Source organism: Vigna unguiculata, chromosome 9 (genome assembly GCF_004118075.2).
Source record: "Vigna unguiculata cultivar IT97K-499-35 chromosome 9, ASM411807v1, whole genome shotgun sequence".
Lineage (NCBI taxonomy): Eukaryota > Viridiplantae > Streptophyta > Magnoliopsida > Fabales > Fabaceae > Vigna > Vigna unguiculata.
This window is the reverse complement of record NC_040287.1, coordinates 37,913,468-38,057,646: the sequence shown is the minus strand read 5'-3', so window position 1 is coordinate 38,057,646 and position 144,179 is coordinate 37,913,468. Positions and strand designations below refer to the sequence as shown.

Genomic DNA, 144,179 nt, shown 5'->3' with positions numbered 1-144,179 from the left:
TAATTCTCATTTGTAAGACGAGGAAATTGGAAGGTAGTATACCCATTGCTTGCCATCTCTCAACTCTCTCTCTCTTTTTCTTTTCTCTCAATACTCCTTTTTTCTCTCTCTCAACTCTCTAGATCAAACCTAGCTCTTGATACCACTTTGTTAGAGGAAGAGGTGATATTTAGAAGAGAGAACTCAAATTTCCTTGATTGAAAATGCCAAGTACAATGAGGTATTTATAGGAGCTAATGGAGAGATCTAGACTCATTTCTAGGAACTTCTCTAATTAATGCTCCACTATGGAATTTTCTACATCCTTCATTAATTAGGACATTCTAGAATTTCTAGACCTTACTTAGGGAAACTAAGAGACTTCTAGATAATTCTTTATTTCAAATTACAATTAACAGGCGATTTTTGTAATGAAACAAACACATTTTTAAAACATCTCTAAAAACCCACGTGTAATTTGAAAGGAACAAAAAGTTTGTAAATTTTTTGTATGATACAATATATTTACGAAACAATGAAAAAATAAATAAAACCATTTTCGATGTCTGTATAAATTTAAATTGATCGATAATGATAGAAGTTTAAATATTTTCAAAAGAATGAAGAGAAATAAGATTCAAAACTGAAATAAAAGCTAAAAGTTTTATCAATAGAGAACGATGCTTAACAGAAAAAAAAAATTGAAATTTATAAAAGTAAGTCTAAAAAATGTATTACGGTTGGACAATCCTTCAAAAATTTGAAAAGATCTAAAACAATAAAGGAAGTAAATTGTAAAGAATTAAAAAATAAAAGTCATCAAAAAATAATTGAAAGTTAAAATTAGATGAATTTAGAAGAAACTGAAATCACGTTAAAAGATTGATTTGAGCAAATTACTTTTGCATTCCTCGGATTTCTTGTTTTCATTTTCCATTTATTCACTTTCACATTACTCCAAAAAGAATGGGAGACGATAAATCTTGGGATCTAAAAGGCCGAATTGCATATCTTGAAAATTAAATGGGCCTCAGCTTCTAAAAGTTTGAGCGCTCTCTTCATGCACCTCCACAATTTCTAGCTACAACCTCATTATTTCTAAATGACGGGCCGCTGTAGATTATTTCTTTCAAAAGCAAGTTTAACGAAAAGTTAGTTTTATGTCATTACAATTTAAAATAAAATATGAATTTTTATTTTTTACATTATAAGTTCACTCACAAAAAATAATTTCCACCAAATTTTCTTAAAGGTGAATGGTGGACTTATCAAAATAGGGGTGTCTTTAACAGTGTTTTAATCTTTTGTATCTGGACCCAAAAAGTCTGGGCCATAGAGAGAGGGGTTAATAGTTTGAAGAAAAGAATGAGATTAGTTACTTTGTGTATGTTACTTTTGTTTTGAAAGTTAGGAAATTTATTCACAAACATTTTAATGAAAGTATTCAGATAAATTATGATTTATTTATACTTAATATTTGTCAAATTCCATTTACGTGAGTTTAATTAAACTTTAAATTTTATTAAAGGTAATCATTTGTAATTAAATGGATACATGTGATAAAAAAAAATGTTCAGATCATTATTGATATTGTTGTTAATATTCAACACATAAGTAGAAGGGTTATATGATCTATTGGACTATATATTTAGGTCAAGCAACGAAATGTGATAATTTTTCACATTTGTTTTTTCATTTTCTGCTTTTAAATTAATTTAGCATGTCACCCAATAACCTGCCTATAAAATATAATGAGTTTCTATGGATTAAATAACAGTATAGTTTTTTTTTTTTCACATACTTATGCTATGATATCTTTAGACAACTTTTTAGAAGTATTTTTAAAGAGAAAAAAATAAAAAAAATACAATTTTATACAAACTTATAATTATTTGGTATATAAATATATAAATATATAAATTAAGAAATGAGAAATCAGTTGAATTATATGTAATATTTTTATAAACAAATTTGTGTGTAACTAATTTTAATTTATAGAGAATATCATTTATTCTTTACGATGTTTTTTAAAAGTTTCTCAAAACATATCTTTAATTTATTCAAAATATTCTAAAATGTATTCTTAATGATTTTGAAAATCTACCTTTTATGTTTAATAACTCATTTTTATACTTTAACTTTTCTTTTTTACTTAAGTTTGTTCTTTCATAGCTAATGGTAGATGTTTTTCAAATTTAGATATTCAATTATAATTATTTTTTCTTCAATATTAAAGTTTATGAGAGTATGCCTACTTACAAAAAAAATAAGAAGAAGAAAATATGACAAAAACGGATTTGAAAGTGGGTTTCATAAGTATGTGAGTTTCAAACATTACTTAGGTTGTATAATGCTCTATGTATGTGAGTTTCATGATATTTATAAGTATTCGAAATACTCTACTTTTTATTTTTCATGTCTTAAATAAATTCAAAGTATTCGAAATTGTATTTCAAAATTGAAAGAAAATACTGAAATTTAGAAGATAAAATATCAAAGATCAAAATAGATTTTTGTGCAAAAGTAACAGTATGATGTATGAGACACACAATGTACTTTCAAGAGTATTTTTATTTTTAAGAAAATTATGGTTCATCCAAAAATACAAAAATTATAAAGGAAAAATGAAATACATATATAAGTTAAATTCTGATGGAATTGGTCACGAACAAATTTCTTTCGATATATAAATATAGTTAAATTATAATGGAATTGGTCCCAATCAAATTTATTTCGATATATATTTCAAACTCATTTTCGTATATATTTTTAATTGTTTTTTTATTATTGATATCACATTGTTCCTTCTAAACATATCTTTCTGTCTCCCTTATAGCCTGTTGTACCTAGGTCAGTAGGTACCTTGGGGGAGGATTCAAGGACAATATTTAATAAAATGCATTAACTATTTGTGCAAGTACAACTGTATTATTGTTGTGGGTGGATAAAAAACATTTTTAAATAACAAAATTACTTTATACACAAAATTTTCATTATTAGTTTTAAAATCGTATTATTTTAAATATAAGTTTAATCAAACTATTGAAAATTTGTTAAATGAGCAGTATTTCAACATCCAAATCCTTTCATTAACCAGATTTCTAAAAAGCTTCCATAAATAGACTACTACAAAAATTTATATTTTTTGTCAATTTTATTGTTTTAAAACTTTTTTTTAAGAAATATTTATAAATTTGTTATAGAAAAAATTTACAATAAATTGCTGTAAATTTTTTTATAAAATATTTTGTATAAAACACTTTTACGAATTTTATAATTTTATAAAAACTAAATATTTACGAAGAAATTACCTACTAATTAAAATTTTTATAAAAAATATAACTTTTTTAAAAGTCTTCTTGTGTACATTTTTTTAATAAATTTGAAAGAAAAGTATCATGTAATATAAATTTTTTTAGTGGTGATAATATCAAATTTTTCATTTTTTAGTGATTTCTTTTAAATGGTTTATACGTAAAAAAGCATTTATATTTTTAAAGTGAATAACAACAAGAGTATTATGCAGATGAAATTATGGGTTTTCATTTAAACTTTGGGTGGATCTGTTCCTTGAAATAATAACTAATATTTTCCTCCCTACACTATAGCTAGCGTATTAAATAGGAAAAAATAAAGTGGTTGATTGAGAAGAAGATAGAATCTGGCATAGTAGATTGTGTTGTGTCATGTTTGAAAGACTCCAAAATTAAAAGCATTATGCAGTTGAAGTGGCAGTGAATGGTTGTTCCTCTAGATTAGATGGAATGAAGGGTATGATTGTGTTTGAATTTTGAAGTAAGCTCAGCATGCAAGATCCATATATCTTAGCTTTTGTTTGTATACCCTTTTCTAGTCAATTCCATGATGGCTAACTTAATTCCAGCCTCCTCACTTTTACCTATTTTTGCACTCATACATTTTACAAATTCAGAATTACATAGTCTATGCACCATGTTTAAAGTGTTTCGATTTGTTCTTATAAGTTGATGCAAGTGCTCCTAATTTTAGAAGAAGTGAGATTAATATGGATAACTTTTCAGCTTTTATAAAGATATGAGTTTGTTACAGTCATTTATGTCTTGAAATATGTTTGGAGGAATGATTTTCCGAGATTTTGGTAAAAAATATTCTATTTTACTTTATCATAATTTTTTAACTAACGACAATCAGAATTTTTTTGACTAACGAGTAATTCATTTGAATCTTAAAGAAAAATGATGCGATGCTTGTAATTTTATATGTATATGTAGTTCAAAGTTTGTCATGTTTTATCAGATAAATTATTGTATACATAAGTAGACTAATTTATCTTTTATTCATAGATAATAATATAATTAGTTTAATATTTTTAGATTTATTTTCATAATAACAATAATTTATTTATATTTTGTCAAGTATAATTTTTATTATATGTTTGGTGTAATTAGGGATGTCATCGAAACAAGTATGGTATGAGTAGTAGTTTCATCGTACCCTACCTGTTGGATAAATATTCGTCCCGTACTCATATACATGCGGATATCTGTTATACAGGTACCTGTATATTTTGTTAATATACACAAAGTTCCACAGGTACCCACGAATATTTATAAAAGAAAAAATTTTATATTTAATAAAAATTTAACCATAAATCTAAATAAAAATACAATGTATAACTTTTATAAATTTCAAACAAAGTAAAAATAACTCATTTAAATAATGTTGAATGACTCTTTACAAATATATGAAGATTTTTTAAAATCAATTGATAAATAATAACTCATTCAAAATCAAATGTGTTAGTGTTATAATATATATTTTTAATTTAAATTAGAGTATAGTGGGTACAAAAATTCACAGGTACAAATACTATGATACCTGTACCCGCCCCATTAATATGTGGGTATAAAAAATATTTGTATTCGTTACTCGCAAGTATCCATTTTCAAAATTTATTTTTTACCCGTTACAAGTTTTATCTACGGATATTCTTGAGTACAGATTTTTTTGACATCCTAGATGTATTAACTCATGCTTTGTATTATTTTTTTAATAAATTTGTATGTGATGACCGCTAATTATGGATTTTGAAGCGTTATTCTAGCTAAGATTTCAAATGTTTAACATGAGTTTATTCGGGAGTGGTTTAGTTAAATTAACTAAGACCTAGCTACCATTTTAAATAATATTTTTCCATGATTTCGATGGTAGTTGATTGAATGTGTTACACATACATGATGGAAAAAAAATGGTGGAAAGTGTAATTTGCCCCTACATTTGCATGGGGCCAAACACGTTATGAAGCAAACAGATGTCACAAACCATGTGACCATACTCTTCCTTGTCTAAATGCTGAGACTACTCTTTAAAGAGGAAAGTGCTCTGTAAGGAATTATTTGGATCGATATTCTTTCTTATCATTATAGAAAGATATTTTCTGGTTAAATATATCCACAGCTGTGTAAACATAGGGCATAATAATATATATTCTGAGCTACATTTTGTTATTTTTTTTTAAACTTAATTTTCTCCTTCACAGAATTTTATAACACTTCTATTTTTGCCACTTTCGAAGCAAAAAGAGTGGAACGAAAAAGAGCAAAATTATCAATGATTGATATGAACACATGCATGATTGTATTGTATGTGTGTGTATAGCAGCAACTTGAAGAAGCACCAAAGCTATAAAAAGGAACCATTTTACAACAAAAATCAACAGGCATAGGTTAGTTTATAGCCCGTGACATAGTGCGCGAGATAGCTACCTACCAAGTGGGAAGCAAATTATTTTTTATAGTATGTTGTCGTGCCATAATTAACCATGACACAAGGAAGAAAATTATGCAGCATAAGTAGAAATTATTCTTACTGCTATATATATATATATAGCTTCCATCATTACTCACTTTTGAATTTGGTAGTACTATATTCTTATACCAAGAATATTCTTAATTAATTACATGCTTAAAATCTCCACCTAACTATCTTTCTAGAATTTGTTGGTTCTTCTCAGTGCTTGATATAGAACATGCCAGACAATATATGCATTAACGTACATGGTGAGTGGTTGAGGGAGGCTCAGGCGAAGTTCATAATTCTCGCAAACTTCCTTTCTTCTTTGGAAAGAGTGGGGACGAAGTGGGGTGGCGTGACAGAAGATTCAGATGTTTCATGATTCGAATATCGAGCAGAAGATCTTAGTTTGCATTGTGCGCAGAAAAAGTGACTAGGGTCTGTTTGATTGATCATATGTGTTTTTTATCGACAATGACAAAAATAAACCATAAGTACACACATAAAGTTATGATATTAGATGTTAAGTAAAGGAAGAATGGGGTGTTTTGATTAATTTTGGGTTTTGTTGTTATGAACCCCACTTTTTGGCATGCATGTGCTGGAGTAGAGATTCCAAGACAGCCATGCAGTGAGTGGCTAAGTGGTTTCTTATAACTCAGCAAAAAGCGAGTAGAAGCCACTTGCTTCTGCACCCACTCTCAATGCTATTAAGTACACTTCCAACCCATTCTGCAAATTACAAAATTTCAGATTACATCTTTGTTTTGTAGCTCCTACACCCAACATGGCAAGGATGACATCACACATGCTTCACACAATTTTGGTAGAGCCGCGTAAGATTATACAAAATAAAATGCAAAACCTAAAAGGATTCTAAGGACAGTGTTAAAACGATATACAATGAGGCTTCTTGAACTTTTGCTGATAAAAAAAATGATGGTTAAGTGTTCGACATAAGAATGCAGTCATATTGTTTGTGTATAGTAGCAATCTCAAACATTGACAATTACGACCACAAACCTTCTCGATTGGGACTTTAGTCACATCGGAAGCTAGAAATGTTAGGATTAAGATTCACCATTCATCACTAGACAAAAAACTATAGTTATTAGTCAGAGTGTAACTTTTTTTATTTAAAAGTATAACAATCCAAACGTTATTATTTGATTATGACTTGACCTACTTGACCTCTGCCACAGGACAATTGGTGTCAGATGCAACAATCTTTCTCTCAACAATTGTTCTATATGGAATTCCACTTAAATTTTGACTTGACTCACCTAATCTTCATCACCGGACAAGCAACTCACAATAAGAAACAATGTCTGTATTCCTTTGAAAAACTTCCAAAGAGTCATTAATTGAGAAAGAGTGTATAATATCGTCAACGTACAACTCAATTGGCTTGTGAGACAATGTTATGCCTGACCTGATAATACAAGTTTATCTTGATTCTGAATATAAAACGTTAACTCTTATAAGAGGTATGAAAAATCTTTCATGAATTCATCTTTAAACTTGTGTCATGAAATTCAAATTTTCTTGAATTCGTCATCCTCCCAACATGTCCTTCTAGTGAATTCAAAAAATAATAATCTATTTTTCGATTTATCTATCGAATAGCTTTTCCTCCCAACATATCCAAATCTATAGACAACAACAAACTTATTAACCACCATCAACAACAAACGTTTAATAATTTATTTTACAAGCACATAATTCGGTTATTACATATTCTCATCTAATTTAGAATTAAACTCTCATTCACATTTACTTTTATTTTCATATGCCATCAATAGCAACATATATGTATCTTTTTTTTAATTTTCACCAAAATAATAGTAAGTATTTTTGGGATATACAATGGACCTACATATTGTTGACATGCTAGACATGTTAACAACTATACACTAGGGAAAGTATAAAGTGAGTTTATAAAGAACTTTCAAACGAATGTTGATGAATTGTTGTTAGGATATACCTGATTTTTATAAAGTTAAGTCCAAGTAATGCAATTTGTTCTGACATGATGCCTAGTTAATATGTATACATGCTGGCAAATTATTGTGTTATCTTTTCTTCTTCTTTTTTTTGTTAAAGTTAGTATTTAGAAATAGTGCATTTCACTTGCGTAAAAAGAAGAGTAAATTAAGATGATTACATTTAGATTTGAAACTGAATTATAAGGAACAATTGATATATATATATATATATATATATATATATATATATATATATATATATATATATATATATATATATATATATATATATATATCGGAAAAGTAAATAATAAAATATGAATTTATTTATCCAGGTCTGATGACATTGGAGGATTGAAAAAGTTACTTAGAAATCATTCATTTTTATTGCATTATTTATTACCAACCTATATATCTGACGGAGGATTTGCACGCCCCACATGAAATCCTTAATAACGGAGTGAGCTTTTGACATTGAAAAATACTGAGTGCAGTTTATGAAGGAACAATTAATGATAACTAAAAAAAGAAAAAAAACTATGATGTATTACTTTCTGGTTTACATATATTTTAGGATTTGTATCGCATGAGTATCTCATAAGTACTTAGTTGGATTATTTTGATGAATTTTGTACGAGGAGATGATTAATGTTTAGAAAAGCAAGGAAAGTCCAATCAAATATAACTTTTTCATTCATGTCATTTTGTGTTCATACTACTGATTAACACATAAAGTCAACATTTCATATCAAAGATCCTCTTCCTCTCTTGATAAACCCAGGTTGTAATTTTAGGTTTATATGTATGTGAAATGGATGATTGAGAAGACTATGTGCACCCAAAGTGATGTTATGTTAATTTGATGTATGTTTAATCGTTGAAGATCTGATCACAGATACTGAGTTTAAAGCCAAATCCGAAGAAACAAGTTCCCCGGTGTGTGTGTGTGGTGCACACAGAAAGGAAAGAAAGAGATTCGCTTTCACGTTTTGGTGTGGTGTGGTGTGGTGTGGGGAACTTGTATTATTCTATGTTTGAGGGCTTCTTAAGGTCATTGTGTGTGTGGCAGACCAAACCGTGCTCCCAACTTCACTTTGTTCACCCTCGACCCACACATGTTACTGTTCTAAATTCCCTTTCATTACATTATTTTTCAGACCATGCATGCTGTTTCATATATACCTCACCATCCTCTCGCAATTTCTTATCATCTTCACATCATCGCTTACGTTACTATGTATACTTTCAGAGAATACAACAACGATTACTGCATATTTTAACATGTTAATTTCAGTTATGTGCTTAAGTAAATACTGTGCGAGAATCATATACGTTAAACCTTCAACTTGCATGCCCCCAATGAAGGAGGAGGGTGTTGGGGTTAGGGGGTGCTTCGATGCTTGCCGTAGTTGACTCTTTGGTTTCTGTAATTTTCTGCCAACACTTTACACTCTTCAATATCCACCTCCATATCTTCTACCCTGTTCATGCACTTCCTCCTCGACAGTCAACATGTTCTTGTGTCGTACCCTATGTAGCAAATTTGCAACATGTCCTCATGTCACTATAAATCCTGTACATGAAAACAAAAATCAATAAACATAAAATTGGTTTTAATATTTTTATGATTCAATGAGCATCAGTTAAAACATTATTACATGTTTATTATTCATATTATATTATGTAGTTTTGAGAGTATAAATTATTTCTATTCCATGAAACTCGTAAGGGTAGGTATGCATCTATACATATATTTTAATTTAAGTGTATTTTTAGTTGAAGTGAGACTTCTAACGCTACCTAAGATATCATCTTATATAAGCATTTGATATAATATATTTACCTCAAAATGATAGTCAATGTCTAGAGATTGTTGTTTTGTCATAACAATCCAAACTTCGATCCATCTATAGTATAACTCAACAATACGAAATTGATTTCAAAACTTGATCTATGAATTTTTTCTTATCAAATACAAATTTAAAAATGAGATATGAATTTAAATGAGTGTAAACTTAAATAAATATATATTGTACTAAATAAACATAATACTTTAATTGTTAAGGCAATTGACATACTATGCACATGTAAGCACTTTTCACTGCTAAACTAAAAATGTTCCATGAAAAACATATCTTAATATGTAACAAAAAAGATTTTTATCATTATTGGGACTAAGGAAGTGAGTATTTTACTGATAAAAAAAATTGAGTATTTGAATGGAATGAAATGTAATATCTTTGTTAAGAAAAACAAAATATTTGTAATATATATATATATATATATATATATATATATATTAAAAAGAAACAACATAATTGTTTACAATAATGAAAAAGAACTACACAAAAGAGAAGAAAAAAAAGAAAAGAAAATATTTGGCACCTTCCAAACACCACTACTTACGAGTCCCTGCTAACATATTTCTATATCTTCTGTTGTATGACCTTGGTATATCATTGTAAACCACAATAAAACATCTAACCATCACAAAACTATATAAGTGACATATATACATAAGTCGTTGACAATGTTTCTTGATACATCCTCTCACCCTTAGAATCCATACTATTACTTGGTCCACTAAAATGCCACATCTTTGTCATCTTAAAGCTCCATGTGACCTCTATTATATTAGAATTGACATAACATGCATATCGTTTAGTTCCATGTATTTTCTAAATCGATTCTTTAAAGAAACTGATTGAAAAATGTTCACTTATTTATAATTTATCATCGCATTTTTATAATGCCAATTGCTAATGGGTTTATTAAGTAAACTTGTTGATGGACTCTAACTAAAAAGTATATTTTTTTTACAAATACTCAAAGATGAAAACATTAAATACAATTTTTTTTCAGAAGTTGATGACGACACACAAGGTAATTTGTAGAAAGGTTCTTATACTATTCTTCTAAATTTTCATTTTTAGTTTATCCATATAAATTTTGGAATTAGTCCATTTCAAAACTTTGGATTAATTTAGTCATTTATTTTTTGAAATACGTAAAATTAGTCCTTTTAATCAAATACAATCTTGAAATGGATACGAAACATCAAATAAACTTAACAAAATTTGATTAAAATGACTAAATTCATATATTTTGAAAGATGAAATACTAAATTTGTTAAAAATTTTGAAATGGACTAATTCCAAAATTGACTGAAAGTTAAAAAACCAAAATCATATTTAACCCTTAAAATTACTTGGATGAGATAGTCGGTAAACTAAGAATATATCCGAGGAAAGATCCGTAGTGGCGAGAAAGAGTTTTGGATGTAAGATTTTGTGGCAGGTGAATCTAAAATGCATGTTTATGAAGATCCCGTATCAAAACACTATAATATATGCAGTGAAAGTCACGTATGTGGGTTTCATTTCGTCGTTGATTCAAGTTTGATTATGTTTCAGAGGTGTTTCTTCCTCTGCAGACATGTTATTGGTTGGATCAAAAGGTGTATTATAACGCAATCTTTATTCTCCCACAAACGTCAACTCCAACTTCACAACTTGCTACTTACATAATACACACACCTTTATTCTCCCAAATATCCCGCCTAAATCTTCCAAAAATTATCATAAAACCTATTTAAACTTTCTTTCTCCTTTTTTAACAACTTTACAATTATAACCTACTATTTTATTTTATTTTTATTTTAAAAATGGCACCAAAGTTTAGGGATTAATATCTCATTTTCACATCTTTTATCAAAAACTTTAAGCCTATTAACTTTACTAATTATTTTGTTTAGTCATAATAAGTAGTGAAGATTCAAATTTTCAATTCAATGTTCCCCATTTTGTCTTCCATTCATATTTGTCTACGGAAATATTTGAGTCTTATTCACAAGCGTTTTGAAGACACTAATAATTCATCAAGAATCTACATACAAATAAAAAAAAAAGTATTAAACCTATAATAAAGATCCTAAAATATTGTGTTTTTAAAAAAATAATTTTAATTCTTTCATAAATATCTCAAAACATTTACTATTTTTTTTTTATGATTATCATCGCGCACCTCATCTTTTTCCTCCTTTTTTTTCTTCTTTTCATTCCCATACCCTTTTCGTGGTTTTTTTGAAAATTCTTGCATATTAATTTTAATATTTGATATTTTGTATTTTTTTTTGTTAAATATTGTTTTTCTTTAAATAGCATAATCTGGGAAAATTCAATATTTCAAAACAATGTTTCCCATTTTGTGATTCTTTTTCTTTGTCTCCCACTCAAGTTTGTTGGACTGAAATAATTTTTTTGGAGTCTTATTAACAAGTACCTTATACACACTAATTAAGAAGTCATTATATATCATGTAAATTTATTCATGATATATACCATGAATCAATTTTTGTCAACAGTAATTGATTTTATTTGTTATTTTCAAAAATATTAAAAAGCTGTCTTATCAACAAAAAAAGTTATTATAAATTTAAAATATTTGGAATTTTTCGATCTAAAAATAGTAACAAAGAAGAAAATTTATTTATTTGAACATCAGTCTAGTAAATATGAACATGAATAATGCCACAATCAATAATATTAACTTTAGTTTAAGATAAACAAACTGGTAACTAACTAATAGATTCATTTCCACTAATGTATTCATGCCTTCGTGATAATTAAAATTATTTTCAATACGGTTTATATATAATTCTTATGTTTATAGCATTTCTAAAATAAAATTGTTGAACTGAGAGAAAGATGAAGAACAAAGAAAAAAGATAAATGTGAGATAAAATATTAAATAAATAGAGTAAAATATGTATCTTTAATTAAATGAGAAATTTAAATAGAGAGTAAAGTAAAATAAAAGGGCAGACTAATTTATATTAAAAATATACTAAAACATTTTGCATACCTTTTTGAAAATTTAAAAATCATGGATATGGTATTGAAAAAGAATGAATATTTTGTTGGAATTTGGAATACTTAGGCCTTTTGCATTGCAGATTTTGTTGGTAAAGTAATAAAAAAGCAGAGAATATGCATGAAAAATGAACACTTATGAGCACTGTAAATGGCACCAGAGTTGTTTGAAACCGGATAGTATTTCTTCTTCTGGTCACCTTGGATTTTAAACGAAGATAGAGAACTCGATGGACTCTTGGCTTTGCTTTTGAACATTTTGGCAAGTGTGTAAATTCCATGAGCTTGGAATCCTTAAAGACCTATATGACGATGCTTTTCATGAGAACCTTGAGATTTCCAGGCTCTGGTTCACTGAAATGTAATCGACAAAGACAACATGGCAATGTATAATTCATTGCAGAGGTCGGATATTATAAGGTTTGTGGCATCCAAGAAGGAAGGGATTGATGAAGTAGGGTCGGAGAATCGGAGGCAGCCATGCATGCATATGTTGAAAGCTTGGGATGATGGTAACTGCTAAGGTTGGCTTCACCCTCTCACACATTTGAAAAGTAAAAAAGGTTTTATTTTCCCTTTTGGGAGAACTCTCAGAATCTTTGTTTTCTTTCATTTTGAACATTCTACCAATGTGCTTCATCATGGTAAAGACTAAAGAGTTAACACCACTCACTTCCTTGGTTTCAGTAGTGGAATAAGATTGGGTCATAGATAACACATTTATAAGTAGAAAATATTTAGTACTCACTATTTTATACTAGGTAATCATATTTCCACACTTTATTTCTTCTTTTTCTGCATCTTCAAAGTATGCACACTCAAAAAGTATCCATTAATATTATAATAAATAATTCCTTTTTTCATTAAACATTTTTAACATTCCTCTTTTCTTTCTCGAATATGCATTTTTTTAATCATATTATTATTTAATACCTTTATTTTCATATTCCTTTTTTTTTTTTTTTGTATCTTCCTTTAACTCATAAAAAAAACAAAGAGTGTACGTTCATCCTTTATCAAAAGATTTTCGTATCATTTCCTAATCTTTCACGTCTCAATTGCAGTCCAACTCCAGTGACCACTGGGCCTCTTTTGCTCACAGGGAATGCTATTCTTTTTTATTTCAGAACTAAATAAAAATAAATTCCAATTTATATTTTTTTTTCTTTTTGTTTATTAAATAGATCCCTATATGCTACTAGAAAAAAAGTGAATAATAGAAAATTTTGAAGTTAATTATTGTTTTTATAAAAAAGTTGATTTAATGTAAAAGTTATATATATGTAAAACTTGTGTGGGCATCTGAAGAAATGCTACTTTCCATGCATATTTAAAAGGCACAGAGGCTCTTCTGCCACACTCTCTGACGCACTTCATTGACCATTCCCACTATACGCTACGCTACCCCTCTTTAAATTCTCACAATTTCCATCGTATTCTCCAAGCAGAGGAGAGTTGAAACATTCAACGTACACACACATATACCAAAAAGGAAAAAGCAAACCAGAGAGGGTTTTCCCTTCCAAGTTTCTTGCGATTTTCTTGGATGGAGTCTTGCAAGGGGCCAGAGGGAGAGGAAGTGAAGTGCGTGTGGGTTCATGGTCCTATAATCGTAGGGGCAGGACCCTCGGGGCTGGCCGTCGCAGCATGCCTCTCCCACCACGGACTACCCTACGTCATTCTCGAGAGGAGTCACTGCATAAACTCCCTTTGGCAACACAGAACCTACGACCGTCTCAAACTCCACCTCCCCAAACACTTCTGCCAACTCCCCTTCATGCCCTTCCCTCACCATTTCCCCAAATACCCCTCCAAGAACCACTTCATCTCCTACCTCCAATCCTACGCTCACCGCTTCAACATCCGCCCCAGGTTCAACCAGTCCGTTCACACCGCTCACTTCGACGCCGCTTCCCAGTTCTGGGTCGTCAGAACCAACGATTTTCAGTACATTTCCCCGTGGCTCGTCGTTGCTACCGGAGAGAATGCCGACCCTGTCATCCCCTCTATTCTTGGCATGGACTCCTTTCACGGACCCATTGTTCACACCAGCGCCTACAAATCTGGTTCTCATTACAAAAACAAAAGGGTTTTGGTAATCGGCTGCGGCAACTCAGGAATGGAAGTAAGCTTGGATCTTTGCAGGCACAACGCCACCCCTTACATGGTCGCCAGAAACACAGTCAGTAACTCACTATATTCACTTCCCATGCACTAGTTATAATACGAACACACTGTGTAATAGTCATTACCGTAAAACCTGCATATTTGGACATATTATCGAAACATATTTGTTGACATGATTTCATGGTACAGGTACATGTGCTGCCTAGGGAGATGTTTGGTTTTTCGACGTTTGGAATAGGAATGGCTCTATTGAAATGGCTTCCGATAAAGTTGGTGGACAAGTTGGTATTGGCGTTGGCTAGGTTAATGTTGGGTGACACCGCCCGCTACGGCGTTCGGAGGCCTAAAACTGGGCCAATAGAGCTGAAACTTGTCACCGGTAAAACCCCTGTGCTTGATGTTGGACAAGTAGCGCAAATAAGATCCGGTAACATTAAGGTATGTACGTGTGTATTTAGCTGAAACCAATTTATGTAGCCATGCCATGTTTTCTGATTCATGAGTATGCAACTATATATAGCATAACAATGTAATTGATGAAAGCTTTCATGTATGGAATCTTTTTCTAAGTTAGATTAGGGTTTGTTTCAGGTGATGGAAGGTGTGAAGGAGATAACAAGAAACGGTGCCAAGTTTATGGATGGACAAGAAAAGGAGTTCAGTGCTATAATATTAGCAACCGGTTACAAAAGCAACGTGCCCACTTGGCTTAAGGTAAGAACAAACCAAAAAGTTCATTTTTTTACCTCAATTTTGCTTATCAGTCAACCTTCTTGAGCCTGATTCTTACACTCGCTCTTCCCTCGTTTCTTTTTTCTATTGTCTGGTGATGTGAAAAACCCACAACACAACTTTTATTGAGTCAGTTATGCACAGCATAAACCAACAAAGGATTCTTTTTTGTTCATGCAACTATGAAAGAAGGAGCATAAAATGATTTTGGGGTTTGCGCCAACCAAATATGAAACTTTTCATTTCAGTGACGTTTCATGTGTACCGATAATCAAACATCGTGTTAGTTCTTCCATACTCACACCTAAAAAAAGTGTGCCTTTTGTTCCTTTCCGTCGTTCGAGATGGACAACACTTGCCAGCAGAAAAAAACAGTAGCAATCTGCTATGTTCCTTCTTCTCCTTTGCTATTCCAAAGAATCCAAAACTGTTTTTTCTTTTTCATTTTTTTCTGGGTGGGTAGTATTATTTTCATATTATTTGATTACATGTCAGATAATAAAAAATGGAGAATTTGTTTAATTAACAATACAATATATGATAAAATGCAGAGCCGTGAATCTTTCACGAAAGATGGAATGCCGAAAACACCGTTTCCAATGGGGTGGAAAGGAGAGAATGGATTGTATACGGTGGGGTTCACGAGAAGAGGTCTTCTAGGAAGTGCATCAGACGCCGTAAAGATTGCTGAAGACATCGCTGATCAATGGATGAGCGTTAAGGACAAATCGTACCGTAATTCCCACATGATCTTGCTCAAGAGTACATAGGATCACGTGGCTAATCTTGTAATTGTCCTGGATTTTTTTTTTCCTCTTTACGGAGGTTTTTATTTTTATTTTTATTTTTTCGTGTATGTACAATTTTGTATTTCCAGCATTCTTGTGTCTAAACTTTTCATCACTCTGCCTTCGTTTTAAACAGTTCCGTAAATGAAATGCCACCTTTGTTGAAAGAAAGGACAACAAAGCTTATGTCCATGTCTCCATTTTCTTTCACACTTTATTTTAAGTTGCATTTTTAACTAATAATAAACATAACTCGATAATGTAGAAAAAAAAAAAAACAGGGTCACTTAGTTCAACGCAAGCTTAATTGAACGTATGAAAAAAGAATGTGAAATTATTAAAGAGGTGTTGAAAAGCTTTTGTTTGGAAAATGTGGAAGATGAATTTTTGCAGAGTAAAGATAATTTTGATCCTTGGGAGCAGGGTGAGTTAATTATTGTGGCATGATACATTATTGTCTCTCCCCTATTTATTATGGTTGATGCAGCAGTAGCAGTAATAGTACCTATGTACCTCCTACTCTCACATCACACTACATACACAACTTGGGTGCCAGTAGCAGACTGCAATATTTTGCTTTTCATCCATTTACTAACAATAAATATAACTTAAGCATGAATACTTACTACCAAATAATTAATATGCTTAATTAAAATTAACTTAATTAAATCTTAAGTGTCTGATAAATTTAAAGCTTCTGATTAATTTTTTATTAAACTTTTTGTGATCTATTGAATTTTCAAAAATTTAAAACTATTTAATTGAATTTTTGTTATTAAATTTTTCTATTAATTAGATAACAATTGAATTATATATATGACTCTATTAACCGATAAAGAGGAAGTTTAAAAAAAAAGTAAGACCTTCAAGGACGTCGGTGAGTGTTAAAAAACATATATGTGGGATCAAACCGAAAATTTGATTTCTCAAAACTACTTAAAACTTCGACATGAATTTTAATGGTAAGGGGAAGAAGTTTGGGAAGAGTGTTATCCTTTGTGACAAGATAAAAAACAAAACAGTTTGCAATAGCAAAAATATAATTTTGTCATGGGATTGGAGTCTAATTAAAGATATGAAAAATCCTACAACTTTCGGCACATAAGTGTTCCTCCACTGAACCTTTTGTATTTTGTAAGAGAGTTTAATGAGCCGAATTTAAAATTTGGAATGAGAATTTAATATCATAAAGAATGCTTTTGGAAAGAGATCTAAAAAAAACTTAAAAGATGAATAAGTAGTTTGGATTATTTCGATGAAAAAATTACAAAATTTTAAAATTACATGTGACGAAAACTAAAACAAGTGACTACGTAAGATAACAAATACATAGTCTTGTTAATAGCCACTTCACTTAGAGAAAAATCTAAAAGCAGAAACACAATTAAAAAAAAATTAAATTTTGTTGGACTATAGACTAAAAAAGTTTAATAAAGACACAATTGAAATTTCTAAATTTATATGGATTGATTAAATCATTAAAATTTAAATGATTTATTAATCTATATACCTCTAATTAATTTTTTATATTTTTTAGTTGATTTATTTTTTTAAATTGTTTTTATTACTAAGTGACGTGGTTATTTTTTATTAATTGAGTGATGTGGTTATTACCTTGATATATTATTTTATTTGACTGTTTTTATGTTTAAAAAATATAAAATTTTATAGTTAATAAAAAAATTGGGATTAATATAAAATGATAAATAACCTTTGTTATTTTTATTAAAAATATTTTGTAAAAAAAATAGTATTATTTACGTCAATAATAATAAAAGTGATAATTCTTGTAAGTGATGACAATAAAATTAAGAGACCATCACAATTTCGTTATCTAAAATATTTTCAACTAAAATAATAAACATTATATTTGTTATTTTGTATTAAATGTAATATCATTTTATATTGATAAAAAAATATATAAATTAACAGTCATATTAACTAATTAACAGGAAAAACAAATCACAAACATTCAATAAAAAAATATAAAAAATTTGAATATTTAATAAACTAAATACATTCAATAATTAAAAATACTAACACTTTGAAAGAAATTAATTATAATTATTTTATTATTAACTCAGTTATTGTTTGATTCTTTTCGCTATAGAAAAAAGTTATTCGACACCGATTACTTTGACAACTCTCTATATAAGTAAAATATCATAAACAAAATAATTTTTCATAGTTTTAAAGGAAAAGGAATAAAGAATGGTGTTAAATAAGAGTAAAAAAAAACATCGTGTCAAATTACCGTTCTATTCTCATTTTTTACCGAACTTGTTTACATTGTGTTTCTCGTTTCTTTATGATTTAACATTGTTTGCGCGTTGGCCTTTCTTTGTTCAAGAAAAAAGACTTGTACACGAACAAATTTGTGCGCATTGGAAGTATAATTTAAAGAAAGATAAATCATTTAATTAGTGTTATTTGTTTCAGAAAAATCTCAAATAGGTAATTATTATTTTTATCTATTTCAGGAAATTTATTATAATCAAATAACAAATGCACTAACAGCATTAATAAATGTCAGCATGTGGTATTTATAATTTCTTTAAAATATAAATTTTGTCACTTGTCAAACCAAGAGTGTATCACGTCAATGTGACATAATGATATAGTAGTAACAATGTCATATGTTGAAGTTGAATGTGAAAAATCTTAATTTAATTTTTATATTTATTATTTATATTGATTTATACTTTTTTTCTGTTGTAATTGGAATAATTTAATCCCTTCCTGATTGATATAAACATTTATATAAATGATACAATATCTTTCATTTTTCTTATTTTTTTTAATAAAGTAAAGCATATCACTTTCCTTATTTTGTTTAAAAGTATCATATTGACTATAATTTAAACAAAAATAGTTTCGAAATACAAAAAGCAAAGAAAATTTCACAAAAAAATATTTTAAAACATTATGAAAGGTAAAAAATTAAAAAATTTGATATTTATAATTTGCATGTAACATTCATAAAAAGAACAATTAAAAAAATCTACGACTTCAATATCAAAAAATATAAATGACAAAATTGTACATATATAACTAAATTTAAATTTATACCAAACTATATAAAGTACATTGAAATTCAAATTAAGTACAAGATGAGTTAAGATAAATTAAGAGGAAGCAATACAAAAGGAATACTGTTTTGAAGTGGTCCAAATGAAAACTTAACATATGGTTCATAAAGTACAAAATGTGAAAAATCATTTTCATATTATACTATATTCTTCAACTATCACTTATACATCATATCATTCATTAAAAATATCATATTACAGTGTCATTTTATTAAAAAGTATAAGAAAGATGCGTATTTATCTTTAAATTAATCCAGATGTAAGTTTCATTTAATTTAATCTTAAAGAAGGTAAATGATCGAAGTTTCATGTAATATAATTTAAATGCAATTTTTTTTTATAGTGGTGATTTTAGTCACAATAAGAAGAATAGAATTATTGATAGAAAAAATTTATTGATAATCACAAAATTTCATTGGTTAAAAATTTGGTGGTATAATATTTGTCAATGAATTTTACTAATGGATAGAAAAATTTATTGCTCATTATCAACGACAAAAGATCCATTAGTAATTATTAGTTGGTAATTACTGAGGATTAAAATTCGTTTGTAAAAGTGTTAAAAATGTTTTTAGTATTTGAACTTAAACTTAAAAAATAAATGAATATATTTCTTTTAATCCAATTACGTTATTTTTTTAACATGACCAAATAGTTCAAGGATTATAAATATACTTTATTTTATGATTTTCATTCATGAATATTATGATTTCATATTTTTCTTCCCTTTTTATTTATTTTTTCTTCTTTCTTCCTGTCCTTCTCTATCGTCATGATCGTGTCGTTGTGTTCATTGTTTCCAATATCTTCCTTTTCGTCTTACTCTTTCTGATCCTCTACTTCGCTTTTGCAAGTGTTGCCACCTTCGTCGTTGTCACATCCATGCTTGTTGCAAGTGCTATTATCTTTGTACCTTTCATGATTGTCGTCATCACCTCGTGTTCCTCATCTCCTCCTTAATTCTCTCTTATTCTTTTCATTTTGTGGATGGATTTTTCAAGAAAATGTTACCAACAAAATTTTTAATTTATCTACAGATAATATTAACAAATCCTACCGATAATTTCATTATCAACATATATATTTTTTAATTAAAATTGTAAAATTTGTTGATAAAATCGGTTAATAAATCAAAATTATCATTAGATTATTTTCTTTAATAAAATTCCGTTAATAATTTAATATTTCTTGAATCGATATCATTGATAAGAAAAACTATCATTATGAAGATCCTAAAGTATTTTCCTTTCCGATACAAATTATTTATATGCAAGTCACTTCTTTCTCGATAAGGCTTTGTTCTCTTGGGTAGATGAGTTTGAGGGAGAGGGAGATGACGAGTTTGAGTGAAATTGTGAGTGAAAGGTGTGTTGTTTATTTTAAGGGATTTAAAGGTGATTATGGGTGAACTTATAAGTAAAGTTTATGAAAATTAGTCAGTGATTTGATTGATATGATAGATAAAAAAAACATTTTAATATATTTGAAAGAGAGATTACTATTTTACCCTTTATGTAATAAATAGTATAAATTTGTATTTGTATGATTTTTAATCAATTTTTTAAATTTTTTATTTAATGCTACACTTTAAATAAATAATTTATAAAAACTAATAAAATTAATTATTTATTTTCATAGTATTGAAAAAAAATTTGTGAAGCAATTGTGAATATCATTTTATTTGAATAATAAAATATGACAAAGATAAATGGGTCATTTGGTGCGGCCATCCTTCAAATCCTACCTTCATACGCAAGATGAAAAAATTCATCTATCCTTTAAATCACTGCAAACACTTGTACACATATTATCAAAAACAAACAACTTGAATCCTTAATAATCCATCTATTCAATTACGCTAGAACAGACTTATGAGAATAGTTGGAAATCAACTAAAGTTAATCTTGGAAGTGAATGGTGAGATTCAGAAAACCATATATATCCCATTATGAATATAGCAGTATATATGTAGAGTGTGGACACAGAGGGTGTATACGTGTCCTGATAGGTTATAGGTAGAGAGGTTAGTGTAGTGTAGCAGTCCTTAGAGGTTGATGAAAGTAGGGGCAAAGTATAGATTGGCATGACATGGCATGCAGAGGTAAGTAAGGTACTACTCATCTCATCTCAGCTCTGAATCGGGACCAAGACTGATGCTGTGGACGCAAACCAATATTCATTCATCTATCTATTCCCATTCCCATGCAAATTCCCTCTTCCTCTGCATGCAACGGGGCCCACGTGTACATACACCTAACACACCCTTTTCAATATTCTGTCACTTTATACTGTTTTCTATAATTCTCTTCTTCACTCCCACTCTTCTTCTGCATACATGCCAAACCCCCAACTGTTGCATTTTGTTTTCGCCACTGATGACCTCATCATCATACACCATATCATCTCTATGATTCAGATTCTGTGGGGTCACTCCTCTCAGAACCATGTTGCTTTTGTTGCAGTGGCTTATTGGGTAAAGCAGGCTTACAGCAATGGAGAGAGACGTTTCACAATCTCCACCCTTCCTCACTCACACATCTCTGTCTCTGCACACACAATGCTTCATCAATGCAACTCTCGCGTTTACGACAAAGACTGTTTTTTTATTTTATTTTATTTTATTTTATTTTATTTTATTTTATAGCTGTGATGTATATATAACAAGCACCAACAACACCTTGCAAACCAAACAACTCATCAGATAATCTTCATACTATATCAATGTCGCAGATAATCTATACAGAAATGTAGATAGCAAGACCTTTTAGTTAATAAATGCCAAGTATGAAGTATGAAATGTAGTTTGGAATCCCACATCGATAAGACCACGTAAGAAAATTTGGGTTTACGTCTTTTATATAAATTTGTTCCCAACTTATTATTTTGGAACAAAATTAAATCTTGAATAAAACTTTTATATTTCCAGCAAGTGAGGTTCATTGAGCATAGATCTAGTTTTTGTTTATTCCACTGTGAAGTTAGGTGTAAATGTGGTGTTTAATGTAAAGGTACATTACTGTTTTTCAAAATTTTAACAATAATCCATAATTGAAAAGGTTGTGCTAATTAATCTACCTTATTTTATCTTTTTCTGATAAATTTATAATTATTTGAATAATAAGAAAAAAGAATGTATAATTTGAATAATGTATTTTGGACCATTGTTTCTTCTTATATAATAAATTATAATACATATTAGGAAAGGTTTAACAGTTTCATATTATTATTTTTTTTAATTTATATTTTACATATCACTCTCATGATAGTTAAATGTTTCTCTATTAATATTTTTTTTATCTCAAAATTAAATTTTAATGCTTTTAAAAATATTTATCTTGTAGACATGTTAAAATACTATTTCCTTTAAATCATTATAAAATTTCTCAGTTTTTTTAAAATATTAATATTTAATAAATTTCACTACTTAATTTTTTTTTCTCTTAAACAATTATTGTTTGTCTTTGGAGGAATAATAAAACGCACATTAGAACTGCAGCAATCAAAGCGAGATTGTGGAAGAAAAGTGGGCTTTGCTGAAGGGCCAGCCCAAAATTTAAAGTGTCCGATTACTTATTCGCTTTATTCGTCGACTTAACTCAATTGTTTTAATTTTGTAAAGCGTTCTATTAAGATCTATTTTTTTTTAAATAAATCAATTTTTATGTAAACTTAAAACATAAAAAAAAGTACAAGTAGTATAATTAAAAATTAAACCTTAAGTGTAAAGATAAGTATTTTTTTTCAAAACTATTACTTTTAGTCGCATATATTTTTAAGCTTTTGTTATTAATGGTATAAAAGAAATCGAAGGAGTAGAAAAAAAAATTAAATGAAAAATAAGGTGATTTTAAATAGATGAAAAGTAATGAAAAAAAAAATGATTTGAATGATTATAAATAGATTATTTTTATTTTTAATCATTTATCATTATTACAATGAAAATGAGAAAAATTAATAAATATAAATACTTAAAATGAATTATAAAGTCCTTAATCAATCAATCTCATATACAAATGAAACTTGAGACTTGTATAATTCATTATGCTGCATCATTATCTTGAAGTTACAAACCTAAGTGATTTTTTTTCATTTCTTTGCATAAAAAAAAAGAAAAATTGAATGGCGTTTGCAAAGCACTTTTGGGATCCAAATCTTCTGCTACCACAATCCAGAATAGGAGCCAAATTAAATAATAAAAAGTCATTATGCCAAATGAATCTTGTGGGTTTTTCCTTCATCCAATTTTGACATTATTCAACTTTTGTATCCTGAAAGGACATTTTTTATTGTGTGTGGTGGATATCATACCTCTAATACCATGTTGAAAACGTGGTATAGGAAAGAGATAAAAAAAATTAAATAAAATATAATGAATAAAATAACCTAAAACTATAATTCATTATCTCTCCTCAAGTCACCAAACTATTTAGAAAAGTAAAGAAAAATCTAATAGGTGATTTTTTTATTACAGAGTTGCTATTTAAGAGAGAAAAAAAATGTAATTTTATAATTTAGTTTATTATTTATTGATTGATCAATTTTGGTGTATGATTCACTGTGCATCTGATTTTGATAAGAATCCTATCTCATTTTTGAAAAAGCATCTTGGCCAAGTTGTCACCGATTCTGCTTTCCCTTTTGTTTAATTTTTAAGGTTTTATAATTGTGGATAAATATGATATTTTATCAGCACCGTCACAATCTGTAATAATTAACAATGATACAGTTGTCTCCCTTTTTTCTTTATGCGTGGAAAACGCATAAATTTAAAAAGAAATTATACATGACTTGTTCCGATAAAACAATAGCATGAAAATTCCAGAATAATTAATTTAAATAATATAATCACAGATAAACTGTGAAAATTATTTTACTTGAATTTAATATTAATTATTTTGTTTTGATAAATATATGTCACTTTTTAGTATATGATTTAATTTTATTCCATGAAGTAACTATATCAGGTATGCTGTATCATTATTATACACACAAACCTTTATTTTTTTATTTTTTAATTACTATGACAATTGTATTTTATATGCTAAAATATTTAAATACATTTAAATCTACCGACAATGATAAAATACAGTCCAATTCGTAACCGCTGTAATAATTTAAATAAATTTACATATTCAATGATTGCATTTTTCAAAATCATATTAACTAAAATGATTTGTATTAGATAAGCTGAAATAATATAAAAAAAAATAATTATACAATAACTTGAGGAACAATTATCATCGCTGACACTATATTAAATAGTATATAATGAGATTTTCTAACATAAAAGTTATATTTTTATTTATAATAAGTATATTGTGAATGTAAGGAGAGATGTTAGGTTTTAATATACTTATGATGTGATTACTTGTCTTTTCTTGTTTTAAAGTTTTGAATATAAATTGTTTTATTTAAAAATATAAAATTAATATTAATATAAATATTATATTTTAGCTTGTTAAAATAAAATAGAATAAAAAAGAAGAAGAAATACTTACAGACAGTGTCCGTTCTGCTGTATAATAATTTCAGTTAAGTGCATTCGATTCAAAATATAATTATTTATTAGGAAATTTGAGAAGAAGAAAATATAATAATAATAATAATAATAAATAATAATTACTTATTGCGCACTGTATCTAAAATAAAATATTCTGCATAACTTATTTAAGTTCTATATTTATTTCTAAATCTTTTAAGGGAATGTTCTTCCTTACATACTTGTTTATAAGACAAACTTTGTTCTGTGGATATTTTCTACTTCTCCCATAACTATTTCATCCAATCAAACCAGAATTATTCATTCCTAATTGAAGAAATAATTATTCATATTTAATTAAAAACTTAAATTTATTAAATCCTCAATAAATATAAAATTCCAAAAATCTAGAGGTATTCTGTTCTTTGTTTGGATTTTCTTCTTCTTTGCTACTCTTTTGCCTCCTCTTTCTCTACCTGTCTATCTATTGAACTCTTCAAATTCTTTTCCTATGCTTCTCACTTAGCTCTACCAAGAAAATTCAACTCTTTCTTCACTTCCTCCTGCTTCTCTCAGCTCCCAACTCACTCCTCTCCCACTCCTCAACATATTTTCATCTCTACTCTCTCACCTCTGCTTCTACAACCATGTCTCAGACTAACTGGGAAGCTGACAAGATGTAATTTTCTTTTTATGTTTCTCTCCTTTTATCATTTTGCACCATGGATTTTGTGCTTCCTGCTTAATTCTTCATTTTGGGTTCTGAGGTTCTCTCAAGAACTGAGCTTATGTGTTGTATTTTATGTGTTATAAAGTTCCAATTTTTCTTTCTGGGTGTCTTAGGGTTTGTAGTTGTCAGCAAGTCCTGTGGGGGAAGTTGCTGGTTTTGGGTGCTAAACTTGAATTTTTGTGCGGTGGGTCAGATGATTGTGTTGGGTGTTTTTTGATGTGATGAATGTGAAGTGGAGATAGTGAAATCTTTCATTCCAAGTTGTTCACTTGGCTAATGTTGCTGTTATTGCACTTTGAAATTTCAGGTTAGATGTTTATATCCATGATTATCTTGTCAAGAGGGATTTGAAGGCTTCTGCTCAGGCTTTTCAAGCTGAAGGAAAAGTATCCTCGGACCCTGTTGGTTAGATGTCTCAAAACTCTACTCTTCTGTCAAAGAAAGAAGTTTTAGTTAACTGCACTATTTTTCTTTTGTCTACTTCCATTTTTTTTTTTATTTCTCTTCTCCATTTTATTTATTGATTTGGTTGTTTCTGTGTGTGTGGGGTTGCAGCTATTGATGCCCCGGGAGGTTTTCTGTTCGAGTGGTGGTCGGTTTTCTGGGATATCTTTATTGCTAGGACCAACGAGAAACACTCAGAGGTTGCTGCATCTTATATTGAGGTTGGTTGGGAACAATTTTCATAGGTTTCATATTATGCAATCTTCTGCTGTGCTAAATTTAAGTAGGGTGTGGGTACTAAAAATTGAGAAAAAAAAACAGTATTGTAACATATTCATATTTTTGGTTGAATGTCATTGTCAGTTGAAGAAGTGGCACTAATATTTCATACAGGAAGTTTATGCATTCCCTTAGGTTCAACTTGCTAACTATTGTAATTACACCTCTTAATGAATGGCTGATTTGGTTTGTTGTTCCTTAGTCCCTGTATATAGTTTAAAGTATACTATATGAGGTTAGGAACCTTTCTTTAGAGTCAATATTTGTTGAATCTTATTGTTTGAATTTGCTTATTGTTTAGTTCTAGGTTAATATTTCTAGCAATATGATTTAGTACTTCGTTGTGTTGTTTGCATCTGATTATTTGTGTACTTGTGGTCTATGAGGTGTTTTGACCTGTGATGAATTCACTTACTTGGCCTGATTAATTATATTTTCTGATTTGTGTTGAGAGCTTACATTTTCTTTTCATTTCCAGACACCTTTCAATATTTCATGAATTGGTTCAATCAAATCAAATGCTTTGTTAGAAATTATTGACTATTGTTATAGCCGAGTTATAAGAACCCAAACATTTCAGTTTGGACAACAAATTTAGGTTTCCGTAGCTAATAATCTATTATCCACATTGTCCTCATGAAATGTTGTACTGAAATCTGCAATTCTATTTAAGAGTTTCCAAGTTAATAGAAAATACTAGTCCTGCTTTTTAAGTTAATGGTCTGTGAAACCTTCTTTGCAGACACAATTAATAAAGGCAAGGGAGCAACAACAGCAGCAACAGCAGCAACCACAATCCCAGCAGTCACAACATCAACAACAGCAACAGCAACAACAACACATGCAGATGCAACAGCTCCTCTTGCAGAGAGCACAGCAACAGCAGCAGCAGCAGCAACAACAGCAACAACAACAGCAGCAGCAACAACAGCAATCACAACAACAACAGCCTCAACCACAACAACAACAAAGCAGGGATAGGGCTCACCTTTTAAATGGTAGTGCAAATGGATTAGTTGGAAACCCTGGAACTGCAAATGCACTAGCAACAAAGATGTATGAGGAAAGATTAAAACTTCCCCTTCAAAGGGACTCTTTAGATGATGCGGCACTGAAGGTTGGGAGATGTTCCGGTTATCTAATCTAAATATAAGATAATAATGCTGTTTTTATGATGTGAATGTTCAAACCTTTCTTTTTGTATTTTATACAGCAAAGATTTGGTGAGAACATGGGCCAACTTTTGGACCCAAATCATGCATCGATATTAAAGTCAGCTGCAGCCCCTGGCCAACCTTCTGGGTATCATATTTAAATTTAACTTTTAGTGCTTATTATTTCAAGTCTTTTTGGAGACAGAAGGTAGTTTGTTCTTGATTAGTCTCTGTAGCATAGATTATTTAAGTTTGATCTGATTCTGTAAGTTGAAAGCTTACTTTGTTCATGAAACAAAAAGATGATCCTTTTACCTTTTAGTTTTCTGGACGGTCTGCTTGTGCTTTTGAAGAATCAATGTTCATGTATTACCTGTAAAAAAATTTATGGGTCTTGACTTTGATTGTACTAAATTTCTTGGTTTCAGGCAAGTTTTGCATGGTGCTGCTGGGGGGATGTCTCCACAAGTTCAAGTTCAAGCACGTACTCAGCAATTACCAGGGTCTACTCTGGTACAAATTTGTTCTTAGAGGACCTCATTAATTCCTATATTTCTTATGAGCTATTTTCCCCTGACTTGCCTCGTGGAATCAGGATATTAAAGGCGAGATTAGTCCTGTTTTAACTCCCAGAGCTGCTGGTCCTGAAGGATCATTGATGGGAATGCCTGGTATTTTCCCATGTTTTTTTTTTCCTGCTGTAACTGATTTGTGATATTTTGAAACCGTTTTGCTGCAAATTGACAGAATTTTAGTTGTTTTCCCTATGCAATTTATTCATGGTTGGCTGAGGATATTTCATGATTTAGTGTTAATTTCTTTATGATTCTTTTATACTATTCATATGCATAAAAGGAGTAAACAAGATATTTTCTGGTGACAGGATCAAATCAAGGTAGCAATAATTTGACTTTGAGAGGGTGGCCACTCACTGTGAGTAATCTGTTTAATTTGTTGTTGTTTGAATGAATATTAGTTATCCTGGTGAAGGCATATTATGTCCTATTAAATGTGATATCATATTCATGATAACTTATATCCTTCAAAATGTGGTGTGCTGTAATCTTTTAAAGAGAGTGAGATAGGGATGTAGCTCTTGCCTCCCATGCTTACCTTCAGTCAGTGTACACATACCTTATGAACTTATGACCTCTACCTTGATCTTATCCCATTGTTACTACTTGAGCCATGCTCAAGTGGCAGACGTAGCCCTCTTTTCCTTGAGTGTGTTAACCCTACAAAACGGCCCATCATATGCTAGAAATGGTGGACTCTATTCTTTGAAGTCTGTACCAATCTTCTTACTGTTTTTTGTGTCTTCTAAACCTCTTGAATTATTGAAACACAGCAGTTCTGTTATTAGGATTGTCACTGTTAAGCAATACTTTTATCCTTTATTAGGGTTTGGAGCAACTGCGCACTGGTCTACTCCAGCAACAAAAACCTTTCATGCAGGCTCCACAGCCTTTTCATCAAATCCAAATGTTGACACCACAGCATCAGCAACATCTTATGCTAGCACAACAAAATTTGGCGTCGCCATCTGCCACTGAAGAAAGTAGAAGACTAAGAATGCTTTTGAGTAATAGGGGTATTGGACTAAATAAGGACGGTCTTTCAAATCCGGTTGGTGATGTGGTATCTAATGTTGGATCACCTCTTCAAGGTGGTGGTCCTCCTTTTCCTCGTGGAGATACAGATATGCTAATGAAGGTGTTTGTTCTATTTTATCTTGTTTTCCATCTTCATTATGGTTCTTGTATATTTCATTAAACTGTTTTATTTATATATTTTGTATATTTACAAGTTTCATGGTTTGCGTCCACTGTAAGTTTTTATTTTTATGTTTAGGTGAAGCTGGCTCAGCTACAGCAGCAACATCAACAACATTCAAGTACCAATGCACAGCAGCAGCAGCAGCAGCTTCAACAACATGCTCTTTCAAACCAACAATCCCAAACTTCTAATCATAGCATGCACCAGCAAGATAAAGTAGGGGGAGGTGGTGGCAGTGTCACTGTGGATGGTGGCATGTCAAACTCATTTAGAGGAAATGACCAGGTCAGTCCTTTCTATAGTTGTTGATACACATACTTGTTCAAGGAGTACTTTTTTCCCGAGGTCCTAATTCCTTATGGAATAATTGGGCAATGTGCAATATATTTCTTCTGATGTGTAAGAGTGATAAATTTCTACTCATTAAATGTCTAACAAATTTCTGAAGTACACAATTGGTTTGTTTTTCTAAGTATGTTGCAATAGTCACTTAATTTATGTAAATTGTGAGATCTGATATCCAATTTTATGATTAAATACCCCATCCTTTTTTCCGCTTGCTACTTCTATTTGCATATTGTCCTTTTTGTTGGTGTTATATATTTTTTTCTGTTATTATGTTTTTATAATTACAACAGATTTTTTTAAAGTCAGTGATTGTGAAATTGAGAATTTATATGGTGGCAAGCTGTTTTGATTAAAGCATGGTGAAATTATTTTGTTTTTCATTTTTTCACTGGTTTTAAAATTTCAGTGTAACAAAATATGATATCCAAAATCTCAAGATTTCCAGAACAGTGTAGTTGGAAAAGGATTTTACTTCTGTTGTTCTTTGAATTGAATTCTTCTGGACAGAGATATGATGATCCGTTTATATAAACGTCAATGAAAGTGAGTGGCTATTTATTTCCTGCATTAGCAATGTAGAAATCCCAACATCAACTACTACTTTGTTTCTTTGAAACGGTTAACTATATATATATACAACAAGTGGCCATGCCTTGCAATGAGATTTTGACAATTATTTTCTATTAAAATCACATGATTGTAAATTTCTGTCCCTGAATTTGACAGACTTGATTTTTGTACCATACAAAGAATGATAAATAGGTTTCTAACATGATTATTTGAATGCATCTTAAGGTTTCAAAAAACCAAATTGGGAGAAAAAGAAAGCAGCCTGGATCATCGTCGGGTCCTGCCAATAGTACAGGCACAGCAAATACGACAGGTCCATCGCCAAGTTCAGCACCCTCAACTCCCTCAACTCATACGCCTGGAGATGTGATATCGATGCCTGCTTTGCCCAATAGTGGTAGTTCTTCAAAGCCTCTAATGATGTTTGGCACTGATGGTCCAGGAGCCCTTACATCACCTTCTAACCAGTTGGTGAGTGCCTTTTCTCTGTGGTTAAACTGATGGAAGGAATTATTGAATTCCTTGCATGTAGACTCATTGCCATTCCATTTTGGCAGTGGGATGATAAGGATCTTGAATTGCAGGCTGATGTGGATCGCTTTGTGGAGGATGGATCGCTAGATGAAAATGTTGAGTCTTTTTTGTCCCATGATGATACAGACCCTAGAGATACTGTTGGCCGTTGTATGGATGTAAGCAAAGGTGCAGTAAACACCATTTTACATTGATCAATAAATATTCTGGCATCATCGTTGCAAAAGAGTTTCTCAAAGTGTATGTCTGAATTTCCCTCACTCCAATGTGAAAATTTGCAGTCTTTTCTTTGTATAGTTTGTATAGTGTAGATAATGTGTAATTTTGTGGTGAAATACAGTGCAGTACAATTTTTAAATATCAATTCAAATTTCTTGATACCTCAATATTCTTTATAATATTTATGATGAATGTGTGCAGTTCCTTTTTTGATTGATGAATAAAGAACTTGTTGGTTATATAATTAAAAAGGGCTTGCTTCGTTGTATACGTGCATCTTATGATTGCTACTACTTGCTCTTTAATTCCTTGACGTGCATAAGCATAAAGAGGAAATGGCATACAAATCAGATACTAAGGGCATGAATTTTTTTCTATTTTCAGGCTTCACATTTACTGATGTAAGTTCTGTACGGGCAAGCACAAGTAAAGTTGCCTGTTGCCATTTCTCATCTGATGGAAAATTACTTGCAAGTGGTGGGCACGATAAAAAGGTTGGTGGAAGCATTAGTGTTGATAATAATATTTATTCAGTACTTGCTTTGTTCAATCAACTTCCTGAAATAAGCAGTGATCTTGAACTGAAAAACAAAATCAAGAACATATCTTTCCTTTTATTCTGTTTTGATTGAATTGTATGGCCTTTTACCTCCTGCTTGGTTTGTACTGCAGGCTGTTTTATGGTACACGGATTCTCTTAAACAAAAAGCTACTCTTGAAGAACATTCATCTTTGATTACTGATGTTCGGTTCAGTCCAAGCATGCCTCGTCTTGCAACATCTTCATTTGACAGAACTGTCAGGGTTTGGGATGTTGACAATGTTAGTTCATTTGTTTCCTGTTTTACTATAGTTTGCAGCTCTAGAGAAACTGTTTTAATATATATTTTAGTGTCTTTGAAGTAACTTGACCACATTGCAAATGACAATTAATTGCCTGACTTGAAGTGTGGCACACAGCAAAGCTAAAGAGACTTGTAGATAATCACTTTTACTGAAAATCAGTGCATAGTGAGATAGATGATGAAATTATAAACAAGTACACAACTACTAACCAACTGAGTTTTCAGCTAAAAATGTATTCTGCTTCAAGATATGTTATTTTAGGGTTGTTTGTTGAAGTTCATTGACGTGGTTTTACTACTATGCATTGAAAGCCTGTTGTACGGAAATTTTATATTTATTTGTTTGCTGTGAAGATGAATAATGTGGTGCAATAGTGCTTAAGAAGCCTTAGGAATTCATATTGTTGGTAATAATATTCAGTGTTTCTGACAAATAGTTACAGAGTTGTATTGGGTTCAACATGAATATTGAATTCCAACATGATTTCTAATGTTCTAAATGTTTTGTGCTTAAACTTTTTGCTGTTAAATCAATGTTTCTCCTATGGAGCTGTAGGATTGGAAAAAGGTTTCCCTACTCAATCTTGACGTGAAAATTGGGAGTATCTAGTTTCTGGGATGTTAATAATTGCAGTCTCATAATTTGTTTGCCCTTGTCTTGTTGAACTAGAAGTTGATGAATTTTGTGCATTTCTTTTAGCTGAATATATAATTCCCATGCAGCCTGGCTATTCTCTTCGCACCTTCACGGGACATTCTTCAACTGTCATGTCACTAGATTTTCATCCAAATAAGGATGACCTCATCTGCTCATGTGACGGCGATGGTGAGATACGATACTGGAGCATAAACAATGGCAGTTGTGCTAGAGTCTGGAAGGTAGAAAATGTTAATCATTATTCGCATATTTTAAATGCATTTCTTGGTTCCTGGGCCATGCATAACTATTTGGAGAAAAAGTGTTGGTTTGGTGGGTTTAGAAGAGAGAGTGAGAGAGGTTGTTGGTTCAATTCTTCCATTAACACAAACTAATGATTAACATTTGCTGATAAAAAAAAAAAATTATGCTCTGTAGCACTGTGCTGCTCTGTTTTTTGATAACATGATGCATTGCTAACTTAAACTTTCTTGGTCATTAGGGTGGCACCACCCAGATGAGATTTCAGCCTCGTCTAGGGAGGTACCTTGCTGCAGCAGCAGAGAATATTGTGTCTATATTTGATGTGGAGACACAAGTGTGCCGATATTCATTAAAGGTTGGTTTGCATACATTTTTTTTTCCCTTTTAAGTTTCTTGTAGTAAGCATAAAATAAATTCTTTGAACAAGAGGTTACTGTTTTACTGGAATGTTGCACCATGATTGTAGGGACACACAAAAACGGTGGACTGTGTGTGTTGGGACCCTTCTGGGGAGTTGCTAGCATCTGTGAGTGAGGACTCTGTGAAGGTGTGGAGTCTTGGATCAGGGAGTGAAGGGGAATGTGTTCATGAACTTAGCTGTAATGGCAGTAAGTTTCATGCATGTGTTTTCCACCCAACATACCCTTCACTATTGGCCATTGGCTGTTACCAGGCAAGTCTCATTCTCTTTTTGTCTCTCTTCCTTCTTTATGCAGTGTTGTAAAAAATAATAATGTTTTGCAGTCATTGGAGCTGTGGAACATGAGCGAGAACAAGACAATGACTCTGTCTGCTCATGATGGTCTTATTACTGCCTTGGCTGTTTCAACTGTAAATGGTTTGGTTGCTTCTGCCAGTCATGACAAGTTCCTCAAACTCTGGAAGTGATCATGACGACAATACATTAGGTCTTTCTCACTCTTCTTCACCTCTTACATACTATGATGTTTCCCTTCTCTGCTTCTTCATCCATTTTTATTTTATATGCCTTTAGCTACTAACTTCTCTGTAATGTAAAAACATTGTCTTCCATTAAATATCTATACTTGGATTGCATCCCTTTCCTTTCTTTTTCTCTTCCTAATGCTTTTGACCTCTCTTCTTCTTCTTCTTCCAACTTCTGCCTCCTTTTTTCTCCCTTCTCGATACATTTTTTCCCTCTCCAAACTCGTTTTCAATGTTGTCAAATACTGATTATGGCGGTTTCCGGCAGAATTGATCGAAAGTGCATGGCTGCCATAGAAAGCCCTAAATCCGGTACAAATTTTAAAAACCCTAAAAAGGAAATAAGGGTTTCAATTGTCTTTGTCCAAAATGTTGAGATCATTTCAGGAAAAGGGCTTGGGCCATCTAACCCAATCCAAACAATTCGATACTTAAAATCTGTGATAAGATTTTTTTTTTCCGTTTGCACGCATGTTTTTTCTTATATTACATCCACATTTTGTAGATTTTCTATTGGGGTTGAAGTTGCGTTGGAGGAATGTGTTGGGATTTCATATTACAAGTTTAATATCAAGTTATAGTGTGCAAGTTGGGGTTATCTTTATTTTATTAAATCAGTTTAGCGAGGATAAGTTAAATTTAAATTCTATAATATTTGTATTGTATATTTATTTACTTAGATTCTATTATGTTTGAAGTATATATTTATTTAAAAACGTTTTATCAAAAAATCATGTACTTGGTGTTTGTTTACATTATTTTGAAATAAACCTGGAACGTTTTTTTCTCTGTTTATGGTTATCTGAGTTTTTTTGAGTACATTTTGGTTAATACTTTGTGGGATGTGTTGCAATCTAAAAATTATTTATTTATCGGACAATTTTTGGGCGTATTGGAAGAATGTTGTGGAGTGTATAAAGAAAGTAAAAAGACAGGATATTGTTTATGTGTTTTAATTTCTATTATCTATTAATATTTCATGTCTAAAAATGTTTCAGAACCTTACGAAAATTTTACTTATGTTTCTTAAGGCAAATTTTAAGAGACAAAATTGTGGTACTGGAAAACAATTTTATCGTAAGAAATAAAATCAAATTTTATTCATTTTATAGGAATTAAACATGTATTTTATCTGATTTTAAAATTATTTAAACTAAAATTTTATTTACAACTCATTTTTTTCATCAAGTTTTTCTTTTGAAAAAAAAATAATTTTTAATTTTTTATTGTAATTGTTCTAATATAAAATTTATTATTTCTCACTTACTTGAAAAAAATAAATTATAAATATCTTAAATCAAATTTTAAATTTTAAATTTAATATTTTAAGAAAATTTATGAGGTTTTTTTTACCTTAAAATGTATTTTTAATACGTCTTTTTATTTATTTTTATTTATATAGTTTTAAAGTCTAAAATAATTTTATTTATACAAATAAAAGTTCGGTTAATAATTAATTAGATTATGATTTTATTATTTTTAACATATAGAGATATATTATAAAAAGTATATATAAAAGGAAAATATATTTCTTTAAAAAAAAAAGAAGAAAATCAAACATATTTAAAATAAAATATTGTTTTTTAAGATCAAATTTTATTTTGGTATAATTTAACTTTTAAAATGATGAGAGATTGAAAATAAAAATTGAAATAGAAAAAAAAAGTGAAAAAGGAAGGTATGAAAAAGAAAAACTAAATAAAAGAAAATAAGAAATAACATAAAACATAGCTTTTAAATTTTGAAAAAGTTTTTCTTTTAAATTAAACTAAAGTAATTCTCTTAAACCTTTTTATTAGTTTAGATATTTCGATGGCAGGATTAGGACTAAAATTAGGACTAATTCCTTGTGGCCATAATGTTTGTTCTGACCCTGACCCGGAATCCAGGGGGGATTTCTGGATCTTCAATGTGTAACATATTCATATATGTGACTGTATAGAAAACTCTTTTGAGTCTTACTTTTGTATAATGTACCTGGAAAGGATATCAGCAAACATATTGTCAGATCCTTTAATATGTTCAAAGTTTATAATTTTTCCGGAATTTATGTAGTCTCTAAAAAGTAACCATCGTCTGTGAGGTTTTTTGTCATTATTTATTTGGTTTTTCCCATAGGAAACGATTGCTTCACAATCAATTCTAATGGTTATTTCTGGTTTATTTATCAAAAATAATTTAAATGCTTCTAAGGCGTGTATAATTGCATTGACCTCATAATCAGTGCTGGTCTGATAAACTTGTGGTTTCACAGTATATTTTCCAGAAGCATATCTGCATATTTGTTCATTATCTTTTGACAAGTATTTATTTTTCTTCCTTTTTAGGATGGCTCCCCATCCTGATTCGCATCCATCACATTCAAGTACTAAATAATCTGAATCTAATGGTAATTGTAGGGTAGGTAATTTATTTACCTTTTGTTTTATGTTTTGAACCAATTTTATATCTTCAGAATTGAACTTTCTTTCTCCTTTTAGAGAAGTTTTATTGTACAAAGGAGCAGTATATTTTCCCAAATCTGGGATAAAACCCCTGGCATAATTTAAAAGTCCTAAAAAAGATCTTAGGGTTTTTATGTCTTCCATTTTATCAGGAAAGTCTTGAATTTTCTTAGAAATGTGAGGTTGGAGTTTTATGGTTCCATTACCTATTTCTGTTCCAAGGAATTCTATGAAATTTTTACAAATTTCCATTTTTCCTTTTGATATAATTAAGCCATATTTTTCAAGTTTGTATAATACTTGTTTTAGGTGGAGATAATGATCTTCTTTTGTTTTGGAAAAAACTAGTATGTCATCTATATAGACACATGTAAAGGTTAGTCTAGAGGACTTAGTCTAAGTTTTGTAGATTACACAAATATACCACGACTTGACTTAGAACAAGATAGGTTAGCCGAAAATAGGCATAGCACTTCAGCCATTCCTGATAACGAACACATTTCCATGATGAATACCATACAATACGAAGATGATGAAATGACTGATGAAGAATGGAATCATCATCAGGCAATTATAGCCATGTATAGACAAGGATCTTTAGATCCCTTTACAAACACAGATATTGAAGATATTTATGATGAAACAGACGATATCATAAATAATTTTCTTGATAACCTATATTTAGACAAAGAAGACAGCTCTTCAGTAATATCAGAACCTTTATCTACAATAGGTTTCGTCAATACAAGTGTAGGATCAGTAAACCCCAACAGTTATCAGTTAGAACATGTTGGTACACAAAGCTATTCTACTGGATTCATACCCAGAGAATCCCCAACAAATGTTACTTTTACAGATAATCAATATACAACACAGGGGAAGAGGCTTCCAATAGAACCAAATTTCCCTTTGCCAAATCTTTTATTAAACATAGGAGGAATTGACCCTCAATTATTACCAACATACATTGAACAATGGACTGCTACTGTAATCCGTGATTATGGTATCCATTACGAAAAGGAAGTTCAGTCTTCACAAGACATGATTGCCAAAGGTGAAACCTACTTAGGTGATATAGCCAGAGCATGTTGGGAATCTTTTAAAAAAAATTACCCAACAGAATTAAATACATTAGTAATCGAACCAGGTCCTAACATTTATAATTTTTGCTCTCTAATACAAAGATTACTCACTTCTCAATCTGCAAATGATGGGAATACACTCAGACAACAAATTTATTTAGGACATCTAGAAAGGTTGTCTATAACATATTTTGGAAAAATCAAAGAATTTTTACAAGATTATCTCATGTATGCTTCTATAGCCGGATGTTTTCATGATATAAGTGTTGGAGAAAAGATGTTTCTCAAACTTCCAGGAAAATTAGGCCAGAAAATCAGAGAATCCTGGAAAAACGATGAGGTAACCCCCATGTTAAATAACCTCTCAATAAGAATACAACATATTATGAAAGTAATGGAAGACACTTGTACACATATTGCAATACAAAAACAATTAAAAAATTCTGATTCTGGAATTTGTAAACAAATATACACTCCACAACAATACAATCAAAATAAAAAATATATGCCCAGAAGAAAACCTAGATATAGCCAATCTTATAGTCATAAGTCTCAATCGACTGCACGTGGTATTTTCATAAATCACAAAGGGCTCATTGTCCTTTATGCTACAATATAAAATGTATTACAACACATCTAAAAATACAAGAAATACCTATCTTTTTAGAACAAAAAGAAAACACAAAAGATAAAAACATAATTGATACTAGGACTTCAATTTTAGAAACCAGAGTAAATAACCTTGAAGAAAAAATCCTTCGTCTAGAACAAATAATCCAAGATCCTGAAACAAGCACCATCTCAAAAAACATACAAAATAACATGATGGGAACCACAGAATGTATCCCATTGGTTTGCAACGAAAAACAACTAATATCTGTTAAAGTATTAGTAAAATTAAATTTTCCAAAACAAAACAAAAACCCTGCTAAGGAAGAAATCATACAAGCCCTCTTAGACACAGGATGTTCCGAGACAGTCGTCTGCAGAACAAAAGTACCTTCATATATGATTACTAAGAGTAAACATATACAAAAAACAAGAACTATGTCTGGAATAGTAATGATAAATGATGAAGAAATAAACAATATTTCTCTTCAATTCAGTACAAATTGTGACCTATTTGGCCAAAAAATACATCTTAAAACCATGCGTGTAGAAAATTTAGTCCCTTCAAAACAAAGCATGATTATTGGTTTAGATTTTATATTAGGCCATAATAGAACTATCACTATAAATAAGGATTATGTCATTATTAGTGATAAAACACAAATGTCACCCATAATTAGTGGAGACAGCTATACAAAACCATCCTCTGATGAATGTTCATGTACAAACACCAGATCATCAGAAAAGTGTGATTATATGAAAGAAGATTTAGAATCCATAGATTACTGTTCAAATGACACTATGGACTCTTTTTCCTCCATAAAAATATCTAAAACAATCACTTTTGATAATATCCAACAGATTTTGGATAGGTTAAATAAAACCAGCATAATAGGAGAAGATCCCACCAAATTTTGGGATCGTGATCCTGTTACTTGTAAATTAAACATAATCAACCCCGATTTAATTATAAAGACTAAAGATATTCAGTTCAATAATTGGGAACAGGAAGAATGTCGAATGCATATTGACCATCTTCTGAAATTAAAAGTAATAGCTCCAAGTGAAAGTCCTCACAGGAGTCCTGCTTTCATAGTAAATAAATCTTCCGAACAAAAAAGAGGTAAACTAGAATGGTTTATAATTATAAACGTTTAAACGATAATACAGTTGAAGATGGATATACAATTCCGTCTAAAGAAATTCTTATAAATCGTATTCAAAATGCAAAATGGTTTTCAAAATTTGATCTCAAAAGTGGATTCCATCAAGTAAAAATGGAACCAGAATCTATAAAATGGACAGCCTTCTCCTGTTCTTTGGGTAAATGTGTTTGCCATAAATGTCCTTCATTTCTTCTTGTGAAGGCTTGAGCTGGCAAGAACTGTGTACCATAAGAGCTAATGGCTTCTTCTAATGGTCTAGTGTTTATTCTATACATAGAAGAAATATGGTTACTTATTCTTCCTATGAAGGTTATGTCTAAATGTAGATTTTCACCCATCCAATTGGGTCCAAAACCTATCGTTTGTACTTCTAGGTTTATATGATTTATAAAATCTTGTAAAGTTAATGTGAAATTTGGAGCAAGATAAATAAGAGAAAAGGGTTGATTTAAATCTACTTCTAAAATCCCTATTACACTTTGTGAATCATTATTCTGAAATCTTGAATCGTGTAGAACTATCAAAGCTCTAGCTCCAATCATATGTCTGGCTAAGGATCTTACTCCGATGGTAATTAATCCCATGTGGACATATCTTCCTTGTTGATTTTGTAATTGTCTTCCTGTTTGTGGAGATATTAGAGGGATTATCTCATAGGTATTGTCAGGGAGATGAAAATCTTCTATTCTCCTATATCGATAGAGGCTTGTTCGTTCTGAACTTAGCCATCCTATGTTGTATAATTGTCTAGGATTTAGAGAATCTATCCTTGAGTTAGATCCTATATCTGTATTTTGGTGTATGTCTACTAAATCTTCTAATCTTCTAATGTTAGTAGTTCTTTGTCTATTTAAGAATCTATCTAAAATTCCTGGATGTTGTATAAGATTTTGACTTCTAGTCTGATGTTCCCTTAATCTTCTGGGGGTTCCAGGGAATCTTTGTGTGCTACTAGGTTCTGTTGTACTATTCATATTAATATTATCAGTTTGTGTTTGTGTAGACGTATTGGTTTGTGTCATCATTACAAACTATTTTCATTGTTTGAAGAAGGTGCTGCGTTGGTACTTGCAGCTTTTGAATCTTTTTTAGTTGTAACTTTGATAAATTTTTGTGAATTTTTAGAAGTTGCTTTTATATGTGTATGTGTCCCTAAAGATAGTTTTGATACTTGCTTTATAAGACCATCTATGTCTTGGGACAAGTTCGTCTTTTTAGTAGAATCAATCATATGATTCAATTTTCTAGAAACTTCTTCTAGAAGAGCTATTATAGTGTTATTTTGTCCTATAAGGACTGTGTGTACAGGGTCTACTTCTGAAGTAGGTTTTTTATAACCTACAGGAGGAGAGTTTGTAATTTTTTCAACAGCAGTTAGAGCTGATTTGTAATCGGAGCCTAGAAATGGCTGTATGTTATCCATTAAAACAGAAAAATAAGAAAGCAGTGTAGGCAAAACAGAAAAGCAGTATAGAAGCAGTGTAGTCAAAGAGGAAAAGCAGTAGTAAGAGATAATAGGCAGGAATCTACGGAATACACTGTAGAGTAATACTTATAAAAGAATATAAGTAATCATAAGGCTCAAAAACTCTTTATTTTATCTGGAATCGTGGTGGGACCGAGGGATTAAGTATCAAAGTGTGAACCCTTACTAACAGCTATAGCTTTTGGTCAAGTGGCTAGCGCTGCGTGCTCATCCTTTGGTATCAGAGCAAGGCCGCGTGCTCGATTCCTGCCGAGGACGGAAATGGGGCAGCGTGTGGTAAGTCCCCTTGATTTCCCGAAGAGCGGGGGAATCAGAGTCGCGGAATCGTGGTTTTGTGATGTATTATTGAGTTGTATATTAATTGTCCATTATTTAAAATACTCTTTTGGTCTATGTTTTTGTTGAAAAATTTTAAATAGGTTATAAGATTTTTTTTTAGTCTCAATTAAGTTTATATTTTTAAAAATGTGTAATAATTAAGTTCATTCCGTTAGTATGGTGTTAAGGATATGCCACGTGTCAACTCCGCATTTTTTTTATTTTTTTAATTTTTTAAATTATTTAAATTTTTTTTGAAAATTATTCATATCACGTGTCACATCAATATTGTGGCACGTGTCAAGTCAGTAAGATGATATGTGTCAAGTCATTGTTTGAATCTCAATTTGGTCCATATATTTGTTATTTTAATTATATTTCAGTCCATTTTTTTTTTAATTTTCAATTTCATCATCTCCAAATTGAGATCAAATTTAACTTTTATGTAAATTTTAGAATGATATTTTTATTAAACCTTTTAATAATATTAACTTTATTTTATATTTTGTTTTAAAATTTTAAAATATTTATTTTAACTTGTTACAAAATTGTTTTAAATAATTTATATACAAATGTTAGAGTTGGTTTAAAAATAAAAATTTTATAAATTTAAATATAAAATTTTAAAACAATTTTGTAAAAGGTTAAAATAAATATATTTAAAAAATTTTAAAAAAATGAACTCAAATGTAGTAAAAATAATAAATATATGGATCAAATTGAGATTCAGACAATGATTTGATATGTGTCACCTTACTGACTTGACACGTGGAACAATATTGATGTGACACGTGATATGAATAATTTTTAATAAAAGAATTCAAAAAATTCAAAAAATTCAAAAAATTCAAAAAAGAAATTCAAAAAATTCAAAAAAAATTCAAAAAAATGTGGAGCTGACACGTGACACATCCTTAACACCGTTAACATCATACTAACGGAATGAGCCTAATTGTTACACATTTTCAAAAATATAGACCTAATTGAGACTAAAAAAATTCTTAGAATCTATTTGAGATTTTCAACAAAAACATAGATCAAGGGAGTATTTTAACCTATTTTTCCATAAATAATATACTGAATTAACGTCTTACCAGAGATAATAGACTGTCTATAGTTAAGAGTTTTTTTTTTTTGAATATATATAAGGGTCTTGCTAACCAGTGCCCTTAGGGCACTGGCTAATGATAATTAATATACATTGGATCCTACAAAAATACATACTGTAATATTAAATAAAACCTGACTTAATAATCATTAATTCAACTTTATTTTCTTTAAAAGACAAAAATGCCCATAAATATTGTACATGTGTATTTAATATTTTATTTAATGTTCACTAATAAAATTTAAAAACTAATTAAATAATAAAATAATTATATTTTAATGTTGTTAAAATTTAAATTAACAAAAAACCAACAAAGAAATAGTGTTAAACATTTAAAACTTAAAAAAAAACAACATAAAAAAGTATAAATTAACAGAAAAACCAACAAAAAAATATTGTTAAACATCTAAAAATTGTAAAAAAAAAAAATCATTAAAGTGTCAATTTAAGACTTAATTGATTTTTTTTTTCTTTTTAGTAGATACCTTAAAAATTCCAAAAACATGTTTTTCTTTTTATCTAATTATTTTTTATTTTCTAACTCATTACAATCATACTTTAATTTTTTCACTATAATTGTATCAATAATTTTTATTTACTACAATATAAAAATTTAATGTAATTGCCATAAATATTTTTTTATCACCATCCAACATATATTGGAGTTCAAAAGATACAAAATCTATGATCAAATTTTATTATTATGTTTATTATATGTTCTTTGCGTTATTTTTTATCAACCATTGAGTATATATGTTGATATTTGAAAAATTTTCTTAGATCTCTTAGATATTTTTCATCTTATCATACCCTTAATTACATATTTGTTTTCTTTTGTGCGATTTGTTTCAATAGTCTCCAAATTGTTTATAAGACACACATTTGTTAATTTTTTAATATTTTTATTTTTTGTTTATTTTCCTCATAAAATTTTATCTAATTATTTTTTATTTTCTAACTCATTACAATCATAATTTAATTTTTTCACTATAATTGTATAAATAATTTTTATTTACTACAATATAAAAATTTAATGTAATTGCATTGAATATTTTTTTGCCACCATCCACTGGCGGATGTTGACCACCATTGTTGGGGGTGTCCAAATAATACATCCAAAATTTATACATTTCATTATTGTCACTAACACAATAAAAAATGAAGTATACGAAGAAAATTGAGAGACATAAATACCAAAAATGATTTATCAATATAACTATTTAAATAATCTATTCCTTTATTCTTCATCAATATACCTATTTTAAAAAAAATACTAAAAAATAATTTATCATAATCTAATAAAAAATTGAGAGACATAAATACCAAAAGAAAATTCGATGATAATCAAACCACACTTAAAATTCAATTATAAAAAACACACAGTACAATCATTTTTTCTTCTATGTTGATAAAATAAAAAATTAATATAAAAGAGACTCATTAAATAAATTATTAAACTAATATTTCACTACCAAGTGAGACAAAAGAGAATTACCTTCTTCTTTATTTCTTCGAATGGAAGAGAACAGTTGAGAGATGAAAGCAAAAATAATTGGTTTTTTTCTCTTCCAAAAGAAAAGAAAATAGGTAAGAATGGAAGATGAGAAAAATTTGTAAGAAATTCAAGACATAGACATATAAAATAGGCCCATCAAATAAATTATTGAATAAATATTTCACTACCAAGTGAGACGAAAGAATTACTTTCTTCTTTTCTTTCTTGAGGATGGAAGAGAATAAAAGAGAAATAAGAGTGAAAATAATAGATCTTTTTCTTTTCAGAAACAAAAGAAAACAGATGAGAATGAAATATGAAAACAATTTATGAAAAACACAATCTATAATGAAAACAAATAATTAAAAATATCTTGATAAATCTTTTTAATCTTTATTCTTTATTATATTTGATTTTATATTTTATTATTTATTAGTATTAATTATTATGTTTATAAAAGAAAAAAAATATTTAATTTAATATTTATAACAAAATAAAATCAAAATACCTAATATTTATAATAAAAAATCAAAATATTTATTGTAAAAAGAGTTTCAAAATTTTTGGGGGGCCAAGGCCCCTCCCTGCACCCATGATGATCCGCCCCTGCCACCATCCAACATATACTGGAGTTCAAAAGATACAAGATTTATGTTAAAATTTTATTATTATGTTTATTATTTGTTCTTTGCGTCATTTTGATCGAGTGATGTATTATAACTTTTATTAATGTATAAAAAATAGATTCATTATAATTTAAAAAATTGAAGTAAACAAACATTTAAAATATATTAAAATATATTTTAATTTGAATATTTTTAAAATTTATCAACTATGTTTCATTAATGTTTGTAAATTTAATAAATGGTTTGGTTCATGAGATTTTATTTGGTATTCTAATATAAAATGTAAATAACTATAATTTATTTCAAAGTATTTGATATCGAAGAAACAAATCATCCTCCTAATATTGAATATTTGATAATATTATGCTTCATTTATCGTAATTTTTATTACTTTATAAAAATGAATTAAAATTAATATTAAAGTAGTAAGAAAACGGATACGGGTATGAGTACGAGATTATACCTGTTACCCGGTGGGGATAGGGATGAGACAAATTCAATACCCATTGTATTTGGGCATGAGGATGAGGATGAATTTTTTTACAAAGATGAGTATGAGATAGTAAAACTCATCCCTGTCCGGTTGTCATCCCTACTCCCAACATACACTAAAAACATAAAAAATAATGAAGTTAAAAGTTCTTTTTAATATATATAATTATGAAGTCAACTCACCATAATGACAAACCAAATTAATTGATTAATATAATCTAACAACTTGCGTACCACAATACCCTCCGTTTGATTTGCATTCGCATGTGTACCCGTCCCCGAATCCAATATAATATATATATATATATATATATATATATATATATATAATAAATTTACATTTTAATATAATTAAAAAGTAAATAATATATAACTAAAATAAAACGATTGAAAAGTTAAAAGAAAATGGATAAATATTACTTTATATTTTCCTAGTTTTTTTTAAAATATTTTTAGGCAAGTCTCCCAACGTCGTTGTGAATCTTCTTGTGCCCATCACTTTAGAATGTTTGGTTTTTATTAGGATGCATTCACCTATATCTTCAAAATTTAATTGAGATTTTTTTAATTCATATATATATATATATATATATATATATATATATATTATAACTTCAATTTAAACAAAAAATTTTATTCAAAAAAAAAAAATTTTTTTCCGTAAAATATTCATATATTTTATTTGTTAAAAATATATAATAAGATTTAGAATCTATTTCGAGGGATTCTGCCTATTTTTAATTAGCCGTGATGCACATGTACGTGTAAATAAGTGGGTTAAATTTCAATTTGTATCTTTGACTTTATTTTCATGATTTTATATATTCCCACGTTTAAGAAAAATCACAATTTATATGTATGTTCCATTGATCCTAGGTCCTGTAGGTATAAATTGTTTTGTCATGTAGTTAAAATATTGTTAAAATATCTGTCCTTCATGTGATATGTTCGCAAATTAGTGTCCATGGTACCTATATAAGAGGAAGTTGCAGAAGAACAAATCACATCCAGAGAGATAGAGAGAAAGAACAAGTGAGAGTGAGAATATGACGATTTCATGTCTTGATTTTTGGAAGGATGGAAAAATAATAGAGGAAGGGAGTGAGGAATGGAAGGAGATGAGCATGAAAGTGAGAGAAGCATGTGAGAGTTATGGTTGCTTCCTCTTGAGGTGTGATGAGATGAACTCCAATGGTGCACGCGAAGAACTGTTTAATAATATGAAAGCACTGTTTGATTTGCCTCAAGAAACAAAGCAAAAACACACGAGTCCAAAGCCTTTCAGAGGCTTCAACTCGTATAACTATATGTCCACTCTCTATGAAAGTTTTGCAATCGATGATGTTCTTCTCTCAACATCTGTGGACAACTTGACCAACCTCATGTGGCCTCAAGGAAACCCGCAGTTTTGGTATTCATTTTGTAATATTCTGGTAAATTAATGATAGCTTGTAAGACCTCGTAACGTGTGTTTTTTTATGCAGTGAGACACTGAAGGGTACGAGCTTAAAGATGTCGGATTTAAGCTTGGTGATCTTGAAGATGATTGTGGAGGGTTATGGGCTTCCCCGGCATCACATTTCAGATGTTGAAAACCTTAAGAGTTCTTGCAACGTACGAATGAACATGTACGATACTGACAAAAAAAACACTGTGAACAGGAATATCGCCAATGATCACATTGACAAAAACACCTTAACCATTTTGTGTGAAAATGAAGTTCCGGGTTTGCAGGTGCAATCCAAAACTGGGGAATGGGTTGACGTAGTCATACCCAAGAATTGCTTTGTGGTTATCGTTGGTGATGCATTGAAGGTATACATATACGTAGAAAATTGTATACTTATATAATTTTTACATTATAATTATGAAGTTGTGGTTATAGCTACGTTAATGAAACAGGCATGGAGCAATGGAAGGATTCATGCAGCGATGCATAGAGTGGTGACGAATGAAGAGAAACAGAGATTCACTTTTGGAGTTTTTGTGGCACCAAGGGAAGATATGAAGATCAAGGTGCCTCGTGAGTTGGTTGATGAAAAAATTCATCCTCTTCAGTATCGTGCTTTTAATTATGGAGAGTTTCTCAGTTTCTATGCTGAGAATCGCCGTACCAACAACGGAAATGCACTTGAAGTGTTTGCTGGTCTTTGAAAGTAATTCATGATTATGATCCATATGCACCAGATCAAGTCAAAATATTCAGGGGATCGCTCATATAATTGTACCTCCTTTTCAATAAAATCAATTCTGTTGCTTCATCTATAAAATTTGTTAAAATAACTGGCAGATATTTTTTTATATCTGTCACTTGTGTTGTGTTGTTAGGAATGAATATATATTATGAACTGCAACAAGAAAAGGGATTAAGTTTAATTACATTTAAATTTATTTTTTGTTATTACTATGGTAAATTTATTTTTTGTTATTACTATGTTTCAATTTCGTAGCTATTAATTAATAAAATCGCGATAACAGGTTTTAATTTTAATGAGCTCCATTTTTTATACATATATAGATACGTTTACAGAGATGCACCAATAACATAACATGCACCATATAATATTAATTAACACACCCTTAAATTTCCGTTCTTGACTTTAATATTTTAAAATCATCGTAACATTTTTTAAATTATTCTCTTACACATTATTATTATTATTAAACACTAGGGTACACACAGACATGCATTATTATTATTATTAAATACTAGGGTACACAGGCATATACGTGTTAGTAATGTTTAATAACAATAATAGGGAAACATAAAAGAGGAAATCCTCTATATATGTATTATTATATATTATGAATAATTAATAAAACTATAAAAACTATTAAAAAACAATCAATAATAATCACATTCTTTATAATATATTAACACACTCTTAAATTTTCGTTCTTGACTTTAATACTTTAAAACCATCATAACATCTTTAAAATTATTCTGTTACACAATATTATTATTATTACTATTATTATTAAACATTATGAATAATTAATAAAACTATTAAAAAATAATCAATAATAATAATCACATTCTTAATAGTATATAAGTATTACACCAGTGCATAATTACATATAATCAGTCATTTTAATGCATAACAATGAATTTATTTTCTGATCAGGCGTCAATGGCAGTTACTTGTAGTTTCCTAAGGGAGAACCTTACTGTGTGGTTTTCCTCTTTGCATCGCCCTCCCCCAACCATCTTAAACAAGTGATAGATCGGTAAGAACCTCAATATCAATCTTATGAATATGACATGTTATATAAAAATATCCTAACTTATTCCCTATATCATAGTTCAATTGCTGCACATAACATGTTGTTAGGGAGATCAACGACTAAGGCAAAAGGTCTTGTATGGTATTCTCTTCAGGTTTGATATTTCTATCCATATCTTTATAATTGTTTGCTTGATTTTCTTCCTTAATTAATTGTAACGTTGTTAATATAATGTTGTTAATATAATGTAGTGTAATAGACAAACTGACTCATATGAGTGCGGTTACTATATAATGCAATGGATGACAACCATTGTGCGTGCTCGTATTACAACAAATTGGGAAACGGTAATATATATTTGAATTAAAACAAATACTTTGCAATATTTCCTTTTTATATACTAACTTAACTTAATCTATTATTTTGTAGACATTCAAGAGTCCTGCAGCAATTCCCGCAAAGTCCATCAAGTTTTGTAGGATAGCATGTGCCAAATATATAATTGAAATGTACAATACTATTGATTAGGACATGTATCTTGATTGTAAATGATTTGTAATTGTCTTTTAAATGAATTTGAATTATGGATGTGTTATAAAATATTATGTTTTGATCTATTCTGGTCTGTGTTGGGTGCTGAACAAAATTTGCAGGTTTAAATGTGGGAATAACACCAAAACAGAAACTGCATTAAAAAAAAACATATTAGGCCTTGGTTCATACCAGAACCGAAGCAAAAAGCGTACATATGGCCTCGGGTGCAACCAAAACCAAGGCCAAAAGGGGATCGAATTTTTTTAAAAAAAAGCACATGTGCCCTCAAGTGCAACCAAAATCGAGACCAAAAGGGGATCGAATTTAAAAAAAAAAAGAGAAGCACATATGGCCTCGGGTGCAACCAAAACCGAGGCCAAAAGGGGGCCGAATTTATAAAAAAAAAAAAGAAGCACATATGGCCTCGGGTGTAACCAAAACCGAGGCTAAAAGGCCGGACTCTATGGCCTCGGGTTCCACTGAATCGAGGCAGAAGAGGGCTCTATGGCTTCGGGTCTTTACCGAGGCCAAAAGCTATGCTCTTTTGGCCTTGCCCCAATATGCTTCGGTTCGGGAACCAGTGCATAATATTAAAAACAACCGCTGCCAAAACCCCTTCCTACACTGGTGTTAATTAAAGAATTAAAACTATTAAAAAATAATCATTATTATTAAACATTATGAATCATTAATAATAATACAAATAATAATAATAATAATAATAATAATAATAATAATAAAAAGGTTTAAATATACATTTGGTCTTTAATTTAGTTGTTTTTATTCAATTTGGTCCTCATTTTCGTTTTGTGTTCAATTAGGTCCTTCACGTGTAAGCTCCTGGTTTTTTGATTTTTTTAATTTCAAAAAAAGTGTCCACATGTCAAGACACAATTGTGCCACATGTCAATGCTAGTGTCACATGTCAGTTTGTGGTTTTATTATTTCTTTTTGTTCAATTTAGTCTCGATATTTGTTATTTCTGTTTTTAGTTAAAAAACAAAAAAATCAGGAGTTGACACGTAACATATATTGTTAAAAAACGTTAACTACTTAAACACCGTGAAAAGGACTAAATTGACCCAAATTTGACAAAAATAAGGACATAATTGAATACAAAATGAGAATAAGAACTAAATGTATATTTAAGCCTAATAATAATAATTGTAAAACTAATAAAAATAATAATAGTAATAATAATAATTATACTAAAATATTATATATGGAAAAACCTCGTAAAAAATAATATAATATAATGTTATACTAAAATTAAAAAAAAATCTTATAATAAAATTAAAAAAAATGTAAACAGATAAATCAAATAAATAATATAATATAATATTAGATGAGACAATAAGAAGAAAGAAGAATTGATAAGAAATTTATTAAAATTTTCAGGCTATAACATTACTAATAAGAAGAAAGTGAGCACTTTACTATATTTTTTACCATAATTAAAATATTTGAACGAAATTTATATTACAAATAAATGTTGTTGCCAAAAAGTTATAAGCACCTGACATACATGGTCATGTACAAAAATTTTTAATTATTAACAAATTATTGTATTTAAAAAATTATAAATAATGTAAGAAAAACAAGGTATTAAATCCACAAAATAAATAATACAAATGAGAGATGTTAAAATTTCTAAAATATAATTGTCAAATTGAAAATTGAAGAGAATATTACCCCACAAAAGAATAAAAAAACTGAAATGTAGTTTTGAAAATTCTACAAAATAATAGTTATTAATAAGAGATTAAAACTCTTGTAGATGCTACTGTTCTTTTTTGGGTGTTGGAGAAGTTATTCTTTTTAAAATGGTAGTTTTGGAAATTTCTCTTGTGACATCTTCAAAAGCATTTTGAATGACACTATAAGCAAAATACAAAGAGTCTCACGTCAAGAAAAGTATAAAAAGTCTCATATCATTTTTTTTAATACGGAGAAGTGAATCACCCTTCAAAATCAGATGGTTTAATTATCATGCTTCTTGTCGAGGTTTTAAAAATGATATAGAAGTTAAAACTTTGTAGAAAAAGTCTTGTCTCAATAACATGGAGTGTTTGAAGAAGTTTTGGTCGATATTATTTTTTTTTTGTTGGTTTTGGATGTATGTATTTCTTTTAGGTTTGGTTTCACCCAATCTTTCCTTATTATATAAAGACTATATACGTCGGTTTTGTATTTTTTTTTTCCTTTTTGTGTTTTTGCGTATAAGGATTGAAACATTCAAAATACTCTACCATTGATATATTCTTTAATTATTGTAAAAAAAGAAGAAGTTAAATCTCCATGTTATAAATAAGATATCATAGATCGTCGTAAACCTTTAAAAAAGAATGATGCAACTCTATTTACAAATATTTAAAATATTTCATAAAAAATCTCGCAAATAAATTTACAAAAGATAAAAATTCTCAGCAAATAGAACAGTTTTTTTCCTTCCTAGTGGCCCCAATTATAAAATTTGTCAAAATAACTAGCAGATATTTTTTATATGTCACTTGTGGAAAAAAAAAACAATAATAAATGCAGAAGTTGAAGCACATGTAAAGACAAATTTGATTGGTAGTAGTATGGAGTTTCACAGGTAATTCCGTAACTTTTTTCTCCTCCCTTTCCTAAATATTATCTCTCATGTTATAATATCAATTTGTTTAGTTTGGTATAAATTTTAGAATAGACCGTTCTTATTCTAATTATTTGACGTCTAGCATATTTTTAGTTCATTTACAATTTTGCTAACGTAACTAAAATATGTTGTAGAGCTATACACTTCAGAAAACAAAATGCTTGTATGCTAAGTTCATTTTTAAATAATTTATTTTAAATTAGGATAAAATTAATTGTAACACTTTGGATAAGTATAATCTACAAATACACATAATAATATGTATAATATGTTGCTGTAATATTAGTTGACATAAAAAGTATTTCAAAAGAATAAGAATGCACATAGAAAATAAATAAATAAATAAATATATATATATATATATATATATATATATATATATATATATATATATATATATATATTAATAGAAAAAAAGACATTTACAAAGTCTAGTAATCTTTTGATTAAAATACTTCTTTGATCCATTAATTCTAGTTTTTGTACTAAGATCTAAAATAGGTCTCCATACCTTTTTAGTCTCAATTAGGTCTATGTTTTAAAAAAATGTGTAACAATTACATCCATTCCGTTAGTATGGTACTAACAACGTTAAGTACGTACCATGTGTCAACTCTTCATTTTTTTTAATTTAAGTTTTGTATTTTTGTAATTTTTTATTTTAAAGTATTTTTGTCACGTGTCACATCAGTATCGTGCCACATGTCAAGTCAGTGACACATATCAAGTCATTATCTTAATCTCAATTTGGTTTATTAGAACCTCCAATACTAAAAAATTTTATATTTCTTGTTAATTTTGTTTTGAATTTTTTTTTGTAGAAAATACTTATAAATTTTGTTATGAATTTTTTTTCAGGAAATTGTTGCAAATTTTTTTGTAAAATATGTTGTATAAAACACTTTTCACAACAAGTTTTGTAAAAAATACTAGCGAATTTTATAATTTTGTAAGAAATAATTACTCATGAAGGAATTACTTGCCAATCAAGATTCCTAGAAAAAAATAGCAAGAAATTTTTTTTTACACATTTTTTTTAACAAATTTGCAAGTCCCATGTAATATGAAAATATTTAGTATAGTGCTCGTTCTTATAACATGTTATAAAATAAATAAAAAAAGAAGGAAAAGAGATAGTAGAGACTAATTTTCTGTGTGTCATTACCAATAGAAAAAGTCCATGTTTATAGATACAAAAGACATACCAAAGGATACAAGTGATTGGTTACAATAGTTAATGATAATATCAATAAGAATCAATCATAAATAATAGCTAACAAGTAAATGAACATCCATTGGTTTCATAACAAAAGGATAAATATCGACCTTTACAATATACATCTTGGGATAAAATTAACAATAATGCTCAATTATATATTTAAATACTTTAAGGTAAGATATTTAGGTTTACCTTGATGACAGGACGGATTACATATTTTTTTTATCCGTATTAATTTGAGATATCCACTCCACTTATTCATTAATATTAAATTATGTCATTTGTAAGATTATATATCTTTTTATCCGTATTAATTTGAGATACCCACTCCACTATCCATTAATATTAAATTATGTAATTTGTGTTATATCTGAACTGTTTTTTTCAATACTTACTTTCAATTTCAATAATAATTTTTAGGATTAAATATGTTTTTGGTCCCTTAACGTTAAGTGAAAATTGGAATTAATCCATTCTCGATACTCTGGACCAATTTAGTGCTCTAACTTTAGAAATGTATGAAATTATTCCTTTTAACCAAATTTTTATTCATAATAGTCACTATTTTAGTCACCTATAATATTTTATTTTGAAAATTGAAACTAAAGTGATTAACATATTTTAATCATTAAAATAATATGTTATATAAAAGGAGATGTAATTGTATTAGCCCAATCCTTATTGTATTATTTTGACTTGATGATATGGTACATTCATATATAATGATGAACTGAGTGACTCTCAAAGATCAGCAAACACATCAATTGCATTATGGTTGCGAGTTGAAAAAAAGTGAGTGAGAAACTCTCCATAATTAAATGGACGATAACGAAGAGGATGATCTTTGTGATCCACCAACTCACCAGGCACCTCAATCTTCATCTCTTCCTTTGGTGCCACAAAAATTCCAAGAGTGTATCTCTCTTTCTCTTTCTCTCCTCTCACCTCCACTCTATGCATCGCTGCATGAACCCTTCCATTGCTCCATGCCTGTTCATTCATGTACCATAACTTTCATTATTCAATACATACATATATAACAACATTTTCAATTAATTCATGTCAAAGTTTAAGTTAAGGGTTTTCTGCGCGCGCGCACACACACACACATATATATATATATATATATATATATATATATATATATATATATATATATATATATATATATATATATATATATATATATATATACCTTCAATGCATCACCAACAATAACCACAAAGCAATTCTGGGGTATCTCTATGTCAACCCATTCCCCTGTTTTGGAAAGCACCTGCAAACCCTGAACTTCATTTTGGCACAAAACGGTTAAGGTGTCTTTGTCAGTGTGACCACCATCGTGAGAGGTACCCTTGTTTGCACCACTCTTGTACATGTTCAATCGTATCTGGCTACAACTCTTCATGCTTTCAACATCTGAAATGTAATGCTCGGGAAGCCCATAAGCCTCCACAATCATTTTCAACACCACTAAGCTTATCTCTGTCATCTTTAAGCTCATACCCTTCAACATCTCACTGCATGCAATCAAAATAATAATTTAACAAGGCCTTAAGTTATAATTTAGCATAATATTGGGAAGGAATTGAATGAATAATACCAAAAATGTGGGTTTCCTTGAGGCCACATGCGGTTGGTGAAGGTCTCCAGAGATGTTGAGAGAAGAACATCATCGACTGCAAAGCATTCATAGCTAGTTTTCACTAATTTATGCGAGTTAAAGCTACTGAAAGGTTTTGGACTTGTGTGTTGTTGCTTTGTTTTCTGAGGCAAATCAAACAATGTTTTCATATTCTTAAACAGCTCTTCAGTGGAGACCTCATCACACCTCAAGAGGAAGCAACCATAACTCTCACATGCTTCTCTCACTTTCATGCTCATCTCCTTCCACTCCTCACTCCCTTCCTCTACTGTTTTTCCACCCTTCCAAAAATCAAAACATGATATCATCATTTTTTTCACTCTCACTTCTTATATCTCATTCTTCTTCCACAACTCCCCCTTTATATACACATCATTTTTTGTTCATTCCAGATGAACACACACACCAATAGCCTGACATGCAGCATTTTCATAACTTTTCTGTCATTTTCTGCAACATAACTTAAATAAACAAATTCAATTAAAACATTTTTCAATTTCATAACTATTAATTAATAAAATCGCGATAACAGGTTTTAATTTTAATGAGCTCCATTTTTTTACATATATAGATACGATTACAGAGATGGACCAATAGCATAACATGCACCATATAATAGTAATATATGATGCAATCCATACTTCAACTTGGGTCACATATCCGTGTCCGACACGTATCCATACTTCAACTTGGGTCACATATCCGTGTCCGACACGTATCCGTATCCGATACTTTAGGATACTTTAACGATAATGAAGTTTCTACTTTATAAAATCATAGTAAACTACAAGAAAATATTTAAATAATGACGAATTTTTGTGACAACAAATAATTAGTCACTATATAGTGACCAATTTGGGTACCAATTTAAAAACTAAAAATGATTGAAAACTAAAAAAGTTCTAAAAATTATAATTGGTCTCTAAATTGATAAGTAAAATAGTCTTTATTATGAATTGTTTCTAAATTGTTCACTAACATTAACTATGAAGGTTTTGACTATCAAAATAATTGATTTCTAAATTGGTTACTAGCATTAGTTGCCAAGATTTTGACTACCATAATAATTGGTCTCTAATTAAAAAATTGGTCTCTAACATATTTTTTGTTACTAAAATTGGTCATTATTTAAGAATTTTCTTGTAGTAGTATTTTTATGATGACAATAATTTATATTTTTTATGTTGACAACTTTAGTAATATAGTTTTAATTTGGATTCATATACTAATAATCATATATTTATTATGTTTTTAAGAATTATTGTACATTTTTTCAATATTCATATAGTGTGTATCTATTACGTGTCGTATCCGATATACATATCGTATCTATGCATCACAGACAGTAATTAACACATCCTTAAATTTCCACTCTTGATTTTAATATTTTTAAACCATCATAACATTTTTTAAATTATTCTGTTACGCATTATTATTATTATTATGGCGATTGTGTGTACACATTTTTTATATATGAATAATAATATGTTAGTATGCGATAATAGTGTAATATTATTAAGTTAATATATAAAATAAATTTATATTTATTAAAAATAAAGTGAAATGAATAGAGAAATTAATTGTTGATGAATAAAAAAAAGATAAAAATTTTTACAAAATTAGGTAAAAATAACTGTTAATTTTAAAATATTTAATAAATAATTATATTGTAAAAGGTAGAATTGACATTATGAAATGTGAATCCAAAAGAGGAAATTCTCTTTATATATTGTTGTAGATTATGAGTAATTAATAAAACTATAAAAACTATTAAAAAACAATCAATAATAATAATAATCACATTCTTAATAATATGTTAACACAACCTTAAATTTCACTTTAATATTTTAGAACCATCATAACATTTTTAAAATTATTCTGTTACACAATATTATTATTATTACTATTATTATTAAACATTATGAATAATTAATAAAACTAATAAAACTATTAAAAAACAATCAATAATAATCACATTCTTAATAATTGAAGAATTAAAACTATTAAAAAAAATCAATAATAATAATCATTACTATTATTAAACATTATGAATAATTAATAACAATAACAAGCAAATAATAATAATAATAATAAGACTTAAATATACATTTGCACCTTATTTTATTTGTTTTTATTTAATTTGGTCTTCATTTTCGTTTTGTGTTCAATTAGGTCCTAATTTTTGTCAAATTTCTGTCAATTTGGTTCTTCTGACTAACAGTGTTTAACTAGTTAACATTTTTAAACAGTACAGGTGTAAGCTCCTGGTTTTTTTATTTTTTTTATTTTTTTTATTTTTTTTAATTTTAAAAAAATTGTCCACATGTCAAGTCACAATTGTGTCATGTGTCAATGTTAGTGCCACATGTCAGTTTGTGATTGTATTAATTTTTTTTGTTCAATTTAGTCTCGATATTCATTATTTTTGTTTAGTTAAAAAACAAAACAACCAGGAGCTGACACGTGACATGTACATGTAAAAAACGTTAACTACATAAACACCGTTAGTGAAAAGGACCAAAATGACCAAAATTTGACGAAAATAAGGAACTAATTGAATACAAAACGAGAATAATGACCAAATGTATATTTAAGCCTAATAATAATAATTGTAAAACTAATAAAAATAATAATAGTAATAATAATAATTATAATAAAATATTATATATGGAAAAACCTCATAAAAAATAATATAATATAATGTTATACTAAAATTAAAAAAAAAGAGTCTTATAATAAAATAAAAAAAGTAAACAGATAAATCAAATAAATAATATAATATAATATTAGATGAGACAATAAGAAGAAAGTAAGAATTCATAAGAAATTTATTAAAATTTTCATCATTACTAACAAGGAGGATGATTGAGGGTAAATCAATTAGATATCTTATGTTCTTGTGTTGGGTTAAATATTCTTTCATATGTTTTGGTTATGTATGGGTTATGGTTATAGTTATTGAGAGATTGTGGTTCAATATGGTTATATGACATTGGTCTTACACATATAAGACATTTGATACCACTTTTACCAAAAAATCTTAAGACAATAGTGTTATGAGCCTTTATTCTTATATATTATCTATTCTATCCAATGTAGGAACTTTTGACTCACATTTAAACTATTCCCAACGTCTAATAAACTAAAATTTATTAGTTTCTAGATAGTCTCTTGGGAATATTTTCCTGAATTTAGTTTATTTATAAATAAAAGGAATAAATTACAAAAAATTGTTCTATTATTATAAATATTATTTAATTAATAAAATTGATTTAAGTAGATAAATTAAATTAAAATATGTAAAATATAATAACAATTTTATTTAAATTTAATGTGAAAACGTAGTTTTGAATTGTTAGATTCAAAAATTGTAAAAGATATGTTTGAAATAAATCACATAGAACTGACAATCGTAGTATGAGCAATGGATAGTTTTATGGATTGAATAATAAAAACCAACTTTTTCTATATGCTTACTTTGTCATAATGGAGTAACAAATACCTACATTCACATAGAAGTTGATATTGAAGTACACATAAGTAGTTTCAAATATCAAATGTTTATGTAAATTAAGGTAGATATGAAGAAGAATTTTACAATATCTCAAAACTTGATATTCATATTAGAATGCTTTTATTAAGAAGGAAGTTAATTTATTTGTTGTTTCAGAATGGTGTTCATTGACATGTGAACATTCATCAATGTCGTTCCTCATTCACTAAGCAACTCAAAACATAACTTTGATAAACATACCATATAATTGAAATAAAATTTAAAATAACAAGAAGGTCTATACTTTAAATGTATAGTTAAATGTTGTAAATGTTTTTTTTAAGAGTTTAGAAGATTTTTTGTACACAACATGTCTAGTTGTGGTATTGATATTTTTATCTTTGTCCCGAATCAAGATTTTCAATCATTCTTGAGGTTTGACAGTAGAAACAAATACATAGAATTGACCGGTGTGAATATTGGATGCGGGAGATCAAGTCTAATCCTCGTAAAAGAGATTATTCTTGACTCTTATTAATTACCATTGCAAAATAGATTAATATTAGAAATTGTGTCTTTGAACTGGATTGACTAGACTGACATGTCATAATATATAACCGCCACGTGTAATTTTAATTTTCTTTTCTTTCCTTTTATTTTTTTTATATTTTTTGATTTTAGTTTTAGACCACATATTTCATGCATAACTAAAATATAAAGATAAATTTTATATGAACTTTTAGAAAGATAGACAAACTTCAATTTTGCATATAAATACAGAAACTAAAAGCATAGGTAAAAAAAAATAGTTGTTTGAAGTAATTATTTGATATTATATAAGTATTAAATGATAATACTTATATAAATTAATATTGAGATGAAAAAATAATTTATTTTATTTTTAACATTTTTCCAACTTAATTTATATGTTTGAAATTTTAACGTTTTTCTAAAGTTAATATAAGTTAGTTAAATTAAGTATTTATTGAATTGTTAAGTATTTTCTAAATTTTAAAAATATTAAGCTTATTATAGATTAATATCTTATTATGTATAATTAATGTATTACAAAAATTGTGATAAATTTACTAAAATTCATTTGGTGAATACATATAATTAGAGTTGTCAAAATGGATTGCAACCCGTGAGCCAACCTGGCAACCCGGCTCATCCGGGTTGAACCCGTGATGAGCCGAGTTTGCTCACCAACCTGCAAATAAAGGGTCACACAAGTGTTTTTTATTAAGTTGGACTTTTTATTTAGGTCATGTTAGGTTATTTTTTTTAGTCAACACATAGATAATTTGTATTTTTGTGATTTTGATTTGTATTTGGATTGTATTAAAGTTTATTTAGATTTTAATTAGAATTATAATTTAGTTTTGACTGAAAAAAATGTATTTTTTTTTAATTAAGCGAGTATGAGTTGTGTTGACTCACTAAGTAGTGATCAATCCGTGATGGGTCGAGTTATCCGTTTTGATAGCTCTATATATAATATAAAAATAATTTTTAAAATAATTTAATCTACAGTGAATATATAAATAACTTTTAAATTTATTAAATTGACTAAGTGAATATATATCACTCGAATACACATAATCTACACTTAGTAAATATATAAATAATTTTTAAAATAATTTAATCTATACTTAATGAATATATAAATTATTTTTATAATATATTAACTGTATATAATAATATATAAATTTATAATAAGTTTTAATTTTTTAAAATTTAGAAAATACTTAATATTTTAATAAATACTTGATTAAACCAATATTAATTAACATAAGTAATATCATTAATATTTATATAACATAATAATCAATTAATTAATTTAAAATATCTTTTATGTTAAGTATATTTTTAGTTTATGTTTTACATGCGAAATTAAAATTCCTTTCTTTTTATCAAAATTTATATAAAATTTCTCTTTATACTTTCTTTCTGGTGTACATGGAATACAACTTTTAGAACTAAAAAAAAATAGAAAGAGAAAAAAAATAAAATAAAAAAAAAATTATTTTTTTAAAATTACAAGTGAGTTTTGACATATCAGTTCGATCACCTCAAAATTAATGTCAGCTGCTTTATTGGACAAATTCCATAAATTACCAAATTATAAGAATAAAATTTAAATGAAATTTAAGGTAGAGAAGAATTTCAATTTCGCAAAAGACAAGTTTGATATGAACATGTAAAGAACTAAAAATATACCGTAAATGTCCATTTGATATTTTCAATTACTTATTATTTATCACATCATATTATTTGATATTCATATTTTATTTCTCTATCTATTTATAAATGAGATTGTAATCACCTATTTGTCATCTTTTTATTATATAAAGCACACGTCATACTTGCTCGGTTCTTCTGCCTTTGGTCCACAGAAACTAAATGAGAGTTCATTATTAAAATTCTACTTTCTAAATTTTGTCTAGACCTTTTTAGTAAAGTTGTCAAAATGGATTGGAATTGGCGAGTCAACTCGACCTACCATAAGTTTGGACTAGGTTGAGTTGAAATTTTTTTAAAAATTTTAATACAGGTTAATTTTTTATCTGGCTCACCTAGAACCTGGTTCACCCGAATTGAACTCGTAGTGAGTCGGGTTGGTAATAAAGGGTCATGCAAGTATTTTTTATTAAGTTGGACTTTGTATTTTGGTCATGTTAGGTTATTTTTTTTAGCCAACACATAAATAATTTGAAATTTTTTTGATTTTAGTTTGTATTTGGATTATATTGAAGTTTATTTATATTTTAATTATAATTATAATTTAGTTTTGACCAAAAACATAAAAAAATATATTTTTTTTAATTAAGTGAGCCTGTGAGCCAACCCGTGGTGGGCCAGATTGGATTCAAATTTTTTTGGCTTACTAATAAATAAGTCGAATTAGGTTAGTTCACTAAATAATCAATCTGAGTGGTCCAATTGGACCAAGCCAAATTACACATTTTGGCAACTCTACTTTTAAGAAATGTTGCTCAGCTTCTGCATTGCTGTAAAAGTGAAACCTTTTGCAGAATGGCTTTCTACACCCTAAAGAAAATTCAATAACATTCCAAAATATATTTTGATATTGATTTTTTAGTATATATAAAGAAATGTCCCTTGTTAGAGAGACTTCCTGCAGCAATATGTGTTTGGTAGAGTGTTTTCTAATTTTTTTTTATTAAATATATTTTTAGTCTTTTAATGAAAATAAATAAATAAAAACTTTTCCCGAGTCAACTAAAAATGATGTGTGTGTAAGAATTAATTTCTTGTGATATCTCTCACTTTTTTTCATTCCTATGTATTCCCTTTCCTCCATTTGTATACCAGTGTTTCATTAAAATTACAAATATCAAAATAAATAAAAAAATTACAATAAAAGTATCAAGTTTATAACTTTTTTTTATAACTAGATTTAGCACACAAAAATAAGAATTAAAACAATTAAGAAGGAACAATAATAAATGAGACAGTAAAATCTTCCGGATCAGTTTAGCTTAACACAAGATTGGAATAAATTTACATCTCATTGCTCTCTAAAAAAACAAAAAAGACAGATAAATGGCGTGAATATTGAATATCAACTTCATAAGTGTACAACTTTGGGCGTTGAATGAGGTTGACAAATGTAAAACACTGAAATTGGTGTCTAAAAACACTGCAAATTCTAATTTTGTTATGCTTCCAGTATAAAGAATTGAAGAAGAAAAACATTTAGTTATATATAACAAGTGAAACTGATTAGATAACATAAAAAGGAAAAAAAAATCACATTTTCCCTTAGAAAAAATGTAATACTGGGCCAAATACCTTCACCTTGATTTTAATAATTAATCCCATAGTTTTCTTTAAATATCTATCGAGCAAATTTTAAGATCAAATATATAAACAAATGTCAAAGACATTAGACAGTAAAAAAATTGTGACCAAGATCATAAAGTTAGACAAAAATACACGCTCAACTAAGGGTGAGCAAAAAATCCATTTTTTATGATTTGATTCATTTTTTTTATGATCCAATTCATTTAATATCCATTCTATTAAAAATCCAATCCATTTAAAATCCATTTTATTGGATATGGATATCAATCTAATCTACATTTTATATATTTTATGGATTGGATATCCATTCTCGAAATCTAGATTTTCAAAATGGATAATCCAAAATATCCAATCCAAAATTTTCACTTTATATTTTTTGTTAGGTTAGGCTAAAGGTTGAGACAGACAAGTCCAAATTTAGTCGTATTTGATTGAGTTGACGTGACCCTGTATAAAATTTGGCCGAATTAGGCCAAATTCTATCAAGTCGGTCCCGATTGAGATTTGACTCAGTTGGTCCTGGACAAAATTTAGAAGTATTCTGCCAAATCTGTCAAATTCTTTGGTGTCAGCCCTATGGACACAAATTTGGATGCACATCCATTATTTGGATCCAAACTGGATGTGAGTTAGATTTTCGATAGGGTTGACACCATAGAATTTGGCAAATTTTTTGTTGAGGCCAACGAGGCCAAATTTCAGCATGGGATGAACTTGGATGACTTTCGAACGAATTTCGATCGGGGATGATGTGACCAAATTTGGGCTAAGGTCGACTCGACAAAATTTCAGTCAAGATCGACTTGACTGGATTCGACTAAAATTCAGCCAGAGCAGATTTTTTCCTAATATGACCAAATTTTGGCTAGAGTCAACTTGGTCAAATATGGCCACATTTGGGTCAGGTCCTGATCAGTCAAATTTTGGTCAGAGTTGACTCCACTAAATTCGTCAGTCGAGACCGACTTGACTGAATATGGCCAATTTTCGATCACAGCCGACTAAGTTGAATATAGTCAAATTTCGTTCGGGACTTAGTCGACCGAATACCGCTAAATTTGGGCAAGTGCCGACTTGACCAAATTTTGGTCATGACCAACTCGACTGAATTTGGCCAAAATTTAGGTTAGGAGTGACTCGCCTAAATTTGACCAAATTTAAAGTTTGGGAATCATACACCGGTGCAAGCCGCCAAGAGGTCTGATGTTAATTGCATATATCCGGATAATTGAGTCTAGAGTTGAATGGCGTGTGAGTATTGGAATGTTTCTGTGTGAATTTGTGATAATTGATTGTTATTATGCTCTTACTCTAATATAACATTCTTTAAATCATTATTAAGTGTTTTATGTTTGTCTACCCTTTGTTTTATTCTTTGCAATGATCACTTAAATGTGTGAGCAGAGGAGGCTGCCGGTGGAGAGTTTCGCGTGGTGTTGATAGTAGGACTGCCAGAGGTCCTGTAGATAGGTGTGTTTTGTAGTAAATGGTTAGAATTTACCTCTTTCCTTTCTTCGAAGAGTGTTGTACATATAGTATTGTCATTACTGTTTTGGATGACGGTCTAAAATTATATTTAACTTCTATGCTATCTGCTTTGTATTATCACTATATAATGCTTTATTTAATAATTTAAAAGCTATTAAATGAGATGTTACAAATATAACGGATGCTAATTAATATATGCTATTAAATTAAATTGATGATTGTTTTCATTACAACCGTCACTTAATGTTTATCAATTGTAACCGATGTCAGTTAATGTTCATTATTAATGTAACCGATGTCAATTAATATTTGTCCATAGTACTTGATTGACGTCTCTCTAGAGATAATAGACGGACTAGAAATAATAGACATCACGTGTCTTATTCTAGTGTCCGACTTTCAACATTCATTAAAAACATAAATAATAGTTAAAAGTCTTTTTTTTTAATATATAATTATGAAGTCAACTCCCCATAATGACAAACCAAATTAACTGATTAGTATAATCACAATTTATATGTATGTTCCACTGATCCTAGGTCGTATCTGTAGGTATAAATTGTTTTGTCATGTAGTTAAAATATTGTTAAAATATTTGTCCTTCATGTGATATGCTCGCAAATTAGTATCCATGGTACCTATATATAAGAGGAAGTTGCAGAAGAACAAATCACATCTAGAGAGATAGAGAGAAAGAACAAGTGAGAGAAAGAATATGACGATATCATGTTTTGATTTTTGGAAGGGTGGAAAAACAATAGAGGAAGGGAGTGAGGAATGGAAGGAGATGAGCATGAAAGTGAGAGAAGCATGTGAGAGTTATGGTTGCTTCCTCTTGAGGTGTGATGAGATGAACTCCAATGGTGCACGCGAAGAACTGTTTAAGAATATGAAAACATTGTTTGATTTGCCTCAAGAAACAAAGCAAAAACACACGAGTCCAAAGCCTTTCAAAGGCTTCAACTCGTATAACTATCTGTCCACTGTCTATGAAAGTTTTGCAATCGATGATGTTCTTCTCTCAACATCTGTGAACAACTTGACCAACCTCATGTGGCCTCAAGGAAACCCACATTTTTGGTATTCATTTTCTTACATTCAATGCAATATTCCGGTAAATTAATGATAACTTGTAAGACCTCATCGTAACGTGTGTTTTTTTCTATGCAGCGAGACACTGAAGGGTACGAGCTTAAAGATGTCGGATTTAAGCTTGGTGATCTTGAAAATGATTGTGGAGGGTTATGGGCTTCCCCAGCATCACATTTCAGATGTTGAAAACCTGAAGAGTTCTTGCAACGTACGAATGAACATGTACGATACTGACAAAAAAAACACTGTGAACAGGAATATCGCCAATGATCACATTGACAAAAACACCTTAACCATTTTGAGTGAAAATGAAGTTCCGGGTTTGCAGGTGCAATCCAAAACAGGGGAATGGGTTGAGGTAGTCATACCCAAGAATTGTTTTGTGGTTATTGTTGGTGATGCATTGAAGGTATATATATACGTAGAAAATTGTATACTTATATAATTTTTACATTATAATTATGAAGTTGTGGTTATAGCTACGTTAATGAAACAGGCATGGAGCAATGCAAGGATTCATGCAGCGATGCATAGAGTGGTGACGAATGAAGAGAAACAGAGATTCACTTTTGGAGTTTTTGTGGCACCAAGGGAAGATATGAAGATTGAGGTGCCTCATGAGTTGGTTGATGAAAAAATTCATCCTCTTCGGTATCGTGCATTTAATTATGGAGAGTTTCTCAGTTTCTATGCTTCAAATTTCCGTAACAACAACGGAAATGCACTTGAAGTGTTTGCTGGTCTGTGAAAGTAATTCATGATTAGGATCCATATGCACCAGATCAAGTCAAAATATTCAGGGGATCGCTCATATAATTCTACCTCCTTTTCAATAAAATCAATTATGTTGCTTCATCTATAAAATTTGATAAAATAACTGGCAGATATTTTTATATTCGTCACTTGTGTTGTGTTTTTAGGAATGAATATCAATTATCAGGGATGTCAACGGAACGGGTAGGGTATGGGTAGTAGCTTCCCGTACCCTATTTTCCGGATAAACATTCGTCACGTACCCGTATCCATATCCATCGGGTATCCGTTATGTGGGTATCCGTATATTTTTTTCATATCCATGAGTATCCACGGGTACCGCGGGTATTTACAAAATTATTTAAAACATAAATATTTAATCATAAATTCAAATAAAATAAAATAAAATACATCATTGTCATAAATTTTAAATAAAGTTCAAACAAACTCAGGTCCATACAATTCAAATAATTATAAAAATAAATATAAAATGACATTCAACACAATGTAAATTCTTTAATTAGTGTTTTGATCAACAAGTTCAGTTTCTCCAATTGATTCTTCAAAAATAATCAAATAATAAACCCCAACTGCCACGTACTAAGTATTCTTATTTTTATTCCATCATTTGACAACAAACATACCATAAACGTCACTGTTTATATAAGGTTTGATGTATATGCCCAATTTCAAAAAAGGAAAAGAGAAGAATGTCAAGGGATGCAACTTAGAATGTCAATACTTAAAGCCGGAAGAATGAAGACAAAAAAAGATAAGATGTGCAACTTAGAAAATATTAGATCAGAATGTTTTTTTACTAATATATATATATATATATATATATATATATATATATATATATATAAATAAGAGTATTTTGTGAATTAAAGTTTAGCGGGTACTGGTATCCACGGGTACGGATACTATGATACCCGTACCCACCCCGTTAACATACGAGTATCAAAAATACCCCTACGCGCGGGTAGCGGGTATCCATTTTTAATATATGTTTCCTACCCATTATAGATTTGATCCGTGAATATCCGCGAGTATGAATATTTTTGACATCCCTATATATTATGAACTGCATCAGGAAAAGGGATTAAGTTTAATTACGTTTAAATTTAATTTATGTTATTACTGTGGTAAATTTTAGCCTCATGTTTTAATAATATATATTTGAGCATTTAACTAAAAGTTTTTTATGTCTTTTACCATAATTAAAATATTTGAACGAAATTTATATTACAAATAAATGTTGATACCAAAAAGTTATAAGCAGCTGATTCATGTAAAAGAATTTTTAATTATTAACAAATTATTGTATCTAAGATCATAAATAATGCAAAAAAAAAAATAAAGTATTAAATCAACAAAATAAATATATAAATGAAGGACGTTAAAATTTCTATAATATAATCGTCAAGAGGGTATTAACACCCACAAAAGAAAAAAAAAGAAAATGATAAAAAACACGAAAGTTTTAAATTTATGTAATAAAATAGTTAGTAAATAAAGGAAGTTTTGGTTTCAAACCTCTACAAAATAATAGGCACAAGAGAGGTTAAAACTTTTGTAGATGCAACTCTTCTTTTTGGTATTGGAGAAGCTAATCTTCTTACAATCCTAATTTTGGAAATTTCTCTAGACATTTTCAAAAGTATTTTGAATGACACTATAAAGAAAATACCAAGAGTCTCACATCAAGAAAAGTACAAGAAGTCTCACATCATTTTCTTTAATATGAAAAAGTGGATCACCCTTAAAAATCACATGGTTTAATTATATGCTCCTTGTAGAGATTTTAAAAATGATACATTATTTAAAACTTTGTACAAAATTTTTTCTCAATAACATGGAGTGTTTGAAAAACCTTTACTCAATGTTTTTTGTTTGGTTTTGGACGTGTATATGCCTCTTAAGTCTTGTTTCACCGGATTACTTTAATTTTGTACTTTTTTTTTCCTTTTTGAGTTTTGTATATAAAGACCGAAACACCCCAAGTAGTCTACAATTAATATATTCTTTAATTGGTGTAAAAAAAAAGGAGAGAAGAGGTTAAAACCTCTACCATATATATAAATCAGATATCATAATTTGTCATAAACCTTAAAAAAATGTTGTGACTCTATTTGCAAATATTTAAAAAATCTCATAATAAATCTCGCAAATTAATTTATAAAAGATAAAAACTCTCGCAACTTAAAATGAAAATAGAACAGTTTCTTTTTCCTAGTGGCCCCAATTATAAAATTTGTCAAAATAACTAGCAGATATTTTTTATATGTCACTTGTGGAAAAAAAAAACAATAATAAATGCAGAAGTTGAAGCACATGTGAAGACAAATTTGATTGGTAGTAGTATGGAGTTTCACAGGTAATTCCGTAACTTTTTTCTCCTCCCTTTCCTAAATATTATCTCTCATGTTATAATATCAATTTGTTTAGTTTGGTATAAATTTTAGAATAGACCGTTCTTATTCTAATTATTTGACGTCTAGCATATTTTTAGTTCATTTACAATTTTGCTAACGTAACTAAAATATGTTGTAGAGCTATACACTTTAGAAAAAGAAATGCTTGTATGCTAAGTTAATTTTTAAATAATTTATTTTAAATTAGGATAAAATAAATGTAACACTTTGGATAAGTATAATCTACAAATACACATAATATGTATAATATGTTGCAAGAATAACAATGCACATAGAAAATACACACACACACACACACATATATATATATATATATATATATATATATATATATATATATATATATATATTAATAGAAAAAACAAGACATTTACAAAATCTAGTAATTTTTTGGTTAAAATACTTCTTTGATCCATTAATTATAGTTTAGTATTAAGATCTAAAATAGGTCTCCATGCTTTTTTAGTCTCAATTAGGTCTATGTTTTAAAAAATGTGTAATAATTGCATTCATTCAGTTAGTATGGTATTAACAACGTTAGGCACGTATCATGTGTCAACTCCTCATTTTTTTTTTTTTTTTTTTTTTGTAATTTTGTAATTTTTTTAAATTATTTTTGTCATGTGTCACATCAGTATCGTGTCACATGTCAAGTCAGTGACACATATCAAGTCATTATCTAAATCTCATTTTGGTTTATTAGAACCTCCAATACTAACAAAAATTATATTTCTTGTTAATTTTGTTTTGATTTTTTTTAGAAAATACTTATAAATTTTGTTATGAATTTTTTAGGAAATTATTTGCAAATTTTTTTGCAAAATATGTTGTATAAACCACTTTTCACAACAAATTTTGTAAGAAATACTTGCAAATTTTATAATTTTGTAGGAAATAATTACCCACGAAGAAATTACCTATCAATTAAGATTCCAAGAAAAAATAGTAAGAAAAAGTTTTTTTTTTTACAATTTTTTTAATAAATTTGCAAGAAAAATCTCATGTAATATGAAAATATTTAGTAGTGCTAATTCTGATAACGTGTTATCAAATAAAAAGGAAAAGGAAAAGAGATAGTAGAGACTAATTTTCTGTGTGTCATTATTATCAATAAAAAAAGTCCATGTTTATAAATACAAAAGACATACGAAAGGATACAAGTGAATGGTTACAATAGTTAATGATAACATCAATAAAAATCAATTATAAATAATAGCTAACAAGTAAATGAACATCCATTAATTTCATAACAAAAGGATAAATATCGACCTTTACAATATACATCATGGGATAAAATTAACAATAATGCACAATTATATATTTAAATACTTTAAGGTAAGATATTTAGGTTTACCTTGATGACAAGGTGGATTATATATCTTTTTATCCGTATTAATTTGAGATATCTACTCCGCTATTCATTAATATTAAATTATGTAAGTTGTAGGATTATATATCTTTTTATTCGTATTAATTTGAGATATCCACTCCACTATCCATTAATATTAAATTATGTGATTTGTATTATATCTGAACTATTTTTTTCAATCCTTACTTTCAATTTCAATATTAATTTTTAGGATTAAATATGTTTTTGGTCCCTTAACGTTCAATGAAAATTGGAATTAGTTCATTCTCAATACGTTGGATCAATTTAGTCCTCCAACTTTAGAAATGCATGGAATTATTTTTTTAATCAAATTTTGTTAAGTTTATTTGACGTTTCAAAGATATTTTATGATAATATTTGAGTTAATATTGAAGCGAAAATATATCAAATGGTCTAAACAACTTAAATACTATCATGAAATATACTTAAAAAGTCAAATTGAGGAAGGACTACTTTGAAGGACTAATTTCAATTTTCAAAGTATAGGGATCAAAAATATATTTAACCCTTATTTTTATATTAATAACCAATTTTAGTAACCAAAAGTTGTTAGTCACTCTAGTCACCAATTTAGATACCAATTTACAAAATAAAAAAATTATTAGTTACTAAAATAATCACTATTATAAAGAAAAAAAATTATAATTAGTCTCTAGATTGATTTTTAAAAGTTAGCTACTAAGGTTTTAGCTACCAAAAGAAATTGGTCAGTAAACATTAGCCATCAAAATTTTTTTTTACTAAAAAAATTAGTTTCTAAATTGTATATAATTAATTAGTAACCAATTCAACGACTAATTATATTTTTTTAATTATAATAATAACTATTTTAGTAACTAATAATATTTTATTTTATAAATTGAAACATTAACTTTAATCACTAAAATAATTTATTATATAAAAGGAGATGTAATTATATTAGTCCACTCCTATTATTTTGACTTGATGATGTGGTACATTCATATATAATGATGAACTGAGTGACTCTTAGAGACCAGCAAACACATCAATTGCATTATTATGGTTGCGAGTTGAAAAAAAGTGAGTGAGAAACTCTCCATAGTTAAATGGACGACAACGAAGAGGATGATCTTTGTGATCTACCAACTCACCAGGCACCTCAATCTTCATCTCTTCCTTTGGTGCCACAAAAATTCCAAGAGTGTATCTCTCTTTCTCTTTCTCTCCTCTCACCTCCACTCTATGCATCGCTGCATGAACCCTTCCATTGCTCCATGCCTGTTCATTCACGTACCATAACATTAATTATTCAATACATATATAACAACATTTTCAACTAATTAATGTCAAAGTTAAGGTTAAGGTTTTCTGCATATACATATATATACCTTCAATGCATCACCAACAATAACCACAAAGCAATTCTGGGGTATCTCTATGTCAACCCATTCCCCTGTTTTCAATAGCACCTGCAAACCCGGAACTTCATTTTGGCACAAAATGGTTAAGGTGTTTTTGTCAGTGTGACCATTGGAGATATTCTTGTCCACAGTATTGTTTTTGTCAGTGTTGTACATGTTGAATCGTAGGTTGCAAGAACTCTTGAGGTTTTCAACATCTGAAATATGATGCTGGGGAAGCCCATAACCCTCCACAATCATTTTCAAGATCACCAAGCTTAAATCTGACATCTTTAAGCTCGTACCCTTCAATGTCTCACTGCATAAAAAAACACATGTTACGAGGTCTTATAAGTTATCATTAATTTAGTAGAATATTAATGCAAGAATGAATACCAAAAATGTGGGTTTCCTTGAGGCCACATGAGGTTGGTCAAGGTGTCCAAGGATGTTGAGAGAAGAACATCATCGATTGTAAAGCTTTCACACTGAGAGTTCAAAAAGTTATACGAGTTGAAGCCTCTGAAAGGCTTTGAACTCGTGTGTTTCTGCTTTGTTTCTTGAGGCAAATCAAACAGTACTTTCATATTCTTAAACAGTTCTTCGCGTGCACCATTGGAGTTCATCTCATCACACCTTAAGAGGAAGCAACCATAACTCTCACATGCTTCTCTCACTTTCATGCTCATCTCTTTCCATTCCTCACTCCCTTCCTCTACTGTTTTTCCACCCTTCCAAAAATCAAAACATGATATCATCATTTTTCTTGCTCTCACTTCTTATATCTCATTCTTCTTCCACAACTTCCCCTTTATATACATATCATTTTTTGTTCATTCCAGATGAACACACACCAATAGCATCACATGCAGCATTTTCATAACTTCTCTGTCATTTTCTGCAACATAACTTAAATAAACAAATTCAATCAAAACATTTTTCAATTTCGTAGCTATTAATTAATAAAATCGCGATAACAGGTTTTAATTTTAATGAGCTCCATTTTTTATACATATATAGATACGTCTACAGAGATGGACCATTAACATAACATGCACCATATAATAGTAATTAACACACCCTTAAATTTATTATTGTTATTATTAAACATTATGAGTAATTAATAAAACTATGAAAACTCTTAAAAAAAATCAATAATAATAATAATCAATAATAATCATATTCTTAATAGTATATTAACACACCCTTAAATTTCCCTTCTTGACTTTAATATTTTAAAATCATCATAACATTTTTAAAATTATTCTGTTACACATTATTATTATTATTATTATTATTATTATTAAACATTATGAATAATTAATAAAACTATTAAAACTATTAAAAAATAATCAATAATAATCATTATTATTATTAAACATTATGAATAATTAATAACAATAACTATACAAATAATAATAATAATAATCATCGTAAAACTAATAAAAATAATAATATTAATAATAATAATTATACTAAAATATTATATATGGAAAAACCCCGTAAAAATAATATAATATAATGTTATACTAAAGTTTAAAAAAGTCTTATAATAAAATTAAAATAAATTTAAACAGATCAGTCAAATAAATAATATAACATAACATTAGATGAGACAATAAGAAGAAAGTAAGAATTGATAAGAAATTTATTAAAATTTTCAGGCTATAACATTACTAACAAGGAGGATGATTGAGGGTAAATAAATTAGATATCTTATAAACTAAAATTTATTAGTTTCTGGATAGTCTCTTGGAAATCTGTTCCTGAATTTAGTTTATTTATAAATAAATGGAATAAATTACAAAAGTTGTTCTATTATTATAAATATTATTTAATTAATAAAATTGATTTAAGTAGATAAATTAAATTAAAAGATGTAAAATATATTAACATTTTTTTAAATTTAATGTGAAAATAGTAATATTTTTGTTTTATAATATAAATGTTGTATATTTTGTAATAATAATAATAATAATAATAATAATAAAGCTTATTTTAAATGAATAATAGAATAAAAAAGCTAAAAACTAAAAACACGCGAACTAATAATGTGTTTTTTCTTAAAATTTCTTTTATGAAAAACATAATGAGAAGAAAAAAGAACTAATCTTTATTTATGTAATCTAGGCATTTGGTGTAACGTCCCATTTAATTATTAAACGAAATTAAAGGAAACGCCACACGTAAGATAGCATAACAACGCAGTCCTGAGGTTCTTAACATCACCCATACAAAACTAGGCACACCACGATGCCGATAAAGGTAGGATAGCTGTTTAATTAAAAGTTTACAATCTAACAACCACGAATACAGGGGCCATAGCCCTAAAGAAAACATGAAAGAAAGAAGCGTGAGATCTAGCCCAGATGGCTAAGCTGCTGGATCACCGTTCCCTTGCTGACCACGAGAACCTCGCCCATCTGCTCCCATCAACCAAGTTGATGATCATCGCAAGAAAGAACAGCCACATACATCACAACCATGCAACAAAATGGGTAAGCTAGAGCCAATCAACATATTCAACATGCAATCAAATATATTTTCATCATCTCATCCACATATCAACCAAACATGTTATGACTCTTCATTCAATACACTACGACTCGACTCGACTCATCCGGATACGTATAACTGGGTCGGATTCAGCGGATGCTTGCACTTGTGGTGGATACCTCTGCTCGACCCTGAGCTGCTCGATCCTGAGCTATGTGTTACCAGTGTTACAATGAATCAAAATCTCTCCCACCACAAGGTTAGCCCTTAGTGAGTTTCAGGCCTCCTGCTACTCCCACCACAAGAGTCAGTCCGCTCTAAGTGAGACTAACTGGCTCCTCGGAGCGTCAGGATTCAACCTTACCTTGAATCCTTACCTAGTTATACAGATGGGGCACCACCATGAACACCCACTAGCAGGGCCATGGAATTACGTCCCGACCACTGAAGCGCGACCCCGGAGGTCTCACCTAGAGACCCCAAGGAATTACACGCTGACACGGACCAACATTCATAAATCAGCAATAAGAGAATATTAAATTATATTTTACAATTCCATATCAACCCTTGAAGTTTAATCCTCATATCAATCACATCTCAAATCCATACCTCTGATCATCACCACCCCAATGAGTCTAGGGCCTCGTCTCACATTAATACCAAGTTCCTTTAGTTCCAAACCACTCATTTATTTCACATGTGAGGTTTCATACCAAACCCGTCATACAAAATTCGTAATTCATGCCAAGCATGCACCACACTCCATTATATACATGTTTCTCATCATACAATTCACGCCCAAACCAATATCAATCATCCAAGAATAACAAACACCCCAAACAGCGCACTGCCTCGCTCAGTCCCTCGCTCAGGCTGAGGGGTCTCGCTCAGGCGAGACGTGCTCGCTCAGGCGAGCCTTCCCTTCGCCTAGGCGAGGGTTCGATGGAGCACTCAGGGAACATCACGGGATCTCGCTTAGGCGAGACCCCTCTCGCCTGGGCGAGGTGTTCCCTCGCTCAAAACTTCGAGCAGGTCGCCCAGGCGACCTTTCGTGCAATAACCCTAGGCGAGCTCCCTGTTTCATCTCGCTTAGGCGAGATTGACTCGCTTGGGCGAGATTAACAGGTCTCGCCACTGTTCTTCACTGTAACAGCCATGTTTTCCGACCAAACAACACATGCAAAGTATTTTCACGCATCAAAACGACAGATCCAACTATGCAATCAACAACCAACGCAGAAACATTTCTAAAAAGACTCGAAACTAGAACCCTAACTTCCCGTACCTGGAAATCAAGTTAGCGGAACGCTCCGACACGCACACAGGAGACCAAACTGTCCTTAGGGTGGTCAGCAGCTGGAACGGACGGTGAAACAGGAGAAAGGAGGCGGGTTGTTACTAAACCCTAACAATAACAGCAAACATAGACCATGAAAACAGAAGCATGAGTCAAGGGACGATTTACGTGAGTAGGACTGAGTTTGAGCTTGAAGGAGGGGGACTTTAGGGTAAACCCTAACAGAGCTTTTCGTGAGAGGTAGTGAGGGATGGCGGCGGGTTTCTGAAAGAGTGAATGTGAGGTGGGATTAGGACAACATAGCAGGGTTTATATACATTGGACCAACCCTTAGGCCCACTTAGGGGTAGCCCACTAACCTCTGGGGCAGGAAAAAATGGGGCCTTACATTTGAAAATTCATTCTTAATTTACTCCAAACTTTTGTTTCCTATATGACAATGTAATTTTTTTTTCTAGACGTAATTTAGTTTTGATTTCATAATAAATTTAGGAATTTTCTAAAATAAGTTTCTAATAAAATTTTATGATCGGAAGGTTATGTGTGTCGATTCTTCGTACTAGATCTTTTTTTTACAACCCTAATCGTGATATTCAAAATACTCACAAAATTATAAAGAATCCAAAGGATCAGTTTCTATCTTGCATTATTTACTTTTCTATACCATCATGCGGCTGCATTCAGTAAGCCTCTTCTTGAATATGCATTATTTGAGTGGTTTTACCTTTCTATCCCTGTTTTAGGTTTTTAACTCCTGTTTTAGTTACCTTTTTATTCTTGAATATTTAACTTTTCTAGTCAATTTTTCTGAATAAAGTTTTTTTTTTCTTTTTTTTATCTGGTATTCTGTTTCTCTGATCTAATAAGTGGTAAAGTAGTTTCTGTCACTCACTCGTAATAATCTTAAATCCTGAGGAAATAACACTAAAAACTTGTTCGCTCCATGATGTGGTTGTAATTTTTTCGGCAAATATATTTGGTAATTAAATCAATAGTATGTAATCTAATCGAGTTTAATAACAAATCAGTTACAAGATTTTGGTATTTGTTATTATTAAAATATATTAAACTAATATCGAAATAAGTGATGTTATTTAAAATATTAGAATTGAACTTGACTTCTTAATTGCGGTGTCAACTGCGGTGTCTTTAATTATTTATAAATTATGTTCTTATTTTTAATGCTTTTGGAAGTCGTTTTACTTCTCGGCTTCCATATGATTTAGAAAAAAATTAGTAATATTAAAATAAATAACATCTATATATTAAAATAAATAATATCTATATGACCGTAATCATAATCAAAATCATTATTTTTATAAATAAAGTGTACATATGTAGTTAAAGTATACACCACAAGAATATTTATAAGTAACACATCTGATTTCTTTTTTCAATACTCAATATATAATTCAATTTATTAAATTTAATTTTCATATAATTTAATTTTATTAAGTATATAATCATCTTATATATGCAGTTAAAGTTTCCATATGCATATGCAGTTAAAGTTTCCACCACAAGAATATTTATAAGTAACACATCTGAATTTTTTTAGTACTCAATGTATAATTCAATTTATTAAATTTAATTTTCATAGAATTTAATTTTATTAGGTATATAATCATCTTATATATTTTGAATGAAATTCTAATATGATTTGGTACATCTAAAAAATGAAAAAAGAAAATTTATATATATATATATATATATATATATATATATATAACAAAAACAATCACTACAAAATGTGTAAATTAGAATTTCAGAATTTTAAATAATAAGAGTGTAAATTTGTATATAAAATATGAAATATCATTATTTTATATTTTCATAAAAGTTAATTAACCATAGTGTTTAAAGCTATATTATAAAAAAAAAAATATTAGTTTAGCTACTACTTTCCCTCTCTGTTATCTCTTGTATAAGTGTTTTCATTATTTTTATTTATTTATTTATTATTATTATTAATATTTTTAGGTAGAGAAATTAACGTTAAACGCATGCATAAGGTTCAAATAGAATATATATATAGGAAGATGAGATTAAGTATGTCTTCCAAAATACATAACTGCTATAAATAAGGGAATAATGTGAGTTTCAAATACAAGTATTAAGAACTTTGCCAATGCCATTGCTTGTTTACACTTAGGGATTTGATGGTTTTCTTTTAACTCATTATTAGTAAAGATGATGAATAAGCCTGTTTTAAACATCACATAAAGTAATTTGAAATGAACAAGATGAGATGACAGCTACGGAGAATGTGCTGGACAAACATGTTCCCATATAGGAGTCTTTAAATTGGTTGAAACTCTTGCGCATTTATTATATTTATCAATATTCCAACAACAAAAGGGACCAGGGAAAGAGACAGAGACATATTCTCACTACAAAACAGCATATGGTTGTGTTATTTTTGAACATTACCCCTAAATGCAAGCCTTTGTTGTGACCACTTGAAGGACAAGGCAGAAATATTACAACCTATATTGTTTTTTGAAACCAGACACCAAGTGCATAGTGTCTCTTTGTCTTCTTCTTTTTTCCTTCTTCCAACATAGTAATTAAGACACTGAAGGTGAAGAAATTAACTAGGCATTCATTCAAATAGAAAATATGAAGACAAAAACAAATCACTTAAACCATGCTACACACCTTCATATGTAAGACATTTGCATACAATACATTATTTCTTCGATCGAATTTCTAAGTGTGTTAAGTTTGGAATTTTGCAGTTATGTACTATACAATCACAATCTACTTGATAGTGTTTTGCTTGCAAATGAAGTAGCAGATGAAGTAAGACGAAGAAAGAAAAGTTGTTTGTTTATGAAGGTGGACTTTGAAAAAGCATATGATTTAGTAAGGTGGGACTTTCTAATTATATGATGAAAAAATGGATTTTAACAAGAAATGGATTAAGTGGATTAGAGGATGAACAACTATTTCTGACCTTGGAAATGTGTCAACACCCAATTTTATCCGGGTGAATAAATTTATTTTCGAAAAAAAAAAGTTTTTTAGTTAATGGAAAATAAAAAAAAATGTGAAACAAAATTTTTTTCAAAAAGATTTTCAAACATCAAATTAAAAAAAAAGAAAAAAGAGAAAAAAAAAGAAGAAAAAAAAAAGGAATAAAGAGGAAAGAGCCCAATATGTTATTAATTATCGCATTCCTTCTTCTCATGAGCCCAACAAATCAACCTACTTTTTACCCTTATTCCTAGTAGAGAAATTAACCAATATTATTAATTGGAATTGATTTTGTGCTCTGATTTGTTAATGGTTAGAATCAATATTACTAATTGGGATTGATTTTGTGCTATGATTTACTATGATTTGATTCTCATGTGTTGCTATCATGACCAATTCCTTCCTTATATTGTTCGTTATAATTAAGACTGAGATTGCATTGTTATTGCAAGATGTGAGTATAAATACGCACTCTATCATACCAAAAAAAGAAAATTCTCTACACTACTCTAATTCTTTCCCATCACCACTCCCACATGCACACCTCTTTTTAATCTCTCTCTAAAAAAACATATTGAAGGAGGTAGGAAAAAGAAAAAAAACATTTTCTACACCCTCTTTTTCTCTCATTACCACCCACATAGACAGACACCTCTCATCTTTATCTCTCTAGAAAAAAACAAAAATATTAGAAAAGGAGGCAAAGAATAAGAAAAAGAGAAAAGGTGGGGAGATATTGAATATTTTTTAAGGTACGTAAATGCTAGTTCATTCTTTTCCTTTTGATTTATTTTTATCAATTTTTTTATTATTCTTTTTAAATCATTAAATTGTTTTTCCCATTTTTTTGGTGTCTGTTCGGACGCTCGCGTTGCATGACACCTATTTTAGACTTTCGTTCCTTTTTTTTTTCTAAAAAATATATATCAATCTAAGAATAAAATATAATTTTCTTTGTTTACTCTTTTATATCTATTTGGTTGCTCACGTCGCAATGACATCCACAACTACTCTAAAATAACTTTAAAAAAATATTAAAAATTTATAAATGATTAAAAAATAAAAAAAATAAAAGATTAGAAAAAAAATATTTGAAGTGTCTATCCGGCCGCTCGCGTAGCATGAACCAATTTAAAAATAATACTAAAATTTAAATAAAAAGATTTTCAAAATTATAAAACAAATTAAATCATTTTCAAATAATTTTCCAAATAGATTTTTTAAAAAGAACTACGTAACCCTGATTCTCCATTCACGTGGAGATATACGTAGGAGTGAGGATTAATCCTCGTCGGGCCCAAAAAAAATCAAAAAAATAGTTTTGTTTTATTGTACATTCTTTTATTACTAATTTTGGGAAAAATTAAATATTTTGAAAAATCACAAAACTTTTGCACATTTAATAAAGGTACCGTCTTAGGATGGGCGTTGTGGAGTGCTAATACCTTCCCCATGTGTAACCGACTCCCGGACCCAAATTCTGGTTTTTTGCAAACCTTGCTTTTTTTTGATGGTTTTCCATAGTTTCCTATAATAACTATGGTGGCGATTCCAAACTCTGTTTTTACAAATTTTATTTTTGGTTCGTCGTCCCGTCGCGATTTCGGTTGTGACAAAATGGAAGTCCCATAGATGAATTTAGTCCAACAAGAGGATTTAAACAAGATGATCCGCTTGCACCTTTTTTATTCTTGATAGTGATTGAAGGGTTAGCAGGGCTAGTAAGACAAGTTACAAAGTTGCATGTCTTACAGGGTGTTAAGGTGGGAAGTAATGACATTGAAATAAATTTATTACAATTTTCTGATGATACTCTCTTTATATGTGAGAATACAGTGCAAAATGTGATGACAATCAAATGTATTTTAAGGTGTTTTGAATTAGTTTTTGGACTAAAAGTTAATTTCTTAAAAGTAAACTTGGAGAGACAAGGGTGAATACTATGGAGTTAAGTCGCTATACTGCCATATTGAACTGCATTAAGATGACAATACTATTCATGTATTTAGGAATCCCAACAGAGGGTAATCCTTGAAAGAGGGAGATGTGGGAAAGTATGATTCCTAAAATCAAGCAAAGACTAGCAAGGTGGAAAGGTAGACAATTATCGTTTGCAGGAAGAGATACTGTGATTAAATCTGTAATCACCACACTCCTCTTCTTTTTATCTCTTTTCAAAGCACCAAAACTGGTGATTAAAGAAATCACAAATATTCAAAGACATTTTTTTATTGGAGTGGGGATCAGAGGGAAAGAAAATATCATAGGTGAAATGGACAAACATATGCAAACCAAAAGATAAAGGAGGCCTAGGAATAAAAGACGTACAATCATTTAATGAGGCACTTTTAGCTAAATGGAAATGGAGGTTTGCTACTGAAAACTACAATAAAGAAACTATAACGTAATATGAATCAGTATGGTGGAGGGATTTAAAGAGAGTAACAAGACCATAGCAATATCTAAATTGGTTCGACAATAATTTAACATGGAGATTAGGAAAGAGAATAAATTTCACGATAAGTGGAATGGAGAATAATGGTTAGCACAAAAATATCAAAGGCAAATTTTTTATATTCTGATTGATGTTTATGTTCAAAGTCGTGTATTCAATCTGTCCTATATTAGTTCAAAAATAAGATAAATACAAGGATTTCATATGTTATAATGTTATTATCTTTCACTCTAACCCCTTATTGTCATCACCTATGTTGTGTTGTTTTGATGTTAAGGCAAACTAATTGCAAAAGAGATAGTTATGTCTTGGAATGATCATAAATAACCTATTGTGAAAAAAAAAATTCTCTCGCTAAATCTCGTGGGAAGGTTGATTTATGGTATTGTGTTGGACATCCAGTTTTTTTTTTTTTTGCAAATTTATTTTATATTATATATAGATTGTTAGATCTATGTTGGTGAAAGATAACCCTATGATACAATTGTATACATATATTCTTTGTAATATTTGAGGTCTATAGAGATGATAAGATGCACCTCATTTGTATTTTGTCATATGCGGGATTTGGTCATGTGCATAATGTATTGTTAGAAGTTCTTAATTAAAGGAAATTAAATACATACCGAAGGTGTATTAAGAATGTTTAGTCATATTAACACGTAACCTTTTAGTAACTTAAATGTTACAAAGTGCACATTCTCATAACTCATCTTCTAGTCTACAAAACTTGAAAAAGGATGATTCCACATCCAACCTCGAATAATATGATGTTTCTCCTTCCTATAATAACAACATCCATTTGTCCATTTGTCCTTTTATGAGGGAAACTGATTTTATCCGAGCAAAGTTTAGTCATATAACTAAATATAATTTATAAGAATCAACATGCACCATCATTGCTTACGCATCGAAAAGATAAGTAAAGTTGAAGTGTTTATGTTGGTTAAATAAGATATTGATTTCATCCTCAATTTTCTCGATAAATATAGAAAATTCTATTTGTATAAGATGAAGATTAACGTTAAAGAGATACATAATAAAAATATTGTTTATAAAACAAATAAAATTAAATCATGTAAGTTACACAATATTACATTATTTAATAACTTTTGATTAATTAATTTTTTAAAACTCCCATATACATTGAAAGTTCACATCACATAAATCATATATACAAAATTTATATTTGTTGTGATCTTACTTCCGTCAAAATAAAATTTCAAAATAACATTACTTTTATTAATTACTGTAACAATCATTAAGTTTTAAAATGGAAGTTATTAACGTAACAATGTTATTTAATTAAAAAAAGAAAAAACTTTCAAAAAGTAACCTTCTACATCAATAGAAATACATCACTTTAAAGTAGTTATTACCAAATGAAGAGCTGTTGCTAATGCAAGCATTAGACAAGAAACTTTACTATAATTTAGACACCCAAATTTCACATCTTTGTGGGTAATAATGTAATCAGAACATGTCATGTAAAACTTAAACTCCTATAAATAAGGTGTTGTCGGTTTCAAGTCCAAGTCATCAAACCAACATTTTCAACCCACTACTTATTTAGGTACCAAATTTCATCATTAATTTCGTAATAAACATGTTCTCGTTTTCTTTATAAGACTGCTCCACAATGTTACCACACAACTATTTTGCATCCCCTATTATGCAGAACCTCCCCAAATCAGTAACATGGAATTTTGGAATACATGTATCCAACTCTTGTCTTTTACTTATTTTCTTTCTGCTAGCCCTAGAGAAAGATACTAACGTTACATTTGTAAAGATCAAAGTTTTAAAGTGGAAACAGGTAGTGACAACAATTTCAGAACGCCTGGTCCCAATTTCAGAACTCTTCATCTTTGGTAGAATCACATCAAACAGGAAAAAAAACACCAGCAAAGAGAAACAGACACATACTCACAACAAGGAGCATATAGTAGAACCATGTCCTTGTTGTGACCTATTCAATGACAAGACAGATATTAATATCACAAACAAATATACTTACATTACATGAACTTGTTCCACCTATTGTCTTTTTGCACCAGACAACCTTTGCATCAATGTCTGTGTTCTCCATCTCTATATCTATCTCTTCTGTCTTGGAAGAAAAAGACAAAAACAAGTATCCAAATGTGACAAAAATTAAAATTAACGGGTTGTGTAGAATTACAGTGTTCCATGTTCGACACGGAACTTGATATCTATAGTTTAGATGAGACTCTGAATGTTGAAGTTTTACATTTTGAGAACTAAAGACAGACAAATAATGTCTTACCTGATAAGAAACATATGGAGATAAACAATGCAACTACTTCTGACTTCAGCTTCCTCATATCTGGCATGAGCTGTTCATTGACAATCTACACATAACTACAGATATGTCCAACTCCTCTATCTTATTTAATGCAACCTTTCCATGCAAGCACCATCATTTTCATCACTTTCCAAAAAAAAGTTTACTGGTTAAACAAGTTTCAAAAATATACTCTTTGACATATATTTATTAAAAAGAAGAAAAAAACACACTTTATAATTCATTTCTAATAATATAGTAATATAATAACATATATTAGTATTTTAAAAATTTATAATATATAGACATTTTTATTATTTTATGCAACCACTGTGCAATGCATATTATTATTTTATTTAAAGTTTTTACTAAATTTTTTTATCAAAAAAAGTTGTCAAAATAATTGTTTGAGAAGATAATTAGGTGTTAAAAAAATATTTTCTTAACAAAAAGAGTTAAACATAAAATAAAATTTATTAAAAACAAGATCTAGCTTTTTTTTGTCTTTTGCGATGGGAACAATTCTAGTCGCATAAATATTTAATATGTGACAAATTTGTATGAGGGCTCATGTATACTTCCCCTAAATATATTTTACTTTTGGTTTTTATTCTTTTTGTTGGAGCTACGTAGCCGATCTGGCATAAGAATGTCAAAAAAAATTGTGTTCACAAAGTAAAATTTATAATGCATTAATCTTTAATTCATATTGAGATAGTATGTATGAGTATTTTAATTATTTATTTGTTAGTGTGATTAGCGACATTTTGGTATAAATAAAAAATTAATTAAGAAATACCAGGAGTTGAAGTTTGAAAGAAAAGTAAGAGTATCATTTCATATAAAATTACTATAATCTTTATCAAATGCAAGTTTCTAATTGATGATATGTGTTTTCTAATGGTTATGTGTCTGGCAAAAGAATAAAATAAGTGGACTTAATTAAATAATATACACACATAGTCAGATTTAAAATAAGGGAATCTTAATTATTTTGTAAGTTCATTTAATTCATCTTCCTTATAATATTCTGCAAGATCCTACTATTATTACTTTATAGCAACTCCTTTAAGTAATGTTTTAAAAAAATTATTAAGTATTAATTCTTCATATAATTAATTAATATGCATACATTATTAAGCCTCGCGCTATGATAAAGTACCACAACGAAATCTATTATATAATTGTTTGACTTTAAAGTTTTTTTCCATGGCTTGAGAACTCGCTTAATGAACAAAGTTTGCCACCACATTTTGGATTTAGTTTTTGGTTTAAATTTATGTTTTTCATTTAAGTTTATAAGATTAATTTTTTTTAATAAATTAATTTAATTAAAAAGGGACGGATAGTGGATATAGCTGGCTCATATTTGACTTGTTGTATGACAAACTCTCTATATATATATGGCAAAACTGTGTGCAAGAAGAGAAGGCACAGATAGAGCGAAATGGAAAGTGAGAATGTGACGATTCCATGCTTTGATTTTTGCAAGGATGGGATGAGATTGGAAGAAGGGAGTGAGGAGTGGAAAGAAATGAGCAAGAAGGTGAGAGAAGCGTGTGAGAATCACGGTTGCTTCCTCTTGATCTGTGATGAGATCATCCCCAACACTGTTTGTGAAGAAATGTTTCATAGCATGAAAGCTTTGTTTGATTTGCCTGAAGAAACGAAACAGCAATACGTAATTCCGAAGCCTTATAGGGGCTACAATGGCAAGAACTCTCTCATTCCCTTCTGTGAAAGCTTTGGCATCGATGATATTCCTCTCTCGGATAAGGCTGAAACCTTCACCAACCTCATGTGGCCACAAGGAAACCCATCTTTCTGGTGCTTAGAAATTCTTCTCTTCTACTTTGTTATTTTGATTTTGTTCCAAGTTATGACCTATTTTGAATCACTTTCCTTGAATCTGATTAAGTTTCAATTATGGACTTGCAGTGAGACACTGAAGACCATGAGCTCAAAGATGGTGGAACTGAGTTTCCTTGTGTTGAAAATGATAGTGGAAGGTTATGGTCTTCCCCAACATTACATTTCAGACGCTGAAAACATGAAAAACTCTAGCTATTCACGATTGATCAAGTACAAAGTTTGTGAAAGCAATAATGAATGTGAAATTTGTCTTCCAGCTCACACAGACAGCAGTAGTTTAACCATTTTATGCCAGAAAGATGTTCAAGGACTTCATGTATTATCCAAAACAGACAAATGGGTTGAATTGGAGATACCCCATGATGGATTTGTAGTCATTGTTGGTGATATACTAAAGGTATGCAGAGAATTGAAATTGTTTGAGCATATATATATTGATTGAATGATTATAATAATGAAGTTGCATGAATGAACAGGCATGAAGCAATGGGAGACTTCATGCAGTGACACACAGAGTGATGTTGAGAGGAGAGAAAGAGAGATACTCATTTGGACTTTTTGCAAACCCAAAGGAAGAGATGAACATTGAGGTGCCTCATGAGTTGGTGGATAACCAGATTCATCCCTTACGTTATCGTCCATTCACTTATGGACACTATTTCAACAACTTTGTTTCAAATCCCTTACAAGCTCTTGAATTTGCAGCTATTTGAAACCGATATTTATGAACAGGAGCAAGAGATTGCTATATATATTTATATATGTAATGCAGAACAATTAGAGTGACTTACATTAATAAAACTTTTCGCATCTATTATATATGCACATTATCTATTTGTTTTACTGTGGGGTGTTCTAATTCACCACAAGAAAAAGTGAAGTTAATGTTTCAAATTGAAGCAATATGCATGGCTACTTATTCTCACAAAACAATGTAATTTTGGTTGTGTAACCTGGGGGTTTCACCGGGAAGAACAACATCAATGAGATCTGAGTCTAACCACATAAGACACTGATATCACTCTCAACCCAAAACCTTAAGACAATAGGTTTATGGGTCTTGATTCTTATATAGTGCTCTACTTTCTCATTTCTTATCAATGTAGAACTTAGACTCACACTTGGATTCCTAACAAAACACATATTACAGCACTTATTTTTATCAAGATTTTGAACAAGTGCCAAAAAAAAGCATTGAACCTAAGAACAAAGTTTGAAGCCATAAAAGTGAATTGAATTTTTTTAAAGAATTTTCAAGCAAATTTTTTAAGATAGTTGCACAAATAAGATTTTTTTTTTCTTTTATGTAAACAACTTTCTTCCCAATGAGTTATGGAATATATTTTGTTGGTTTTTTTAGAGAGGTTTGAGGTAAAAAAAGAAAAAAAGAATCTCATTTCTAAAAGAAAATAAGTTGTTTTTGTAAAATATCAATTGCATAGAAAGTGCTTTTATGCCACAAAACAAAGGAAAAAGTCAAAGGTTACAGCATCTATATATATAGAAAAGTCGATTGCAAGGGAAAGTAAGGAATTCAATGGAGGAGGAAGATGGAAAAATAAATTGCCACCTTCCGATTGTAAGAAAATACTAAAATAATTTGTTGGTTGAAGCCAAATGTAGGGTGTGTAATCACTTTGGCGGTGTTAAAAATATTTAACAATATGTTGTTTTACAGTATTTCATCACTAAGTTTTAACACTAAATTTAATTTTTCTTGTAGTTAATTGGATTTCTTGTCTAAGCATTCGTTTACAAATATTTATCGAGCATATTTTCAATCTTAGGTAACCAACTGCCTACGGGTTAGAGTTGAAAGAAATTTAATTTTCCTTCTTTGTGATTTAAAAAAAAATAATGAAATTTTTATTTAATTTTAAATTATCGAGTCCAACCATCAACTTGAATTATTTTTTTTTCACCAAAATCAAACCTTGAATTATTCGTAGTCTATCTCATAATCTAAGATGTAGAAAACACGAACACATTTAAAAATTACATTACTCATTATATTAGCATAGTTAAATCGATAAAAAGAATGTGGAAATTTTAATTCTATTATTTCATATAGCTTTAATAGAGAGATAAGTAAAAAGAAAAAGCACATAAATTATATTGATTTTAACCTATATTCAAGGAAAGATGAGAGTGTGGGAATTTGAGAGAAAAAAAATGGATCATACTTAATTTTTTAAATTAAATATAGAGACTTGAGACCATTCTCATATACTAAAACACAAGAGACCATTCTCATATACTAAAACACATTTAATTTATCAAATAACTAAAAAAACTTATCTATAAACTTTTATTTAATTTTTAGTTTTGTACTTATTTTTAAAATACACATTTAATATTTATATAATTATAATTTTTTTCTTCATATTTAACATTACATAAAATTTTATATATATATATATATATATATATATATATATATATATATATATATATTTAACATTTAGTACTCGATCATATAATGTTTTCTCTCTTGTAATTTTTATTTTATTTTTATAAAAAATTATTTAATTAATATTTTGATGGGTTTATAAATATACTCATATTATATAAAATTAAAGATTGTATAAAATTTTCATACTCATGAAATATGCGTTCAAAATGAAGATGAATTTTATTTTAAAAATAGTTAAATCTGTAACCGCTTTCATTATTTCTCCTCTTGTAAAATGAGGAAAAGAAAATCAACTAGGACTTAAGTTTTTTCCTGGGATGGTCTAATTTTGCTTGGAGTGGAACAGACCAATTAAATAATTAATATCCAATTTTAGTATGATTTGTTTTCCAATTTCATTTCGTGACTGGACATTAACAAAAATAAACTTACTCAAATAAAAGAGTTTTCTAAAAATGTTTAAACATAGTTAGTTGTGACATTGCATGACACGAAGTTTTATCAACATTACGTGTTTGAAATGACAACAAAGGAATAGTAAAAAAAAATTCAAATTCTTATTTATTATTAATATCCAAATTCGTTTGCATGTCAATCATGTTTATTAATATCTTCCTTTCTTATTGTTACACTATATTAATTAAGAAAAAAATGATGTTAAAGAGATAGAAAAAAAAAAAGGAAAAACGACAATTATGTTGAAATATTTGTTTGTCCACAAAAAGATAATAAATTGGGTTTTGTTTTCGGTGGACTTATTGAAGAGGAAAATTTAATGACCAGGCCCAATCTGCGAAGAAGGAGAGTGAAAATTGCACACAAAACAAATGAAAAATGCACAAAGGGTTGCAATTCATGCTCACAAAACAAGATGTAAGTATGTGTTTGTAGGTATGACATGTTGCATTTATCATGTTTCACATTCATTCATTCTTATTTGCAATTTTATTTTAAACTGATAGAAATCACTTTTTATGTTTAGAATTTTGTTTTCTTTACGAGGTTTTTCTATAGAAGATCCTAGTAATATTACACCATATTATATATATATATATATATATATATATATATATATATATATATATATATATATATACTGAATGTTTTTCTTCCTCAATTCTTTATACACGAAGCATAATAAAACTAGAATTTGCAAGCTTTGTTCTTAGATACCCATTACAGTGTTTTACATTCGTCAAGCTCATTCAACGCCCAAAGTTGTACAGGTATGGAGTTGATATGCAATGTTCACGCCATTTACAGTGTTTACTTTCTCTTCTTTTCGTTAAATTCGTCTCCATCTATTATCTATTAAGACATTCACTCCAAAAACATAAGTAATTTTTTTACATTGCTAAGCTAATATTTAGACTTATCAAATGACTAAGCATAGTTAGAATTTTCATATTATTAAATTATCATTTAGTTTCTCAATTAATCAAGTATAACTTAGAATTTTACACTACACTACTGAGTTAACTTGCAAGCACTACATAACTTTATTTTATTACATAACTTTAGTTAGAACTAATTTATAGCTAGCTTGAGGTTCTCTTACAATCTTTATATAAATTATCATATATGATGATTCCTGATCCTGATAATGTAAAAGTTTTTATATTAACGATGTTTAATTATAAGTTATTAATTTAGTTCTGAAAGTGAAAGATCATATATGGTGCATGTTATGTTATTGGTCTATCTCTGTATACATATTTATATATGTATTAAGAATCGAACTCATTAAAACCTGTTTTCAGGATTACTAATGCTGACAAAAGCTGCATGTTATATTAGTGGCCCATCTTCTGCATTCATTTGTATACATACACTTGTTGAAAAAACTGACAGCATCTGGGGAAGTGTGTGATATGCTATTGGTGTTAGGTTTTTCTACATCTGAACACAGCCCCGTGAGTTTTTAATTAGTTTATTAATTACACTAAATTTTACACTATATTAACTCTATCATCACTAACTAGATCCTTACCTAACAGAGAGAAAATATACAGCAAGAGGGAGAAAGAGAAAGAGAAAGAGAGAAAAGGAAAAATGGGAAGTGAGAGTGAGATTTTGGTGCTGCCATGTTTAGATTTTGGCAAGGGAGGAATGACACTAGAAGCAGGGAGTGAAGAGTGGAAAGAGATGAGCATGAAAGTGAGAGAAGCATGTGAGAGTTATGGCTGCTTCATCTTGAAGTATGATGATATGAGTATTAAGGGTGTTCGTGAATTCATATTTAAAGATCTGAAACCATTGTTTGAATTACCAGAAGAAACAAAGCAGAAACACAAACATTCAACGCCTTTCAATTCTTACACAAACATGACCTTAGGGAATCTTAGCTATCAAACTTTTGGGATCAATCAGGTTACGATTGACAACTTCACCAACATCATGTGGCCTCAAGGGAATCCATCTTTCTGGTATACTTTATTATTTCGTTATTTTACTTGCCTTCATAAATATGAATAAAAACATGTTTTTTAAGGATACTGATATTTTGACATCATATTTGACACTATCCTTTTTATGCAGTGAGGCATTGAAGGGTATGAGCTTAAAGATGTCAGAAATAAACTCATACTTGTTGAAAATGATTATGGAGGGTTATGGCCCCCAGCATTCCGTTGATCTTGAAAGCATGAAGTGTGGTACCTATGTACGTTTCAACAAGTACATAGTTTCTGGAAACGGTGGCGATGAAAAGGCTAAAAGGTTCGCTCACACTGACAGAAATAGCTTGACCATTCTGTGCGACAATGGAGTCCAAGCTCTGCAGGTGCTATCCAAAACTGGGAAATGGATTGAAGTAAATATACCCCAAGATGGGTTTGTGGTTATAATTGGTGATGCACTGAAGGTAAAGAGAAAATTTTATTCTTTTGATGATTAATTGTTATAATGAATTGAATTGTTCTTGACTTTTGTTACGTGAATGAACTAGGCATGGAGCAATGGGAGGCTTCATTCACCGACGCATAAAGTGGAGATGAGTGGAGATAGGTACTCGTTTGGAGTTTTTACAGCACCGAACAGTGAGGTGATGATTGAGCCTCGTGAGTTGGTAGATGACAAACTTTATCCTCTTCGTTATCGTGCGTTCGATTATGGAAAGTTTATGAGCTATTGTACTTCAAATATCACACCAGATGCGGTTGATGTGTTTGCTGGTATTTGAAAGCAATCTATGTGTGAATGGAGGCATGAGTGATCACTCATATGGAATAATTATACCTCTTTTTCAATAAGATCACTTTCAATAAGATGAGTTTGATTTTGATTTATGAGTCTCTTTGAAGTTTTTTCATAAACATGTATTGTGTGAAAATTGATAGAAAGAGTTTAATCCTTGGATTCTAGATAATTTGGTCAGTATTTTAATATCACGATTAAAAATTGGGGATTCATATGTTGTCTTCAATACTCCCATTTTACACTCAAATAAATCAATGTTTTATTAAAGCTAAACTCTTATGAGATTGCATTGATATATTTTTACACGAAAATATCTATTTTGAATACTATGATGAAACATCTTATTTTATTAGTTTCAAAATGCTAAAATTGAAATGTTACAATAAATAGTTAAAATTTTGATAATTAATTTTAAAAAATAATTTACACTATGATTTATAAATTAATTATTTAATATAATGACTAATTATTTTCATTTATAAATTTGTTATTTAATAACTTTTTATATTGTCACTTTCTTGAAATCCAAATAATATAAAATAATGTGTAAAACAATAATTTAAAAAAATGTCATTATATTTTTAAAATATTAAAATTAATAACGGAAATTTAAAGGTGTGTTAATTATTATTAAGCAAATATGTTGCATGTTATATTATTTATTGGAGAGATATGGATGAATGGGAACAAATTTTGCATGTTATGTTATTGGTCCATATCTGTATACGTATTTATAGTTAAGTTAAGGACATTTTTATACATGTAAAAGTGTGGAAAAAAAAAAAATTGTATTGATATTTTTGTAAAGTTGTGGTGCAGAATATGACAGGTAAGTAGTTAATGGGAACAAATGTTGCATGTTATATAACTCGCCCATCTTCTGTATTCATTTTCACACATAAATTTGATTAAAATTGACATTATATTTTACAGTTGAAGGATAAAACAGGTAAAATATATATATTTAAATTTTTTTATTAATAATATTTTTATATTAAATTAATTATAAAAATATTTCTAAACAAAATCGTCACCTATATTAAAGTAATAATATTTAACAACAACAAAATTAGTCACATTCTTTTATTAAATTAATTATAAAATTACTTGTAAGAGAATAAGATTTCCAATTTTTTTAATACTAATATATCTCTATTAAAGTGATTGTAAAATTAAAATTATGTTTAAGAAAAAAGACCTAAAAAAAATCTTTTTAGTACTAATATCCCTATTAAATTAATTATAATTTTATGTTTGAGAGTAAAATTTAATTAAATTATTATTAATATTAAAAGTAATATTTAATAAGTTATAACTTTTTTTTCAATAAATTATAATTTGGTTAAGAAAAAATATAATTAGTTATTTATTTTCTTATATAATGAATTTTGATTGTATTTTTTTTATTTGTAACTTCTCATATATATATATATATACTGATTTTACTTCTTGTCTCACATTGTTTTCATCTATTCTATAGTTATTCTTTTAAGAATTTTGGCATATTTGATTCTAGAACATCATGTTTTTTATGTTTATCGATCTTTTTATCTCATTTTTTGTCAATATGTTTTATATTTCTATTTGTGTTATTGTTATTTTTATTCTATTTGTTGAATTTGTATTAGGATTAGAAATTTTTTTTTTTGTCCAATTTTATTTTTTTATACTTTTCGATTTATGAGTTTCATAAGTTTTTTTCCATATACTTTGATGAGAAATTGGATTTTTTTTAATTGAATTGTAAAACTATTAACTAGATTAGAGTTTATCCGTTTGGTGAATAATGGAAATGAAATCTTTAATGAAATAATCAACAAACAGAAGTTGATATTCAAAAATAATGTGAAAGTTAAATGAAATCGATTATGATAATTTCATAGATAATTTGGCATAAAAAAATTGAAAAATAAATTTTAAAATTGATTATCAACGAATTTTAAAATTTTAATTATGGACGAAAATAATTTTTACTAATAAATGTATAAGTAAAATTTGTCAATAAATTTTTATTAGATATGTTGATAAAATTATGATAAAGTTCTCACTTTGGACAATAATCAAATTTTTTAAAAATCTATTAGTAAACTCATTGACGGTTGAATTCTTTTGAAATTTGGTGGTAATTCCATTGATAGAATTAATTCATATTTATTGACATATTTTTATTTGTAACTTATTCAATAATTTTAATTTACTGACATATTTTTATAATTACAAATAAATTTTATATATTAATAAATATGTTCCTCTAGTAATCCTCACACTACGAAAAATAGATGAAGAGCTTTGAAATTTGGGTTGTGTGTAAAGTTATTGTAGGTTTTTTTTCTTATAAGGATCTCGTTTCTTTTCAAGTGTTTTGGTAGTCTTCCTAACAGGTAAATGCTTTCCTTCTTCAGATCTTTATAGTCATGCATTCCAAGTTTTTATCTCAGATACCAATTTTAAAGTGTTTCCGTAACTCCAAAATATATGCACCAATAATTAATCAATACTAATATTAATAATAAATTTCGTTTTTGCAGAAAATTCATTCAACATCATTTTTGTAAATCTTTTAATATGGTTCTTAAACTATAATGTTCAATAAAGTGTCATTAAACTTTGCTGATAAAAAAAAATAAAGTATTATTAAAAATAAGATAATGATATTTTGACTCACTTTTAATCTATAATCACTTTTAGATCATCACATCGTATCACACCACTAAAACAAATTAAACAAAATATTAAAATAGATAATTAAAGGGTGAATGGAGTGATGGATTATAAGTGGATCAAAATATCATTGTCCTTGAAAATATGGACTTCTAGCCTGATTTGTTAAGCATTCAGGTTGTTTATTACGTTGCATAAATTTTTTCTTTAATGTTATCATCAAACACATCTTAAACGCCAAATAAATCTAACAAAATTTAAACAAAAATATTAAATTCAAAATCTTCTAAAGTTAAAAAATTAAATTATATCAAACTTTTAAAGACAGACTAATTTCAATTTCACTGCAAATTATCAAAAACATATTTAATACTTATTATTATTGTCATTACTATTATTATTGTCATTATTATTATCATTATAGTCATTATTATTATTATTATAGTCATTATTATTATTATAATTATTGTCATCATTATTGCAATAATAATAATTATTTTACTTTTATATGATAATAAAAACAATAAAATTATTACTATTATGATTATAAAACAATTTTAAATAACAATTTTATTATAGGTAATTTAAATAAAAACAATTTTTTTTTAATTTTCTAGTAAAATTTTAGCAGCATTTAATTTTATTTTATTTTAGTGATGGATAGGGACTCATACTTTGTATATGACAAACTCTATATATATGGCAAACAGAAGTGTGTGTAAGAAGAGAAGGCATAGATAGAGTGAAAATGGGAAGTGAGAATATGACGATTCCATGCTTTGATTTGTGCAAGGGTGGGATGAGATTAGAAGAAGGGAGTGAGGAGTGGAAAGAGATGAGCAAGAAGGTGAGAGAAGCGTGTGAGAATCACGGTTGCTTCCTCTTGATCTGTGATGATGAGATCATCCCCAACACTGTTTGCAAAGACATGTTTCATAACATGAAAGCTTTGTTTGATTTGCCTGAAGAAACGAAACAGCAATACGTAACTGCAAAGCCTTATAGGAACTACAATGGCAAGAACTCTCCCATTCCCCTCTCTGAAAGCTTTGGCATCGATGATACTTTTCTCTCAGATAACGCTGAAGCCTTCGCCAACTTCCTGTGGCCACAAGGAAACCCACCTTTCTCGTACTTATAATTTCTTCTCTTACTTCTACTTTATTGTTTTGATGATTTTGTTCTGAATTATGACCTATTTTGGATCACTAGTATTAGTTAGTCCTTTTATTCCTTGAATTTGATTATAAGTTTCAATTATGGACTTGCAGTGAGACACTGAAGACCATGACCTCAAAGTTGGTAGAACTGAGTTTCCTTGTTTTGAAAATGATAGTGGAAGGTTATGGTCTTCCCCAACATTACATTTCAGATGCCGAAAACATGAACAGCTCGAGCTTTTCACGATTGATGAAGTACAGAGTTGATGATGAAAGCGATAATGAACATGAAACTGTTCTTCCAGCTCACACCGACAGCAGTACTTTAACCATTATATGCCAAAAAGATGTTCAAGGACTTGAGGTGTTATCGAAAACAGACAAATGGATTGAATTGGAGATACCCCATGATGGCGTTGTAGTCCTTGTTGGTGATATATTACAGGTATATATGCATTGAAACTCTTTGTTGAGCATATATATTGATTGAATGATTGTAATAATGAAGTTGCATGAATGAACAGGCATGGAGCAATGGAAGACTTCATTCAGTGAAACACAGAGTGGTATTGAAAGGAGAGAAAGAGAGATACTCATTTGGACTTTTTGCAAACCCAAAGGACGATATCAACATTAAGGTGCCCGAAGAGTTTGTGGATAATCAGATTCATCCCTTACGTTATCGTCCATTCAAGTATGGAGAATACTTCGACTCCTATGTTTCAAATGCATTAGAAGCTCTTGAAGTGTTTGAATGTATTTGAAAGAGATATTTATGAGATTGCTATATATATCTCCTTATAATGTCATGCAGAATAATAAGAGCGACTTTTACATTAATAAAACTTTTTACATGAAAATAAGTTCCTTTTTTTTTTTCTAAATTATCGATGGATCTTGTTAACTAGTGTTCTTAGAACATTAATATGCATTAAATTCTATAAAAAATACATAGGTAAGTATAATATTAAATTAAATCTGACCTAATCAACATTAATGTAGTTTTATTTTATTTAAAAAACAGAAATGTCCATAATTGTTATATATGTGTGTTTCATATTTTATTTAACGTTCATCGATAAAAGTTAAAAAATAATTAAATAATAAAATAACTATATTTTAATATTGTTAAAAATTAAATATAATTAAATATAAAAAAAAGTTTAAATTAACGGTACAAGCATAAAAAAATAGTGTTAAATATCTACAGAATTTATAAAAAGAAAAAAAAAATATTTTAGTAGAGACCTTAAAAATTCCAAAATCATTCTTCTGTATCAGTAGGTTATTATCTAAAACTTTACAAAGGTATTTTTATCTTTATAAAATTTGTTATATGTATTTATACTATCTTAATTAATGTATTTAATTATTTTAACTTTCAATGTAAAAATGAAAGAACCAATATAAATTAATTATCCTTAACCAGTACTTAAAGACACTGATTAGCATTCTTCATTATCAATTACTTAGATCGTTAATTTCTTACAAGTCTCTAAAAATATAATGTATATAAGAATGGAAGAAAATATTGAAATCTTATGCCACTAAACAAAGGAAAAGCTTTAGGTTATAGAAAAGTCAACTAAAAGGGAAGTAATAAGGAATGTAGAGGAACATGGAAAATAAAAGCATGATATAGTTTGACAAAGCTTTTATTTTTTTTTGAAATTTTTTGATAAGTTCTTCTTCTCAAACTACACCAAACTTTTCTTTCCTCATCTCTTATCACATCCAACTTTTATTTTATCTAATAAGATGCTGCCACGTCAACATTATCAAATTTTTATTAAAAAATAATTTTCCAAAAATAAATTCTCACCTATTCGAATTATAATAAAACTTTATATCATTTTTAAACAAATAATATCTTCAAAACGTAGTAATTATTTCTAATGATAATCGTGATGCTGTCGGACTTGAATTGAATCGGAACAATTTAGAAATATTTACGAAGTTACGTTTGTAAAAGATGAAAGAAATATGTATTTTCCCACTTGTGAAATGAGAAGAAAATCAAGTAGTACTATCTGTTTTTCCTTCAGGTTCTTACTTCTGCTCAAAAATTATTTCCGATTTATTATCATAAATAATAAACTAAAACTTTATTCAATATAAATCAACAAAACATATTAGTAAAAGGTTAACCATACCACTAACACGATAATATTTTCTAATAATATACCAAATCACTCAGCAACTATATAACTTTGTAAACAAACATTTGTACACATCTAAGAATGAATGCATCAATTTATCTAATATTCGAGGTTTTAAGTTGAAATGATTTGAATAATATATTTTTAAAGCATAAAAGAAAGAATAGTGCATTTTTAAGCCTTTGATTAAATGTGTAGCGAGAAAGAACAGAAACAGTGAAACAGTCTACCAGAGCATGGACGAGAAAGACTTAAACTCAAGCACCGTCCAGAAGATTCTAGATCTTCTCTACGCCGCCGGCTTCGTCCACACGACAGACTCCGATGCGCCACCGTCTGAAAAAGTCGCCGCCGGTCTCTCTCAGTGCATCGCCGCCATAACGCAAGTATCTCTTTCTCCCTTCTTTAAATCAATTCGGTTGAGATTTTTTCTGCACTCAATTCCCCTAACTCGCCTTGCAGAGACCAGGACAAAACACTCGGCATCGAGGAATCTTTAGAATTAGTTGGATGCCCGCACCCTCTTCGACTCTCTCATGTCCAAGATCTCGATGTCGATGCTCTTTTTCCAGTAATTCAGTGGCTTACGTCACACCTTCCGCAAAATCAAGAACACCGTGCCGGCGAGGTATTGGACTATTGCTTACAGTGATCGAAGTTTTGGTTCTGATAATGTGTCGGTGATGCACCTATTTGTTGAAATAATGAAAGGGGAGCTTGAAGTGGGTTTTCAACTATTTTTTTATTATTTAGGACGGGTTTGTTTCTGGTTTTTTAAACTGTTTTTAAAAGTAACATATTGTTTACTAAATTGTATATGTGGTGACAAAACTTATAATGTCATCTATAGCGTGCTTGGATGCGAGAGGGTTTTCCAAAAATTCCATATTTTTAATGGAAAAGCCCTCGAAACCATTTATAGCCTGTATCCGAACAAACTATACTAAGTTTATTGTTTTTTCTAATTGGTCAATTAAAAGATATTTAACTATGATTTCTGATTGATTATCGGTGTACAGAATTGAACTCGGTATTTTCTTCACCTGTATTTTCTAATAATCGGCTTTTGAAATTCATAAGTAGCGTATAAAAACTTAAAGTTGAAAATAGTTGTTGCAACCTTTATCCGAATATGCTTTGTGTTTATAACTTGTTTAATTCAGTGCTGATTTTTCGTATAGGTTTCTCATGCTGAAAATACTGTTGAAGTGGATGAGTGCAGGGCTTCGATTAAGGCATTGAGTGGCAACTTGGATGATCTGGTTGGTGAGATGGATAAGATGTTAGATATGAAACTGGCTCCTTTTTTTATTACAAAATTCCCCATCCTACCCCTTTTTAATCTTCTTTGATTGTTAGTTTTATGCCTCTCCAGCCGAATCTGTTAATTGTTAACCGAAAATGGACAACCGTTTTTTTATATTTCTAATTTTGTTATCCTTAGCAGCATTTGCATCTATGCCCTGTATAATTTTATTTGGCTTTGCTATTAATGGGCATCTTATTTTTGGCCTGAAGAATCAGCAGAAGATGAACGTTGTGAAGCAATTAACTACTCTACAAGAGAGAATCTGTAATGAGGGTGCTGATTCTGCGGCACAGAAGTTAATTTCTTTAATGACGTCTTTGAAGGTGAATTGTTTCTTTAAATTTATGTATTATTCAAATTTTCAAAACCTGCCAGTTGGTGCAGGAAATTTAACTAAACTTTAATTTACAATTGCTCCTAAATATAATATTATGTTATGTGGTGCTAATGTCAATCACTGTTGGTTCAGGATCTTGAAAAGCAGGAAAATTACTTTCAGTCCTATCGTGATTGTAAACACTCAGAACTTCAAGCTGATATCAGTGAATTAGAGAGGCAAATTACAAATTACAGTGATAACAAGAATCTATCTGATGGACTACGTAATTCTTATAGTGAATTAGTTGAAAAAGTCGATTTGATGAAAAAGGTAAACCAGTTTCAACAAGCGGATTTGCTTCCTACTCCTTTTATTCTCATCTTGTTTGACTTGATGATTTTGAATTGTTGTGATTACTCTGCAATTACTGAGATTATGGAACATGTGGACCGATGTGGTTTGATGAAATTGTGGTCACCATATGGTTGCGATAATTCCCAAAATGCAACAATGTAGCTGCAATTGCATCTGGAAATTGCTATTTAAAACCTTAGACTTTCTTTAATAGTACTTGAAAATTGCTTATTTCATCGTTTCAATTACTACAAACCCAATACCTTTTCCCGTTTTGTTAGCAACTTGCTGCTAGATTGAGGAATATTGTAGCACTAAGACGTCAGATTGATGACCTCCCGTGCCAATCAGAAGTCATCCAGTACGTTTGTTTCTTTCACCTTTCCTTTGTACATAATTTCCATCATACTTCTTCAAGCTCTTTGCCAATGAATTTGAATGTGTTCTTGCCTAGTTGTAATTTATGTACAATTAAACTAATCCAGTATATTTTCTTTCAAATTCATCTGTATGCACACATATTTCAATGCCCTTGTACTCTCTGAAACTGTTTGACAGTACACTACTTTATTTCAATTTTGTGCAACTTGAACTCACCTTCAACTCAATGTAAGGAAAAATGCGAAACTCTATATAATAATTTTTTACATTGAAATTTCTTAATTTCCACGAGTTTTGTTTGCTAAACATTCTGGAACGGTTTGATTACTAGATGGGGAGAGACTGACAAGGTTTAGATTGTATAGGTTGGTACAAAGATACCACATCCTCCTTTTCCAATCATCCTTATTATTGTTAGGAATCTAAACGTGAGTCTAAGTCCCACATTGGCTAGAAATGAGAAAGTAGAGCACTATATGAGGATAAAGACCCATAAATCCATTGTCTTAAGGTTTTGGGTTGAGAGTGGTGTCAATGCCTTTTGTGGTTGTGCTCATGTCTTATTGGTTTTGTATCTCCTTAGTGAAACCCCCTCTGTAAATCCTAACAAGTGGTATTAGAGCCGATGGTTAAAACCGGCTCAGACTGCTCAGACGAGTGCAGTATGGTCCTATCGAAAGTCTTCCTGGAAAGGAGTCTCAGGTGTTGCATTGCGTTTTGGAGGATCAGAATTATGTGTCAATGAAGTCTACGTGGATTAGATCCTACTGAAGTCTATCAGAAGAACAAGCAACAAAAAGGTAGAGAATAAAGCATGGTGTGAAGATTTGATGAGTGGGAGATTGTGAGAAAAGAAGTTCCACATCGATGGGAACTTACTTTGGGGCTTACTTTTATTGTTATAAAAGGAGTCCAGTGTTTCCTTTCCTTAGGAAATCATCCTAAAGTCTCTCCCTTTCTATTCCTTTTTGCTTTATTTGCTTGAGTGAAGAATTAAGAGAGAATATTAGTTTCTCCTCTAAGAGAGAAGGTTAGTTTCTCTTTTAAGGTTCTCTTTGTATTAGTTTTTCTTATTTCCAAGAGAGGGGTTGCCATTGTTTTCTCCTTGGGATTAGAGAGAATGGTATGTAATTTTTAATGTTGATGACTAACTGATCATACGAATCAGGTAAACTCTGTAGTAGAAGCTCTGCACGTTCATTTTCAATATGTTGAAATCTACTGTTGAAAGTTGGGCAAACAATGTATTTAGATTGTTGATGTGATCTGTCACCGATGTGGACTCACTCATTCGAAGAGTATAGAGTTTTCTTTTCAAGAATATTCTTGTGTGAAGTGACTTAACCTCATACAGGCTTGCTTGAGAGAGTATCTCAAATCTCCTTTGTTGTATTCTCCGCAATGCTGGATAAAACTGCATCTTCCAATGCTAAGTGCAAATTCGCTATAGCATTGTTATCTATTTCCTTCCACTTTTTATCTGTAATACCTGCAGGTTTTTCTTCAATTGCTTCTAGACAGTTGTCCTTTCTCAAAATTGCCTTCATCTTCAGTTTCCACAATGAGAAATTTTTCCCATTGAACCTCTTTATCTCGTATCTTGTTGTCATGGCTTTAAAACCGATTTATGCACTTCTCACTATGAATAGTACTGTCGACTGGAACAATGGAGGCAAACCGTGAACCAGGTAATTCCCAGGAAAGAGAGGTGGGTCACTAATGGACACGCTTAAGTACCAAGTCTTTCCTAGCCAGAATTTTCCTAGACATGCACTTTCACACTACCATACTTTATCCACTATCACAGCACTATTCTAATGACAATAGCAACGGAATATAATCACACGAACCAACAGCTCTGATACCACTGTTGGATATCAGAGTACTAGCACAAGTACTCACAACTAAAATAAAAAATGAAAATAAAGGAAAAAAATAGATAATAGGCAATGAATATAATTTATTCAAGGAAAGGAAAAATTATATATCATTCTCTCTAATCCCAAGGAGAAAACGATGAGAATCCTTCTCTTGGAACCTTAAAGGAGAAACTAACCTTCTGTTTTAGAGGAGAAACTAATATTCTCTCTTACTTCTCTCAAGCAAATAAAGCAAAAAGGAATAGAAAGAGAGAGACTTTGGGATGATTTCCTAAGGAAACACTCCACATCGATGGGAACTTACTTTGGGGCTTACTTTTAATGTTATAAAAGGAGTCCAGTGTTTCTTTAGGAAATCATCCCAAAGTCTTTCCCTTTCTATTCCCTTTTGCTTTATTTGCTTGAGAGAAGAATTAAGAGAGAATATTAGTTTTTCCTCTAAGAGAGAAGGTTAGTTTCTCGTTTAAGGTTCCAAGAGAAGGATTCTCATCGTTTTCTCCTTGGGATTAGAGAGAATGATATATAATTTTTCCTTTCCTTGAATAAATTATATTCATTGCCTATTATCTATTTTTTTTCCTTTATTTTCATTTTTTATTTTAGTTGTGAGTACTTGTGCTAGTACTCTGATATCCAACAGTGGTATCAGAGCTGTTGGTTCGTGTGATTATATTCCGTTGCTATTGTCATTAGAATAGTGCTGTGATAGTGGATAAAGTATGGTAGTGTGAAAGTGCATGTCTAGGAAAATTCTGGCTAGGAAAGACTTGGTACTTAAGCGTGTCCATTAGTGACCCACCTCTCTTTCCTGGGAATTACTTGGTTCACGGTTAAGCCCCAAAGTAAGTTCCCATCGATGTGGAGTGTTTCCTTAGGAAATCATTCCAAAGTCTTTCCCTTTCTATTCCCTTTTGCTTTATTTGCTTGAGAGAAGAATTAAGAGAGAATATTAGTTTTTCCTCTAAGAGAGAAGGTTAGTTTCTCGTTTAAGGTTCCAAGAGAAGGATTCTCATTGTTTTCTCCTTGGGATTAGAGAGAATGATATATAATTTTTCCTTTCCTTGAATAAATTATATTCATTGCCTATTATCTATTTTTTTTCCTTTATTTTCATCTTTTATTTTAGTTGTGAGTACTTGTGCTAGTACTCTGATATCCAACAGTGGTATCAGAGCTGTTGGTTCGTGTGATTATATTTCGTTGCTATTGTCATTAGAATAGTGTTGTGATAGTGGATAAAGTATGGTAGTGTGAAAGTGCATGTCTAGGAAAATTATGGCTAGGAAAGACTTGGTACTTAAGCGTGTCCATTAGTGACCCACCTCTCTTTCCTGGGAATTACCTGGTCCACGGTTTGTCTCCATTGTTCCAGTCGACAGTACTATTCATAGTGAGAAGTGCATAAATCGGTTTTAAAGCCATGACAACAAGATACGAGATAGAGAGGTTCAATGGGAAAAATTTCTCATTGTGGAAACTGAAGATGAAGGCATTTTGAGAAAGGACAACTGTCTAGAAGCAATTGAAGAAAAACCTGCAGGTATTACAGATAAAAAGTGGAAGGAAATAGATAACAATGCTATAGCGAATTTGCACTTAGCATTGGAAGATGCGGTTTTATCCAGCATTGCGGAGAATACAACAAAGGAGATTTGAGATACTCTCTCAAGCAAGCCTGTATGAGGTTAAGTCACTTCACACAAGAATATTCTTGAAAAGAAAACTCTATACTCTTCGAATGAGTGAGTCCACATCGGTGACAGATCACATCAACAATCTAAATACATTGTTTGCCCAACTTTCAACAGTAGATTTCAACATAATTGAAAATGAACGTGCAGAGCTTCTACTACAGAGTTTACCTGATTCGTATGATCAGTTAGTCATCAACATTAAAAATTACATACCATTCTCTCTAATCCCAAGGAGAAAACAATGGCAACCCCTCTCTTGGAAATAGGAAAAACTAATAGAAGGAGAAACTAACATTCTCTCTTAGAGGAGAAACTAATATTCTCTCAAGCAAATAAAGTAAAAAGGAATAGAAAGGGAGAGACTTTGGGATGATTACCTAAGGAAACACTGGACTTCTTTTATAACATTAAAAGTAAGTTCCCATCAATGTGGGACTTCTTTATAAAAGGAGTCCAGTGTTTCCTTAGGAAATCATCCCAAAGTCTCTCCCTTTCTATTCCTTTTTGCTTTATTTGCTTGAGAGAATATTAGTTTCTTCTCTAAGAAAGAAGATTAGTTTCTCCTTGTATTAGTTTCTCCTTTAAGATCCTCCTTGTATTAGTTTTTCCTATTTCCAAGAGAGGAGTTGTCATTGTTTTTTCCTTGGGATTAGAGAGAAAGGTATGTAATTTTTCCTTTCCTTGAATAAATTATATTCATATCCTATTATCTATTTTTGTTCCTTTATTTTCATCTTTTATTTTAGTTGTGCTAGTACTCTGGTACCCAACAATTGGGTGGGAAGTTTAATCAATTAATTTACTTAAGCCTACTACTGGTTTTTAATAGATACTATCTTATTGGATGGGAAGTTTAATCAATTAATTTATTTAAGCCTACTGGTTTTTAATATACTATCTTATTGGGTGGGAAGTTTAATCAATTAATTTACTTAAGCCTACTGGTTTCTAATATATACTAATTATGTGGGAGTTATAACCTGCTACGAATGCATCATTTTATTCGATGAAGTAGAATGTGTATTATTAAAAACACTGATTTGGACCATTGTGCATTGAAGAGAGGAAACGAATGTCATGCATGTATGACAATAACATGTGCAACGTACTTGTACGCTTAAATATATTATTTACTCGATATTGTTTCATTTGTGTCTGCAGGTATGAATATCGGCTCTCTGAACTGTATGCTCAAATCCAGGTTCTTGAATTGTTTTGATGAAAAAGAGTTATTAAGAAAAGATAAAAGTTAAGTTAGCAGGAGTGTTCTAGTTTTTATTGCTTATCTGATCATTCCTTGGTTTTTCCTTTGTACAGGGAAAACATCGACAAACTCATAAGTACTATGCTACCTACAATGCTCTCTTGGAAATAAAAGTATTGATGTTAAAGGAAACATCTTTGCTGAATTCGATCATTTCTCAGGTATTCATGGGAGAAGTTGAAACATGCTGTGAAATTTTATCCTGCATTTGGTTTGGTATTGAAGACACTGCAGTTTAGAGAGATTAAGGGTAACCATGACCAAGGCAGCTTTCTAACACCATAAACATGCAATTTCTCAGACCAAAAAAAAAAAAGGTTATTCAAAACTAAAGTAGAGTTCATAATTACTAACCAAAACTCATTGTTTAAACGTACAACCACGATAACAAGATTATATAACTAATAAAAAAAAGAGGACCAGAGCAGCAGAGCAGAGGGAGTTCATAGAATATAGTGCTAACAAAAAGTACTGGGAGGAACTCTGAGTGAAGAACGTGTTAGTGGTAAATTATAAATTCTGATGCTGCACTTGTTTAGCATATTTTTGAGTTGGAATTGCTAAAAATTAGTATTACTGTCTATCATGAATCAACTTTAACGGCAACTATATGAAAAGTTAAGTTGTTGGGTGAAGATTCATGAATTATTATATCTCTTTACACTCTGTTTAAGGGTCCTTTCGGCTTGAAGCATGGTAGTTGCAGGGTGAATGGGTTGGCAAGTTGAGTTCTTGATATCTTGGTTAAGGAGACTAATAATACCTGAGGAACTGAAAAGGTTTTCAATCACATGCTATAGCACAGTTTTGTCAGGCCTTAACTATGGCCTGCTCTGTCATTGTATTGTACCTTGGTGTCGCAACTGGAGCAGTGTATTAATGAGTACAGCTTTTGTTAATGGTTGAAAACCCATGTTTGCTCCCACGCCCCTCCAATACTGCATTGTTCAGTTTATATCGGGGGACAATTTCTTCCTTTCACTTCCCTTGTTTGGGTTTTTAACTTGAAACCTTTTTTATAAAACAAATTTTCACTTTTGTTTTTGAAATTCATTGCCTGCTGTAATCTGGTGCTTTCCCTGGTCATCTCTGATTTTTGCTAGCACCTTCCTGGTGCTGCTGGCCTTCCTCTGTTCTCTGGCACCATCTCCAACACTATATTCTGTTGTTGCTATTCAGTTCACTCTCTTACTGTTCCCTGTTCTCTCTTATACATTGTTCGACTCTTCCATTTCGTTTCAGGAAACGCCCTCTCAGGGCTTTCACTATTTCATCTCTGTAAATTTTCATCTTATATGCTGGGCATGTTTATACATATATATACACACGCAGATGATTTTATCACCTCTTTCCTATGTCAATGGGATTCTGCAGAATATTCTGGTCTGAGGTTTTTCTTGACCTCTTAGTGTTTTAGAGTGGCGAAAAGAACTCATAGGTGCCTTCCATGCTCTGTTCTGACTTTGACGAGAGGAAACCCAATTTAATTGGGTTTGACGGGTCGTGGTTTTCCACATAAATGGTAGGGGCGGGGTTTTGGAAAGTAGTTACCCACCACAAACCCGGGTTGAGGGTGTGTTTTTGTCTAACTTTATGATTTAGGTCACAATTTTCTTACTGTCTAATGTTCTTGATATTTGTTTATATATTTGATCTAAAATTTGCTTGATAGATATTTATAGAAAACTATGGGATTACTCAAAAAAAGGTGGAGGTATCAATTCTTGATCCACTGGGTGCCTGCTGCCACCACACCCTGTTGCCATCCAATGGGAATAAAAACTATTTGGCCCAGTGTTTTATTTTTTCTGAGGGAAAATGTGATATTTTTCCTTTTTATGTTATCTAATCAGTTTTAGCTGTTATTGTTTTTCTTTTCACTTGGTTGCAGTTTCAAGAGGCCTTTAGCAGCACCGATGGGCGTATCAAACTAGTTCATTCCATGGAAGGAATTGTCAAGGGAAGTCAACAGGTAATGTTGTTTTCTAGTTTTCACAAGTGATAAATTTGGAAGGGTTAACTGCAGCTCTTTAGGTGTCGTGTTGATATTAACTTAATAATTCTAAGAACATTGAACAATAGCTGTCCCCGTTGATTTTAACTTAATATAGTTCTAACAACACTGAACAATATGATTAGGGATAAATTATTTGTATGAGCCGTCACAGTTGTTTATTTTTTCCGTTAGAAATTTTGTCATTGAATTATATAAAGAACACAAGGCACAAGCAGCTTTTAAAACGGCAGAAGCTTTTATAAGCAAACATTTAGTCTTCTATTTCCCTAACATGGGAGGTACGTAATTGTTTTAGCGATATCGCAATACAGCACTTTTTAATGTTTTTAATTACTAGTTTTAAAATAAATTTTTAATAATTTCTTACAGTACACAATTAAAGCCAGAGTATTCTGCATTTACTAAATTGATTTTATTATTATATCATTAATATAGTTATAATTTAAAGGATACTTTTGTTGCACAGTGTTTAGTTTCATGGTAATTTTTAGAGAAAAACCCTAATACTTTTTATTTAAAAAAATTCTCATATTTTCCGTTTGGCATGTCATTAGGATTTTAATAGACTTTAAATGGGAATTTTCTTTAAATCTTCCTCCTGTTTATATTCGTCCACTGAACGTGATCTTCGTAAGAGCTTTAACTGCTGCACTTATGTACAGAAGCTAGAAAAAGTTGATGTAGGACTTCAAGAAGAACAAAAAATCCGCAATGATCTGAAGGGTAGGTATGCTGCAGCAGTCGGTGAAAGGAAGCGCTGCTACTACCTGTCGAAAGCTTTTCAGGTAAGCTTCTCCTATTCATCCTATGACACTGCTTTTTTGGGTTATTTTTGTGTGTTGCATTCCATAAAACAAATAATCGGTTAATTTACATATATGGAATGGAGCGTGTATAAGAAATCATATCCACAGAAGTTAGAAGTGTTATTTTTAAATGAACTAGCTTATAAATTTTTTTTTAAATGAATTGAACTAAGGACGTTTTTTCCTTAAATCTGATTATTATTATTACACTCAATCATTCTCCTCATTATTAATTTTATTGCCCTGGAAATTTTAATAAATTTCTAATAAATTCTATCTTTCTTATTATTATCTCATTTAATACTATATTGTATTATTTATTTGAATTATTAATCTGTTTACATTTTTTTAAAAATTTAGTATAATAATTTATATTTAATTAAGCCAAAATTTAGAAAAAAAAATGAAAAACTACAATTATATTAAAATATTTTTTGGTCCACAAAATGATAATAAATTGGGTTTCGTTTTTTGGGGGACGTATTGAAAAGGATTCTTTAATGACCAGGCCCAATGTGCGAAGGAGAATGAGAATTGCCCACAAGACAAATGAAAAGTTCACAAAACAAATTATTGCAGTTCATGCTCACAGAACAAGATGTATGTGTTTGTAGGTATGACATGAGTTGTAGTTATCATGTTTCACATTCATTCATTCTTATTTGCAATTTTATTTCAAACTGATATAAACCACTCTTTATGTTTAGAATTATTTTTTTATACGAGATTTTTGTAACTAAGATCCTAGTAATATTACATCATTATATATATATATATATATATATATATATAACTAAATATTTTTCTTCTTCAATTCTTTATACACGGCTTTCTGGAAGCATAACAAACCAGAATTTGCAAGTTTTGTTCTGAGGTACCAATTACAATTAGAGCTATCAAAATGGGTTGGAACCTGTGAGTCAATCTGGCTCATCACGGGTTCAGACCGGGTTGGATTGAAATTTTTTTACAAATTTCAATACGGGTTGATTTTTGACTCAGTTCATTTAGAATCTGGCTCCTCTAGGTTAAACCTGTGGTGAGATAAAAGGGTTACATAATAGTTTTTTATTTTTTTTATTAAGTTGGACTTTACATTTGTGTCATGTTAGATTGTGTTTTTATCAACAGTATTTTTTTATTTTGGTTTATATTTGGATTGTATTAAAGTTTATTTAGATTTTAATTAGAATTACAATCTAATTTTGACAAAAAAAATAAAAATAAAAAAATTTAATTAAGTTAATCCGTGAGCCAACCTGTTTAATCTGTCAACTCGTGATGAGTTGGGTCGGATTAGAATTTTTTTGGCTCACTGAAAAGTGAGTCGGGTTGGATTGGTTCACTAAATCATTAACCTGTGTAAATCGAGTCGAGTCGGGTTATCCGTTTTAACAGTTCTAATTCCAATGTTTTGCATTGCATTGGTGAATCTTATTCAACATCCAAAGTTATACATGTATAGAGTTGATATGCAATGTTCACGCCATTTACGGTGTTTTACATTCTCTTCTTTCTGTCAAATTCATCTCCATCTATTATATTTTTTAACATTCACTCCAGACTAGGGATGGCAACGGGGCGGGGCGGGGACGGGTTTCGCTATTCCATACCCATCCCCGCATAAAAAATTCATCCCCATCCCCATACTCAAACCCAACGGGTATCAAACTTTTTTTCCATCCCCGTCCCCACCGGGTAACGGGTATAATCTCGTACCCATACCCGTACCCGTGTTCTAACTACTTCAATATTAATTTTTATAAAAGAAAAAAAATTACGGTAAAGAAAACATAATATTATGAAATATTCAATATTAGGAGGATTTTCTTTGATGCCAAATACCTTAAAATAAATTATAATTGTTTACATTTTATATTAAAATACCAAATAAAATTTCATGTGAACCAAAACATTTGTTAAATTTGCAAACTACAACATTGATGAACTTAGTTGATAAAATTAAAAAATATTTCAAAAAAATATAAAAGGAAAACAAATATTTAAATTAAAATATATTTTAAATGTTTGTTTACTTCAATTTTTTAAATTCTAATGAATATCTTTTTTATACACTAATAAAAGTTATAATATATCACTTGATCAAAATGACACAAAGAATAAATAATAAACATAATAATAAAAGGAAAACAAATATTCAAATTAAAATATATTTTAAATGTTTGCTTACTTCAATTTTTTAAATTATAATTAATCTCTTTTTTATACACTAATAAAAGTTATAATACCTCACTTGATCAAAATGACACAAAGAACAAATAATAAACATAATAATAAAATTTTGACATAGATTTTGTATCTTTTGAACTTCAATATATGTTGGATAGTGACAAAAACATATTCATAGCAATTACATTAAATTTTTATATTGTAGTAAATAAAAGTTATTTATACAATTAAAATGGAAAAAATTACAGTATGATTAATAGTGAGTTATAAAATAACAAATAATTAGATAGAATATATCGAAATATTATTCTACATGATGAAAATAAACAATAAATAAAAATATTAAAAGACTAACAAATGTGTGTTTTAGAAATAATTTGAGAGACTATCGAAAGAAATCGCACAAAGGAAATCAAATGTATAATTAAGGTATGATAAAATGAAAAATACCTTACAGAACTAATTATTAAATTATGTTTGAAGTGGTTAAAATTAAATAGAAATATCATTAGTGACCAAAAAATTTGTCATTAAATTACATATAAATTAGTAATTAAATTGGTCACTAAATCAAGTACAGATTCGATCATTGAATCGGTCACTAATTTAGTCATTGATTCAGACAATAAATCAACTACTACCACCAATGACGAAAAATAGTGACTGATATGGGTTACTGACTAAATCAGTCACCATTTAATGTTTTTCTTGTAGTGAATTATCATATACTATTCCTAAATATCATTATATATATATATATATATATATATATATATATATATATAAAATTTTAACCACTTCAAACAGAATTTAAAGTGAAAAAATTACATTATGATTAATAATGAGTTATAAAATAAAAAATAATTAGATAGAATATATCGAAATATTATTCTACATGATGAAAATAAAAAAATAAATAAAAATATTAAAAAACTAACAAATGTGTGTTTTAGAAATAATTTGAGAGACTATCGAAAAAAATCACACAAAGGAAATCAAATGTATAACTAAGGTATGATAAGACGAAAAATATCTTAGAGAATTAAGAAAACTTTTCAAATATTAACATATAATTAATGGTTGAAAAATAACGAAAATTATTTTAATGAAACAAAAGAGTTCTTCAAATTAAACAAAAATTAATAATAATAATAATAAGTAAAGAATTTTTTTTATATTATCTTAAATTGAGAGTATAAACATTCTCATGTGAAAGAAAAATTTATAATAAATAAAAATATTAAAAAATAATATAAATATTCAAATGTGAGGCATAATTTTTTTTTAATTAACATACATCATTTTAACATAATTACATAAAGGTTATGATAAGATAAAAAATATATTGGAGATGAGAATGAGTTTCATGACAAATGAAATAATTAAAAGAAATAAAAAATAGAAAAAAAAAAAATATATATATATATATAGGGGTTACTTGATTATTGTGAATATTTTAATAATTTAAACGAGAATGGAGATATGGCGGGGACGGGTATTATGGCGGGTATATGTACATCCCCATACCCATCCCCATACCCAACTGAAAAAGTCGGGGATTCCCCATACCCATACCCACACCCAGTCAATGCGGGGATTCCCCGTCAAAACGGAGACGGGTTCGGGCAATACCCACGGGGACGGGTTTATTTGCCATCTCTACTCAGACCAAAAACATAAGTAGTTTTTTTACATTGCTAAGTAGTTTTTTTACATTGCTAAGTTAAGTCTCTCTAATAAGGGATATTTCTTTATATATAACAAACCATCAATATGAAAATATATTTTGGAATGTAAAAAATAATTGAAAGTATCAAATGGATATTTACAATATTTAGCACATATACGCGGATATTTTCTAATAAATCGAATGTTTACACTATAAAAAATTATTAAATAATTATTAGTTTAGAAATTAAAAATAGTTAGTTACTAGTTAAATATGATTTATAAATTAAGTTATTAATATATGTAATAACAGTTATTTTATAAATTAATAATTTTTAATTCATAAAATATTTAATTTATTCGATATAATGATTAATTTTTCTAAATTAATTGTTATTTAATAATTTTTTTATAGTGTTATTTTATAAAATATTATTTTGTTATCCAAATAATACTAAAAGTAATGCATAACAGAATAATTTAAAAAAAATGTTATGATGGTTTTAAAATATTAAAATTAAGAACAGAAATTTAAGGGTGTGGTAATTACTATTAGGTATATACATATATGCTGCTTGTTATCTTATTGGACAGAGATGGTATTGAATGTGAACAAATCTTGCATGTCCATCTCTGTATTTGTATATGTATAAATCTGTTCGCGACTTATATAAGTTAATACTTATAAAGTATGGACCATATTGTACAGAATGATTACAGAGAAATTGATATAATGAGATGAACCATTGGACTTTTTTATTTGTATGAAATTGTCATTTAGTTTATGAAGATTTAAATTAAACTTGGGGTATTCAAAATATTATGTTACAATGATTTTATTTCAATTTTTATTATTTTCTTATAATATATTGTGTAAATATGAAATTTTATTATATAACTAAAATTATTAGCTTTCAATAAAATAATATATAAATAAATATAGATAAATAATATATATAAAATATTTTATATTTAATTAATATAATTGCAGTATTTTAAAACTCTGAACAAATTTATGTAATTTGTTTCAAAGTTATTTTAACGTGAATAAATAAATTTTATAGAATTATTTTAATTTGTCAAGTAATATATAAAATATTACGTATGTAACACTTTTCAATAAACCATTTACGTATAATAAAATAAAAATATTTAAACTTATTTTACCATCAATATATAACGAAATCATTTTTCAATGGAAAAGTTAAAATATTTATTGCAAAATATATATTCGAGTCCTTCTTTCTTACTACGTAATGTCTTCCAAATTTTAAGGAAAATAATCTCTAATTCGAATTCAATTATTTTAAGGTCATTTTTTTATATATGGTCAATTACATGTTATTGGTGTACTAGAGTAAAAATAAGAAAAATATTTAAACTATTAAAATGTGATTTATAGTTGAAAATCTTTGAAATACAATGACACAGTGTTATCAAATAAAGCTTTTTGTGTGTGTTTTAATTAGAACTATTAAAATGGATTGGAACTCATGAGTCAATCTGGTTCATTATAGATTCAGGTTGGGTTGAAATTTTTTTACAAATTTTAATAGGGTTGATTTTTTACTCAGCTCACCTAGAATCCGGCTCACCCAGATTAAATCCATGTTGGTTCACCAACTCGCAAATAAAGAGTCACACAAGTTTTTTTTTTTGTTAATTTAGTGTTTCCATGAAACTAAGAGATATAATACTTTTTGCCTAAGAAGTTTTTCATAATTTTCTTAATATCGAACGATTTTATTATAATTAGGGTGCAATATGACTCGTCCATTTATAACATTTTATTCATTCATTGTATAAGCATATTGGTTTATAAATGTAAGAAAGATCGGGTTACGATGGTTTACATGTAAGAGGGGTGGATATTGGACTTCTTTTGAGATGTTTTATTAGTATTTGGGAAAATATAAATGAAACTGACAAAGGAAGGAACAAAGTATAGGTAGAGATTTTAGCATCCCAAAGTCTTAAACATTATAAAAAAAAAAAGGAAGAGTCAATGTAAAAGTTACAATTTTCAAGTTTATACTTTTAAATGAGTGAAAGGTAAAACGAAATAAGTTTCATTGATAACTTCTTAATTGAAAACAAAAACTAAAAAATTTAAGTATTTTCAACGTAAAACTATTTTTATTTTCTTGCTATATCATATATTTGGCCTTTAATTAAGAATGTAAAAAATTGTATAGAACGGTCTATCCGGTCTGTTTCTTGCCTCTCGGGAAACAAAATAAACAAGTGGACTCATCAAAGTTAATTTTTGTATTAATTTTACATGCGTAAGAGTTTTATAACTATTGATAAGTTAATGACTATGATTATGTAAGAAAATAGCGTAGAAGATGGGTGATTAAAAAATTTAAGTACATGCCAAAACACAATTTGGCTAAATTTTAATTACAGATTAATCAATTCACAGAATCAGTTTCGAAAAGCAAATATTAACATGCTAAACACTAAGTGGCAGAGCAACGTGTAAAAGACGAAGAAGTCAAGAATAACATGATGGAGAAGGATAGTGTTATGTGAAACTTATATAAATAAATATATTAAGTAACATGATTTGATTAAAGGGAAAAGAAAAATCAAATACATGTATTTACAATATTAAGCAAGTAAATAAATAATACAAACATTATAGACTCTATTGTAAAGTTCAAGCGTGTAGAATCTTCTAACAAACTCCATGTTGATTATATATCTTCAATTCAAAATTTTAATTAATGTAAAAAAAAAATCATACAACATTCAATTTTTTTATTTTTACTTATTATAATACTTAAAAATGGTGCATGTTATGTTATTGGAGAGATGGTATTGAAGGGGAACAGATATTGCATGTTGTGTTATTAGTCGATCTCTGTATAAGTATTTATATATGTGTAAGAGTGTCTTAATGAAAGGGAAAAAAGTTTTGATTGAATTTGTTTTGTTGTAAGTTATGTTGCAGAAGAAGATGACAGAGCAGTTATGAATTCATACAAATGTTGCATGTTATATTATTGGCCCATCTTCTGTATTCATTTGGAGAAGAGTGTCATTTGTTACTGGTCTTCATTTTTTCTAATATAATTACATTTTCGGTTCATAAGATAAGAATTACATCTCATTTATATATTATAAATTGGTTTTATTTTTAGTCGATGTGATATTTCTAACACACTTTATATCGGCTGAGGTATATTCATCATGTACGTGGAACTAGAAATTTTGCTAACATAGACTCTAACCTGACTCTGATATCATATTAGAAGTGAATTTTAAATCAAACTCAACCTTACAAAATCAGTTTGTAAGATAAAGATTGTACCCTACTTATATATTATAAATTGATCTTATCTCTAGTCGATGTGAAATTTCCAACATCAACATCTACGAAATTTCTCAAATAATTCTATCAATAAATCTGTTTCTTTTACTGATCGTAACTCTAAGAAAAAATGATGAAGGGGTTTGAAATTTGAATTGTGTGTAAAGTTATTGTAGGTTTTTCGTCTACGAATTTCCTTTCTTTTCACATGTTTTGTAGTAAAAAGTCTTTCTAACAGGTAAATGTTTGAAGTAGTATAATAAAACTCAGTCTTGCATTACAATATGCATGAATCTTCCAAGTTTTAATCTCAAAGTGTTTTACATGCTCTCCGTAACTCCATAATACATGCACCGACCTCACTATATTATAATCTAATGCATAATTAACTAACCTTACCTTTGTATTATAAATTAAGTTTCTCGTTCTTAATAATATAATGCGATTTTTATTTTGTAATAACACATACTTTCTGATTTTTCTTATAAAATTTATTATACTTGCATTTTAGTTTGGTTCTTTAAAGTAATTGCTTTATTACGTACATCTTTTTTAAAAATAACTTTTAAAAACTAAACCATTTTCTTAAATTTTAGAAACAGACAGGTGACCAAAGTTAGGTTAGGATTTGTTACTTCTTTTCTATTAGTTTCAGTTGCACTAAATTATTCATTACTATATATGATGATCCACATAAAAAATAAAATAACAAATGATAAATTAATTAATAGTAGTAACTAATAATAAATTTCGTTGTCACAGAAAATTCATTTAACAAGTTTTTGTAAGTCTTTTAATATGGTTCTTAAACAAATTTTCGATTAAGTGTTATTAAAAATATGGACTTCCAACATTATTTGTTAAAAAAATCACAACTAAAAAACTCATATTTCTTGCAATTTTCTTTTTAAATTTTCTTTTATAGAAAATATTTATAGATTTTGTTATAAACAAAATTTTATTAGAAATTGTTCTAATTTTTTTGTAAAATATTTTTTTTAAAATAATTTTCACAACAAATTTTGTAGGAAATGGTTATGAATTTTATAATTTTGTAGAAAATAATTATTTTACGAAGAAATTACCTGTCAATTAAAATCCTAAAGAAAAATGAGCAGAAAAAGGTATTTTCTTACAAATTCTTTTAACAAATTTACAACAAAAAAAAATCATCTAATATGAAAATTTGTAAAGGTGAATGTTGAAAAATAATTTTAACATTTATTCATTTTATATTGATATTCAAAAGTCTCAACTTATTGTCTTTGTTTTTTAAGATGAATTGGTTATTTAGAGGCAACTTATCTGAGACAAAAATATATATATTGAACAAAAAATTGTATACTATTATAATAACTTTCAAAAAAACACAACATTTAAAATATTTGTATAATAAGACAAAAATATATATATTGAACAAAAAATTGTATACTATTATAATAACTTTCAAAAAACACAACATTTAAAATATTTGTATAATAGTATCAATTGGGTGAACCAAGTCATAATTAAAAATTAAATAAATATTAAATATTGCTTTAAAAGCTATTATTATAATATTATACTATTGATAAAATATTATAATTTTTAATTTAATAATAAATATTTGATTCAACAATTAATATTAGAATTAATTAATGTTATAAATGAGCTTAAACTATAATAAAATTGTTAAATAGGAATTAATTTTAAAGATAAAAAATAGCTAATGACCTACTAATTTAAATACTAACTCATAAATTAGAAATTATTATCTTTGAAATAATCATTATTATTATTAATAAAAGATTATAATTACTTTGTAAATTAGACTCTACATTAATTACTAAATAATTATCAAGTTTTGGGTATAAAAAAATTAGTATTTAAATCGGTCATTAATTATAATTATTTTTTTCGTGTAAACAATGTTACAATGGTCTTACTTTTTTGTTGTGTAAACAATATTGGATACTGACATTTGAGGTAGAGGTAGAACATATCAAATGTAAACTATTAAAAAAATTATAGCACAATTGAATTAAGATGAGTATATCGATTAATTTTAAAGTTTGAATATATTAAAAGTTTTGAGAACCAAATATATTTAACTCGTAAAAAAGTTATAATTTGACATGACAATTGGAGTTTTTAGTTGTTCATGTTACATTCCTGTCTGATAGGAACTCAAACTCATCTTCATCTGTAAAGTTGCCTCAATATTAGTTCAACCATAACTTCTCTGTTTCTTTCTCAATTGGAAGAGAGTTTTGTAGTCCATTTGGATCAAACACGAAACTTTATTCTCTTAATAACCATTTCAATGTTTGTAGTTGTCATCTAAGTTTTTTGTTTTTGTTTTTTTCCATACATAAAAGTGAATTTCTTAAGAAAACAAAAACAAGCATGTTGAGAATTAGAGATGGCAAATAAACCCGTCCCCGTGGGTATTGCCCGAACTCGTCCCCGTTTTGACGGGGAATCCCCGCATTGACTGGGTATGGGTATGGGTATGGGGAATCCCCGACTTTTTCAGTTGGGTATGGGGATGGGTATGAGGATGTACATATACCCGCCATAATACCCGTCCCCGCCATATCTCCATTCTCGTTTAAATTATTAAAATATTCACAATTAATCAAGTAACTCCTATATATATATATATATATATATATATATATATATATATATATATATATATTTTTTTTTTTCTTTTAATTATTTCATTTGTCATGAAACTCATTCTCATCTCCAATATATTTTTTATTTTATCATAACCTTTAAGTAATTATGTTAAAATGATGTATGTTAATTAAAAAAAAATTATGCCTCACATTTGAATATTTATATTATTTTTTAATATTTTTATTTATTATAAATTTTTCTTTCACATGAGAATGTTTATACTCTCAATTTAAGATAATATAAAAAAAATTCTTTACTTATTATTATTATTAATTTTTGTTTAATTTGAAGAACTCTTTTGTTTCATTAAAATAATTTTCGTTATTTTTCAACCATTAATTATATGTTAATATTTGAAAAGTTTTCTTAATTCTCTAAGATATTTTTCGTCTTATCATACCTTAGTTATACATTTGATTTCCTTTGTGTGATTTTTTTCGATAGTCTCTCAAATTATTTCTAAAACACACATTTGTTAGTTTTTTAATATTTTTATTTATTTTTTTTATTTTCATCATGTAGAATAATATTTCGATATATTCTATCTAATTATTTTTTATTTTATAACTCATTATTAATCATAATGTAATTTTTTCACTTTAAATTCTATTTGAAGTGGTTAAAATTTTATATATATATATATATATATATATATATATATATAATGATATTTAGGAATAGTATATGATAATTCACTACAAGAAAAACATGAAATGGTGACTGATTTAGTCAGTAACCCATATCAGTCACTATTTTTCGTCATTGGTGGTAGTAGTTGATTTATTGTCTGAATCAATGACTAAATTAGTGACCGATTCAATGATCGAATCTGTACTTGATTTAGTGACCAATTTAATTACTAATTTATATGTAATTTAATGACAAATTTTTTGGTCACTAATGATATTTCTATTTAATTTTAACCACTTCAAACATAATTTAATAATTAGTTCTGTAAGGTATTTTTCATTTTATCATACCTTAATTATACATTTGATTTCCTTTGTGCGATTTCTTTCGATAGTCTCTCAAATTATTTCTAAAACACACATTTGTTAGTCTTTTAATATTTTTATTTATTGTTTATTTTCATCATGTAGAATAATATTTCGATATATTCTATCTAATTATTTGTTATTTTATAACTCACTATTAATCATACTGTAATTTTTTCCACTTTAATTGTATAAATAACTTTTATTTACTACAATATAAAAATTTAATGTAATTGCTATGAATATTTTTTTGTCACTATCCAACATATATTGAAGTTCAAAAGATACAAAATCTATGTCAAAATTTTATTATTATGTTTATTATTTGTTCTTTGTGTCATTTTGATCAAGTGATGTATTATAACTTTTATTAGTGTATAAAAAAGAGATTCATTATAATTTAAAAAATTGAAGTAAACAAACATTTAAAATATATTTTAATTTGAATATTTGTTTTCCTTTTATTATTATGTTTATTATTTATTCTTTGTGTCATTTTGATCAAGTGATATATTATAACTTTTATTAGTGTATAAAAAAGATATTCATTAGAATTTAAAAAATTGAAGTAAACAAACATTTAAAATATATTTTAATTTAAATGTTTGTTTTCCTTTTATATTTTTTTGAAATATTTTTTAATTTTATCAACTAAGTTCATCAATGTTGTAGTTTGCAAATTTAACAAATGTTTTGGTTCACATGAAATTTTATTTGGTATTCTAATATAAAATGTAAACAATTATAATTTATTTTAAGGTATTTGGCATCGAAGAAAATCCTCCTAATATTGAATATTTCATAATATTATGTTTTCTTTACCGTAAACTTTTTTCTTTTATAAAAATTAATATTGAAGTAGTTAGAACACGGGTACGGGTATGGGTACGAGATTATACCCGTTACTCGGTGGGGATGGGGATGGGAAAAAAGTTTGATACCCGTTGGGTTTGGGTATGGGGATGGGGATGAATTTTTTATGCGGGGATGGGTATGGGATAACGAAACCCGTCCCCGCCCCGCCCCGTTGCCATCCCTATTGAGAATATCATTATTCACTGTTATCATTTTTCTTATTTGAACATTTAAATGGTAAACAATCTTATCAAACTTCTTAAAATAATATTATAATTTTCATTTTTTATTAACGTGATTTAATAATTTAGTATGAATTACTGATTAATCTTTTCTTTTAAAAAAATCAATAATTCAAATTAAATTACGTATCAGAAGTAAAGAGGTAAAAGAAATAAAAGTTAAAGTATAATTTTCTAAATTAAACATAAGCCAAGAAATTTCATTTATTTTGGAATATTCCATGGTAAGGGACAAGCATGTTGCTATTACCAAACTTTTTATTAGTGTAACCAAAGAGCTACAACATGCAGGTTGATAAAGATAAATGGAGAAAATTTCAAATGCTAACGACAGAGAGTGACTCTCCAAATTTGTCAGCCTTGATCCCAATGTACTCCATCACAGTGACATCACGAAAACGAGCAACATCATCGTCCCCGGCCACCGTCGGAGACACCACATAATCTGTGGGTGGAGCATAGAAATAAGCAATGGAGTAACGTTTCTTGCACTCAGTCGCCGCCACGCGGTGAAGAGGGCTGCAGAACCGTCCATTGGACATCATGTGCAGAATATCGCCGCCGTGAACAAGGAGAGTGTTCGGCGGAGGCTGCACCCGGATCCACTTTCCTTCCTTGAACAGTTGAAGACCACTTTCTGTAACATGAACAATGGTGAAGATCGAAGTGTCGGTGTGAGGAGCCAAACCCATGGCTCGGTCCGGTTCGGGACAACTCGGGTAGTAATTCATCTGCAGAGCCGAACTCACGTCGCTTGTACCCATCCACTTCCTTTTTTCCTCCGAAATCCCCAACACATCGAACACCATTTCTGTTAGACTCTCCGCTAAACTGTTCATTTCCTTCTGATACTTCTCCATTGCGTCACTGCACAGTGTTTATTATCATCATATATCAGTGTTTGTCATGACATCATGCAATGTGTTTGAAAAAACATAAACATATACCTTAAAGGTGTTTGTTTGAGGTTGAACTTACCAGAATGGTTGATAATCATTGGGCCATATCTTTTTCACATCGTCATAGGAAGACCCGACGATGGTGAAACCTTCGTGCCACATGAACTTGGAGAAGAAAGGTGAAATCCTTGGGATGCCATATCCAGTGGCACCATCGGTGGATCTGAGAGCCTGCATCTTTTGTTGGAGTGGGAGAGAGAAGAGGCGTTCGAGTTCTTGTTCAGTGCCTTGAATGACAGATAAGGGTATTCCATGGTTCTTCAAATGGAAGCCACCCCAGTTCTGACATGCAAGGATTATGAGTTTGTTGGCATTGGGATCCATGAGGTCTATGGTGGGCATGGGTGATGCTGCAGGATCGTTGGATGAGAAATCAGCAGCAATGGGTTCAGACCATATGTGGGAATCGGGTAAACTCGAGGAAGAAGAAAAATCTATGGGGATGATTTCATCAAGGGTAAGAGGGTGTTCTTGGTATGCTTCATTCAGAGTACCCATTTTCATTTTCATTAAGCTCAAACTCCAACTTAGAGACTAGAGATGTACAAAGATATCTATATATATATATAGAGGCACACAAAGTGGCCGGTCGAGACAAGTTTCGCTCTTTGTTATTACAAAACAAAGGAAAGATTTCGATTCAGATTTCAAATTTTAATTCAAAAATATTCTTTTAATAAGTTTTGCATTAATATATTAAAGTTTTAAGTGATTAAGTTAAGAATTTCCTTATACTGTTCAGACGAATGCATTGCGATAAGGTCTTTGTATCGATAGTCTTTCTGACAAAAATTACAAATAAGCGTGTCCTGTTAAGAAAAATAACGATACAGAAAAAACCAAAAGGGATATTCGTGATTGGGAATGTTTTCGCTGGAAGAAGAATGTACCAATGTGGTTGAAGGGACTTACTTTGGAGAGATGGTTAAGAATCCAAGTGTAAATCTAAGTCTCACGTTGACTAAAAATGAGAAAGTAGAGCATTATAGAAGGATAAATATCCATAAACTCATTGTCTTAAAGTTTTGGATTGAGAACGGTGTCAATATCTCATGTGGTTAGACTCATGTCTCATTAATGTTTATATTAACTCATTCCATAATAAAATGTACTTCAAATATTTTTTAAGAAAATCCATTTAAATAAACTTCACTTGATCTGATATTTTGTTGAATTGAACTAAATTTAAATATATGATCTTAATATGGTATTAAAAACATAAGAAGAATACATATTTTAATCTTTTCGATTTTTATACTCGAGTATTGAAAATATTATATTTAACAAAACTAGATTATATATAGGTAGAGATAACTTTTTATTTTAGTAAAATAACTTTTTCAGATTAAAATAGAATGTGTTAATATTATTTTATATACATATAAAAGAAAGATTGAGTTGGGATGGTTCAGATGTAAGAGGGGCTGGTATTGGACTTGTTCTGAGGTGTTTTGGTATTTGGGAAAATATAGATGAAAATGACAAAGGAAGGAACAAAAGTATTGGTAGAGATTTTAGCATTCCAAAGTCTTAAATATTATAAAAAGGAAGAGCCAATGTCTGGGTTTTTCCTCTGCAGCAATGTACAGAACCAAAAGCTACAATTTTCAAGTTTATCCTTTTAAATATGAGTCAAAGAATAAAAAAAAATAAGTTTCAATGTAAAACTTCAATGTAAGACTATTTTTATTTTCTTTGTTATATCATATATTTGGTTTTTAAGAACTTAAAAAATTGTATAACGGTCCATCCGGTCTGTTTCTAGCCTCTGGGGAAACAAAATAAATAAGTGGATCCATCAATGTTTATCTCTTTTGCATTAATTTTACATGCCTTAAGAGTTTTATAATTATTCATAAGTTGATTACTATGATTATGTAAGAAAATAACGCAGAAGGTGGGTTAATAAAAAATTTAACTATAACATTTTAATCTTATGATGAGTACCGTAGATTTTTTGAGTTGTTCCTGTTACATTGTCCTGGTCTTATAGGAACTCAAACTCATCTAATACCTCAATCACGAGACTATATTCTCTTTATAACGTTTTTAATGCTAGTAGTTGTTATCTAAGTTTTTGTAATTTTATCATAAATAAAAAATAAGTTTTTTAAGAAAAAAAAACGTATATATATATATGAGTATTCTGCACTGTTATTTTATCATTTTTCTCTTCTTTTTCAATAATGCTTATTAGAAAAATCTGCTCTCGTCCTTTAACCATTTAAATTGTACACAATTTTATCAACGTTGTTTGTTATTAAAATTAGACATAAGCTAATTAGTGAACATTCGAACAATTTTTATTCATTTTGGAATTCCATAGTATTGAAGAAAAGCTGAACGAGAAATCATGATCATCAATGGGTTCAGACCATGCGTAGGAATCGGGTAAGAGGTGTGTGTTGTATACTTCATTGAGAGTATTCACTTTTATCAACCTGAAACTTCAATTTTATTTATTCTAATTTCGTAAGATCGAGCTAAATTTAAATATATTTTTTTAATATAATATTAAACTTATATAAATTTATCGTAGTCAATATTTGGATATATTGTATCATTTTTTATTATTGGTTTTTTAATTTTTTATAAGGAGTGGACTTTAAGTCCGATTTATTTCCACTGTCGAAATATATGCATTTTGTGTGTAAGACTAGACATCGACAGGTGGTTCGCTAATAGGTGAAATAATAGACTTATATTTCATTAGAATATGTTCTAACTCATTGCTCTGATACCATATTAAAAAGTGAAATTTAAGTTTAACTGAACCCGGACAAAATCGGCTTGTAAGGTAAGATTTAGACTCACTTATATATTGTGAATTGGTCTTATTTCTAATTGATGTCGAAATTCCAACAATATTTACACTTAATAATATTTTTAAGGAGGTGTATTAAACAATTTTAAGACTAAATTATAATATATAAAATTAATTTTTTTTATAAATGATTTTTTTTTAGATTAAACTAGATGTATTAATATTATTTTATATAAGAAAGATTAGGATAAGATGGTTGTGGTGTAATAGGGGTGGGTAATGGGTTTGTTGTGAGGTGTTTTGGTATTTGGGAAAATATGAATGAAAATGAGAAAGGAAAGAAGAAAGTATTGGTAGAGCATTTAGCATCCCAAAGTCTTAAACATTATAAAAAGGAAGAGCCACGGTTAGTATGCAATGTACAGAACGAGAAGCTACAATTTTCAAGTTTATCCTTTTAAATTTCCCAAAATACAATTGAAGATTGCTTATTTCATGTTTCAATTACTACAAACCCCACCATTCCTCAATCAACTTGCTGCTAGATTGAGGAATATTGTAGCCAATCAAAAGTCATAAGCTAATTACTCCGAGCTCTTTGTTACTGAATTTGAATATGTTCTTAAATAATGCATAATTTTATGAGTGGAATGTGTATTATGAAACAAATTTATTAAAAAACAATAGATTTGGACCATTGTGCATTGAAGAGAGAACATTATTCCGATTCGACCCAATTTTGTCTGGCAGTCATTGTTAGGAACAACCACTGCGTTCTTGAGGTATTGTCTCTTTTAAAGTGTGGAGCTACATCACAATTTTATCTTTAAAAGATGTATGAGGGAGTGAAGGAATGTAAGAGTATTTAAACACTCATAAGCAATGTGAGACTTATTGTCCAATTCTTTACTTCTATTACGTCGTTGAATTAAGATCCAAATAAACTTTAATTGTCGATTCATCGTCATTATTATAGAAAATAACAGAAAAGTAATTAATGAGGACGAATGTAGCCTACTATATTACTGACCCATCTTTTATATTAATTCATTTATATACATAAAATTGTTGAAAAAATTGACAACATTTGAAGTATTTCTTCAGTATACATTTTTTTTATTCGATCCATTTACAATCATATAAAGATATTTTATATCTTTTTTATTATCTGTCTCAACATAATATTTATTTAGATGAATATCATTCAAACTTAATAAGCTTTTATCAAACTTTTGAAAAAAATATAATAATTCTTCCATAATCTTCAAAAGTATATATATATATATATATATATATATATATATATATATATATATATATATATATATATATATATATATATATATATATATATATATATATATATATATATATATATATATATATATATATATATATATATATATACACTTCTCACTTAATCAAATAATAGAAAGAAATTCTTATTTTTGAGAAATGTAAAAATATGTTAATTACTACTTATAAATATTCTGCATTTTTATATTATTGGTATATATATATATATATATATATATATATATATATATATATATATATATATATATATATATAAAGGGAGCTCATTAAAACCTGTTTTCGGGATTTTATTAATTAATAGTTATGAAAGAGAAAATTAATGTTTTGATTGAATTTGTTTTTTTTTTAAGTAATGTTCAGAAAATAATGACATATAAGTTATGAACGAGGATGAGAACAAATATTATATTTTGGTCAAGAATCCTTTGAGTCTTACAAAATGACTTAAAACATGAGATTTGTATTAATAATTTGGGTCATGCATATATGTTTACAAAATTACATGTTAGTCTGTTGTTCATATTATCTTTTTCAATTATTAATACATTGATTTAAATGTACAATAGAAAATATTTAGAAATTTTGAAATTAAGATCATGAACAAAATAAAATTTTAAAATTGATTCATATATAAGCACACATAGATACCTTTTAACTTAGTTGTGAAAAATATTATTAAAAATTAATAACGTCATTAGTTGGCAATCAATCACGTAAGTGTCATTTTTTGTTGTTGATTATGACAACCTGACATAGAAGCATATTAAATTACATCGTTTAAAAGATTAACAGAGAAATATATTGGTGTTGATTTATTAGATAATGTTATTTGTCTAAAATAATGAATATTAAGAGATGATTTCACACAAGTGAAATTACAACGACCTTTAGAAAGTAACACACTTTCTTAATATAAGGAGTTCCAAGTTGACTTCAAAAAGTTCACAAACATTATGCGAACCTTGTTCAAACTCTTCCTTTATTGCTAAATATTGGGTTAGTGTTTCTTATCGATAACAAGCTTTCAAATCATATAAGTAATTGCAATAATTTTAATTATTTCATAAATTTTAACAATTTCAAACATATTTTATCTATCAATAAATAAATCTGTTTATTTTAGTGATCCTAACTCCAAGAAAAAATTATGTTGAAGATGTTTGAAATTTAAATTGTATGTAAAGTTATTGTAGGTTTTTCGTCTTTCACATGTTTTGTAGTCAAACAAAACTCAGTCTTGCGTTACAATATGCATGAATCTTCCTATTTTTTATTTTTATATTTTTATGTCCAATACCAATTCCAAAGTGTTTTACATGCTCTTCTTAAATCCAAATACATGCACCAAACTCACTATATTATAATCTAATATATAAAATTAACCAACCTTATTCTAATGCGATTTTTATTTTATAATAACACATATATACTTTTCTTATTAAATTTATTATATTTGCATTTAGTTTAGTTCTTTATAGTAATTGCTTTATTACCTACATCTTATTTTAAAAATAACTTTTAAAAACTAAACCATTTTCTTAGATTTTAGAAACGGATAGGTAACCAAAGTTAGGCTACATTACTACACATGATGATGCACATAAAAAATGAAATAACAAATGATAAATTAATTAATAGTAATCTTGATAATAAATTTCGTTGTTATAGAAAATTCATTTAACATCATTTTTGTAAATCTTTTAAGATGGTTCTTAAACAAATGTTCAATAAAGTGTTATTTAAAATATGGAGTTCTAAAATTATTTGTTAAGCAAATATTAAAAAACACTTTTAACATTTACTCATTTTATATTGATATTCAAAAGTCTCAACTTTTGATATTAGTTAAGGTGATGATCAATATTTATTGTCTTTTTTCGTTATTTAGAGGCAAATTATCTGAGAAAAAAATATATTGAATAAAAAATTGTATACTATTATAATAACTTTCAAATAAACATAATATTTTTAAGTTCAAACGTTTTCCCTTCATTTTTCATCAATTCTTTTTAAGAATTAGTTGTTGAAAATATTTAAACATATGTAATAATATTTGTAAAAATAAAGTTAGTTGATGAAAAAAAATTTAAACTATCAGGCGGTATTAATTGGTTAAACCGACTCATAATTAAATATTAAATAAATATTAAATATTTCTTAAAATATCATAATTACAAGATCGTATTTTTATTACAAAATTATAACTTTTAATTTAATAATAAATACTTAATTCAATCATTAATATTAAAATTAATATTGTAATAAAAAATTGCGCTTAAAATACATCTTAAATACCGGATTGTTAAAAGTGATACCAATTATCTAATTATATCTAATATAGAAAAAAAAATAGAGTATTCTTTATTTGTGAAAATTAAATATAATTGTCTTAATCTAATGATATTATTTTATTTTATACGTCTCTTAATCTAGTGATACCAATTTTTTTACTTAATTTTCAGGAAAAATTGAAATTAAAATTTTAAATTTGGATTCAAATTTGGTTCTTTTTATTACAAAACAAAAGTAAGATTTGGATTCAGATTTCAAATTTTAGTTCACAAATATTCTTTTAAATAATTTTTGCATTAATATATTAAAGTTTTAAGTAGTTAAGTTTACACATTCTTAGAATAATTATTCTTAGAGTGAAATTTGAGTCTAAATCTCATATCGAGGTAAACATAAGAAAGTTAAACATTTTATAAGAATAAAAATTTATAAATTTATTGTTTCATTCGTATTGTGTTAGAAATTTTATATTGATTGGACATAAGACAATATCATACTATATAAATGAAGTACAAACATCACTTTACAAGTCAATTTTGTGGGTTTGAGTCAGACTTTAAAGTTCACTTTTCTAATAGTATCAAAGTTATTGTTTAAAAAATTTATCTTAGTAAGATTAATTTCTAGTTCCACACACAAGAAATATATTTTTCTCGACATAAGGAGGTGTGGAGTTGAGTTAGGCCTCTCTTCTCAAAGAATTATCTCCTCAAGAATGAAACATAAAAGAATTATAGAAAACTTTGGCCTTAATTTTTTTTTCCATATATATAACTTATATATAAATAAAAGTTTGTTTAGTTTTAGTAAATTTTATGTATTTGAAATTCTCAAAATTTTTTATCTTAAACAATTTTTTGAAGATTACCTACCCATCCCGGATGAACTCATCACCTATTTGGATTAATGATGAAAAAGTGCTTAAAACATTTTACAAATAAAATCAAATTATAATATATAAAATGGAGATAAAATTCATTTTAATATTTTATAAAATTGAATTGAGTTTAAATATATAATTAGCATAATATTAAAATTTTAAGAGTCTCCCCATTTTTACATTGGATTTTTTTGTGTGAGGAAATGTGTATCCAAAATCTCTTACTAACGAAATTAAATTATATATAGATAGAGATAATTTTATTTTGAATAAATTAATTTTTGTGAAATTGAATTAAAACGTAAGTTAATATTATTTTATATATTTAAGGTTAAGATGGTTGAGGTGTAAGAAGGGTGTGTCGAGGTGTTGTTGTGAGGTAGGTGTGTTGGTATTTGGGAAAATATAAATGAAATGAAAAAGGAAGGAACAAAGTATTAGTAAAGATTTTAGCATTTCAATGTCTGGGGTTTTCCTCTGCAATGTACAGAACCAAAAGCTATAATTTTCAAGTTTATCCTCTTAAATATGAGTCTAAGAATAAAAAGAAATAAGTTTCATTGATAACTTCTTACTTGAACCAAAAAATTCAAAAAAACTTCAAAAAGTTTCGACGTAAAACTATTTTCATTTTCTTGTTATATCATATATTTGGTTTTTAAGAACTTAAGAAATTGTATAGAACGGTCCATCCTGTCTGTTTCTTGCCTTTCGGGAAACAAAAATAAATAAGTGGACTCATCAATGTTTATCTCTTGTATTAATTTTACAAGCATGAAGAATTTTGTAATTATTAATAGAATTAAATATGTTTTTATTTATTGATTTTAGGTGAATTTTGGAATTAATCTATTTTGAAATTTTAGATCAATTTAGTGCTTTATTTTTTGAAATACATAAATTTAGTTATTTTAATCAAATTTTGTTATATTTATTTGATATTTCAAATACTTTTCATAATTATATTTGACTTAACATTAAAACAAAAATATGTCAAATAGTATAAACAACTCAAATACAATCTTGAAACGCGTTTTGAAATGTCAAATAAATTTAACAAAATTTGATTAAAAGAACTAAATCCATACATTTAACAAAAAATAAAAGACTAAATTGGTCCAAAATTTTGAAATGACTAATTCCAAAAATAACTAAAAATTAAGAAAAAAAAAACATATTTAACCATCTTATTAATAAGTTAATGACTATGATTATGTAAGAAAATAACGCAGAGGATGGATGATTAAAAAATTTAAGTATAGTATTTTTATCACATCCTCGTCTATCCGTAACAAATATACGTGTACTATATCTGTATTCCTTTTCTTATTATTTTAATTAATTACTTTTTTTAAATTATAAATTATCTAAAAAAATATGATATAATTAAATATTTAATATTAGAGAAATATTATTTTATTTTTTATATCAAATATTTATAAATATGTTATAATTCTATGTATTCCAAATTAAAATATTAAATAAAATTTTATGATAATTAAAATATTTTTCAATTTTACAAACGTTAATAAAATAAAATTTAATAAAAATTTAAAATATTCATTTAAACGAAATCGTACAAAATCAAAAAATTAAAATAATAATAATTACATCTTTCATTTTTTAAACTTCATTAATATATATATATATATATAATATTTAATAGTGTATATAGTAATTAATATTGTATATATAAAAATAATAATTATTATTAATAATATATGTATGTATATAGTAATTAGTAATAATAATATATTTAAATATGTATAATAATTAATAATAATAATTAAAGTTGTGTTTAAATTTAATATTTTTACCTTATTCAATAATTATTAAAAATATTAAATTTTAATAATATTTTAATTATTATAGATATTTATATATGTTTTTATTATTATGAATTATTATATGCATATATTAATAATAATAGTATATATTATTATTTTTTTAACAATATTTTAGTTATTATACATGTTTATATATAAATATATATTACTGTTTATTATATATATTAAAATATTCTTGATGGTAAAAATAAATATATATATATATATATAATATTAAAATTTAATATTTTTAACTTATCCAATAATTAATATTTTAATAACCTTTAAGCTTTATCTATTAAACTTTTTTTAGTCTATTACATAACTGAAATTATTCATTTATTCTAATAAAATTAATCTTTAAATTCCTTAATATTCATCCCTCCATTTACCCAAAATTCATCTTCTAATATAGAAGATTCTACCCAAGATAGGCAAAAATCATATATAATAATAAAGAGGATTTCCTCTTTTATTATCCACATTTTATAATACCAATTCTACCATTTATAATATAATTATTTATTATTTTTTTAAATTAATGGTTATTTTTACCTATTTTCTATAAAATTGTTTATCTTAATTTATTTTATTCATCAATAATTAATTTTTTTATTCATTTCACTTTATTTTTAACATTTCACTTTATTTTTAATAAATATAAATTTATTTTATATATTAATTTAATAATATTACATTATTATCATCTACTAAAATACTATCATTTATATTTAAAAAATTGTATACTAAAATACTATCATTTATATTTAAAAAATTATGAGTAATATAAATACGGGGTAATGTGATTGGATTACAGTATTGCAGCATTTTATCTGATCTATCCTGATTTAAGCATCGAAATGAATTAAACCGGATGGATGGTTTGGATAACGAAGAACCTTTCCGGTGAGGAACCGAAGACCGAAGCTATAAAACAGGAATGTACCACCGACCTTGTAGAAACAAGCTTCTTATTATTAAATTAAACATAAGCTTGATAAGTCAACCATTGGAACAACAATTTGTATTTATTTTGAAATTCCACAGTAAGTCACAACCGATGTTGGTATCACCAAACTTATTAGTCTTACTAAAAAGCTACAACAACAACAACATGCAGGTACAAAACGATTCAAGTGCTGATGAAAGAAAGGGAGTCAGCAAATTTCTGAGACTTTATCCCAATATACTCCTTCACAGTCACATCACGAAAACGAGCAACAGAGTTAAGATCCGACGGAGAGATAACATAATCGGTGGGCGGAGAGTAGAAATAAGCCATGGAGTAACGTTCAGTGTCCTGATTCGGCACCACGCGATGAAGAGGGCTGCAGAAGCGTGCATTGGACATGATGCGCGTGAAATCGCCGGTGTGAACAATGAGAGCGTTGGGGTGAGGGTGCACATGGATCCACTTTCCCTCCTTGAAGATCTGAAGACCGCTTGATTTGGCGTGAAGAATGGTGAAGATTGAAGTGTCGGTGTGAGGAGCCAAACCCATGGCCCGGTTCGGTTCGGGACAACATGGGTAGAAATTCAACTGCAGAGCCGTACTCACGTCGCTCGCACCGACCCACTTCCTTTTCTCCTCCGAAATCCCCAACACCTCCATCATCATATCTGTTAGTCTATCCGCTATGCTCCTCATTTGCTTCTCGTACTTCTCCATTCTGTCACTGCATGCAGCAAAAAAAAAACATAAGTGTTTGTGGAGAGACAGAACAACAGCAACAACAACAACCAACAACGTTGTTGTGTTGCATGGTTGAAGTGAAGTGAAGAACTTACCAGAATGTTTGATAATCATGGGGCCATATCTTTTTGGCATCGTGAGAGGAGGAACCACCGATGATGGTGAATCCCTCGTACCACATGGCCTTGGAGAAGAAAGGTGAGATCCTTGCGTTGCCATAACCAGAGGCACTATCGGGGGATCTGAGAGCCTTCATCTTTTGTTCAGCAGGGAGAGAGAAGAGGCGTTGGAGTTCTTGTTCGGCCTCTTCGGTGACATCTAAGGGTATGCCATGGTTCTTCAGATGGAAGGCACCCCAGTTCTCGCATGCAAGGGCTATCAGTTTCTGGGCATTCGGATCCTTCAGGTCTATGATGGGTATGGATGATGTTGCAGAGAAATCATCATCATCATCATGAACGGGTTCAGACCATGAGTGAGAATCGGGTAAACTCGGGGAAGAAGAAAAGTCTATGGGGATGATATCACCCAGGGTAATAGGGTGTGCTTTGTATGCTTCATTCAGAGTATTCATTTTCGTTAAGCTCGTGTGTTGAGAGGGAGAAAGATATATGTATATATATAGATATAGGCACACAAAGTTGCGGGTTGGGACAAGTTTGACTCTTGTTGTTACAAAACAAAAGACAAATTTGGTTTCATATACTTGGAAGATAAACTGAATTATATAAAATAAATTTTATTTTAATACATTAATTTTGTGAAATTAAATTAGGATGTGTTAATATTATTTTTTATGTGTTTAAGAAAGATTGGGTTAAGATGGTTCATGTTAAAAGGGGTGGTAGGTGTTTTGGTATTTGGGAAAATATGAATGAAAATGACAAAGGAAGGAACAAAATATTGGTAGAGATTTTAGCTTCCCAAAGTGTTCAACATTATAAAATGGAAGAATGTCTGGGTTCTCCTCTGCAATGTACAGAACCAAAAAATTACAATTTTCAAGTTTATCCTTTTAAAAATGAGTGAAAGATAAAAAGAAATAAGTTTCATTGATAACTTCTTACTTCAAAAAAAAAAAATAGTATTTTCAACTTAAAACTATTTTTATTTTCTTGTTATATCAGATATTTGGTCTCTTAGAAGTTCAGAAAATGTTATGCAGAACGGTCCCTCCCTGATTCTTGCCTCTTGGAAAAAAAATAAAAAATAAAAGTGGGGACCCATCCATGCTTATCTCTTGTATTAATTTTACTTGCGTCAGATTTTTTTATTATTATCGATAAGTTAATTACTACAGCGTGTGCATTATCATGTAAGAAAAATAACACAGAAAATGGGTGATTAAAAAATTTAAGTACATGCCAAAACATATTTTGGCTAAATTTTAATTATAAATTAATTATTCACAGAATCAGTTTCGAAAAGCAAATACTAACATGCTAAAAAAGACGTGTAAAAGACGAAGTCAAGAATAACCTGACTGAGAAAGATAATGTTCTGCCAAACATATATAAATATATTAGGTTACATAATTAGTATGTCTTTTAATGTAAAGACGAGATTTTGGGAAGAATCTGAATATACGTGTTTTTAGTCGATTCATATAACAAAGCAAGTAGATTTAATATAAATTTTATAAAAGTTAATATTGATTTGAATAAAGTGATAAATTAAAAAAGAAAATAATAAATAAAACTTTAAAATTATTAAAATATTTTTGATAATAAAAACAAAATTAAATAAGTATTAGATGAATTAAAAATATTTTAATTATTATTAATTATTATACATATTTTTTATTATTAATTATTATATACATATGTTAACCATTATTATTATTATTAGTATTTAAAACTATTTTAATTATTATACGTATTTATATTTTTATTATTATTATTATTAATTATTATATATTATGTAAGCGGTTATGGTTAAATATATATATATATATATATATATATATATATATATATAATATGAAGAGGGAACAAAAGTAAAATGATTATATATTTTTTAAAATTTTTGTAAAACTGAGTGATGGGCTTTGAGAATAAATTTGCAGGTCCGTCTTTGTTTTTTTTTTTTAAATCATCGAATGAAAATATAAAAATGATTTTAGATGTGTCTGTAAATCGGTGTATTTGAATAATTTATTAAGAGAATATAACGTAAAGAAAAAATGAAAAAGAATAAATAAATATATACTTACAATATTAAGCATTTATCGTTGTTGAATAAATAATACAAACAGTATAGACTCTATTTTAAAGTTCCAGTGTGTAGAATCTTCTTGTTTACTTTCTATAGTTGTGTCTTATCATTCAAATGATAGTGAGAGTAACGTCTTATGTGTAATATTATAATTAATAACGGAAAAGTGTCTTAATAAATAGCATGAAAATGAAAAAGAAAAAGGAAAGAAAGTTTTGTTGCAGGAGATGACAGAGATGTTATTGGTGAAGAGAAAGGTTGCATTGCATGTTATGCAAGTGGCTAATTTTCTGTGTAAACTTAATTAATATTATTTAAAGCTGACAACACATTAAGAGCTGTGCTATTGATTCCTTTGCCTCAAATCAATAAATAAAAAGGATCATTCACAGACATTACATTAATTACATCCATCAGGTTTCAGATTAAAGGTAATATTATATTACCGAGTAACATTTACTTTCTTTATCCCTTCTTGTTTTATTGGGAGCTAGTTATCATACATGGTTATGATGCTTGTTTTTTTGTTCATAGTATTTAAATTTTATAAGAGTGCTTGTTGAGTAGTAATTAATAAATATAAAGTTTATAATTAATTATAATATTAATATTGAATAAATGTTGATTGTAGTGATTATTAGTGTAGTTTTAATTTATTTAACGAATTAAAATATTCATAAATATTATATAGTTATAATTAATGATTTATTTGATGTATAAAAAAAGTAATAAAATAATTTTAATGTAGAAGGTATTTAAATAAAAATGTGAATATTATAACATTATTTCAGTTTAAAAGAATATAATGAAATAAGATTTAAATTAAATATATATATAAAATTAATTTTATATATATATTTCATTGGAAATCTTGTATTCAAGTCTAGAAACAAAAGTGCCTCGTTTAGTGTGCCTTTTCACTTTGAAATTTGAAGTTTCTTTGTAAATTGGTGTGTTTCCGTTGTTGGAAACAAACAGGGCACTGCATAAGAGAAATTGTTTGGTATGCAATGCAGGTCTCAAAAGCCAAAATTGTTGAATGATGAAAAACAAGTGCAACTCATGTGAGTCATGTGTTTTGTTACATGATGATGAAGAACTGACACTAAATAACTATGTATGAAAAATTGAGACTCGGTTTAAAATAAAATAATTTAATTTATTCTGTAGAATTTTTCATACATGTGTGCATTTACGATTTTTCTTTTTAATGGCTAATGTAACGCTTAATTTAGCGTTAGCACCCACCATATCTTTTATTCTGGATAGAATGAAAAAAAATATAAAATTTTTATTTAATTATTAAAGTAATTGAAAAAATGAATAAATTTAAAATTAATAAATGAATTGAAATTCAAAAATATTTAGTATCTATAATTTTTGTAAAATAATTTAATGCACAAAAGTATTTAAAAAATATAAATTAAGAACAGAAATAAGTTTTAAATTAATATTAACGAATAATCATTATAAAATTTTTATCAAAAAAATTATATTTTACAACAATATATTCCATTTATTTTTAAAAACCTAAAGTTTTATTATAAAATAGGGGCACAAAACCAACAACATCTCCTTATTTACTTTCTGACATTTGCTTCTGCACCCCCATGATTAGTATATGTACCCTTATGTTAACAGCAAAAGGATTAAAAAACCTTCGGTTGCAACATGTTGCCGCCGTAGTTGTGTTTACTTCTTCTCCGTTGCATCTCCGATTACAGTTTGCCACGAGAGAAAAAAATAGTATAAACGTTTAAAAATAACTTGTTTTCAAAAATTTATTCTGAATAAAATCCTATTTCAGAAATTGTTCTGGAAATCATGTTTTGAAAATTTCATAAAGTTTGTGGAGGTGTAATTAGTAATTATGGGAATACAAAGTCGTATTTTCATGGAAGTATTAATGATGCAAATGAGCATTTGGGCTTTCTATTCGTCAAGCACAGTGAATTTGGGCTTTCCATTCGTCATGCACAGTGAATAGGTCGAAACCAACAGGTTTAATTTTAAATATTAAACTTATGTTACTTTTATGCCTATTATACAAATATAACTTTAGTTTTACTTTCATACCTAACATATGATCATATATGAAATTTTATCAATAAAATATTGATTTACAAACTAATATTATTTTTACAATAATAATAATTTTTAATTTTTTTACAATGATTAATATGTTACTTTATTTTAAATTTACATAATAACAATTATAAGTTTATCATGTTTTCAATAAAAATTACATTTTTCAATATAGCGTATATAGTATCTTATTGCTTTCAAAATAAATTGTGTGAAATACTAAATATACATATAATATCCATGCATCATATATATATATATATATATATGATCCCAAAGAAAAGAATTTTTTACCACAAAGCAATTGAAGTATGTAAGTACAAGTGTTTGTCACCTATAAAAAGAGTAAGACCACATTTTAAAGACGTTAACTATTTCACCCATGAGTTAGACACGGTTAAATCTTTTTGAGATACAGAAATGATTTTGATCCATGCATGTGCCTATAAAATGCAGTTTAGTGTACAATGATCAGAAGTAGAATCATATTTTTACCTTCTTTCGCAGCATTCAAATGGAAGTGAAGTAATGGCATAACTCAACTTTCATCGAAGTTATTCTAAAAAAATCTACTCCTCCTAATAAGTTGACTGTTTGCAATAAAGACATTTTTAATGTTCAAAGCACTCCATAAATGATCTTTGGTGTATCTATTTAGCTTCTTTAAACAATGATCCTACACTTGCTCCCCACATACATTGGGAAAAGGAGAGAAAGACCGAATTGGGGGTTGAAAGATATGGAGAAAATTTGAGAAAAGTGAATGATATGATACCCCAAAGAGAATCAAGATTAAGAGAAAACTGTTAAGCCACCCCATAAATAAAAACACAACCTTTTGGTCTCAAACTCTATCATTGTCCTCTTTTGTCTTCGGAACTGGGATCTGATGGTTGGACTGGATTTCTGGTATCTTTAGCAAAAACGCTACCTTGGTGTGCCCCTATCACCAGATGTTCAACAATGTCAATCAGTAACAAATTCAATAGTTCAAAAAGACCACTTTAGTTTTGAACCAACCATGATCCACACATTATCTATTGGTTGCTAAATTTAGAAAGTATAGCCGAATAAGATCAACATAAATTTAGATTCTCTGCTGAATTTTTTTTGTGCTGTTTTTCTGTTATGTTTTCAAAATATACTTACGGATACTGATTTTGATGTTTTAAAATGTATTAAAAAGAATTTTAATATACCAACATTGCTGTAATGCTCAGCTGAGAACAACACAAAAACTAAACTCAGAAGAGAATCTAGACTCGATGATCAGAAGGTTAAGTATTCTCCTATTGTTGTGGAATAATAGTGTAAAAAACAACACTATTGGGAGCTATCATATGACAAAAAGAATGTGGACAAATCATACCTGCAGTAGTAGTTACTCGATCACCAGACACCATGGCATGGCTAGAACTTGCAGTAATAGAGAGTTTCCCATGAAGGTCCTGTGGGAATGCTACATTATTCACTGCACCTGTTTCATTTTCTCCGCTGTGCAAATTCCCATCATTAACCATTTTTACACCGGATTTAGGCGAGAACGCAGTCGACCAAGATCCACCGTTTGACCCGGCCAAAGCCATTATAACATCTGCCTGCATGCATAACTCATGATAAAACACAAAACCATATTGCTTCTTACTCAATGAGCTTCACTCAATTATGTAATTTTCAATCGGTTTTAACCAACAATGCTACTCACTTACAATAACAATAAATAGATTAAAACCAAGAACTCGGTAATCAATTCAATGTTAACAATATATCTGCAAATGAAGAGAGATTTATAGGAAAAAATAAGCATAAAAAGCAGATTTGATCGATTGAATTAATCTAAGATATAAGTGGATAAGACAAAGATGATGCAAACCAATAGTAAACGCAAAAACAAATTTTGGAACACAAAACAATCAATGACATCCCAGACCTGCATCCACTTGCTGCTACTAGTATATCATTTTAGGTCAAAGAGCATATTGTTATGAACTATATATTCCAAACTTTTAAGCTATTATGTGGAAGCACGTGAATGGTTTGATATTGTTATTTAAATAGTGAATTATTAGAGTAAAAATATTCTCAATATCTCCATAGTAAGTAGTAAGAAAATATCTTTTGAATCTTCCTATTCATTTTGACATATTTCCATTTTCTTATTGTTAAGAGTTTGATAGTCTTTCTAATAAAGATGTTAAGCAAATGTGTCCCATTTTGGTACAAGTCAAAGTCACCACCGCAATACTTGTGATTAAAAATTGTTTCCGCTCGAGGGAAAGTGTACCAATATGGAAGTAACTCATTCGTAAGAAGGAGATTGGTGGTACCAATGGTGGAGTTTAGATGTAAGTTGAAGTCTTACACTGTGTAAAAATATACAAATTGAGTAACATATATTTAAGAAAGAGCCACAAACTTATAACCTCAAGGTTTCAAGTTGAAGGGAAAACATAATAAATTCACAAAACATGGATGACAACTCAAGGATGCTGGAGATATCAAATCATATTATAGTAAATAGAATCAAAATAAATCCATAGTTTTCAATCTAGAAAGTGGGTAGAGCCTTATAGCCAGATTATAGGTTCAGGAGTGTTATTGGTTGCTATCAAGTCTTATCTATCAGCAATTATAGGTTAAAAACAAAAACTAGATAGTGCAGTGACTAGGTAAAATAAGTTGTAGAAACTACAGTACAAGTGTGGCATGAAAATCAACTCTTAATATCAAAACATGTTTTTCAGCTAAACCAGAACGATAGAAGAAGTTATAATGAGCACTTAAAATTTGACTGCCATATGGCTCTGAACAAAGTGTGGTCTCCATAAGTGATTGTCAAATCATCTCAAAAGCTTAGACTATTTAGTTAAGACAGATGAATAGTTTATATCACATCTCTAACACGTACACCCCCACACAAGAAGCCTTTGAGCTAGCATTATGCACAAACCTAACCACTAAGTGTGTGCTTGGTTTTTCAGTTTGGGAGCTCCAAACGTAGGTTGTTTTCAAAGTAAAACCATAAGGCTTTTCCGTTGAATGAGATTTTCAATTTCATTCAATCAAACTTAATTTTTCTAACCGTAATCCAAACACACGCTAAATCATAGAGGCTCTAATATCACATCATGAACCAACAATCCCAAAAGTTTAAGCTATTAGGTGAAGTCATGCAAATAGTCTTATATATACCCTTGTAGTAATCATAAATTAAATTTTAGGACACAAATTTTAGGGCAACACACAAATATGACAAGCAAACGAGTTTTGACAGAGGAATCAAAGGAAGAAGCTAACTCTAAACTTGGACTTTGGAAACAAAAATTGGAGTAGAAAGGCTTTTGCAAGAGTAGGAGTGGGACATAGTATGTGCATTATGATTTTAACAACAAACAAGAAGAAAATGACGAGATAAAAGTTGGAGAGGGGTAAATTAAAGCATTTGGTGATTGAATCATAAAAGGGATAGAGGGGGTCCAAAAAAGGGCATTGGAGGAAATCATAAAAAACATGAGCCATGTGAAAAGAGATCATATGGTGAATAATATTCTGAAGAACTTGACTTTTAACTGAGCTCAATGGTATATATATCATGTAATCTATGTGATTCAACCTTAAGACTACTGCCATTGTTGTTATTACACTAAATTCAACATACAAATATGACATGCTAAAAATCAGAGGTCAGACCTTATGAGGATGGACATCATCAAAAACATGAGCTTGGCCTCCATAAAAAATAGTCATCTGACGGCTGGCAGAAGTTAGGGTGGGTTGATTGCTGTCAATACCAAAAGCATAAAGTCAAGGAACTTCTCCCTTTTCCAATGTAAAGGGAGCAAAAAACAAAAGAACCAAGGTGAATTCAGAAACTGTATCTACAAGAAAGATTTACCTTGGAGGAGTGGATGATTCTATGATATTACTTCCAGGTTTTGGCCTGCTGCTACCAAGCATAATAGCAGATGGAGTTTTCTCAGCAGCCACAGCAGCAGCAACGTTTATAGAACTTAAAATTCCAGGGCCTTTGATTCCAGTTCTAGACCCTTCATCAGCAGCAGACTGAGAAATGAATGAAGGGCCAGCATTGGTATCCCTGATCTTGCTTGAGGCCATTTGGTGGACAAAAGGTGCCAATTGCCCTCCACGAGGTGGATACTGCATGGAAGGGCCAACATTCATGAGAATAGATCGTTCCCACTTATTGGCATCAATCTTAGTGCTGGTTGGAGGCTGAAATATCTGAGGAGAAGATTGTTTCAGTGACTGCATACCAAGTAACACTTCCTCATCATTTGGCCTTCTAGACCTATCTCCAGCTGCATTCCGGAGAACCTGTGTGAAATCAGAACTCATGATGTAAAGCAAAGAAGACAAAAGCAGAAGTGTTTCTATTCATTTTTGAAGATTGAGCACATTGGGGGAGAATTATTAAGCAATAAGTCAAATCAACCTTCATCAAATGTGAGTTTTGATAGGAATCTGGGACCATTTGGAAGGCCTCTCTGGAGGAACCAGTAAAAGCGGAATCAGAATTACTTCTCTTGCTTCCCACTAATCTGTTACTGATCTCAGCACCAGAAAGATCACTCCTTGGGCCATAGAAAGGAACTCCCTCAAGATGGTTTCCTACCTGTTTCTCTACCAAATTTATGAGACGAAAAACATTACTTTCATGGAAATGAAAAAAACCCTCCAAAGATAATAGAAATCTCCATAAATAACTTCCATTTTCAACAACATCAAGAAAAAAATGAGCCAGAATGTCCATTTATAGATGAAAAGGCCAAGAAAAGAAAAAAAAAATGAAACAGCACAATCACAATAACTGTCATAAATACCTAAAACCCCGTATCATCACTATGGCCCCAATGCACAAATGTTGACAGAACATTACAGTTTTCTACTGAAAATTCTCAGAAATTTTCAGCACGAATTCAATCCTCCCACTTGGTACACTAAATTATAGTCTAGAAGACAGAATACAATAGCCTATTCAAACACCATACTGAAACCCCTGACATTGATAGGAAAAACAAACCGAACACACTAGCTACTAAAAAGTCAAAAGACATTAGAGAATGAAAAAACAAAAAGCTCAAAGCAAAGTGGAGAAATTATGAAAAACCATGTGAAGTAAAACTAACCCAGCAGCACTGATCTCACTAAACTAATCCATCAAAAAGGTACCCCACCAAAAGAAAGAGATGGTATCAAAGCAGGGTCTTGTAAGCAAAGGGTAATGCCCTGAGTACGGCCCTCAATTTTTTCTTTTTAATTTATAAAATTTTCACCTTTGATTACAAAAGCCGAAAAGTGAAACCAGAAAACAGCACTCACCAGAAGCGATGTCGGAGGTGGCTGAGAAAGGGCCACGTCCACCAGCGGAGGAGGCGGAGGCCGACGGTTCCGACAACCTTACATCGGTGGTTTTTGGAGAATCAGCTGCGGGCTTCATGCCCAGAAAGTCATGAAGAACCAAAGTGTGGTTGAGAGTGTTGCTGGTGTTGCCATTGTGAGGCTGAGCCATTCTCAGCAGCACAGCCATGACATACCCATCTCACCAACAAACACAAAGAGTGAGTGAGTAGGTGGGAAGAAGAAGAAGCAGCAGCAGCAGAAGAAGAAGAAGCAAAAACACGATCTCTTAAAAAAGAAAGATAAAAGACATAGATGGAGAGAGAATCAGTCCTTTTCGGAGAGAGAGAAGAAAAAAAAAAAAAAAGCAAAAGGTTCTTTCTTTGTTGGCAAATGTTGTTGGGCTAATGTGTTCTGTTCATTTTAATGGGCGCATGTCTGTCTCTGTTATGCTGTCCTTGGTTGTGTTGGGAGTGAGTGAGTGAGTGAGTGGGTATATATGTAATGATAAACTTGTTGTGACTTTTGTCAGATTTTGTTCTTCCTTCTCACATTGGAGAGCCAAATAATTGAGCTAACTAATAATCATGCTCCAATTGGAGAAAAGATGAATCTTTTTAGAATGTGATGTGATTACATTCTCTTTCCTTCTTAAATCTAACTGCACTTCTTATCTACTTCAATCATGCATTCTACATTTATCTCCCCTGTTCCAAAATACTCACAAATTCACTCTTTTTCTTTCTTTTCATCAACTTTTCTTCCACATTTCAAATATCCAATTCCCTACTCATGTCAAATTACACCCTCTTATGACGTTGGGATTAAAATACTAATATAAAGTCTAATTATTTATTACTTCAAAATTATTCTTTCACTTTTTTTTCTAAACATTAGAAATAAACAAACTGGAATAAGAAAATAAAATAAAAATTGTTTTACTCTTTCATGTTTTCTCCTATTTTCAAACTAAGACTTTCTTTTTTATAATGTTTTGATATCTGGAAAAATCAATTATATTAAAAAAAAAGGATGGTTAATGTTTAAAATAAATAAGTAGTTAATTTTGTATCAATTAACAGTTCGGTTTTATTTAAAAAAAGGATTTTTTTTTTTGTATAAATTAGAATCGTTGTCTTGAACAAAATATTTTGAACTCTCATTAGGATCTTTTCTTTAACGAGTTTTTCAATTTATTGTCCCTTATTTGTTTTAATTTTTAATTTTGATTATTTTAACTCTACTTTGAATTTCAATATGCTTTTAAAAGAATTATTAATAATTTAAAATAGAATTATGCATGATATAATTATGTATCATAAATCTAATAGAACTTAAATGTTTTGAAACATTTATTAAAATTTTTAATTGGAATATGATTTTTATATTTAAAAATTGATTTAATGAAAATTTTAATAGTATAAACAAAATATTTATTCTATGTTGTGCATCTATTAAACTATTAATTTACAAAAATCATATATTTTTTAGAATCAAGTGTGATTGAATACAAATTCAAAGTATATGTATTTACAAATATTAGAATTTTAAAAATAGATAAAATTAAAACTTATAGTCTCAGAATAAATAATTTTTAAGGAAGAGTTAATACAAATTAAATATTAAAATATGCTTTTATAATAGAAATAAAAATTAATTTAAAAGCGTACTCATTTTAAAAAAAAGGGTTAAATATGTTTTTGGTCCCTCAAGTTTAAGTGAAATTTGGGTTTAGTCCCTCATCAAACCTTTTTACCAATTTAGTCCTTCATCTTTCAAAATGCGTGAATTTAGTCTTTTCAACCAAATTTTGTTAAGTTTATATGACGTTTCGAGCGCATTTTATGATAGTATTTAAGTTAACATTGAAGCAAAAATGTGTCAAACAGTATAAATAATTTAAATACTATCATAAAATGTGCTTGAAATGTCAGATAAACTTAACAAAATTTGGTTAAAATGACTAAATTCACGCATTTTGGAAGATGAAAAACTAAATTGGTCAAAAATTTTGATGAGGGACTAAACCCAAATTTCGCTTAAACTTGAGGAACCAAAAACATATTTAACCCTAAAAAAAAACAAAATAAAATGTTATCAAGAGGTTGTTTTGCAACTCTTAATATTATGAAATAGTTTGTATTAAATGTCCATACCTTGTTTTACTTAAAAAAACGCATTATGAACAAGTATTTCGTATATATAAACAATTACTCTTTAGCGTTTTAGTTCTTGCTTCGTTTTCTCGTTCGTTAAGAAAAAAAAATGGTAATTTTAACTTAACTTGCGTGAGTTTATTTGTGTTTATTTAAAAAAAAATGTTTATTTTAACAAAATGAAAAAAAAATCTTTTTGTCTAATCTTTTTATTTTAATATTTTTTTGTCTTTTTAATAAAAAAAACATTTTAATTTTTATCTTTTTAATAAATAGTATTTTATTTTTAAATAAATAATTGTTTTAAAAATATTTATTTTAGAAATACTTAGCTTAAGTTTAAGCTAGCCGATATAGCATTGTTATTTTAAATAACACAAAACAATAAACTACTCAGAAAGTATTATGGATAAGTAAACTTATGTAAACTAGCTTATATTAAGAATTCATTAAAATGAATTATTTACTGACACATGAACAAGTTTTAGTTTATGAGAAAATTATTTTTCTTTTTGCTATTTTCATCTGCAAAAAATACTCATAGAAAAAAAATCACCAATAAAGATGATTTTTCAAAAAAGGAAACGAGAATTTGCAGAGGCACGAGAGTGAGTGTCTAACAATTAGTGTAGACTATAGAAAGGAATATACATTATTTTAGCATAGTTCGCAATCAATAATAATAGCTATTTAATATATTTGACAAATTATTGGAAAGTGTCACTATAAACTCAAAATTTCTATACGTGACATCACTAATAATAATGAGATCATAATACCAGACACTTGTCCTCCTTCTACACAACTCCATTAATATATAAATAAATATATATCGATTTAAATATACATTCGATCTATATTTGGTATTTTTATTCAATTTGGTCTTTTTTTTTAATTAAATTTTTATTTTTTTCAAAATTTTGGTTAATTTGGTCTGTAAAATAGTTCACGTTTTTAAAGAGTACATGTCACGTGTCAATTTCTGTTTATTTAATTTTTTTTTTATTTTAAAAAAATTGTTCACGTGTGAAGTCACATGTCAATATCAGTACTACATGTCAGTTTATGGTTATATTATTTCTTTTTGTTTAATTTAGTCCCGATATTCGTTATTTTTATTCAATTTAGTTTATATATTTGTTACTTTTATTTAATTTAATCAATAATTTTTGTTAAAATAAAACAATTTTTTCTTTATCAAATTTTAACAAATTTATTTTTTTATAAATATTATATATATATATATATTTAAATTGACATTATTTTTAGTTATTTTTGAAATTCAATTATAAATTATTATATTTAATTATAAATTGAATATAATATTTAAATTCAATTTTCAAATAAAATATAATTATTTAAAATATTATTAAAATATAATTATTAAATGTTTAAAAATATATATTAATATTTATAAAATTGACATTTAAATCTAAAATATTTAATATACTTATTGCATTTTAGATATTAAAATCTAAAATATTTTATATTTAAATGTTAATTTTATAAATATTATTTTACTTTTCTAAAATATTTTCAATATTTGGAATATTTTTAAATATCAATTTTAAAAGTATGAGTATTTTAGAATATAAATATTAGAAAAAAATTTAATAATTATATTCTTATAATATTTTAAATAATTGTATTATATTTAATAATTGAATATAATAATTTTATTCAATTTATAACTAAATTTGATATTTTGTAATTGAATTTCAAAAATAATTAATAAGAATGTCAATTTTATAAAAAATACTAGTATATTTTTTATAAAAAGATATTAAATTTAGTGTCAATATGAAGGGGACAAATTTGATTCATTTTAATAAAAGTTGGGATGAAAATGAAAAAAAAAATGAATATAGGGACTAAATTTAACAAAAATAACAAATATAGGGACTAAATTGAACAAAAAATAATAATATAACCACAAATTGACATGTGTCACTGACATTGACAAGTGGCATTTAAAATTAAAAATAAAAATAAAAAAATAGGAGTTGAGAGACATGTATGTACTGTTCAAAAACGTTAATTATTTAAACATCGTTAATAAAAAATACTAAATTAACCAAAAAATACTAAATTAACCAAAATTTGATGAAAATAAGAATATAATTTAACACAAAACCAAAATAAAAATTAAATTAAAAAATAATAATAATAACTAAATATATATTTAAGTCTAATATAATATGTCTAAAATAAAAATTACCTGAAATAAGGTACGAGGAATAATAGGTAAAAATTTTAAATTTTATTCTCTCTTTTCTTTTCTTCTATACACACACACACCGAGCAAGAAGGGTTTATTTGTGGATTGAAGTAACTTCCTTTGACTATGCCAAAGCTGCTGGTAAGCTTTGTTTTTCTCTAAAGTCGAGATAACAACCGGTCAAACTTATTCTCAAAAAGTTTGTTCGCTACCATTTTTTTCCTTTTACTTTTTACCACCATAACTCTGAAACTTTTGGCTGTTAATGTTTTAATTTAAAGTTAATTGAGTATAGTTAAGATTAATCATCTAATTCAATATATTGTTTCTTTGATATCGTCTTTTTGAAACTCAAAGCTTTATTATATTTTATCCAAGCATTTCAAATATTAGAAGAAACGTATATTTAAATTATTATTGAATAGTAATTCTTTAGATCTTGACTAAAATTTGTTTTGGTCAAGAGTTGAATAAAAAATAAACTAAATATATATTTTTTTAATTGAAACGACTTTAAAGATAAAAGCATTGATTCTAACAATGTTATTGTAACATTTTTTAAAACAATTTGGTTAAATATGTTTTTATTTTCTATGCAAAATATTTCATCTAGATCTCAAATTTTGATAGAGTTTGATCTTCGTTTAATAAATGAATATATGTACATTGTGTTTTTTTCGGTGAATGTACTATTCACAAGTAAGGAAAAATAATGATCAAGGAGTGAGTAACATGATTTTTTGGAATTGATATAAGGTGATGTGAGGAGATGATTAGGAAGATTCATTGAAAATTCGATCTCATTCTTCATAGTAATATTAGATGATGACATTATCAAATTTACCAAATCGCTCATTCATTATTTAATTTTTGTTGTATTTGGTTTAGTAGTTAAAACCAATACACATGGTTTCAGTTCACTTTTTTAATTATATGTTAACTGTATTTTGTTCCAAAACAATGTCTTTATGACCATTGCAATGACTACACGTTTATTCATTCACCTTATTATGAAAAAACTACATAATGAAAATGAGTAACGCAAATAAGAATTTATTATAGTTATAATAAAAAAAATTTACTTCTAAAATTACTATTAAAAAGAAAAAAAAAGGTTTTCACCTAAATAATTTTTTTCCACCTTATATATTAAATTTATTTTCATACAAAATATATTGTATTATCTTTTTTTTTATAATTTTTTTTATATTTTCAATCATTCAATGAAATTTATAAAAATAATTTTAAATTATTTATATATAAATTTATAATACGTATAACAATAAGAACATCTTGGTAATCTAACTTCTTTTTCTATTAAAAGGTTTTTTTAATAGGTTAGATTAGTCAATTTAATTATAAACTTTGACAAACTTCGTTATCTAATACACTATAAAATCACTTTTAAATCATTTCAAATAAACAACACAAACTTCACCCTTTAATCCTTCCTCTCTTCTAAAAAAACATAATATTCATAACAAATCAACCTTAAATTTGTTGACGTGACAAATAATATTAACAGGTCACTTATCTATTTATTAACAAAGTTAAGAATGAAAATAATTAAAACTTTGCAAAAATAAATCCAATTCTACGTAAGTTAAAGAATTAAAAATATATTTAACTTAAAATAACTTTAGTAAATTAATTCATCTAGGATAAATATGAATAACAAAGTTTGTACTTCGTACTACTACAAATTGAGCAGATAGAGTAGAGAAAGTTGCAGTGAAAAGAACATAGACGCATAAACTCAATAAAAAACAAAGATAAGATACTTTTGGCCAGAATCGTATTAAAAGGAAATCTGATACATCTCAAACATGTGCAAGGAGTAAGACAAAATTACAAGACATAAGCAACAGTATAAGACAAGATGTTGAGAAAAACCAAACAGGTCAAATTCTACAAATATTATTTATTGTTCATTCCCATCAATAATAAATATGCAGGACCAAAATTAAATATCTCAGT

The 144,179-nt window shown here is 28.7% G+C and overlaps 12 protein-coding genes and 1 pseudogene across 16 annotated transcripts; 8 read left to right on the top strand and 5 right to left on the bottom strand.

The window, feature by feature from the left end:
- The first annotated feature begins 14,004 nt into the window (after positions 1 to 14,004).
- Positions 14,005 to 16,402, top strand: LOC114164842 (probable indole-3-pyruvate monooxygenase YUCCA4). Its single transcript, XM_028049613.1, has 4 exons — positions 14,005 to 14,789; positions 14,924 to 15,172; positions 15,326 to 15,448; positions 16,018 to 16,402. Exons 1-4 carry the CDS (start codon positions 14,154 to 14,156, stop codon positions 16,234 to 16,236), a joined length of 1,227 nt encoding a protein of 408 aa, XP_027905414.1. The 5' UTR covers positions 14,005 to 14,153; the 3' UTR covers positions 16,237 to 16,402.
- An 8,841-nt stretch (positions 16,403 to 25,243) lies between these two features.
- On the top strand, positions 25,244 to 34,192 carry LOC114163893 (transcriptional corepressor LEUNIG). 3 transcript variants are annotated; one of them, XM_028048270.1, is made up of 19 exons: positions 25,244 to 25,501; positions 25,860 to 25,957; positions 26,108 to 26,217; positions 27,018 to 27,392; positions 27,489 to 27,577; positions 27,858 to 27,942; positions 28,025 to 28,100; positions 28,313 to 28,362; positions 28,831 to 29,142; positions 29,281 to 29,490; positions 30,349 to 30,594; positions 30,681 to 30,825; positions 31,261 to 31,370; positions 31,549 to 31,698; positions 32,445 to 32,600; positions 32,861 to 32,977; positions 33,089 to 33,295; positions 33,367 to 33,530; positions 34,073 to 34,192. In XM_028048270.1, the coding sequence occupies exons 1-18, from the start codon at positions 25,470 to 25,472 to the stop codon at positions 33,508 to 33,510; spliced, it is 2,712 nt and encodes a 903-aa protein (XP_027904071.1). In that variant the 5' UTR covers positions 25,244 to 25,469; the 3' UTR covers positions 33,511 to 33,530; positions 34,073 to 34,192. The 3 variants fall into 3 exon arrangements, with proteins under 3 accessions (XP_027904071.1, XP_027904072.1, XP_027904070.1); XM_028048271.1 differs by lacking the exon at positions 34,073 to 34,192 and having other exon boundaries at positions 30,708 to 30,825; positions 33,367 to 33,688; XM_028048269.1 differs by lacking the exon at positions 34,073 to 34,192 and having other exon boundaries at positions 33,367 to 33,688.
- Positions 34,193 to 45,247: 11,055 nt separating this feature from the next.
- Positions 45,248 to 46,676, top strand: LOC114162776 (probable inactive 2-oxoglutarate-dependent dioxygenase AOP2). The gene is made up of 3 exons (XM_028046751.1): positions 45,248 to 45,804; positions 45,878 to 46,208; positions 46,296 to 46,676. Exons 1-3 carry the CDS (start codon positions 45,440 to 45,442, stop codon positions 46,545 to 46,547), a joined length of 948 nt encoding a protein of 315 aa, XP_027902552.1. The 5' UTR covers positions 45,248 to 45,439; the 3' UTR covers positions 46,548 to 46,676.
- Positions 46,677 to 52,684: 6,008 nt separating this feature from the next.
- On the bottom strand, positions 52,685 to 53,966 carry LOC114195925 (probable 2-oxoglutarate-dependent dioxygenase AOP1). The gene is made up of 3 exons (XM_028086373.1): positions 53,613 to 53,966; positions 53,205 to 53,529; positions 52,685 to 52,999 (listed from the first exon to the last, which is right to left on the bottom strand). Exons 1-3 carry the CDS (start codon positions 53,963 to 53,965, stop codon positions 52,751 to 52,753), a joined length of 927 nt encoding a protein of 308 aa, XP_027942174.1. The 5' UTR covers position 53,966; the 3' UTR covers positions 52,685 to 52,750.
- Positions 53,967 to 63,131: 9,165 nt separating this feature from the next.
- Positions 63,132 to 64,410, top strand: LOC114164749 (2-oxoglutarate-dependent dioxygenase AOP2-like). Its single transcript, XM_028049505.1, has 3 exons — positions 63,132 to 63,543; positions 63,634 to 63,964; positions 64,052 to 64,410. Exons 1-3 carry the CDS (start codon positions 63,179 to 63,181, stop codon positions 64,301 to 64,303), a joined length of 948 nt encoding a protein of 315 aa, XP_027905306.1. The 5' UTR covers positions 63,132 to 63,178; the 3' UTR covers positions 64,304 to 64,410.
- A 4,617-nt stretch (positions 64,411 to 69,027) lies between these two features.
- On the bottom strand, positions 69,028 to 70,293 carry LOC114164650 (probable 2-oxoglutarate-dependent dioxygenase AOP1). Its single transcript, XM_028049387.1, has 3 exons — positions 69,891 to 70,293; positions 69,483 to 69,813; positions 69,028 to 69,372 (listed from the first exon to the last, which is right to left on the bottom strand). The coding sequence occupies exons 1-3, from the start codon at positions 70,253 to 70,255 to the stop codon at positions 69,121 to 69,123; spliced, it is 948 nt and encodes a 315-aa protein (XP_027905188.1). The 5' UTR covers positions 70,256 to 70,293; the 3' UTR covers positions 69,028 to 69,120.
- Positions 70,294 to 82,433: 12,140 nt separating this feature from the next.
- Positions 82,434 to 83,712, top strand: LOC114164422 (annotated as a pseudogene).
- A 2,714-nt stretch (positions 83,713 to 86,426) lies between these two features.
- Positions 86,427 to 88,514, top strand: LOC114162959 (probable 2-oxoglutarate-dependent dioxygenase AOP1). Its single transcript, XM_028046978.1, has 4 exons — positions 86,427 to 86,534; positions 87,306 to 87,734; positions 87,847 to 88,171; positions 88,256 to 88,514. Exons 2-4 carry the CDS (start codon positions 87,361 to 87,363, stop codon positions 88,487 to 88,489), a joined length of 933 nt encoding a protein of 310 aa, XP_027902779.1. The 5' UTR covers positions 86,427 to 86,534; positions 87,306 to 87,360; the 3' UTR covers positions 88,490 to 88,514.
- Positions 88,515 to 91,915: 3,401 nt separating this feature from the next.
- On the top strand, positions 91,916 to 93,150 carry LOC114195930 (probable 2-oxoglutarate-dependent dioxygenase AOP1). The gene is made up of 3 exons (XM_028086377.1): positions 91,916 to 92,298; positions 92,439 to 92,772; positions 92,852 to 93,150. The coding sequence occupies exons 1-3, from the start codon at positions 91,916 to 91,918 to the stop codon at positions 93,089 to 93,091; spliced, it is 957 nt and encodes a 318-aa protein (XP_027942178.1). The 3' UTR covers positions 93,092 to 93,150.
- Positions 93,151 to 94,651: 1,501 nt separating this feature from the next.
- On the top strand, positions 94,652 to 105,250 carry LOC114163937 (coiled-coil domain-containing protein 93). Of its 2 annotated transcripts, none has more exons than XM_028048331.1 (11): positions 94,652 to 94,872; positions 94,956 to 95,114; positions 95,668 to 95,748; positions 96,005 to 96,118; positions 96,265 to 96,444; positions 96,750 to 96,829; positions 101,585 to 101,624; positions 101,741 to 101,848; positions 103,579 to 103,659; positions 104,367 to 104,489; positions 105,019 to 105,250. In XM_028048331.1, the coding sequence occupies exons 1-11, from the start codon at positions 94,723 to 94,725 to the stop codon at positions 105,061 to 105,063; spliced, it is 1,161 nt and encodes a 386-aa protein (XP_027904132.1). In that variant the 5' UTR covers positions 94,652 to 94,722; the 3' UTR covers positions 105,064 to 105,250. The 2 variants fall into 2 exon arrangements, with proteins under 2 accessions (XP_027904132.1, XP_027904131.1); XM_028048330.1 differs by having other exon boundaries at positions 94,654 to 94,868; positions 94,949 to 95,114.
- Positions 105,251 to 116,635: 11,385 nt separating this feature from the next.
- LOC114164622 (gibberellin 3-beta-dioxygenase 1-like) lies at positions 116,636 to 117,931 on the bottom strand. Its single transcript, XM_028049355.1, has 2 exons — positions 117,419 to 117,931; positions 116,636 to 117,307 (listed from the first exon to the last, which is right to left on the bottom strand). The coding sequence occupies exons 1-2, from the start codon at positions 117,907 to 117,909 to the stop codon at positions 116,758 to 116,760; spliced, it is 1,041 nt and encodes a 346-aa protein (XP_027905156.1). The 5' UTR covers positions 117,910 to 117,931; the 3' UTR covers positions 116,636 to 116,757.
- A 9,548-nt stretch (positions 117,932 to 127,479) lies between these two features.
- On the bottom strand, positions 127,480 to 128,790 carry LOC114164473 (gibberellin 3-beta-dioxygenase 1-like). Its single transcript, XM_028049161.1, has 2 exons — positions 128,267 to 128,790; positions 127,480 to 128,154 (listed from the first exon to the last, which is right to left on the bottom strand). The coding sequence occupies exons 1-2, from the start codon at positions 128,743 to 128,745 to the stop codon at positions 127,611 to 127,613; spliced, it is 1,023 nt and encodes a 340-aa protein (XP_027904962.1). The 5' UTR covers positions 128,746 to 128,790; the 3' UTR covers positions 127,480 to 127,610.
- Positions 128,791 to 133,004: 4,214 nt separating this feature from the next.
- On the bottom strand, positions 133,005 to 138,322 carry LOC114164460 (protein TIFY 8). 2 transcript variants are annotated; one of them, XM_028049144.1, is made up of 6 exons: positions 137,811 to 138,322; positions 136,924 to 137,111; positions 136,366 to 136,805; positions 136,161 to 136,251; positions 133,840 to 134,080; positions 133,005 to 133,413 (listed from the first exon to the last, which is right to left on the bottom strand). In XM_028049144.1, exons 1-6 carry the CDS (start codon positions 138,016 to 138,018, stop codon positions 133,325 to 133,327), a joined length of 1,257 nt encoding a protein of 418 aa, XP_027904945.1. In that variant the 5' UTR covers positions 138,019 to 138,322; the 3' UTR covers positions 133,005 to 133,324. The 2 variants fall into 2 exon arrangements, with proteins under 2 accessions (XP_027904945.1, XP_027904946.1); XM_028049145.1 differs by having other exon boundaries at positions 133,840 to 134,068; positions 137,811 to 138,317.
- Between the last annotated feature and the right edge of the window lie 5,857 nt (positions 138,323 to 144,179).

Coding starts and splice junctions, on each gene's coding strand:
- LOC114164842 (XM_028049613.1), top strand. CDS start 14,154: ATGGAGTCTTGCAAGGGGCCAGAGGGAGAGGAAGTGAAGTGCGTGTGG. Junction 14,790..14,923: donor ACATGGTCGCCAGAAACACA/GTCAGTAACTCA, acceptor TTCATGGTACAG/GTACATGTGCTGCCTAGGGA. Junction 15,173..15,325: donor TAAGATCCGGTAACATTAAG/GTATGTACGTGT, acceptor GGTTTGTTTCAG/GTGATGGAAGGTGTGAAGGA.
- LOC114163893 (XM_028048270.1), top strand. CDS start 25,470: ATGTCTCAGACTAACTGGGAAGCTGACAAGAT. Junction 26,218..27,017: donor TTGCTGCATCTTATATTGAG/GTTGGTTGGGAA, acceptor CCTTCTTTGCAG/ACACAATTAATAAAGGCAAG. Junction 31,699..32,444: donor GGGTTTGGGATGTTGACAAT/GTTAGTTCATTT, acceptor ATTCCCATGCAG/CCTGGCTATTCTCTTCGCAC.
- LOC114162776 (XM_028046751.1), top strand. CDS start 45,440: ATGACGATTTCATGTCTTGATTTTTGGAAGGATGGAAAAATAATAGAG. Junction 45,805..45,877: donor CAAGGAAACCCGCAGTTTTG/GTATTCATTTTG, acceptor TTTTTTATGCAG/TGAGACACTGAAGGGTACGA. Junction 46,209..46,295: donor TCGTTGGTGATGCATTGAAG/GTATACATATAC, acceptor TTAATGAAACAG/GCATGGAGCAATGGAAGGAT.
- LOC114195925 (XM_028086373.1), bottom strand. CDS start 53,965: ATGATGATATCATGTTTTGATTTTTGGAAGGGTGGAAAAACAGTAGAG. Junction 53,530..53,612: donor CAAGGAAACCCACATTTTTG/GTATTATTCATT, acceptor GATTGCATGCAG/TGAGATGTTGAAGGGTATGA. Junction 53,000..53,204: donor TTGTTGGTGATGCATTGAAG/GTATATATATAT, acceptor ATGAATGAACAG/GCATGGAGCAATGGAAGGGT.
- LOC114164749 (XM_028049505.1), top strand. CDS start 63,179: ATGACGATATCATGTTTTGATTTTTGGAAGGGTGGAAAAACAATAGAG. Junction 63,544..63,633: donor CAAGGAAACCCACATTTTTG/GTATTCATTTTC, acceptor TTTTCTATGCAG/CGAGACACTGAAGGGTACGA. Junction 63,965..64,051: donor TTGTTGGTGATGCATTGAAG/GTATATATATAC, acceptor TTAATGAAACAG/GCATGGAGCAATGCAAGGAT.
- LOC114164650 (XM_028049387.1), bottom strand. CDS start 70,255: ATGATGATATCATGTTTTGATTTTTGGAAGGGTGGAAAAACAGTAGAG. Junction 69,814..69,890: donor CAAGGAAACCCACATTTTTG/GTATTCATTCTT, acceptor TTTTTTATGCAG/TGAGACATTGAAGGGTACGA. Junction 69,373..69,482: donor TTGTTGGTGATGCATTGAAG/GTATATATATGT, acceptor GTGAATGAACAG/GCATGGAGCAATGGAAGGGT.
- LOC114162959 (XM_028046978.1), top strand. CDS start 87,361: ATGGGAAGTGAGAGTGAGATTTTGGTGCTGCCATGTTTAGATTTTGGC. Junction 87,735..87,846: donor CAAGGGAATCCATCTTTCTG/GTATACTTTATT, acceptor CTTTTTATGCAG/TGAGGCATTGAAGGGTATGA. Junction 88,172..88,255: donor TAATTGGTGATGCACTGAAG/GTAAAGAGAAAA, acceptor TGAATGAACTAG/GCATGGAGCAATGGGAGGCT.
- LOC114195930 (XM_028086377.1), top strand. CDS start 91,916: ATGGGAAGTGAGAATATGACGATTCCATGCTTTGATTTGTGCAAGGGT. Junction 92,299..92,438: donor CAAGGAAACCCACCTTTCTC/GTACTTATAATT, acceptor ATGGACTTGCAG/TGAGACACTGAAGACCATGA. Junction 92,773..92,851: donor TTGTTGGTGATATATTACAG/GTATATATGCAT, acceptor ATGAATGAACAG/GCATGGAGCAATGGAAGACT.
- LOC114163937 (XM_028048330.1), top strand. CDS start 94,723: ATGGACGAGAAAGACTTAAACTCAAGCACCGTCCAGAAGATTCTAGAT. Junction 95,749..96,004: donor GTGGCAACTTGGATGATCTG/GTTGGTGAGATG, acceptor TTTGGCCTGAAG/AATCAGCAGAAGATGAACGT. Junction 96,445..96,749: donor AAGTCGATTTGATGAAAAAG/GTAAACCAGTTT, acceptor CCGTTTTGTTAG/CAACTTGCTGCTAGATTGAG.
- LOC114164622 (XM_028049355.1), bottom strand. CDS start 117,909: ATGAAAATGAAAATGGGTACTCTGAATGAAGCATACCAAGAACACCCT. Junction 117,308..117,418: donor AATGATTATCAACCATTCTG/GTAAGTTCAACC, acceptor AACACTGTGCAG/TGACGCAATGGAGAAGTATC.
- LOC114164473 (XM_028049161.1), bottom strand. CDS start 128,745: ATGAATACTCTGAATGAAGCATACAAAGCACACCCTATTACCCTGGGT. Junction 128,155..128,266: donor CATGATTATCAAACATTCTG/GTAAGTTCTTCA, acceptor TGCTGCATGCAG/TGACAGAATGGAGAAGTACG.
- LOC114164460 (XM_028049144.1), bottom strand. CDS start 138,018: ATGGCTGTGCTGCTGAGAATGGCTCAGCCTCACAATGGCAACACCAGC. Junction 136,806..136,923: donor AAAACTCACATTTGATGAAG/GTTGATTTGACT, acceptor GATTTCACACAG/GTTCTCCGGAATGCAGCTGG. Junction 133,414..133,839: donor TCGAGTAACTACTACTGCAG/GTATGATTTGTC, acceptor ATCTGGTGATAG/GGGCACACCAAGGTAGCGTT.